This window comes from Terrapene carolina, unplaced genomic scaffold (genome assembly GCF_002925995.2).
Source record: "Terrapene carolina triunguis isolate 2854851 unplaced genomic scaffold, T_m_triunguis-2.0 Scaffold95, whole genome shotgun sequence".
Classification (NCBI taxonomy): Eukaryota; Metazoa; Chordata; order Testudines; family Emydidae; genus Terrapene; species Terrapene triunguis.
In genome coordinates this window covers 25,112,518-25,256,696 of record NW_020664446.1, presented here as the reverse complement: position 1 = coordinate 25,256,696, position 144,179 = coordinate 25,112,518, and the positions used below count along the sequence as shown (strand labels likewise).

Below are 144,179 nucleotides of genomic sequence, written 5' to 3'. Positions count from 1 at the left end.
TACAATGCAAGGTTTTTGTCATTCAGCTTCCCCCCTTAAGGAATACAGGAAGAGAGAATTTTAAACTCCCCTCTGCTCCCTGGGCTGCTAGGTAGCCATGTCAGCGGTTTAGCTGTACTTTTAGCATTTTGCCGTTTTTATAAGGACAGTCCTGATTTTGGGGTCTTTTTCTTATATAGGCTCCTATTACCACACACACACACCCTGTCCCGATTTTTCACATTTGCTGTCTGGTCACCCTAAATGTAACTGACATTTTTCCTTTTAACGCAATACTATTTTTGAGGGAATGTGTCATCCTCTCAAGTACTTTTCCCCTCACCCTCTTCATGAGATCTCAAAGGGAAAAGCTAAAAGAACAAAGAAACAATGTGGGGGGAGGGAAATGTAGCAATAACCTCTCCCACCCACACCTAAAGAGGAAGCCGTGAGAAGAAGAGGATTTCTTCTCTTTCCTTCCCATTTCACAGTCACCATTGGCCTCCACAACAACATGACAGGCAGTGTGTTCAACAAAACAACCTCTTCTTCCCAATCTAATGTTAAAATGACTGGAATCTGAAGCTAAAGAAATTCAGACTATAAAAAAAGTGCAAATGCTTAACACAGAGAGTAATTAACCATTGGAACAGCTTGCCTATGGATGAGATGGCTTGCCATCACTTGAAATCTTTAAGTCGAGATTGGATGTCGTTCTAAATGATGTGCTGTAGCCCAACCAGAAGGTTACATGCTTGATGCTGAGTGAAATACTATTGCCTGTGTCACACAGGAAGTCAGACAAGATGATCATAATGGTCCCTTCTAGCATTACATTCCACTGATGTTTTTTAATCAACAATTACCTCTTTCAGTAAAATATATAATTGGCTTCAACCACATTGAAGTTTGTTTACAAATTAAGGGCCAAAGCCTATCCTCACCAAGTACCCTTTACATTACTCTAGCACTGTAAAGAGAACATATCATTGTCCTAAAGGGATAGGTTGGAATTCCTTTTCCATAAAGGAATCCCAAGCTGGCAAAAAAAACAGATGTAGCCAGCTCTATGAGACTCACTCTTGGTCCCCTCTAGCACAGAGGGTACGTTGGACTGAAATGGCTCTGGTGATCCTTGCAAATGTTAACACTCCCAAGGGGTCCATTAAAGTCGGCACAGATCAGAGCAGCCCTGAAGCTATTCCAGCTTACATCCCCAGTATCACAAGGAGGGCCAGAAAAGTGGTGTCTGCTGCACAGTGTATAGAATAGAGCCACAAGTCGCTAATCTAGGGGGAACAGTTAAAAATAGTAGCATATCCTTTAAAAACAGCAGGAGAAAATAGAATATTGAGTATAAAAAGTTATTAGGAAGAGGTTCTCAAGAACAACAAACTGAGTCATGGAAAGACTGAGGTTTCACAAATTCTTTCCAAAGCAAATATTGGAATCCTTGGGTTTCCAAAATCTAGAAATTATATGTGGATAAAGGAGCCAAAGCCTCCACTCCTCATCCATCAAAACTCAGAGTAACTTATGTTGAGGAATCCTGTTTGCTGAGATCATTCATCAGCAACCAGATGGTAGATGAGCATAAAGATTCTGACCCTGTAGAAAATACCAAGACCTGAAATGAATGTCACTTAACTTTCTGTCAGTGCAGTATTTACTGTGTACCCTATTTTCTGAAGTACTGTACTTTCCTTGGAGCTCCATTATATGTAACATAATTTGTCCCTAGGAGCATTAATTGTTCAACTTCAGATTTTCATAAGCTTTCCCCCAACAGGGTCGGGGGGGGAGGGGAACAAAACTTCTGCCACTAGCAAGAATGATTTCCTGTTTACAGGACATGAATACTGCCAGAAGAGACAACTTCAGACCAAAATCATATTTCATTAATTACGATAATGCCTAAATGGAAGTGGAGGGAACTCTTATAATGCAATGCACTGGAGGTTATTTTTGCTTGTCTGAGCATGTGTGCACATTACCAAAGCAATTACAGCCTCTATCCAAATAGACACAATCTCAGCTATTATGGACCTGGTCTTGTAAACTCTTCATGCACAGAACTCCTATTGTCTTCAGTGGAAGTTCTTTGCAAGGAGAGTTTAGTGGACTGAGATTTGACCATATGTGTACTTACTGGATGCTGTACATAGATTTTTTGATTTGTTGTACAATTAAAAGAAAGTTAAAAATATTTTAAGATACACATCTGTTTCTGTGCTTTATCTTGGAAATGCCTCCATATGGCCCTGATCCTGTTGTTGGATCCACAAAGATAAACCCTCATGCCTGCACCAAACTTAAGCAGGGCCCCACGTGGGCACAGGATTCCACCCACAGGGGTTCATATGCAATATCAGGAGCTATAGTTTTTCAGTGCAAGCAGATGTTATTGGGCAACATTGGGCGAAGGAACTTAACTGCCACCTTCCAATATATTGAAATCCCAAATGAAAATGTACACAAGATTAACACAAGCAATATAGTAAAGGGTCTGTCTAGGATTCCTATTGTCAGTAGGTGAGTTTTTGCTCTATTTGCTGCTAATAATTTCATATTTTTGTTAATGCAAGGAATCTAGTAATGGAAGCATAACTGAGTATGTCATGTGTAACTATCAAGGCTGTTTGTTTGTGTGTCATGGATATGGCTTCCATAGCATAAATAATGAGCTTTATGGATTTTGAATAAAACTCATGATTTATGTCACCCTGCTACTAAGCAATACTCCTCCATTAATTTTTACTAATTTTACTGTAGCTGTTCAGGAAAAACACCTGGGACCAGATTCTGCCAACCTCTCTGGCAGCCAAAAGACTGGCATAACTGGCTACCTGTCAATTCCCCCTGTGCTTAGTGAATCACTGGGTGGGATAGAAACAGCATAAAACCCAATTGCTCCCACAGTCTCGTCACTTCCTCTGCTGCCTATCCTCCCTGGACAAAAACTCTCCTTTCTGCTTTCTCACTGTGAGCACTGAGACACAACACACACACACACACACACACACACACCAGAGTTGGTTACACAGTAAAACACTGCATAGCTCTGCTCAGAGCTGCCCTCCCGAATCTCATTCCTGAGTTTGGGGGTTTTCAATTCCCCTTTGCACTGTGTGAAAAGAGGGAAGTATATGGCACCAAGACTATTGTTCTGCTGAAAACAAAAATAAGCTCACCATAGTCCCTGGGCTCTATGCTAACCAAATTGTTAAATACACATTGGGCAGACAGAATAACATGAGAGCTTCAGAAGAAATAGAAAGGGAATAAAGGCAGCAAGCAGCAGTGATTTGCTTATGCTTACACTGTACGTTACTCTTCTTTGGTTTTCTTTCCTCACATTTTAAGACCTATTGTGTTCTATTTCTGTGTTACAAGATAAAGTGGCTTAATAATGAGAAATGCAAAGGTATTTCTCCACACTGCCTCTGCTTGGTTATTTTCTTTTCCCCATATGTTTTTCCAACTGTGCATGCTGCACAGCTCATAATAATGTATTCACAGCCAAGAAGAGACTGGAGTTTACTGATTAAGGGCTATTTTAAAACTTCACACATTCTTTGCAAACCTCCATTCAATAGTTCATAATAATTGTAAGCAGTTGAAAATAAAGCAGATATGAAATGCTTGAGATGCCACATCTTAGACTTATTAACCATTACAGGCCTAGAATAGCCCTTTTCCCCTTTCAAGCTGAAAATAATAATAATAAAAAAATGCATCCTCTGTGCATGAATGTTAAAGGTTTCCTTGGTACTGCTACCTTGGAAACACTGTGCTAAATGGGGACCCATGAAAATATATTATGTAGTTCATTCTCACACCATAATCTGTCTAGAAAGGTCTGACTTGGAAAACAGCACTGCTGAACTGAGGCATTGATATTCAGGCTTTTATTTTTACATGAGTACTTCAGAATGCAGATATTTCCACTCTGTTGTCACTGAACACACAGTAAGTCTCTACAGTTCTTTAAGATTACTTTTCCAGAGATAACAAATGTGCTTTGTATGCATCACGGACCACTATGCGCTACCTCCACCACCTTACCCCCGTTGCCATTTTTTCTGTCTGCCAGAAGTCTCTAGGGAAACATTCTAGAAGTGTTGTCATTTTCTAATCTAAACTGCATTCCCTGCTGAATAGCATAGAAGCTTCCAAGACAACTGGACCCTTAAAACATAACTTAGTCTGTGCTAATGACCACTTTATTTGCAGAATCAAGAGACTTTTTGACCATCTTTCATTAGGCATAAATGAAAGGCATAAACCTTTTCAGACATGTGACAATTGTTTTGAGTTTCTAAGGGACAAGATCTCAAAGATCTCAAATAATAAAATAATACTACAAATGAAGATACTGTATTTGAAATGAATTGACACATTGGTTTGTAATCTGTAATGATTTTAGCAGGTGTTTTGTCAACTGCACTGTAATTAAAGTAACTTCAGGAGTTTCATTATACCCTTGTATATAATTTTGTTTCCCATATTTAAATTCCCATGTGTAGTCCTCCCTCCATTCTCCTCCAGTCCTTATGGAGCTGCCAGGCATTGTTTCTCCATACCCTATGGAAGTCTACTAGCAAGGGTCATTTGTATAGATACTCCTTGCTTCTGCATTTCTCCCCTACTCAACCTTCTTGGGCTCACCCTACGCTGCCAGGATCATCCTCATCTGCTCTTGCCACCCCCATCACCAAATAGTAACCCCTTTACAATGAGAGACTTGGGTTTTATTTGTAATCAGGGGAAATGTGAACCGGTTGATGCATGTGATTGACATAAAACTCAGATTTGTGAAATTGGGGAACGACACGTCTCCTTTTTAAAAGAAAGTGTATGACCCACAAACCTTAATGAGGTGCAAACTTTAACCTGTCCTAACAGACCAAATAAAAAAAACAAACTTTTTAATAGGGAAAAGCTGAAAATAAAAGGAAAGTGGGGAGGAACCTATAGACTGGGTTAATTGAAATTCTGTGGTTGTAATTGAAAAAGTCCAATAAAATAAAATATGGATATGCACTGATCCATTTGATTTAATTTAATCCATAAAACAATTATCCAATGGAAACTATTGAAGAGGTGGCAGCTAAAGGCTCAGATGCAAAAATTTTCTTGCAATGCCTTTGTCACCTTATGATTGTATTACTACAGTGCATTCTACAATGAAGCTACATATGGAAACCATTTGGAAACTAAAGTGAGTGCAGAATGCAGCTGATTTCTCATTAAGTGGGGTTTTGTGCCATGAGCACTCAACATTGGGCCCCTGGGATATACACTAGTTACCAACTGGCTGCTGGATGGAATTTTAAGTGTTATTTTTAACCCATGAGCCCTAATACTAGACTCTTATTTATGAGTCTAGTGAAATAGCATAATGGACACCACTCTTTGGGGTGGGGACTCTTTGTTTTATGTCTGTACAGCACCCACTGGTCTACGAGTGGGGCTCGTAGGTGTTTCCACAATACAAATAAGAATTAAAATGTAGGATAAATTTGATTATTAAGGATTTCCAGAATATAGAAATTCAGAATGAACATGGAGCTAAACTTTTCAGGAGTATACAGCACTCATTCAGGCAAAATACCTCAGAGAAGCCGTAGTCGTGTCGTGGTCATCCCTCCCCTTCAGAGTCGGAGGGAGGCCACTCCACCTCATTGTCATTGGGATTGCTGCCTAGTATCAGGGGGAATTGGCAGACCAGTTGCTAGCGTCTTAACCAGTCTAACGGGGCTGAGCCCCAAATAGTCTACAGGCTCTGGCCCTTCAGCAGGAGCAGGGTCACCAAGGAGTCTGTAGGCCCTGGCCCTTTGGCAGGGGCAGTGCAAACACAGCAGTCTACAGGTTCTGGACCCAAACACAGCATTCTATCAGCTATGGGGTCTGTTTTCCTGGCTTGGGTGGACGGCAAACAAATGCAGACCTCTTGGGCCTCAGGTGAGGAGGCTGCCACCCCAAGGGTGGGGTGGCAGGGGGACGCTGGACCACCCAACTCCACTGCATCCCAGCCCAAGACCCTAACAGTGGCAGAGCGTTCTGCCACTAGGTCAGCAGGGAATCCAGCCACAATACGCTGACCATGCTTCAGGCAGCACTACAGCCAGACTGGAGTCGGCTGTCCCTGGGCCACTTCCTCCCCTCCCCTCAGGGTGTACCTGGATCCATGGGGTGTCCTCCATTTCCCCAAGGCAAGGGACAGGTGACAGTCTGGGCAGCTCCCCTGCAGAGACACATTCCCCAGTGAGCTGGGCATCTCTGGACTTGACAGCAGGGTCAGCAGCCTGGAGCAAGCAGGATGCATCTGTCTCCTTTGCTGTCTCTGCCCCAACCGAGTTAGAGGCCCCGCCTTTTATACTTCTTGTCCCACCTATCTACTTCTGGTGGGAGGGGCGAGGCAGGTCTGACTCTGCCCACCTGGGGACAGAGAATTCCTCCCCTTTAGGGTCAGACGGAGGCCACTCCACCTCACTACAGAAGCCCTTTGAAAGCATCCTGTATGTAGTAACTTCCCAGCATTTCCATAATACAAAAGCTTCAAATAATACTCATGAACCATAGTAATGGCAAACTGGCCTTCTCTCATCTGTTAGAGTTCTTGCAAAGAGTTAACAAAACAGTAGATCAAGAAGAACCAGTGGCTATGATTCATTCAGACTCTCAAAAGACTTTTGATAAAGCTCCTCACTAAAAGCTGTTAAGGAAACTAGGTAACCACAGGGTGAAAGGTAAAGTCCCGTCTTGGATTAAAAACAAGTTAAGAGATAGAAAACATAGTAGAAATAAATGGCCAATTCTCAGTGTGAAAAAAAGGTTAATAGAGGAGTGCCCCAGGGATAAGTCTTAGGTCTGGTGTTTTTCAATACATTCATTAACAACCTGAAAGAGGTGGTGAATAGTAAGCTGGCAACACTTCCTGACAAAATTATTTAGGTCAGTCAAAACTAGGGAAAGCTGTGTGGAAACTCAGAAGGAACTAATGCTAGCAGAGAAATTCATCATAGATAAATTCAAGCCAGCACATCTGAGAAGGAACAATTTAAAACTACCTGTAAACACTGATGGATTCTGAATTTCTTGTAACCATATAAGAAAAAATATTTAAGAATGATTGTGGGCAGTTCAATTAATACTGCACGGCTGCTCAAGGTACAGCAGTGGTCAAAATAGACTGCCTTAAGGGAGAGAGTGAGTAATATGGAAAATACAAATACTATAATATAAATCAATTTTACATCCTCATCTTTAATACTTCCATTTAGTTTTTTGTCACCTCATCGCAAAAAAGACATCAGAAACAAAAACGTTACAGAGGACAGTGATATATGTTTAGAGCAGTTCATCTGTTGCACATGAAAAGTTGACCCTCTTTGTCTACTTAACATAATGCTCTTCTGTGCCATAGGCTTCAAAATCATACAGTACGTCCAAGTGGTATCTTCTGGAACACACCCTGCCTCATTTGCTTCTGACAGCTACCACTCATGGCATTTTCTCCTTTATCACTTGCCTCTATTTAGCTATATCACCACAGCTATATAAAGGCATCACATTCTGCAGAGATGAAGAAAGTTCAAGGAATGTCTGATGATGAAAGGATGACTGTGGTTCAACAAGAGATTTTTCACTATTCCTATTGAGTTGATAAGCTGACACACTGTCAGCCTGAAACATTCAAAGAAAACAGCTCCACAGAGTACAAGAGCAGTTAGTACAATTGAATGGGTACACGCCCACTGGGATAATTTATAGTAAGAACCTGTTTAATGCTAAAGAGAGTTCAGCTAGCCCTCTATAAATGAAGTTCTAGTCATGAAGAGCATATTCTAAGAATGGGCTGGCAACACGCATACACACTAAATACCGTCAAAATAATAAATAATCATTGTATAAGGTGTCTAATCTGGCTATAAGGTATTTATATGCCCCCATAACTGTAATATCTGAGCACTTCACAATCTTTAATATATTTATTGTCAGGAGATGCTATTATCCCATTTGACAGATGGAGAACTGAGGCACAAAGAAATTAAGTGACTTGCCCAATCAGGAAATCTATGGTGGAGACACTCAAACCTAGATCCCCAAATCCCAGGCTAACCCTCTAACCACCAAACTACCAGACTAAAGGGTAGCCTAAAGCATAACCCAAACTCTCCAGTAAAGAGGGGTTTTAGCCAAGATTCTAGAAATAACAAATCAAGATGCATTAAGGTACTTACAATATATAGTTTGTATAGGGCTTACAGTCATCTTTAATTTGATCAGAAGTAAGAATTTTCAGATATTAGCTTTGTGCTTATTTTATGTATAAAACTACAAGCTCCCCTGTAGCTGTTTCTAATGTTGCAATGTACAGGGCAATATTTTTCATTACTAGTAAAAGAAAATAAATTTCAGATCACTGATAACAGAATCATGAGTAACTGTGGTTTTAATAGGAAGGTAAAGTAAATGTTATGAAATGACACTACTCATGATTTACCTCCCCAACTCCAAAAAAGCAAACAGTAGTACAGTGCTGCAATAGCACTCTGTAGGAGTTGTGTCAACAGCTTAGCTTTACTCCCTTCTTAACAATTTTTGATTGATTGATCCAGTTAGAATGTTATTACATTCATTGACAAGCTCTGACCAGCATATTGAAGTTATGCTGACCTTTACATTTATTGAAAGGTACTTAGTAATATTGCCGTGCACATCTGACCCGATATACTGTATTATGAGAACCTGGTGATGAGCAATAGTTTGTTTTAAAAATGGATATGGACAGAAAACCTTAATTTTGGCATTTCCTACATTTTCAGTGCTTGACTTTTCAGTGCTAACTTTCTTCTAACATGGTGTGTGTGTGTGTGCACGCCTGCACATACTAGTATATATGTTACTGCATTTTTTATTTATAATGGGAGCAGAAGAAACAGGGATTAATCATTTAGGCTGCAATCCTGCAAAACCTTTATGTAATGAGAGTGATTCCATTGAAGTCATTGGGACTGTTCATAGTGCATAAAGTTAAACACATGCATAATAAGTCTTTGCAGGATTTGGGCCTTAGTTTGTCAGAAACTGTTTCTTGAGCGAGGTCTACACTACCGCCGAAGTTGGTGTAACTTATGTTACTCATAGGGTGTGAACATAGGTGCCGACTCCGTGGGTGCTCTGGGGCTGCTTCCCCCCCCCCACACCTAACAGCTGTTTGGCAGTGCTTAGGACTTTCTGGGAGGGAGGGGGAAGAGCGGGGACGCAGCATGCTCAGAGGAGGAGGAGAAGAGGCAGGGCAGAGACGGAAACTTAGGAGAAGGAAGTGGGGGAGGGAAGGGGGTGGAGCTGGGTGGGAAAAGGCAGGGCGGAGCGTGGACTTTGGGGAAGGGGTGGAATGGGGGTGGGGCGAGGGCAGTGAAGGGGTGGGAAGAGGCGGGGCAGGGCCGGGGGGGCGGTCAAGCACCCACCGGGCAGAGGGGAAGTCAGCACCTATGGGTGTGACTATTCCATCCCCTGAGCGACATAAGTTACACTGACATAAGCACTAATGTGCACAGCGCTATGTTGGTGGAAGAGCTTCTCCCGCCGGCATAGCTTAAGCCGTTCGCAGGGGTGGGTTTTTTATGTCTCTCCCGTCGGCATAGACCATCTTCACCACACGCGCTGCAGCAGCACAGCTATATCGGTACAGCTTTAGTGAGATTTGTCAGTTGTTTACAATCACTTACTCCAGAGGCTTTATATTTTGTGTAGTTTTCCTCATGTATCTGTGAGGCAGTTTGTGCCAAGAATGCTAATTAAGAGAGAAAGCTTTCTTGTAATTTATGTAATTTGCTTGAAATATTTTTTATTTTTGCATTTTGTCAGTATCCTGTATTCATTCAGTTAGCACTGGGCGTCCATTGTTCACATGCAATCTAAAATTCATTAAAAATAATTAAAGATAAAAATGGTTGATTTCATACTGAAGTTATAATCTAGTGCTTTTGAATGTGGTTCCTTGCAGAAGGTATGTATGTGCAAGTAATGTTGAAGCACGTCCTATTCTTTTGGGGCTTGAATAGGGACTAGGAGTGGCTGGCTCACTACAAAAGCAACTTTCCCTCTCTTGGTATTGACACTTCCTCATCAATTATTGGGAGTGGACCACATCCAATCTGATTGAATTGGCCTTGTCAACTGGTTTACCTTGTAAGGTAACTCCCTTCTCTTCATGTGTCAATATAATATAATAATGCCTGCATCTGTAATTTTCACTCCATGCATCTGAAGAAGTGGGTTTTTTACCCACAAAAGCTTATGCCCAAATAAATGTGTCAGTCTTTAAGGTGCCACCGGACTCCTCGTTGTTTTTGTGGATACAGACTAACACAGTTACCCCTCTGATTTTTAAAGAGAGGTTCTCAATTCCCTAAACACGATATTGTATTATTTGGAAGACACAGTTTATACACTTCAGATAACACAGAATAATAATCAGCCTATTAAAAGAAGCACCAGGCAAAAAAAGATGTTGAATAGATTTGCTAAGAAGAATATTTACAAATGCGGCAACTGCTACATTAAAGTACCTTTTCATTGTTTCTTGGATTCGGGCCAAACCACAAACATTTGTGGGGCAGAGACAATTCCACCCACCTCCAGATGCATGTACACATATTCCAAAAAGACTAAAAAACATGCTGTGTTTTTAAAAGTATTTCCACTTTGGGGCCATATTTGGAATAAGTGTGTATTTTATATAGTGCACTAAATACAGCTATCAAATTGTCTAGTATGAAGACCACTAAACTCAATCTTTTTCTAAAATTGGATTTGTTACCAAAAAAGAAAAGAGTATATGCAGATGTGCATCGTAAGAAAATAAAAAAAAATATTTTGCTGTATTTGAAAATAAAATCTGCGAATGTAAAAGTAATAATCATTTTAATATTTGTATTTAGAATTATAGATAGTTCTTATGCATAGGAAGTCCTACAATGTACTTCTTCCTTTATATAACAGTTCGTGGAAGAAGTAGTTATGTCATTATCCTTCTCTCACTAGAGTCATCCCTTATGTCAAGGACAACAACATTATGAAAAAAAAAGTCTACTGTTCTCCTATCTAATGAAAGAAATATTCACTCCAACAGTTCAAAGCAACAATCTCATATCTTTCCATGGCACAGAAAGCTCCATCTGGTGTAACTCATATACTTATCTAGGAAAAAGCAATATAGTCAAATAAACAAGTTAAGAATAATTGTTAAAAATGTCAGTTACATTTTAAAGTAATTCTGGTACAATAATCATATTTTCTACCCACCATTTCTCATATGACAGCTTTCAATCAACCCCCTCGTGGCACAGTGTCCAAAAAAAAAAGAAATAAAAAAAGAAAAAAAAAAAAAAAAAAGGCACTGGGCCTTTTTTTTAAATTAAAAACGCTACTACTATGGATTTTTCACCCAAATGGGAGCTATCACATTCTATAATGCAAAAAGCACCAACTCCAATGACTTCCTGAAACTGGATAGGAAAAAGCAGTCTCAGAGGATACTTCAGCAGGGTTTCAGCTCATACCAAATGCTGATATTGTAGTGGGTGGTTAGGACGCAATACTTTAGACCACATGTTACAGGTTCACATTGACCTGTCTCTTATGTCTGGCTACATAGAGGTTGAAGATCACAATACCTTTTGTGACAAGGATGAGGTAGTACCACAGACAATATTTTCTTCCTTTAAACAACAACAACAAAAAAGACTATGCCTGCCACTCAGTGACTACTCAGACGACACGTCACACTTACATAGAGAGTAATTGAAGCACAAGCATTGTGGTTTCTAAATTAATTATGTGCCTGATCTTGCAATCCATACTCACATGTAGTGCCATTAATTTAGGTGGGAGTACTTGCATGAATATTTAGGGTTACGGTATTAGGTTTGATTGAACACTAAGGCAACTTAAAGCATTTTGAGTATGGAAAATGTTATAAAAACAAGTTCTGTTAGAGCATACTTTTGTACTCTGGCACCAAGATTTTCAAAAACAGGTGCCAAAAGACAGGCTAGCTCAGTGGGCTGATTTTTAAAAGTGCTGAGCAGCTGGGAGGTCCCAGTTGTCTTCCTTGAGAGCTTTCAGATGCTTACCACTTCTGAAAAATCAGCCCACTGATTTAGGAACCTAAGCCAGGATAGAGTTACAAACCTAATTTAAGGCTCTTATTTTTTAAAATCTTGGCCTGATTGTCCAAAGCTATGTTCTGAAGGTCTTGGTAATTCGACGTTCACATGTCAAACTAATTTTCTTCCCTCACTCCCACCTCTGTTTTTCGCTCTCTCAATCCCTTGGAACACCATCCCAAACCATGTTTATCACCCACCAGCCTCTGTTCTTTTAATCCTCTCCTTTTCAAAAGTGCTGAGCAACCAGCAGTTCCCAACGAAGTCAACAACAGCTACCAGCTGTTGAAAGCTAGGCCACTTATATAGAGTGCCGAACTATGAATTTAAGATCATGAAGGCATCCATTTTTTACATTCTTGGCCTTTAACTTTGTTTTTTAAATTACCTCTCAAACAGTCTAACAAACAACTTTTTTTCTTATAATGTGGGAACTGGGGATCCCTTTGATGTAGGCTGGTTTGAGCAGTTTAAGGAGAAATCTAGTGTCCTTCAGTTTCACAAGAGCTTTCATTTCATTATTGTTTCATATAATAATAAATTTGAAGCTGCTCCCTAAGTTATATTTAAATAACTTGATTGTTCCTATGCATTTCATTATTTATCCTTCCAACCTTCTTCCCTGCAGAACTATTCTATCAAAGTTTCTGACTTGCAGCTCCCATATGCAAGGCTGAAATAAGAACAAAGACAGCTGTGGAAATTAATTTCAAACACAAATAGTTGTTCACTGATCACCACGATATTAAGAAAGGGAGAGGGAACTGGGGATCCTTTCATGTAGGCTGGTTTGAGCAGTTTAAGGAGAAATCTAATGTCCTTCAGTTTCACAAGAGCTTTTCCTCATTTTCCAAGGCTGGATTAAAGCATAGGCACTCAAGGGCCCTGGCTACTGCGGTCACTTGATTGCTTTTGAAAAGAAGAGGGGGAAATATCCCTAAAGTTCTAGCTATCATGGTTGTAAGGAAAAGCTTGAAAACCTGCCTTGAACATGACCAGTACAGTGATCTCTGTCTGAGTCTGGAGACTGCCTGAAAGGTGTGAACAGCCCCATTCATCTAAAGTTAACACTGCCAACATTACCCCAACAAAGGACTTTGTGAAAGGAATGGAGGGGGGGAGGGTAGCCCACCCACACAAACACCCTGTTACCTTCCACCTGCTGGAGTTAGTACTGAGGATACACTGCATACATACCCTCTGCTGCCACCCCTGCCTTTGTGAGAGGAGGGAGATGGGATTCCTTCTGCTCTTGAGAGGAGGCAGCAGTCACTGCTGCCACTTTTGGGGTAGTCAAAGGGAGCCTCATTCTGCTGTCTCCACCACCACCTTTTCATGGCATGCTTAGGGTCCCAGACTGCCTCTTCTCATCTTTGATTTACCTAGGTAACAGACACAATAGGGAGTTAATTGCCTAGAAAAAGAAAATATACAGTCTCCAAAGTGCTTTCCTGCTGAATGACTGCTGATGGCTTTATATCTTTGACTCAGTAAGGTAAATGCTTCCTCCCTGCCCTCCGCCCCCACCCAAACACTGGGCTATCTGCAAATACAAGAAAGAGATAAAAGGTTTTGTATTAGATAATCAGATGATGGTAAAATGCAGCAGAAGAAAAAAATAGGTGTATTTCCTTAGTTAACATCTATGCATCCATTAGATACATAATCTGTTTTCTCATTAGCTGTTACCTTGGCAAAGCAATACTACTGATAGTAACTCAAGTGATCAAGCTGAAAAGTCATCTAACTATCTTCTTTAGGGCATAAATCAGACCTGTGTTTGTAATATAGTCTTTTGGCGATATAAATGTTCCTATTCTGACACCTAGTGTTGAAGAACATTTTTACATGTAAGTGTTTAGTTTTGTGCCTGGCTCAGTTACTGTGGTATGCAGTACCCTCTTGTGGACATCCTGCAGCACTGCGCACTAATGAACAAATACCCAGGCTTTACAAATGGAGAAAAGAAAGGATAGTTAGAACTTTCTTTCTCTCATAGGCCCATATGTTACAAACCACCAAGAAGGCTGTTTACCATTTGATGTGTATGCACAATTTCTATTAGGTTTAATGAGCACAATGGGAGCATAGACACCAATATTCTTATCTTTCTGTAGACAACGAATTTTTCTTTCAGAGCAGTGAATTTAAAATACTGATAATCCTGAAGCATATTTTTAATCTTTCAACACACACATACACACCATGAGGTAGCAGTAGACACACCCATCAAATGATGTAACCAGTAGTTACTTCTAAAGACTTAATATTTCCTGTGCATGGACATTATTGCTACATTTACATTATTGTCATAAATCTGCAACTACTCCCAGCAATTAGACATTGGTCAAACTACTTTTTGGAACCTAGCAATGAAACACTTTAAAAAAAAAAAAAAAGACAACCATGAAGTTTGTTGTCAACTCTGAAGTGTTGCTAAAAGTACTAGACTTAGTTAATCCTAACCTAGAAATACTTCATGATAGTGGAAAGCCACTACTGGCTATAGTTCAGAACGATGCCACGCTCTTAAAAAGAGAAGGCAGAGGTTGAAAAAAATGTTCATCTCAAGAAACCATCATTTCTTTGCAAATTACCTATTTTCTAGTCTCCCTTTCCTAGAAAAGATCAGTGTGAAAGCAGTAGTGAGCCAATGCCACCAACATTTTTATTCTCCAATGCATTAGATATCAATCAATCAATGAGGCTCCGAGACTGGCAAAGCAAGGAGAAGGCTTTAGTCCTGGTGGTCTCTCTTCAGTGGACCAAGGTCAGATATCCTGCTTATTCTGCTAGAGCAGTTAGCTCTTTCTGCAGTCTGAGGCTTGGTCTACCTGACCAATTTATGTCGGTATAACTACATCACTCAGAGGTGTGAAAAATCCACACCCCTGAGCAAAGCAGTTATACTAGTCTAGCTCCCCATGTAGACAGGAGGGCTTCTCCCTTCAACACAGCTATTGCCTCTCAGCAAGGTCGATTACCTACCTCCACTATCTATGCCAATGGAAGCTCTCCTGTCAGCATAGATAGCGTCTTCACTAAGCGCTACAGTGGCACAGATGTACCATTGCAGCCGCATCACTTCAGCGCTTGTAAGTGTTGACAAGCTGTCAGATGCTAACATACATGGCAGGAGTGGCAAATTCTGTTTTAAATAGTTCATCTCCTTCCTGCTGGAGTGTCCAAATCTTGTGCCCACAATTCAAGAAGGATGTTCATATATTGGAGAGGGTTCAGAGAAGAACCACTAGAATGAATAAAGGATTAGAAAACATTCTTCATAGTGATAGATTCAAAGAGCTCAATCTACTTAGCTTAACTAAGAGAAGGTTAAGGGATGATGATTACAGTGTATAAGTATCTAAAGGGGGAAGAAATATTTAATAATGGGGTCTTCAATCTAGCAGAGGAAGATATAACAGGATCCAATGGGTGGAAGCCAAAGCTAGACAAATTCAGACTGGAAATACGGTGTACATTTTTAAGTGAGAAAGTAATTAACCTTGGAGCTAAGAGTCATGGAAGATTCTCCATCACTGATGATTTTTAAATTACGATTGGATGTTTTCCTAAAAGATATGCTCTAAACATTATTTTAGGAAAGTTTGTGGTCAGACTAGATGATCACAATGGTCACCCTTCTGGCCTTTGAATCTATGAATTGCAGAGGGTAGTGATGGGCTCAATGTTTACATGAAGTTTCTGGAGGAGATGCTATGAGGATATGCTGCTGGTACTCAGCTCTGTGTCTTCTCTTGATCATTCCAAGAATTGGGCACCTCCATCCACTCCCCGTCTGTAGAAGAGATTGGGACCTGGATAAAAGCCAGTTGGTTTAAGGTCTGGAATAAGATGGGAGTGCTGCTCAATGACTTGGAGAAGCATTTTGAGGAAGTGGAGAAATCTTTTAACAATTCCCTAAAGCAAGGACATCTGTCTACCCACTGTCAAGGATCACCAGCTCAGAACCTGCTAGACTCCATTGCTACTCATGGATTTCTACGTAACAGTTTCCAGAAGTGCCTTTACTCATTTAACTCCAACCTGTGCCTGGTACCATAGCTATTGAAAGTAGACTCTACCTGAAACGAAGAGTTTAAAGACAGAAGACTCACACCACTCAGACTGCAGCTGTCCATCTTATGAACAAGATGGGCCAATAAAAGCATATTATACTTGTTCTCTGCCTCCAGCAATGACCGCTACTGAATTTCCAAATTAAATTTGGGTGCTGGGTACCATCCATAAAGCCCTAGTGATCCAGGAACCAGATACCCCTTTCGTTCTGACCTGACTTGACTACTTTAAATATCCAGAGCACATAGGCTAACTGTCCCAAATTGTGAAGCTCAAATGAGCATTTTTGGCAGTGATTCCTTACCTCTGGAATGTCTTCTAAATCAGAAATAGATCTAAGTCTGAACCAAGCTGCAGTCATTAGCCAGTATAAGATGCACCCCTTAGCCCAGGATTTTCTCTAAGAAGCAGCTCTGTTACATTGTAGCATTCAGCCTAGTGATAAGGGTTTCCTCACTTCTGTCCTATAATCATTGTGGTGCTGCAGTAGGGAGGAAGAAGAGCATTTGCTTTCCATGGACCACACTGTGACCCCCTTACTCATATAAGTAGCATCAGTGAAGTCAATAGGATTACTTTTATGCTTATACAAATACTGCTCTCTAGTATAACTAGGGCAGTGTCACCAACTGCCTGATACAGAGGAACAAAGCGGGTGAGGTAATATCTTTTATTGGGCCAACTTCTGTTGGTGAGAGAGACAAACTTTTGAGGTTACACAGAGCTCTTATTCAGGTCTGGGGAATGTACTCAGAATGTTGGCGCCGACTTCCCCTCTTTTCCCTGGGTGCTCGACCCCCACCTCTGCCCCTGGCCCCGCCCCCACGCCACCCCATCCATGAGGCCCCGCCCCAGCCTCGCCTCTTCCAACCCCTTCCCCATAGTCCCCGCCCCAACTCCGCCCCCTCCCTGACAATATTTCAACTCCTCCCCAAATCCCCACCCCAGCCCTGCCTCTTCCCTGTCTCCTCCGCCGAGCATGCCACATTCCCACTCCTCCGCCCCCCCCGAGCGTGCTAACACTGCCAAACAGCTGTTTGGCGGCAGCCAGGCAGGAAACGTTGGGAGGTAGGCAGAGGAGCGGGTACGTGGCACGCTTGGGGGGGGGAGAAGGAGCACCCACTAATTTTTCCAGGACTGGAGCACCCATAGAAAAAAATAAGTGGTTTCTTAGCACCCAGCAGCAGTCAAGCTCCCCTTGTAGGAGCTGGATTTTATAATGTACTATGAGACTTAATGTATGATTTGATTTCATCCTGTCAGCCACCCTTTTTGAATAGCAGAAAGGAATGACAGACCAGAACAATCCTTATGACTGATTATGGTTACCCTTTTGTTTTAGGATAAGTTATAATGTCTACTATGGTTTCCTATATGTATTACAATATAGGCACTCTAGTTAAATATACATTTCTTTGTTTTAAGGTTTTAGTAAGTGACAGGATTCTCTATTGTGTCTATGTTAGGGTTACCATATTCAAACATTTAAAAAAGAGGACACTCCACAGGGCCCCGGTCCCGCCCCCGGCCCTGCCCCAACTCCGCCCCTTCCCCACCCCTGGCCCCGCCCCAACCCTGCCCCTTCTCCACCCCCATTCAAACCCCTTCCCCAAAGTCCCTGCCCCAACTCTGCCCCCTCCTCTGAGCACCCCGCATTCCCCCTCCTCCCTCCCACTCTGATCTTGTTGGGGGTTGCTAAGTGCTTCCCTGCTCCCCACTCGCCCTGCAGCCTCTGTGCCCCCCTGCCCTTGCAGCCTCTATGCCCCTGCCTGCCCTGCTCCGCCTCACCCTGCAGCCTCTGCACCCTCCACCCCTGCAGCCTCTGTGCCCCCTGCTCCCCACTCACCCTGCAGCCCCTGCACCCCCCGCCCCTGCAGTCTCTATGCCCCTGCCTGCCCTGCTCCTCCTCGCCCTGCAGCCCCTGCACCCCCCGCCCCTGCAGTCTCTATGCCCCTGCTCCTCCTCGCCCTGCAGCCCCCTGCCCCTGCAGCCTCTGTGCCCCCTGCTCCCCACTCGCCCTGCAGCCTCTGCACCCCCCGCCTGCCCTGCCCCTGCAGCCTCTATGCCCCTGCCTGCCCTGCTCCTCCTCGCCCTGCAACCTCTACACGCCCCCGCCTTCCCTGCTCCCCCCTCCCCCGCTCACCCAGCAGAGGGAGAGCTGCGGGCTGCACATCGACTCAAACACTGCCGCGCTGCTCTGTGGGGGAGGGACTCTGGCTGCTAGAGGCCCCAGTGGCTGCGAGCAGCTTTCAATCAGGCCAGCCGTCCAATCAGCCACGCCGCACTCTGCAGGAGGGGAAGGGGGAAATCCCGGACATTTCTACTTGATTAGAAATCCCCCCCGGATGGCCATTTAAAGCTGAAAAAGCCGGACATGTCCGGGGAAACCCGGACGGATGGTAACCCTAGTCTATGTTAAGTAGATTAGAGGAACATTGAAGGCCTGGGTCTCAATGTAAATTGTCTTGGTTATTGATTGTAAAACTTAGCAAGGTTTAATTTGCAATGCCTTTTTGCTCGATATAAAATACTACTGTTTGTATTCTCAATCTGTTTGTGTGAATGAGGAATGTATGCATCAGGAAAAGATAAGGTGTGAAGGCCATTGTTATAGCCAGAGTCAAGGAAGAAGGAGTGAAGAGACTTAAAGGACATCAAAGAATCATCAACGCGCATCCATAATGAAGGGCAGATTGATGACCCTGAGGTGAAGGCTGGCACCCCTAAGGACAATTGATTAAATTGGAACAAAGGACAGGATGACCCTCTTGAGGTGTATTGGAATGTTTACACCAATTGAGAAGTAACTAGTCACAAACTGACACAGCAAAATCCATAGGCTTCAACAGAGAAAAAACCCTATAAGAACAGGGTGCTTGGCCATGGGACTTTGGGTTCGTCTTGCCACACTCCAGGAGCATTGGATCGCGACCGATAGAGCCCCGCTCCCCTCTATGACCAATCTGGCTGGCCACTAGATTGATCCAGACTCTGGACTGGAAACTATAAACATCACTGCAGGACTACGTGTGTATGTGTGTCTAAAAAGCATATGCTGACTGTGGTATTCTCAATAAATGCTGTGTATTTACCTTCCTCTATAAAGATCCCGTGTGCTTTGTATGAGCATAACACCCTCTCTCCCCACACCACTCCCTGCAGCCCCCGCCAATCAACTCCTCCCCCTCTCTCCCAGCACCTCCTACATGCCATGGAACAGCTGTTCAATTGCATGCAGGAGGCATTGGGAGGGAGGGGGAGGAGCGGGGATGGGGAACACTCAGGGGAAGGGGCACAAAGAGGCAGGGCGGGGGTGAAGCGGGGGCAGGAAGAGGCGGGGCAGAAGGTGGGGCCTTGGGGGAGGGGTAGAAGTGGGGGCAAGAAGGGGACAGGTGAGGGTGAGGCCTAGGGCAGAACAGGGGTTGAGCACCCATGGGGAAAATTAGAGGCCGGCCCCTGTGGATACTACCTCACCCACCTTGTCTCTCTAATATCCTGGGACTGACATGGCTACACCACTGCATACATTATACAGAGGAAGCATTTTCCCCTTTTATCTAAGGCATGCAAAGTGCACCAAAATACTATGGTGGTGAGCACTCTCTAAGTGCTTGTTAGAAATAGTCAGCTTAAATCTTATTTGTTTTATAAGCTGACCAGAGCATGTGAATTCCTATTCCACCCTTAGTGACATCAAAAACTTGGATTGTCATGTTATAGATCTCAGTGAAACAGGTTACTAGGTTTTACAAAATGAAGATTTTTTTTCTCCCTCTAAAATGCTGCATGGTCAGAAAACCTTACTTAGAGGTGGCATAATAAAAGGAGGGTTTTTTAAAAAAAATGGGTGAAATTGCTCCAAATTTAAAACATTTGTAGAAAAAATATGTTGGGGGAGAAACAGATAAGAGCTTTGCCATCTTTGCCCCCTCTCCATCCTAATGGTCTTTTAATTAGTCTGCTTTGCCTGCCAAAACTTTGTGTTTCCTGAATGACTGATTACAATGGCAGTACATTTGACATTCTGATAACCAGAGGAATGAAGACAAGAGATTCCAATGAACTAATCTCAACAGAAGTGTTTATACTATTTACTGTGTTTGCTAATGGTGCTAGCAAGTGAACTTTATGTGGGGGGACAGGACTGGAAAAGAGTAAGTTAAAAGAAAGGCTCTTTAAAATAGACTTGAATCCATCTTATAATTGCCCATTCGGTAACGTAATAGCCTGTTTTCCTAAACTCACTGCCTAGAGAAACTTCCCACTCTGATCTTGAAACCCATTTTATTTCTGAAACAAGCCATTTCCAACTGATATTGAGCATGTAAGGGCATAAAATAGGGAAGGTCTCATTTCTTAACACAGGAACAGTCCTGCAAGAGGCCCTTTGTCCTCCTCCCAGATAGACACAGGAAAAGAGAGGAAAAGGAAAAGTCAAGGAGGAGCAAACATCATAGTTTGTGTAAAGTGATGATACTGGAGCCCATGGCTACTGTTCATGAGAGAGAATTCTCAGAATGGACCTTCTACAGAATTTTGCAGAAAAGGGAGGCAGTGTAAATGTCACTGGGATATTTTTTGCACCCAGTATGCCTGAAGTCAAAAGTGCTCCTTTGATTAAGAAAGTGTTCCCTTTGCCACACATCTCCCTTCTGCCTGGGTGAAGGTGAAAAGATGGCAAAATATCATCCAGAACCCACACAAAGACAGAATAAGAGAGTGTTCTCTATGGGGCTCTTGACAATTGAATTTGGGAGACAAATTAAGATAATTTAATTTAAGAAATATGTAAAAATGTATTTGAAAGTTAGAAGATTAATGCCAATTTAAGACTGATTTTTTTCACATCTTCTTGCAAGTACACAGATTTGTATATTCTTTTGGCTTTAACGAATCATTCAGTATCCTAAACAAACGGTTCTAGTTAGGTGAAGTATTCTGCAATAATACAAATAATCTTTGTAGATTAAAGATTATGGGATAGCTCTGGCATTTATAGGCTTTAGCACGCAACATAACTAATTTGTTTAGGATTAATACCAACACTTCACTGAATGTATAGATATAAGTGCCCTGCTTTACATTTAATGTTATTTGGTGCCTTCTAATGCTGAGCATCATTTACAATTGCTTGTATAATATTGTGATTAGTTATAAAAGCCAATGTTTAGCATTAATATTAAGCACAAATACAGAGGTTTGTAAAATCAATTGGATTTAGGAACTTGTAACGTGGACTTACTGTAATCTTAGTTTTCTCCATATGCACGTATCTGAGCATAATAAAGTCTGCCCATAAATTCTTGGCTATAACTGTGCATTAACCAAATTCTTGCTGCTGAACAGTTTGGATCAATTTTCATTGAAACAACAGCATTTGATCAGTTTAACACCAATCATTTTAATCATTTTCATTTTTTAGTTCCCTCTAAAAATCCTCATCAGTAAAATTGTTATATTACCTGAAAATTATGTTAATGCCGATGTAACTTTTCAGTGCAGACCAGCACTCTGTGAATGAGACACTGAGCTATGTAAGTCAAAGGGCAGACTTCACCAACGGTTCACTGGAACGGAAGACATAACATCTTGCAAATAACCTACTACATGCAGAACACAAATAAGACTAACTGCATAATCGGATTTACCAACAGTGTAACGTTGGAAACTTTTAACTGACGTGCACTTCAACAGAAATTTATATTTGCAGATATATAAAACAATGAATTCAAAAGCTGTATCAAGTCTACACTATACAGTGGTGGCCCTTAAAAATTAATTACTTTATAGTTATTTCATGGTACCCAAGCATTTCCTATAGAAAAGTATAAAGAACGCCTAGGAAATATTGATATGTTGCTTAGTTATGTATAGCTGATGTGCCCTGGCAAATTATGTATCAGTAATTCACCACTACCGCAGCAGGATCAACTGCGGTAGCAATGGTGGAGGCTACGGGTACGTCTACACTACCCGCCGGATCGGTTCAACTTGTATGTGGTTGGTTGCTGACTTCTACAAGTATTTACATATGTAGGAATGTTTGGAGAATATCAAATAAGAACCTATGACTGACTAGGGAAACAAATGGCAGTTTTTTCAATATTTCCTACCTATTTCTTGCTGCTTCACCTCCGCAGCCAGTGTCTGCTTTGCTGAAATATTTTTAAACACAAGTATTGTTTGTCCTTTTCATTCTGCATAAAACCTGGACTTGTAGTAAAAGCACTCTATTCCCACGACAGAATATTTTATTCCCACATGAAAGGCTCTATTTTAAATGTCAGGTATTGCTGCAAGGCAGAACCAGTGTGTGTGCTGCTCCCCTCTGCTGAAAGGAGTCCAGAAGAGATTTTTGCCATTTGGATGAAGTTGCTTTCATGCACATTTCAAACAGTTATGTGGATTTCACTTTTTTACCCACTTGGGATTTTAGGCCAGCTACACTTGCACAGCATACAGTTTTCTACCACACAGAGATGGCATTGTTAGATTGATGGGGAATGTATGTCCAACTTGATTATCACAGTTCACATCCATGCTGATACTTCTGATGCCAAAGAAGCTTCTACATCCTCTGACACCGTAGAATACACTAAACTCCATGATGGTTCAAGCACAGTGATTTTTCAGATAAGGTGAGTACTGTCAATTTTGCTCTTCTCATCCACACCAAAACACTACACTGAAATACAGTTGGAAGAGGGCAATAAACACTACCAGAATTAAATTCAAACCCTTAAGCTGCATAACTGCACTGACATTCCATAAGAGGCACAAGGATGAGTCAGGCTTGTTAACTATATTTGTTGAAGATAAGTATACTCGTTTAAAAAAAAATCCTTCACCCTTCCATGTACGTTAGATTCCCTCAACGTTGTATCAACATCTAAGAAGGAAAACTACTTATTTCATAATTTATATCAATATCCTTTCATTTTAATTATTCAAAACACTAAATGTGCAAATCTATGGTGACACCTGAAGTCCTTCATTTTGCCCTCCCATGCCTCATCCTCCAAATTACAAAATCCTCACTGTGGGAACCACCACATAGCTAGTCAACACTTTTCAATGCTTCCACTATAAATAAGATCAGACTACAGCCATATAGCTATAGCAGGCCCAATTTCATTGACTTCATGAGGATTTGGATTGAGCCATATACTAATTATATGGTTAGAAGTAGAATGTTCATAAGAGTCACTCCTGGTATTAACTATTTTTGAGATGTTTACCCATCAAACTCTATTTTGTCTGCAAAAGCCTGCTCTTTGGAATTTACCAAAATTCAATGCAAACCATTTTATTTCTAAGCAATAAATACCAGAAACAGCAAAACTTGGTTAAAATTTGAAATAGTGTTTGAGAGACCCATTGAATTTTGTACATTAGCAATTAAGTGATCAGTAAGCAAGGAGAATGAGTCATGTGCTTTGTTCATGTATTTTGTCAATTGTCAGTTAGTTTTAGAACATAAGAATGGCCATACTGGGTCAGACTAAAGGTCCATCTATCCCAGTATCTGGTCTTCTGACAATGGCCAATGCCACGTGCCCCAGAGGAACAGAACAGGTAGTCATCAAGCGATCCATCCTGTCGCCCATTCCCAGATTCTGGCAAACGGAGGCTAGGGACACCATCCCTGTCCATCCTGGTGAATAGCCATTGATGGACCTATCCTCCATGAACTTTAGTTCTTTTTTAAATCATGTTATAGTCTTGGCCTTCACAACATCCTCTGGCAAAGAGTTTCACAGGTTGACGAAATACATGTGAAGAAATACTTTGTTTTAAACCTGCTGCCTATTAATTTCATTTGGTGACACCTAGCTCTTGTGTTATGAGAAGAAGCTCTTGTGTTATGACCAGTCATAATTTTACAGACCTCTATCATATCCCCCCTTAGTCATCTCTTTTCCAAGCTGAAAAGTCTGTCTTATTAATCTCTCCTCATATGGCAGCCGTTCCATACCCCTAATCATTTTTTTGCCCTCTTTTGAACCTTTTCCAATTCCAATATATCTTTTTTGAGATGGGGCAACCACATCTGCACACAGTATTCAAGATCTGGGCATACCACGGATTTATATAGAGGCAATATGATATTTTCTGTCTTATCTTCTATCCCTTTCTTAATGATTCCCAACATTGTTTGCTTTTTTGACTGCCGCTGCACATTGAGTGGATGTTTTCAGAGAAGTATCCACAATGACTCAAGATCTCTTTCTTGAGTGGTAACAGCTAATTTAGACCCCATAATTTTATATGTATAGATGGGATTATGTTTTCCACTGTGCATTACTTTGCATTTATCAACATTGAATTTCATCTGCCATTTCATTGCCCAGGCACCCAGTTTTGAGAGATCCTTTTGTAGCTCTTTGCAGTCTGCCTGGGACTTAACTATCTTGAGTAATTTTGTACCACCTGCAAATTTTGCCACCTCACTGTTTACCCCTTTTTCCAGATCGTTTATGAATATGTTAAATAGGCCTGGGCCCAGTACAGATCCCTGGGGGACACCACTATTTACCTCTTTCAATTCTGAAAACTGAGCATTTATTCCTAACCTTTGTTTCCTATCTTTTAACCAGTTACCAATCCATGAAAGTACCTTCCTTGTTATCCCATGACAGCTTACTTTGCTTAAGAGCCTTTGGTGAGGGACCTTGGCAAAGGCTTTTTGAAAATCTAAGTACACTATATCCACTGGATTCCCCTTGTCCACATACTTGTTGACCCCCTCAAACAATTCTAGTAGATTGGTGAGGCATGATTTCCCTTACAAAAACTATGATGACTCTTCCCCAACAAATTATGTTCATCTCTGCGTCTGACAATTTTGTTCTTTACTATAGTTTCAACCAGTTTGCCTGGTACTGAAGTCAGGTTTATTGGCCTGTAATTGCCAGGATCACCTCTGGAGCCCTTTTTAAAAATTGGCATCACATTTAGCTATCCTCCAGTCATTTGGTACAGAAGCTGATTTGAGTTCCTTCAAAACTCTTGGGTGAATACCATCTGGTCCTGGTGACTTATTACTGTTTCGTTTATCAATTTGTTCCAAAACCTCCTCTAATGACACTTCAAACTGGGACAGTTCCTCAGATTTGTCACCTACAAAGAATGGCTCAGGTTTGGGAATCTCCCTCACATCTCAACCGTGAAGACCGATGCAAAGAATTCATTTAGTTTCTCCGCAATGGCCTTATCGTCCTTGAGCGCTCCTTTAGCATCTCGATCTACCACTGGCCCCACTGATTGTTTAGCAGGTTTCCTGCTTCTGATGTACTTTAAAATGATTTTGCTATTACTTTGAGTCTTTAGCTAGCTGTTCTTCAAATTCTTGTTTGGCCTTCCTAATTATATTTTTACACATCATTTGCCAGAGTTTATGCTCCTTTCTATTTTCCTCACTAGGATTTAACTTCCACTTTTTAAAGGATGCCTTTTTGCCTCTCACTGCTTCTTTTACTTTGTTCTTTAGCCACAGTCGCACTTTTTTGGTTCTCTTACTACGTTTTTTAATTTGGGCTATACATTTAAGTTGAGCCTCTATTATGGTGCCTTTAAAAAGTTTCCATGCAGATTGCAGGGATTTCACTTTTTGTGCTGTACCTTTTAATTTCTGTTTCACTAACTTCCTTGTTTTTGTGTAATCCCCTTTTCTGAAATTAAATTCTACAGTGTTGGGCTGCTGTGGTGTTTTCTCCACCACAGGGATGTTAAATTTAATTATATTATGGTCACTATTACCAAGCGGTCCAGCTATACTCACCTCTTGGACCGTACCCTGTGCTCCACTTAGGACTGAATCAAGAATTGCCTCTCCTCTTGTGGGTTCCAGGACTAGCTGCTCCAAGAATCAATCATTTAATGTGTCAAGAAACTTTATCTCTGCATCACGTCCTGAGGTGACATGTACCCAGTCAATATGGGGATAGCTGAATTCCCCATTATTGAGTTTTTTTATTTTAAAAGCCTCTCTAATCGCCCTGAGCATTTCACAGTCACCATCACCATCCTGGTCAGGTGGTGGTAATATATCCCTACTGCTATATTCTTATCATTAGAGCATGAAATTACTATCCATAGAGATTCTATGGTACAGTTTGGTCCATTTCAGATTTTTACTTCATTTGATTTTATGCTTTCTTTCACATATAGTGCCACTCCCAGCAGCACATCCTGTTCTGTCCTTCCAATATATTTTGTACCCTGGTATTACTGTCCCATTGATTATCTTCATTCCACCAAGTTTTTGTGATGCCTATTATATCAATACCCTCATTAATATGAGGCACTCTAGTTCACCCATCTTATTATTTAGACTCCTAGCATTGGTATATAAGCACTTTAAAAACTTGTCACTTTTTAGTTGTCTGCTATTAACATGATGTAACTGAATGGGACTTTTTTTCATTTGACTGTTTCTCATCAGATCCTACCTGTATTTTATCATCTTCCATCCTCTCCTCCTTACTAGGACATAGAGAATCTCCATTAATAGATCCTCCCCTAAGGGATATCTCTGTCCCAGCCACGTGGTCCTCTGCACCTGTCGTTTTAGTTGTAGTTCAATAATAATTCACTCTATACTAGTAAAAGTAACATAGCATTTTGTAAAATGATGAAATCTTAATATGAAAATTCAATGCATCCCTTATTAAGTCTTTGCAGAAAAATGGGAAAAGACCACCAATATTTTGTGCAGATTATAAGGTGCACAGTTTAGTTAAGCTCTGCTGTATTGAATTTTGAAGGAAACACTAATTTTTAAAAGCACTGCAGAATAAATTGAATTTTGTATTTAATCTTGGTTTAGTTAAAGTTTCTAAAACCTAATTTGACCACAGGGATAGTACATTTTGGTATAATTTTCTTTAATGAGGTAGGCAATGATTACTAGCAAGAAATACTTAAGAGATTAATTAAAGCTTGTTTTCATGACAGAGACATGATTTCCTGTTATGAGATTAAAACTGATTTTTCAATCATAAATATACAATATTTTAAAATTGTCAAAATAATTCCCATACTATTCATATTTTGATAGCATTAAATAGCAATCATTTTTAAGGATTTAATAATGTAAATAAATACTACTTAGAAGCAGCAATAAAAATGTAAACCCATAAAATGCTGCCAAGTGGTTTAGACTCAAAATTTGCCCCACCTTCTAGGTTATCAAATCAAATCCAGTCCGGGTTGATAGTGACTGAAAGTTGCTACCAGATACCATCTTATTACCATTAGGTGGCTTATGTGAAATGAGTTGGTGGTCTCACTTCAATTCCTAGACGCCATCACAAAATTCAAACTACCACAAGAGACAACCTTGTTAGTTTCAGCAAATCTGACAAGGATTGAACTGATCTGGATACTGAATACTTTTTCACTTAAGGAAGGGGCCCTTTCAGGTCAGCACTGAGATACATCTGCCTCATCAATGTAAGGATTCTTGCATTGCCGTTGCTGTATTTTTTTCAGTGGACAGAGGATTTCATTTTCCAAGATGATTTTTGAGCATTAAATGCCGTACTTCTGATTTAATGGTAAAGCTGTGCTTAGGCACATAGGTTAGTTTCCTGGACTTTTTTCCCCTGTCCATTCAATTATGATTGAAGAAAGAAAGTCTTTTGCCATTGAGTGGAAGAATTGAGACCACAGGTCTCCAAAGAAGGATTAAAACAAGAAAATAAAGAGTCCTCCAGGTACAGAGACTCAAGAGAGAAGAACAATATGAACTGTTGAGAAATCTCATAGGAAGGAAGTAGCTACTTTATTTCTTTCTAACAGCAGCAGCAGCAGCACTGAGGGTACACCAGAATAGCCTTAACTTCAAGTTTACTGGCTTAAATCTCCATCTTAATTTAAATATGTTTAAAGCAAAAACCAGGATTAACCAGGCTGAAGAACATCGGAAGTTAGCAAACAATTGCTGTAACTGCTTAGACAATGGAGATACTGTACAACTGAAGCTCATTAATAATGACTTAATATAGTAGTACTCTGGATAAAGGTTTCGGTACCTTTTTTTTGCTCACTGGACATTAAAAAACAATTAGAGACACTGACAATAGGTATGCTGTCTGTCACAACATTTGTTCTTCTAATGAGAGTTATATGCCCACAAACTAAGTACTGTAAAGGATTAAAATGTATAAGATAGGTGAATTGTGGGGGACAGTTTACATTAAACTGTCTAGGTAAAATGAATATACTTATATTTACAAAAAGTGCAATGAAAACAAAAATGTTTAACATTCCATTTTAATTGAAGATGTTGATACAGTTTTGTATTTTTGGTAAAAATTACTTTAACATATAGATCTAGCATGACTTTGTGACGTATAAGAGCAAGTCAGAAGCTTTTAATTACTCCCACTCCATTGCTGATTGCTCCAACGTAATCAATAAATGAATCATTTCTTGCAGTATTTCAGTTCCCATCATTAGCATTCATGTCCATTTGCATTAATTTTCTCCCTTCAGAATAGATAACAATTCACCATTTTCCTTTAGTTCCTGTAAAGAAATTATAGAATAGTAACTCGGGGCATGTATATTTTGCAATTACCGCTGACAAATTCAACAAGGATGAATTTCAGACAAAAAAATGAAACTGTCCACTATTCAGGAGGAGATAGACTAAATAACCCACTAGAGGTCCCTCTCAACCACAAGTAATTAATTTTTGTAATTCTGTATTTAAAAAAAGTTTTACAGAACATAAGACACCCAACATGCTACACAAAGGAAAATAAAAAAAATCATGATCCATCAATAGAATTTGTTAAAGTTTAAAACCATGAACTGATATAAATTATAATTTACGTATGCTCTAGTCTGGTTAGTTAAATTTAGTTCAAATTATAAGTCATTCAGTCTGGTTCAGCTAGTGTGAAATGTTCTGTTTTTCTTAGCTGTATATGGAAAATATCTACAAGCAGAATATTCGTGCATATTCACAGTCATTTTATAACATCTTCAAATTACTGTAACATGCATATGTCAGTAGAATGCATCACTAAAGTGAGCTCTCAATAACAGGTAGTCCAATACAGCTGTTTATTTTTCAAAAACTACTGGTGAGTATAACACATTCCAACTTCTTTGATGCTCAAAATTATACTTATTCATCAATGTATGAGTTAACCCAAAATTGTGGTAAGTAAATAAAATTTTAAAAAAATCATCTATATAATTTAAGTAACATCACATTATTTTCAGAGCTAAATGGGATGTATCGATTATATCTTCCCATGAGTTACAATGTGTACTGGCTATAAAACATTCAGACAAGAATAAACTCAGGAGTATTAGGGGTTTAGGAGACTTTGCCTGCTCTGTTACAAAAATCAAAAACCACAGTAACAAATGCAGATCTATTTTTGTTGCTTCAGGGTCTGTTCAAAATACTACAATAAACCTTACATTTTTTTCAGGAATGAGACAGTTTGCTAGGAAAAATGTCTCACCACCTTATTTGAGAAGAGCAATGTCAAAAGTAAAACTAAAAAGCAAATGAAACCTGTAACAATGCACCCACAGGGTAAAAATGGTCTTTACAATAAAGGTAGCTGACTGCTGTCAAGAAAATACATTTCATTGCTATATCAGAGTATGTGAGCATGCTGGAGATTTAAAAGCTCCTTTCAACCATATGTTGAAATAATGGTAGTCATAGTAAAACCACCCAAGTCATTCCATTTCAAAATCTAAGGCCATTACATAGGAGCTTATGTATATGGCAGTTCTAAAAAAATATTTTCTAAGTTCACACTAGAAAAGTCAATTTACATTTTAAACAGGAGTCGCCACCTGCTTACCTTAACAATATCCAGCCCTCCAACAAGTTCACCTTTCACGTACAACTGAGGGTATGTTGGCCAGTTTGAATATGTTTTTAATCCTTGCCGCACCTAAGGAAAATAATCTTAACTTTAAGGCTCTTAACAGCAGCTTTAGTAGTGTAGTAGACATAACGGTGACATCTGTGGGGCGGAGGGGACGAGATAAAGACTCAGACTTACCTCTTCATCCTCTAATATGTCAAATGTCTCATAATCAACACTATAAAGAAAGATGAAAATGAATTATAAATTTTTGCAACACAATACCCACAAAAACATAACACATTTATTTGTTTTCAAACTACCAGATAGCCACCATCCATAATATAGGAGACTCTCACAAGATCTCTATTTATAATCTATAAGCAAGAGACTGCAGAAAGTCAGCTACTTAAGCGGGACATCTGGTATTAGCCATTAAATACTCCGAGTGACACACTACTTATTTTACGGATACTACAGCTTTTTTAGCATCTACATCAAAATCAAAAGTTAGTATAGACCAAAAAATACCCAATTTCATTGAACGACTACTTACGCTGACTAGACAGAGTGACATGTTACACAAGAAAAACTGAGTATGTGCTTTAAAGTGTGCAAAATAAATGTGATATTAAAAATCATTCGGTTCACCAACACAGTGCTTAAGAATAGAAAAAGTTTTAGACACCAAAATAAACTATTATACAGACATGAAATGGTCTCAGGCAAAGTTACTGATCCATAATGGTACACTTATTTTGTTGTTAATTCCTAGAGTTATTTCATAAACACCAGACAGTAGGCAAATTCTTATGCTCTGATGGGCATTGAAACACAGGCAGGGATTTGTATGAGGTGTTTCTGAACTCTACAAATCTCTATTCTGATTGGCTACTGCTCTCAGTTGATTCATAGGGCCATAAATATTGTTGATTACCCTTGCTAGTCAAACATCTAACCAGAGAAATAAGACAATATACTTTTTTTTAAATGGAATTATTCAAGGGGCAAAGCTGCTAAGCAATTCTCAAGGGACAAGGAGCTGTAGGGGAAGATGGGAAATCAGACATTAGGCATGGCAAAACACTCAGAATTTGAGGCAGCCATGTTTATTGTGGGCAAAAGGGAATTCTAGAAGAATTGCAAGGATTTTTGTAGTCAACAATCAGATTGCAAAGAGGAGAGGATGAGAAGGGCATTCACAGTGCTTGCTGTTAGTTAGCCTAGCTACCACCAAGCTAAGTAGTTACTTTTCATTAATTAAATTTGAAAGTATGTGACATATAGTGTACTCACTGCATTTTTTTTAGTAGCCAAATAACTTTAAGTAGGGATACAAGTTCCATTTTTATTACAATTATCAAATGCCAGCTGCTTTTCCATCTCTCTCTCCAGTGATTATTGAACTAAATAGCAAGCAACAATTATGGATTTGAATTAACTAGCAACTATTTGCACTATGCAACGTCTCACACAGAACAAGAGAGTTACATGTCCAGCAATAATCAGGAGGAGTAATTCACTAATATGATTAGACAGAGAACTTGTTCAACAGACCTTTGAGTGTGCTGAAACTGCCTCCCACATTCTGGCAATCACCACTGGCAGATGTTAATCTTATACTAAATGTACTGTGAACTCAGTCACTATACCAGGCATCTCCCTCTTGCCGTTTCTCTTTCCACTAAAGCCTTCTATTTTTAGGGCATTAATAAGATGCCTCCATTAAATGTTTATAAATACATTTTTAGGTGAGAGAAAAAGCCATTCTCCCATTAGAATGATTCAATTTACTATTGCTACCTGGTGTTTTTCCACCTTTTAAGTTTACTTATAAACATTGCACTTTTATTCATTACAAAGCTGTTATCTTTTAAATAATAGCTACATACCCAGTGCTGTTTAGGATTTCTATAATTTGCTTGCTGAATCCACATTTTGCCATCTAAAATGAGAGAAAGACTTATTAGATTACAACACTATCTTTCAAGTTTTGTGAAGTTTTAAAGTTCTTAAGCCAAGAAAATTCCAGCTTCCAGATTCTCATATCACAACCCAATTAATCTGTTTTATTTCTAAGAAATAACCCTTCTTGATGTGCACTCTCTCTGCTGTCCTCCTTCCGCAATCACCTTTTAACAGCTACATTACATTTGCTCTGCCAAGTTTAACTTCATAGAGCAGTTTGTCTCTTTGTCACATGCAAACACTTGTAAAGTGAATGAAAACACTGAGAATCATCTCCCTCATTTCTTCTGTTATGAGAGCTGGTGTTTTGACAGGTTTCCCGAGTGAAGCCATTTTCCACATTCATCCATTTTGGTCTTGAAAACTGGTTACAGCTAAGATGCAGGTTATTTCTTAAGAGTATTCAAAGAGAGCCAAAGCTAAGAAGTAGCCCAGAAGTATACTACTTTTGGATCCACACATTTCATAAAACCTTATTTCTAAACACATGTAAAAAAGAGAAGCTTACTATTCCCCATACATTTTTCCCTTTACCCATCACTGTCCATTTTGCAAGACAGGCAGCAGTTTTCTGGACTGACTTGGTAAATTCTGCATCTGCACAAAGACTCATTCTCATTTTGAAAGGGAATTATCTATTTTAGCTTATTCCCATATGGGATCCTCTATACACATTATTTAGTCCAGACTACCTGCCCCTCCTTGAAGATTTGACTTTTTTGGCAGCTCAGATGCAAAAAACAAAAATTTGAACTTTAGGCTATGGAGCCTCTCTACAACTGGCTGTTTTTAAGGTTAAAAATGAGTTAGCATCTCCCTTCAGGATTCCAACACTTGCTAACATGGTGAGTCAGCAGAAGTGCCATGATTATGTCGCAGAATGCATGACTTCCATTGACCTCCGTGCCATTTCCTGCCCTGGGGTTGGAGCTCCCAGTCACCCCTCTCCGCAGCTCCCACCCCTGCAGGTGGCATGGAACCCCTCAGAGCTCCCTGCTGCCGTGGGCAGCAGGACCCCCAGAGCTGCTCAGCCACCGCGCTGGGGGACCCCGGAATTCCCACTCTCCACAGTGGCAGCGGGGGACCCCAGAGCTCAAGCAGCAGTGGGTGCTGAGCTGAATCTGCCTCCCCATTTTGTTAGGGATATTTTTTAATGAAAATCAGGGACAGGTCAAAGGCTTCTGTGAATTTTTGTTTATTGCCCATGACCTGTCCATGACTTTTACTAAAAATATCCATGACAAAATCTGAGCCTTAGTTATAAGTAATAAGGAAATTGAGCTCAGGTAAAAAAGAAATGAAATGGAAAGAGGGAATCATACATGGAAAAGCCTAGTTTCCCACCTGAAGCAGAGCTCCTTCTGTACATATATCCCCTCAAAACTACTGAATAAACATTTCATGAAATCAGATTACTAAGCGGGGTAGGGGGTCATCACCTAGTATCCATCATTCCAATCGAAAGTTTACATTTTCACCCATACCGCTATACCTGCCTCATTGTTCACAAAGAGGCCAGTTTATGTATGTGACACATTGAGAAACAAGCTAACCTTTTGAATTAGTCATTTATTACCATTTCAATCCTAATTATTAACACTTGTCTGTCTTCGGTCAAATTTATTTTAGTCTGGGGGGATAAAAAAATGGCAGTTCAGACAGACCATCTCACACATGTAAAAAGAAAACAAGTAGATCATTTATGGTATGTGGTGCCATAAAATCATCCAGCATCTTTTTTAAGCTATGTTGAAAATTTACGTAACCAAACAGAGAAACGAAAATGGATAGGACAACTGCTCAGGTAGGCCACAAAGGGGAATTCCAAAAGAGATGTCTAGGATCAACATGGCAGGTAATAATTGAAGGGTAGGCCTCACGTGTGAGAGTCTGACTACATAAGCAGCAAGAGAGAACTAAGAGTGATATATTTTATCTGCTAAACACAAAACTATCAGCACAGGGACTTTTAGACTAAAACCAAAAGGGGGAGACAATTCAAATCAAACAGTATAAATGATGTAGATGAAGCTGATGAATGTAACTAAAGTTTTAGTGAGATGATTGCATCACCACAGCAACATGCTCAGCTGAGGTACTGATAACTGTCAGATAAATTATAGATTGCTTTGCACGGTCTGTAGAAGCAAGTCAGACAGGTAACTTCCTGATATCACTCCAATTTCAGCTGCCAAAAAGAAAAGAGGTTTAACAGTCCCTTCCCTGCAGATGTGAGCATCAAAAGAAATTACAATGAAACCATTTTGGAGATCTTTACCTGCTTGTTTCCTTTCATAAACAGCATCACAGAAGCTTTGTTTGTCAGGACTTTAAGTCTAAAATAGGGGGGGAAATGATATGAAATATCTCAGTTCAATTATTAACCATACCTTTGATCTACTTCTTCAGTAACATACATATAAGATAGGAAGATAGTTTATAGGTTTAGTAGATACATTTAAAGCTGCATTATAAACAACTGAATTTATTTATATTCCATTCTATTTCATTCTCTCCCTAAGCCACTGTAAACCATATTACTTTTAAAGCCACAATTATTTTTTCCAGATTAAATTGCAAATACCTAGATGCATCAAACTTAAGGGGAAAATTCCATATTGAATTGGAGATATTTTTAATACAATATCCAGATATCTGTGTATCTAATCACAGGTATCAGAAAGACACAGTGGGTGAGGTAATACTTTTACTGGGCCAACTTCTGTTGGTGAGAGAGACAAACTTTCGAATTTACACAATAATGCTCTCTTTGAAAGACCTGAAGAAGAGCTTTGTGTAAGCTCAAAAGCTTGTCTCTCACCAACAGAAGTTGGCCCAATAAAAGATATTACTGAACCCAGCTTGTCTCTATAGTAGCAGTGTTGGTCCCAGGACATAACACTGCACAGTTACAGATATGTAATCTACACACAATATTTCAAATGCAGAACCTAGCTATTAGTGATTCATCTTCTTCTCATACATCATTAGATAAAGTCTTTGCTAGAACTCTACGAAAAGTTATGACTGACATCCAATAGTCAAACCCATTTCAGTTGAGACGGTATTTTAATATTTTTGGTTGCTTGCTTGCTAAGAATTTACTGTTCCATAACATTTTTACAGGTTCATAACAACCTCTTTCCCCAAATTCTCCATCAGGAATTTTGACGGGTCATATACAGAACATTAAAGTCCCACAACATCTGATAAAATAGGGCATCAAATTTTATGAACTTCTAAGAGAGCTGCCAGGTTGTAGAAAATATGCTCCATTTTATTTTTTTTTAATTTCCCATTAGGCTTAATTCTTTGCTTGAATGAGTGGAGAGTAGGGGCCGTAGGGAGCCAGCTGCAGCTCTCTGATCCTCTAAAGGGGGAGAATTTCATTACAGACACATTTAGCAAAGAGAAAGAGTAGCACGGTCAAACACCTAGGTTGCCACTGTTCTGTTGAGTGACTTTCCCTTCTGCATTGACCACAGAAGTCAACTGGCCAGAGATTCACAAGTGCAAAATGTAAAAGAAGTTTAATTACAGTGCTGTAAAAATACGCTTTGGTTTTCAAAGGAAACTGGGAAGCTGGAAGACAGCTATGGAAAGCTGAAAATTAAGCTGGGCAACAAGCTCAACTGTTTCAAGATGAGTACAATAATGTAATTAGACAAAGATTGGAGTGGATCTAGAACTTCTAGCCTAGCTCTATGAATAGGAGTTCTATGACTGTCCTGCACAGTGAATGGACAATTGCCATTTTGCCAGAGTTAAAGTATCAGAATGAATGAAGATTTCAAATCCTTGTCTTACAGCTCTCGTTGCTTCTTTACTGAGACATCCACCTGAACCAATCTTAAGTGACTTCATTAAAACATATTTAGATCCTGTACAAGCATCCTTTTCAGAGATGGAAGAAGTGACATCTCATATTATGGCTAATGGAGAAAAGAAACTAATTGTTTTTGCTTCAAAGGCTAAGCAAAGCACAAAACAAAGCATGAATTGGATGGTACAAATTAGGAATTAATTTCAGAGCTTGCAAGTTGGCACGGGGGAAGGAGAAGACCAGCAAAAGCACCTCTTGCCGAAAAAATTCCATTTAAAAAGGAAGTGACTCAGAAGGTATAACTCATCACCCAATGGAACCAATCAGTTTTGCTAGAGGGCATGGCTCACTCAGTAGTCGAAACATTAGGTTTCAAATATTGAGTCTCCTTGGAGCTAATGGTTCAAATCCCAAAAAATGCAGGTTAAGCTCTTTATCCTCAAGATAATTTGAGTTCCATGTAGTTTGCTGTAAAGAGGTGTTTGGGGTTTGTTTGTTTTCAAGATTAAAAATAAAAGGTCTGTTTGCTCTGTGCAGACATTTATTACCCTTACCCATGACAAAACATAGTGCTGTTCATTATCACATTATTTTATTATCGTTTCTGTAGTCTACTGAAGTTTATGTTACTGTGTAATTTCCTACCAATATTTTCAAGTACTTCTACTTGTTATATACACACACACAGTAGTACAAAATATAGCCTTTATCCTGTAATCAGATCTGGAGGGGTCAGACACTATAATACAGCATAACGCTATATCTGAATATATTTGACTGCAGAATCAAGGCCAAAATGAGTAACTAAAACTTGAAAAAAAAACATATTGCATTATCATATTTGAATAATATGAGTATTAAGCACAAAAAGTAAATTAAAGGGTATGCTCTCATCTAACTTTTGCATGTTCGGATTTGTAAGTATTTAACTGTGCAGCCTACCAGTGCTTTATTGTAATACAGTAGAACTTCAGAGTTATGAAAACCGAAGTTACAAACTGACCAGTCAAGCACACGTCTCATTTGGAACCAGAAGTATGCAATCAGGCAACAGCAGAGACAAAAAAAGCAAATACAGTACAGTACTGTGTTAAACTACCAAAAATAAAAATATATATATATATACATACACACACACACATACACACACACACATAAGGGAAAATTTTAAAAAGATTTTACAAGAAAGCGAACTGTTTCTGTGCTTCTTTCATTTAAATTAAGATAGTTAAAAGCAGCATTTTTCTTCTGCATAGTAAAGTTTCACAGCTGAATTAAGTCAATGTTCAGTTGTAAACTTTTGAAAGAACAACCATAACGTTTTGTTCGTAACTCTGAAATGTTTGTAATGCTGAACAACCTACATTCCTGAGATGTTCCTAACTCTGAGGTTCTACTGTAGTTTGCATTATATGTTATTTCCCAAGCGTGGTTTACCAATGCTTCTTTGGCAGTTGGGATCAGACACTTCCAGAGCTTTATAGATACCCAGTATCACCAGCTTCAGACTATGAATAGGTATGTGTGTGTCAATATTTGCCTTCAGAGAATAGATGTAACTTGATAATTTAGCTTCCTCTTTCCTGTCTTAACGGTGTGATACATAAGATGAGAAACAAATTCCCACTACTTGCTAGCTATTGCTATAAAATAGGAAGATGCTTCACATATTTAGAGCTTATGATTTGTTTGGTTACCAGGCTTGGCTTAGTGGAGCAGCCAAATTTAAACAGAGCATGTGCTCAAATGGGAAGACTCAAGAGGCCAGACTGGCTTCTAGATACTAGGTCTGCCTTGGGAGATTAAAAACCCACAATGCATCACTAAAAAGCACATATGTCAAAGGAGACAACAGTTGGAACTAAAGAGTGGGGAACGAGGCTACATAATTATACTGTACTGACACCATAGTAATCAAATCTATACCCAATCAGATTCAAAATTTTTAAAAAGTTACTTGTAGAGATACAACATTTTCTATAAAAGGATTTACCTATGTTTCCTTTCTTAAAAAACTAGTTGTTATTCAAGAAAGGAGACGGGAGGAAATCTGTGTGTCCTATTTTAAATGTAATAAAACTTGTAGTCTAAGTAAATCCTATCAAAACAGCATACCCAAATGTTTACTTCAATATACCATCACCCATGTTATCTACAATTGAAGAGGTAACTAAAAGATTCAATTACTGTAATGCTGCAATCTTTCATTTGAAGTAATTTACTTTTTAAGTGCTGATGTATTTCTGAGAGTCAGAATATGGATGTTGCCTCTAAACTATAACATGCTGCTAAAATAAAGATATAATGCATCATACTTGTCTTCCAATTTGTGTGCCTTGGGACAAATTGTGTCCAGTTCTCCAGAAGCCTCCAGTTCCTGAAAAACAGGTGTTCAGATTTAGAAAGAGATGGTTATATATATATATATATATATATATATACACACACACACACATATACATACACACACACACACACACACACACTTTTAAAAACATGCAAAATATAAAAAAGATGCAGATTTCTCAATTTCTAACCTTAACAATATCCAGTCCACCTATAAGCTCTCCAGCTACATATAACTGTGGATAAGTAGGCCAATTAGAGTATGTTTTCAGTCCTTGACGTACTTCTTCATCAGAAAAAATATCAAAACTGCTAAACATAATGTTATGTTTGTTAAGAATCTCCACCATTTGTCTGCTGAAACCTGGATATAAAGAGGATATCAGTTAGGCGGTGATTAATTTAAATTATATCTATTTTTAAATAAAATGCTCTCGTGGCTATATGAAAATTTATTTGGTTAAAAAATGTACTACAGATCATTCAGACAATAACCCTAACTCCCTACAAGGTTCTAGTGTGTTTCTTTTTCTTATTTGAGAGTATTAACATGATAAAACAAAAAAGACAATGAATAAAAATGGTTTTATTACTGCGATTATTAAGCCTAAGTATCTAGACAGTACGTATGTCTGAAGTCTGCCTGCATAAACAATTACATTCCGTAACTTTAGTGTACTACATTTTGGTGGAACATCTTATGATTAAACCTCAAAGAAATCTATTTCCCTAGTCTTGACTTGTTTAGTCCCCCTCCTTCCTTCTGCATCCAAAAGAAAAGATACTCTTTGCCCTCCTCCACATCTTCTGCTCCCTATTCTCTTCCCCCCACACACACATTTTACATTCCTGCAGCTCTTCCTGTTTTCTCCCTCCAACTACTGCCTGTCTCCCCCAAACACCAATAGTTTGAATTAGTTGAAACTGACTGACTAAAGAGCACGGGAACTACTATTCAAGCCTATTGGGTGGCAGTAGTTTGACTTTTAAAATGGCCTTTTTCTGGCTGCGTTTCAGCTGCCACTGCTTTGACACTATTTTCCCTCCCACATCACAACAACTTGAGTTTGTTTTTTAAGTATTTACATTCACAAGAATACATATTTTATTGTACTTGTGACACTTTTTATTAGGTACTATGAAGTCTTGTACTTTTCTTCGGATACTTTCTCATTAGCACATTAAGTACTGGACATTAGATTTATAAAATATGGGATTTAAAACACCCTATTATGTAATCTGTTTTACAAAAAAATGTTTCTTTTCATAATTTAATTCTTTGTTCTAAGAAAATATACAATAATGAATATATCCCAGTCTTCACACACGCATTAACTTTTTACAATACTGTACACAAAACTTAACATTCCTTATGCATAATAAACCATTTTTTACACCAAAAAAGGGACTAGCTAAAGATCATTTTGAAAAATCTTCTGTCATAACCACCACCATCATTCTAGATTACTAAAACTGAAAAGTAGATTTTGAACATTTTCACTATTTGGACTTTTTTTTACATTTCTTTAATAAACGGAACAAAAGGAATTCTTAAATAAAAATAACCAGACTGTCACATACAAATAACTATTATTTGATTTCAACTTGCAAGATCACTTATTAATTTTTTAAATATGGATTTGCACTACAGTTTTCTGCAGTTTGCATGATCTGCAATTTGTTGAGATGAGGTACTGATATGTATATGTATGACATCTAAGTGTTAAGTTCATGTACAGCCTGAAGTAAAAACATGGACTCTGAAATTTCTCATTCATTTGGGAGTTCATTAGTAAACAGCTAAAGGGTGATTGCTGATGGTTATTCTGTTGCCAATATATTAACTCGTTTCTATTGAACAAGGCTGAGAAAAAGCTTCATTTTAGCTATAGGCAATTACATGCAGACTAGAAAGATAGATTGGTTGTGTTTCATTTTTAAGGGTTAAAGTAGCAGAATGGAAATGTTATGCTTAGGGAAAAAGTACCAATACAGCTTTACTTTCATAACAAAAGATTTAGGTTGAATGTCTGAAAAAACGCCATACATGTAAACAAAGAATTAAAGTGTGAACAAAATGTAAGTATATCCAGACAGCCATAAATGCCACTATATACTTTATACTGTTAATGAGAATAAATAAAATTGTAATACCAATGAAACAAGCAAACCAATGCAGTCGCAGCCCAAAAATCTCCTGAAACAAGATTTACATGTATAGCAACAAGATACAACAGCCAGTGAACACATGGCCAAGGGAACAGACTTCACTCAACACAATACTGAAGTTGACTCTCTCAATGAAGTAATGATTAACTACAAAAAAAGATTCCATATCCCACCACAGGAGAGGGTTCCACACCAGTCGCCAAGAGCACTCATCTATCATTTCAAATCTGTGTGTCTCTCAAAATAGAGTTTGTTCAAAACTATATTCATCCTTAGATAACCACATGGAGCATCTTGTAATTATTTTACATTCTTTTTACTTATCTAATGCCATTGTCATAACAAACTAGTTTTATCTTTGACAATTTAGCCTTTTTTAATATGGTAAGCTCTCTTCTCATTAAAAGGTATGCATATTTTAATAACTCTGCCAGCACCAGCATACTATAGATTTTTCTCACCAACCAACACCACATTCTATCTTAAGTATCTTATCTGCTGAATTGGACTAACTACTAAATTAACTTCTCTTCAATCTTAGTTACAAACTAAGGCAATCCTATATACAAACTGCAAATTTTCACTGATAGTACAGATTTATGTATTAAAATCAAGATTATGTAAGTAAACAGAGCTCACTGTGTATTTTTCATAGAATGTGTGACAGTAGTATACAGTACAAAATCTGTGCAAGTTTGAAAAATATTGTACAATATTACAGTGCATGGTTGTATAATTAGAGATTCTTTTATGCAAATGCACCAAAGAGCCAAAACTCTGTGTGTAATCTTGATTTCGGCTTTTCCTGCTTTTCTGAGCACTTAACCATGCACTCTCAATGCTCACTTAATCTCTTATGTTTAAACTTGGTTGAGTCCCCTCTGTGAAATAATGGATTTCCGCTGAATCTCCGCCTCAGCCCACATACACATTCAGTACACTTCATTACGCACGAGCAGGAGAACGCAAGAGGGGAGGACTCCTGTCTCATACTGAGAAAGCGGGACGATCAGCAAGTTATCTTAAGTGCCTATACACAAATGCAAGAAGCCTTGGAAACAAGCAGGGAGAATTGGAAGTTCTGGCACAGTCAAAGAACTATAATGTGATTGGAATAACAGAGACTTGGTCGGATAACTCACATGACTGGAGTACTATCATGGATGGATATAAACTGTTCAGGAAGGACAAGCCAGGGAGAAAAGGTGGGGGAGTTGCATTGTATGTAAGAGAGCAGTATGACTGCTCAGAGCTCCGGTATGAAACTGCGGAAAAACCAGAGAGTCTCTGGATTAAGTTTAGAAGTGTGAGCAACAAAGGTGATGTCATGGTGGGAGTCTGCTATCGACCACCAGACCAGGGGGATGAGGTGGACAAGGCTTTCTTCCAGCAACTAACAAGTTACTAGATCACAGGCCCTGATTCTCATGGGAGACTTCAATCACCCTGATATCTGCTGGGAGAGCAATATAGCGGTGAACAGACAATCCAGGAAGTTTCTGGAAAGTGTAGGGGACAATTTTCTGGTGCAAGTGCTGGAGGAACCAACTAGGGGCAGAGCTCTTCTTGACCTGCTGCTCACAAACCGGGAAGAATTAGTAGAGGAAGCAAAAGTGGACGGGAACCTGGGAGGCAGTGACCATGAGATGGTTGAGTTCAGGATCCCGACACAAGGAAGAAAGGAGAGCAGCAGAATATGGACCCTGGACTTCAGAAAAGCAGACTTTGACTCCCTCAGGGAACTGATGGGCAGGATCCCCTGGGAGAATAACATGAGGGGGAAAGGAGTCCAGGAGAGCTGGCTGTATTTTAAAGAATCCTTATTGAGGTTGCAGGAACAAACCATCCCGATGTGTAGAAAGAATAGTAAATATGGCAGGCAACCAGCTTGGCTTAACAGTGAAATCCTTGCTGATCTTAAACACAAAAAAGAAGCTTACAAGAAGTGGAATATTGGACAAATGACCAGGGAGGAGTATAAAAATATTGCTCAGGCATGCAGGAGTGAAATCAGGAAGGCCAAATCACACTTGGAGTTCCAGTTAGCAAGGGATGTTAAGAGTAACAAGAAGGGTTTCTTCAGGTATGTTAGCAACAAGAAGAAAGTCAGGAAAACTGTGGGCTCCTTACTGAATGAGGGAGCCAAGAAGGCTAATGGAATTTGGGGCTGTATAAGTAGGGGCATTGCCAGCAGATCGAGGGACATGATCATTCCCCTCTATTCGACATTGATGAGGCCTCATCTGGTGTACTGTGACCAGTTTTAGGCCCCACACTACAAGAAGAATGTGGAAAAATTGGAAAGAGTCCAGCAGAGGGCAACAAAAATGATTAGGGGGCTGGAGCACATGACTTATGAGGAGAGGCTGAGGGAACTGGGATTGTTTAGTCTGCGGAAGAGAAGAATGAGAGGGGATTTGATAGCTGCTTTCAACTACCTGAAAGGGGGTTCCAAAGAGGATGGATCTAAACTGTTCTCAGTGGTACCAGATAACAGAACAAGGAGTAATGGTCTCAAGTTGCAGTGGGGGAGGTTTAGGTTGGATATTAGGAAAAACTTTTTCACTAGGAGGGTGGTGAAGCACTGGAATGGGTTACCTAGGGAGGTGATGGAATCTCCTTCTTTAGAGATTTTTAAGGTCAGGCTTGACGAAGCCCTGGCTGGGATGATTTAGTTGGGGATTGGTCCTGCTTTGAGCAGGGGGTTGGACTAGATGACCTCCTGAGGTCCCTTCCAACCCTGATATTCTATGATTACGTTGTTAAAATTAGCCTCACATACATGTACAGATATAACCTTTTAAAAGCTCAGCGTGCGATTTGCAAAAGCTCATGCCTACCTTCAAGCTGTTTTGATACAAGGGGTGTTCTTATAAAGGTTTCAAAGTTTCAGGAAGTTGTCAAAGCAGAAGGGTCAAAGTGAAAACTTTTACTTAACCTACACTATAGTACTAACTGTCTCCAACACTATAATTATGAAAACTAAGACATTTCACTGGCATATTGAGTATATGCAAATGAAATACAAACACTAAAAAATTGAGATTGTGTTTTTAAAAAAACAAAACAGTCCTAATCTATATTCTCCCATCAGGGTGAATTTAAAAAATGTATTTACTTTAAATTAAATACATTTTTCTCTATAAAAAAGCCTATTTAAAGTTAAATTTGAAATTATGACAACCTATGGTAAGACCTAAACTAGGGTTGCCACCCATCCAAGTTTTTCTCGGGCAATCCAGTTTTTGGCATCTGTGTCCCAGAGTTTTAAAGGAAGTTTAAAATAATGTTTTAAAGGAAGTCAAACCACAGAACTGGTGGAAGTCAGTGCCTAAGCACCTGGAACCAAGAGTTCGTTGAAGTGCTATACTAGCTTCTGACAGCAGTAGCTTCCTCTGCAGGTAAAAGAGAATATTTTTTTCATTTCAATTTATTCAACTAGTTCAGTCCAATGACTAGTTCATATGAAGTTGGGAAACAGATTGGGAGCTGAGAAAGCAGGAAAGCTTGGCTTCCTCTTTCAAGCTATGAATAAAAAAGGAGGTGTAAGAAGATGACACTTTCTAGTCCTAAATTTGAAACAACATGGTGATCAGAAACAATCAAGTTCAATACACTAAGATAATAGTTTCTTTGATTAAGAAATGTATGGATAAACTTATTTTGTTTTTCTGTATCCAGCACATTTAAGGTACTTTTATATAGAACTCCATTGGGATGGAATTTGGAATGCAATTAAATATACAAACAGCACTTTTAAGTAGTTTATTAGTTAACTAAATGACATAAGAAATGTGTCATTCACCATTTTCTAACAATGAAAAATGTAAAAACTAAGAATCTGAATACATACGTTAAGCTATATAGTTGCTTAAATAAATGTCTACAGATATAGTAGATGCTCTGGTTAGCAAAAAAGGACCAAATTTACTGTAAAGGCTACAGTTGGTTGCGGATCAACGTTTTAATGGTTACTAACAGATGAGAATAAACTTTTCTTTTAGAAAATAAAAAGTACAAATTCAAAACAAAATTAAAATCATTTATTTAAATCACGTTTAAAATCTGTGATATAAATCACTGATTTAAATCAATCCACCCCATCTCCCATTCACTGTAACATACTGGGGGAAACCAAACTGTATTACAAATATTTTGCAAAGCAAAAACCACATATTATAGCCAAGGCAAGAAATTTATGAGTGATAGAAATAAGATTATTAAGAAATAAAATGCTATTTGGGATAAAGACACAGGTGCTTAAAACCATTTCAATTCTTTATTGCATATGAAATATGTATAAGGAGTGTGCAAATATTTATGAATGGACTTGTTTTGTTCACATAAGATTTTAAGGTGCACACATAGTTGTACAGTTAACGTGCGTGGGGGGGGGGGGAATGAATGTTTAGTTTTAGTTTGTTACTTGTTAAACCATTTCTACCTTAACCCATAGGTGCTGGAACTAGAGATGCTGGCTTGAAGTGGTTTCCATTATATACTGGGTTTATAGTTTTGTTCAATGGCTCAGCACCCGCACTATAAATATTGTTCCAGCATCCCTGCCATAATGATCTTGTGGGACTTATTAATCTAATTAAAATGTAGCAGCATTATAGGAGTTAATAAGGAAAAAGACATCAGATCAGATATTCGTATTGCATGAACCATCTCTCCTCCCCCCATTTACAGGATCCTGCAGACCACTTCATCTCCCATTCATAATCCTGTAACATTCCCCCAGCACTCACAACAGTTGTTTATATGTAAAAGTGACTTTTTAATTATTTTCTTTTAATACAATTAGCTGGTGGAGCCAATGGCATGTGCTCAACCAGCTCTCCACATACAACCAAGTGATCCACAGACACAATCTGAAAACAGCTTTATTAAACCATGGAGTCTCTCCCTGCCAATGCAGGATTGTTCCTTATAGTACATTATGTAGTGTTTTGTCTGGTCTTTTTAAAATCCCAAACAATGGTACTTTTCACCATTACTTTCCTTTTAAGATTGTTTCACAGCCCAATACATTTCATTGGCAAAAAGTTCTTCCTCCTATTCAGATTAAGTTATTTTAATTCCAACACATCACTCCCATTTACTGCACTCAACTCCTCGGGTTAATCTTCAGAATACATGTAGACTTCCTTCCTTCCCCTATCCACAAGTCATTGCTTAGGCAAGATATACATATTTTGCTCTTTAAAATCCTTCTTCAAAAGGCTCTTGGTCAGTTGTGTTGCTCTTTTCCTAAATCCCTCCAATCTGTCAACATCAGGCCTGTTCCAAAGTTCACTGAAGTCGGTGGAAAGCTTTCCACTGACTTTAACAGGCTTTGGATCAGACCCATGGTGACCAGAAGTGAAAGTACTATTCCAGCTATTATACCACAACTATAGCAAGAAGTCCTAATACCTTCTTGTCCCAGGACATGACGCCTGTGTTTGCAGCCCCAAATACCCTTTTTTGTAGTCATACATATTGCAAACTCAAATCACTACCACCCCTCACGTCATCATTTGCACTCCTACTCCCTCCCACTGAACTTGTGTGTTTTGAATAGCTTTCACCTTCCTCTCCCTCTCTTCTCCCCCAGTGTAGTACTGAAGCTTGCGCCTATTTAATTATTTTTTTTTATGTTCTTGCCCTTTTCAGTTTCTCTAGGTCCTTTCGTACTTTTTCCTCCATTTTTACTATTTACTCAACTCTTCTCAGTTTGGCTTCTTTCGTGAATCTCATGAATACACTCTTATCCTGATCACTAAAGAATATAGCAAATAAGTATGGTCATCACTTTGGTACCTCATTAGAAACCTCTCTCAAACACTGACTCTTCCCTGTTGCATTGTTACTTATTGCCCTTTGTTTCCAGTCAGTTACCCAGTTTTAAATCCACATGCGTTCTTAACCAAACCAATTTAATTTTTAAATTATAATTTTGAGGAATTGTATCAAAGTCAGGCTGGATAAAAAGTGATTTTTAAATTCAAGATATATTTATATATGATTTTTATTTAAATTAGAGATGAGTTAAATTAAAAAAACTATTGAAAATTAAATGTATTTTACGATAACCTAGGTTAAGGGCTGAATTTACTATAATCTATTAATATTATTTTATTTTAATTAAAATGATTTTAACACTACATGTTTGCTGCCACTTTTTGAAGAAAGTCAAATCCCTGCACTGGTGGAAGTCACTGCCTAATCACCTGGAACCAAAGTGTGTTGAAGTGCTAAACTGGTTTTTGACAGCGGTAACCTCTTCTGCAGGTACCGAGAAAAAAAAAATTTTTTTTTCCTTTCAGTTTATTCAACTACTTCAGTTCAATGACTAGTTCACTCAAAGTTCAGGAATCAACCGGGAGTTTGGGGGGGGGGGGGAAAAGCAGGAGGGGAAGAGGGGGCAGGACAGCTTGTTTTCTTCCTCTGATCTACAAGCGAAAAATGAGGTCGGAGAGGATGAGACCTACTAGTTTTAAAACCTTGAAAAGCATAGTGATCAGAAACAAACAGTTCAATATACTAACTACAGATACTTTCTTTGTTTAATAAATCAGTCAGTTTTAAATGCAAAATGTGTTTTGGTAAACTTTTTAATTGTATGCTGATACTTAGTTTTTTCTTAAGTAATTGTTTTTAACTAAAAAAAACTTGACAATGCTATTTGTGCATTTTTAATTGATCCTGAATGTCTCTCCAAACAGAGCAAGCAAAATCACTAGTAAAACCTTTACCATCCAGTAAATTCACCATTTCCTACCATACTAAAACTGTAAAAATTAAGAATCTGAATAAATGTAGGTTACACTATATAACTGTTTAAATAAATACGTATAAATTAGTGTATCCTCCTATCAGCAAAAAGAAGCACCAAATTTAGCATAAAGGATATATTTAGCTGTAAATCAACATGTTTTAAATGGTTACCAACCAATGAGACTCAAACTTGCTTTAGGACAAGAACTAAAAAATACAAATGCAAATCAAAATTAAAATAAATTATTTCAATCACAGTTTCCTGCTTGCTGATTTAAATCGTAATTAAAATCGATTACTTAAATCATTTTGATTTAAATAAATCCCCTCCAAACAAAGTGTTTTACCATGGACAGCGGATAGAGCCTCCTCAGGGGAGGCTATTCCACAGCTCTGCCCCTTCCCCCCACGCCCTCCCCACAGCCAGCCGGAGCCCTGAGACCCCTCCCAACCCGCAGTCAGAGCCACAAGCCCTCCTCCCCGCCTGGAGGAGCCCCTGGACTGGCTGAAGCCCTGAGCCAAGCCTCCCCTGGCTCGGAGGAGCCTGGGGCTGGCCACAGCCGCGCCACGCCTCCGCTCCCCAGACCCAACCCAAGCAGGGGAAAAGCGTCTGTAAAAGACGCTTTTATTATGTCCCATGCAGGTTCCAGGGCAGCTGAGGAGGCAATACTGTAACTTCATGGGGGGATTGTGAAAATAAATTAGTGTTTTGAGGTGCTCAGATACTTTAATGCAGTGGTCCCTGTATTAAACTGTGGAGGTGTGGCCCCCGGGGGGACAGAGGGGTGCAGAGGAAAGTTGGAGGAGGCATGGCGGGACCCAGGACAGTTCCCGTGGGGGATGGGGAGGGAGCGCGACCCAGAGCTGCTCCACCCCCAGCTCTGCTCCAGCCCCACCTCCAGTCGGGGCTCCGCTCCCAGCCCCGCTCCCAGCCTCAGCCCCCAACTGCAGCCCCAACCTTGGCCCCCTTACTCCCTTCCACATCCCCCACCCCCACCGGAGCCACTGTCCAGGGTTGGGGGAGGTTGTCACGGACAAGGGTAAAGGGGCCATGACCCCAAAAAAGCCTGGGGACCTCTGCTTTAATGATACATACCACAAACAAGCCTATAAATAAATCCTGCAACCAATCCCTACATAAACAAGCCCTGTTACATTAAATAAAATTTCAAGAAGTCCTTACCACAACGAGGCTCCTGGAGAGATCCTTTTATAAACACCATGCAGGGTGCAGCATTGGTCAATTTCTTTAGACGCACATTGAGGTCCTCTTTTGCATTATCATTAGGGCCAGCTGAAATAGTACTGCTAGATGCATGGCGCTGGACTTTTTTGGTCAGCTCTGGGGCATGGGCACCATCTAATCTGTCAATTTTCTGAGAATTCTAAATAAGCCAAGAGAGTAGCTCAGTTAAGAAGCATTAACTAAAAGCGGTCTTTTAAACTACTAAAAATTGGAAGTTTTAATGTATTCCATCACTACATATTATAGGTTTTCAGATAAGCAGGCAGAATGGGTTAGAATACTGACCCTTTACCTCTTTAATCCCAGCAAAATTCTAAAATAGAAACTAGTCTGTTGGCCATAGCATTGTCTGTACCAAATAGACTTCTTAAAACTTGTTATAAACAAACAAAAATTATTAACAAACAGAACCAAATGTGCTATTTCTACTGCATAATCACCTGTTAATTCTTCACAAGCATTACACTGAATAATTCAAACAGAAAAGTGAATGAATCATGAAACCTCACTAGACCATGCCTAACACAATACAAGAGAAAAGTCTTATGTATCTCAGGTATTGTAAAGCCATCTATGAATTCAAGGAGGTTCTGAAATATTAAAACTAGGCTCCATAATCATTTCTGTGAACTGGCTATTCTTGTGCCCTCGGTAAAAAAAAAAAAAAAAACCACATATAGAGACACAGACTGTTAGCAGCTTCTACATTAAGTCAACATTAAGAAAAGGGAGTTTTTTAGTACTAAAAAAGAGTAGAATGAACATTTACTAGTACTGATCTGCTGAACACAGACATTCATGTGAGTGATATGCAATCCATTTTCTCTTACCTTAAAAAACAAGAATGTTGGAACAGAGCTAATTTCGTATTTTTCAGATACTTCAGGCACAGCTTCAGCTTCCAGCTTAAAAGTCAGAGAAAACATGGTTTTATTTTCATAATTTTCTTTGAAGTTTTGATTGTGCATGTCAATCCTTTTTATAATGTTCTTCTCAGCATTTTATATGTTTAAAAAGGAGTTTGATGCAAAAGTTTGTGAGACATTTGCATTTAAATGAGACTCAGTGGGCTGGCATGTCATCCACTGAGCCTGCACAGTGTCAAAACAGGTTCAGGGGTTTTTATTTTGTTGCACATTTCAAAAGATGCCTAGAGGCTGTGAATAAAATTTTTGGTGCACTAGTGACCTAGTAAATTTTCAATCATATGCAGCTACTACTATATTGAAATCCATAAATCATTGACCCCAGTTATGTCATGATTACAGTGCTTATTTTCTGCCCACAGCAATTCTTGCTGTTTGCTCTATTGACTAATTTCAAGAGGCAGTACATCATGAATGACATTTGCAGCCTTCTGCAAATTATGAAGCAAAAAGGAGTATTTCTTCAATAAACTATTGATGTCTGCTAAATTTTACTTTTAACTCTTGCAAGGCTCCTGGATTCTAAGTAGAAAGCTTGTTAGACTATTGGTCCAGAAGCTTGGTCATCATTAAAATGCATATTTTGGAATTCTAGAAGATAATTTTTTACCAGACAAATATAAATCTTTTTATTAACCATGTCCAATGTTTGTATTCTGTCTCAGCTGCTGACTTCAGTGACAAAAGTTATTTTGGGGGTTGTTTTTTTTGTCTGTCTATTGTAATAAATGTTGATTTCCTGTTAGCGCTGCAGACATTAAGTGGAAAAACAAAGGTATAAATAAGGTGGTAAAATAGTGAATATAAATGCATTTCAAGGAATAGTAAATAGAAACCTGTGATCCCATTTACATGTGCACAAAGCCTTGCCAACTCCTCTTTCTGCAAACTATACTGGGGCTTTATCAACAGCAATTGGAAAACCATTCAGGGTTGCCGATTTCTTGTTCAGAAAATTAACATTTTTAGAAAAAGTCATCATTGGCTATTCAGTTTCTGGCTCTCTATATATAGCGCTTTGAACTTTTTAGTGTTATTTGTAAAAGTAGGTTTTGGTTTGTTACACCCATAAGGCTTTTAATCTTGTTACAATTTTGGATGCAAGGGAAATAATTTTACGTCTGCTCAACATCCTGTAGGCCAGGGGTGGGGAACCTCCGGACCACTGCCTAATTTCATTCAGCCCCCGGCAAGTCTCTGTGCCGCGGGCATCCCTCCACGGGGCTGCAGCCGCAAGCGCTGGATCGCCCCACTGTGGGGCAAAGCTAGGGTTGCCAGGCCGTTAAAAGCCTGGTCAGCTCTGCACATCCAGTGGGAGCTGTAGGTGCAGGCAACGCGCAACCATGCAGACCCGCATGGCTGCGCCTCCACCTCCACCTAGGGGCCGGATCAGACAGTCATGCCGGCCGCTTCCAGGAACAACGTGAAGCCAGGGCAGGCAGGGAGACTGCCTTAGCTCCAGTGTGTCGCCAACTGGGAGCCACCTGAGGTAAGCACCGCCTGGCCGGAGCCCGCATCTCGAACCCCCTCCCAAATCCTAACTCCCTCCCAGACCCTGCACCCACATCCATACCCCAACCTCCTCCCCACACCCCGCACCCCAACCCTTTACCCCAGTCCTAAGTCCGCTCCCGCACTCCAAACCCCTTGGCCCCAGCCAGGAGCCCCCTCCTGCAACCCATACCCCTCATCCCCAGCCAGAGCCCTCACCCCCTCCCGCACCTCAACCCCCTGCCTCAGCTTAGAGCCCCCTCCCGCACCCTGAACCCCTCATTTCTGACCCCAATCTGGAGCCTAGGGGAAGCCCCGAGCCTCCCCACCACCACGGGGCTGTGTGTGGCCCATGACTGATTTTTTTTTGTGGGTCAATGGCCCGATAGAAAAAAGGTTCCCCACCCCTGCTGTAGGCAATCAAAGAAATGAAGGTTCCAGAGAAGGATCAAGGATTTTCTCTCTCAATATGGGCCTAATCCAAAGCCCACTGAAATCAATGGGAGTCTTCAGTGGACTTTGGATCAGGCCCCTTAAATTTCTCTTGCTCTCAAGTTAATTCTTGTCAGGTTTGATCCTTCACCGAAACAAGCAGTCATTATGCACTCAGCGATGTGAGCATCGTCATCAAGTAGACATTCAAAATTTCCTTCTCTCAAACATACTTCTAAAGATTTCGGAAAAATATGTGAAGGAAATGGAACTACAGCTTAACTTTATGAACCATAGCCTAAAGAATAAGCCATGACTGGCATTCTGCCAGGCTATCACACAGAGATTTTTGAGAATGGTTTTTAAATAAGCTCCTTTAGGTTCTACCTGCAGTTTTTGATTGAATCTTAAGATTGTTTGATGCACACAACAGATCTTTACAGTATCTCCCTCACCTGGTTTATCTTGTATTTGGCCAAGCAGCACCAGACTGTGACCTTTAATTTTGAGTCTTCTATCCCTACTCCAACCACATAGTCAAATCTCTACAAGAATTAACTGAGAAACAAAATCTGTCAATATATTTTTATTTTCTGATCTCCTGCAAATGGCTGAATCATTGTTACATGGTACTGAACTTTTATTCCTTTTTCTTTTGGTGGCTCATTTCTTAGCTACTTTGATGCTTTTGTTGCACTTTAATGAAGTTAATTCACACAACTTATTTTATAAAACTGAATTTGTTATTGGTCCATCCAACAAATTTCAGGCTGTTTTAAGATACAGAGAACACCAGTCACATTTTAAACCTCGTGACTTGGTTAAAATTAAGATCTATTCTGTGGTCATCTTTAAAAAATTAATATAAATTTGTGTTTAAATACTGCAGTCATAATTTTAAAATCACATTTAAAAAGGTTGCTCAAGATTTTGAAGAAGGTTTTGAAGAAGTTACACTTGTTATAAACAATGGATTTTAAAACTGATGATGTGACTTACAGGGCAGTCCACAATTAGGAACCCACATTCCTGATTAGGTACTTAAAATTAACTTGGTAGGTTAGCTAAATTGTTATTGAATGATCTGAAGTTCGATTGTTTGGCTATTCCAGAACATGTGACAAAGTTCTATGCTTTTAATTATGAACCCAAAATATTAAATTAGTACCAGTCAGAGTCCAAACTACTGAGTCAATAGACTTATTCAAATCTGCTTATAGCTTGTTTTCTTTAACAAACTCATCTTACGTATTGTAGTCGGGATGTATTTACAAGACAGGTGTTGTCATTTTATTTTGCAATGTACTGTCCAATGAACCGTGCCCCACATGGCAAAATAAATATTCATTAAAGGTGCACAATCCAGTGACAGCTGAGACTTCAAAAAAATTTGGCCTACCATAAACTTCAGCAGCATTAGAAAAACAACAAAAACAATGTATAATATTTTGAAAATTGACGTTTTAGGATACTCTAATTAAAATAGCTTTGTAAATTAATACAATTAAAAACAGATCTATCTTTCTGCTTTACAAAAGGAAATGCCAAACTGTGAGATGAGTCATTAAAAACACACAAAACATAAAGGCTGTAAGAAATCAAATTAAAACACACACACGCAGCTGGTTGTTCCATTACTCCCTGCCCTCATAATCACAAAAATGTCTCATTAACAAGAGAAAGTTGTTTTAAAATGAATGGCATGCAGATCTAGTGCATTAATTTTTTTTTTCCACAGTGATTCTATTCCTGGGATATGCAGATGAACTCACAAAAATATTGCGTCTCATTTACTTACTGCTGTTCAACATGCCGTACTTAGAATGACAACATCACATAGACTTAAATTTATCTTTCTGCAAACCCTTAGTAATGGTTGGAAAAGCAACTAGAGTATCTAAATGAATCCAGAGAAAAATCTACTTGCCTAACCAGCAGTGTCACTGAAACAAATCAAAGCTCTAGCAAATCTTAAAAGAGCAGTATTGCTACCTTAATCTCAGATCCCTGGGATTAAAGAGATCAGGCTATTACACAACTAATTACAGTACTTGCTTGGTGTCTCACTGCAAGTCACATCAAGTACACAGACAAACTTAAAAACCTATTTACTAGGTGAAGTAACATCCTATTAAAGTGCCAATATACTGCATTTTTAAATGCAAGAAGATGCAACTAACTTGTTATTTAAACCATCAATACACCATGAACTTCACCCACAGTTCAATGTATGCACTTTCTGACACTGACTTTTGAAGTTGAACTCATTAGGATTCAAATCAGCATGAAAGCTTCGGCTTCCGCCCCACAGAAGACATCAGAGAAAAAAAATCTATTTCTGAAGTTCGTTTTATGTAGAAATGGTCCCCTAGTGTTTGACTGTAGTTTGCATTACTATCTTTAAAATGGCCTTTACTATCTGGACATGAAGACTTACCTTCACAAATGTAACTTGTGGGTGTTCCTTAGCTAACTCAGCCATGACATCATTCATCTGAATGCACTGAGGAGCCCATGGTGCCCAAAAATGGACAACTACAAGAGACCTATGACAAAACAAAACACAGATATATGTTAATAGAAAGAGATGATTTTTTAAAATAATGCTATTTTGAAGACGAATAACTGACTACAAAAAGCATGGTTAGTTATAACGGAACAATGAAATATTACATGAATTAATATACATTGTAGGATAGAAAGAAGATAGAAAGAGTAGTACTTCTTTGGATACAGAAAAAAGGAAAATAACTCATATAAGATGAACTCATAGTAAATAACTAAGTTATCCACTCTAAGGTTATCACAACTCACAAAAAAACCCACACTAAGAGCACAGAAAGCATAGGGATGGGAAAAAAGCATTAAAAAGGAAAAAGTTACAAAGCCTTGCCCAATTTTTAATGTTTTTAGAAGAATGGTGGTTAGAGATGTCTGCTGAAAAACAAATACCACTGGTAAGATATGCAACATAAAAAGAAGAAAGAATAAAATCACAACCGAGTTACAAGGAGCTTGACATTTTGCTACCAAACCTGATTCTAGCAGAATGCAGCATCACATACAAAGAATGAGCAACAACTGAAGCAGGCAGAAAGACCTCAATTACTCACTAGGGGGTCACACACTTTGTTGCCTCTGTTGGCTGAGCTTATTGCACACACCAGGGGCTCCTTGCATCCCTTCATTACCCCCTACAAGCTCTGTGTGCCACCCGCTGATCCTCCTCTATTTCAGGGACTCGTTGCAACCTCCCTCACCCCCCGCTCTTCCCATGCCAGGGGCTCTGTGTGCCCTTGCATTCTCCCATATCTCACCATTCTTATTCTCCTTTTCTCTCTCTTTTAGGATGTCAACAATTTAAAACTGTATTACAAGGATAAGCAGAGCTAAGGGCTTGTCTACAGATGGACTCTTATTCCAGAACGAGCATGTCTATCAATGGAGTTAAAAGTTATCGTGTTACATCCAAAAAAGAGAAAATACCATCAAGTGGATGGATTGTCAAGCCTCGCAAGCTCAGCCAAAAAGGCACTGAAGGCACTAACAATTAGTGACAAAACATTTGGGTTTAACAAATAATCTGGAAAACACACAACACACTTCATTGCTTCTGTAAGCCAAGTTCATTGCATCCCTCCCGTTCTCCTCCACAAACTCCCTGTGTGCCACCTTCCCACTCTCCTCAATTTCAGAGACTCCCTGCAATGCCCCCACACATCCCTTCATTCCAGAGGCTCTATGTGCATCCCCTTCCTTTCCCATAACAGTCCCCTACATTTCCCCCATGCAAAGGGTCCTGTGTGCTCTCCATTCCCTCCTCTCACCAAAGCAGGCTCCCACACTCTTTCTGCATATGCCAGGGGCTCTGTATGTACCCCCATTCCACCCTTTCCACCCTGCCAAGGAATCTCTATGGCTCCCATTTCCCCCACCCCCATACCAGGGCCCCATTCTCCCCCACACCTATTCCTCCCACAGCAAGGACCCCCAATTGGCCTTCCTCACCAGAAGTTGTGTATGCTCCCATACCAGAAGCCCCCATTCTTCGTCTCACCCATTATAGGAATTCTGATTGTCTTCATACAAAGGGCTCTATGTACTCCCTTCCCCATGCCAAGGTCCCCAGTTCTCCACCCACATATGTCAAGGGCTCTACGTGACCCACTTCCCTCATTAATATTTCTCTTCTTTCTGTCTGAGAGGCCAGGTCTACTCTAGGAGCCCTTTATCAGTATAAGTATATCACATCAGCAAAGAATTCCTACTGCAAATGCACCTTTTATTGGCTAAACTGTGCTTTTCCCAGCATAGATTATTCCTGCCCCCCTTCAATTCTCCCTGGGGTGAAATAACCCAAGGTAAAAGAATTAAGTTTAGAGGGGACAACAAATAAGAAGGGAGATGAGGAGTATACAAGATAACGAAAGATGCAAAACTGAACCCCCCCCCCCCCCCCCCCACACACACACACACACACACACAAAGCTACCCTTTGGACTCAAAGCCACCAGACATTGGGCCCAAGAACTTGTAGGTTTAAAAAAAGTGGGCATTTACATGGATAATGAGAACATTCAGAGTTATGTCAGCAAGGAAATTTTAAAAAAAAAAGGGATATAAACCCTCATGTTTCAGGGCATAAACTAACTTCTAACTAATGAGAACTAGGAAGAAACTTTGTCTGTGGGCCAGTTATTCAATAGTTGTCCACAACAAGGTTTCTTACACCTTCCCCAAAAACATCCAGTGCAGATCACAGTCAGAGACCTGCTCCAGTATGGTTATTCCTATGCTTTACTGTTAGCTTTCTTAAACTATTTTCAGCGGAATAAGTGAATAGTTAAGGAGGATTAATATAGCTGGACAGGACAACTAATCAGGAATATAAATTCCAACTTCTTTAGTGAAGGCTGTGTAATACTACCCAGGATAAAGGACTTCTCCCATAATATGGATTTCTGAGACATACTACTGACATCAAAGCTGAAAAACATTAAGGTGTCTGTGATATATCTGAAATGACAATAAGTTCTTAATAATACTCTAAATGTATAAAAATCACAAGACATACCAAACATTATGCCATTGAAAGCTGTACAACAATTTATAATTTTATTTTGTAATAGACAAAATACTAACTCATTAAGGAATTTAATATAAAACATCACATTGCAAATCCCATACATTATACCCAAAGCTGTTCAATACCCCAACCCTATACTGACAATTATTATTTATATTACCATAGCGCCTATGAGCTCTAGTCATAGACCAGGACCTCTATGAGCTAGGAAAACAAAAAAAACAAAAAAAGACACAATGATGTGGAATGACCTGAGCCCACACAGGACTCTACTAGAGTCAATGCAGCTCATGCAGTTTCAGCACAGGATCAGGGCCCAAATAATGAGTATAGGTACTAACGCTTAAAGCCAAGGAAAGGTAGGTTTCCTTTCCAACACCTGCTACTCTCAGGTGGATACAAACACTAAGAAGATGAGAAAGCCATAATCACTACTTCCATGACTTTACACCAAAAGCAAAAGCATTACCAAAAAAAGATTAAATATAGGAGTAACTTGACTTCAAGTTTCTATGCTATCACTATATTAGTTATGGAGCAGCATACAGCATGAAGTGTTCTGATCAATTAAATTATTAGAATTTGGTTTCCAGAAATTCAATTTACAATGCAGTTGTTCCAGTCTGTATTTGCAACAACAAACCTATGCTTGATTGGACACCATAAGAAATCCCTGTAACACATGTGGTGGATCTTGATCTGCAAAATTGTAAGGGGAAAATGAAGTCCTTCAATTCAGTGTGAAAAAAAAAAAAAAAAAATCAAAGGGGAAAAAAAGATGTATCTAGCAATATAGCTAGATACTAAACAATGAATTAAGCCCAAAATGCTATTTAATAATTTGATACACTTTCTTTCCCACTACTGAAGCACAGCAGAGAATTCTCTCATTCCTGAGCTGCCAAGCAGAATTTCCCACACGTCCAATTTAAATTAATCAGTATGGTAGGGGTACATCTTATCAGATGAGTGTCACCTTGTGAGCCGTACAGGAGTAAGAACCACATGGCTGAGTAATTCTAGCCCCTTTGAATGGAACAGTAATTATTTGACAAGATTATCCTCGACCATGTTATTAATATTGCAATTTGTTTTAATTTAATGTACACTTAATGAAAATATTGTGAAAACAGAATGCTTACCCCCCTCATATTTTATTTTTGTTTTAAACATAGTTGCAATTAATCTGCCTTTCAGTTACTAAAGTTTTTAGAAAAGCCTGAGAGAATGGCAAGATAGAGTAACTCAAAACATTGGGGAAATCAAGAGCGTCAACTGCCTGAAAGTGCATCATGACTCCAGATACAAAGTGCACACTGGACTCAAGGCAGTACATATTTGACTCTACTGTCATCCAGAGACAACCGGGAAACTTTTTTTTTATATATATATATATATATATATAAAAAAAAACATGTGCGTCCTTCATAACTTCCTTTCCCTTGCTATGGAAAAAAAAGCCTGCAATGAGGGATGCTTTATGGGGATGACCTCCAATATTGTTTTAATATTGGTCTTGGTTTTGTTATTTAGTCTATTTTATATCACAGCTGTTACTTTAATTGAGTCCAGAGAAAAATATAGATATATACACCATGTATTGTCTACAAAACTTTTCGGGTATTCACTTAAGGCCAAATACTGCAGTTACAGCTCCCTCTTAAGTAAAGGAGGGGATTGGAGGGAGTTATGCTTGCAAAAGAACTGCAGAACATAAAATATTTGGATTTTGTTCCATATATTCCAGAACCAGTACAGAAAGTGATGACACAACGTTCTCCAAATAGGCAGTTCTAAAGATGATGGCTCCATCTTCCATTATGATGCTATTTACGTTTGTGTTTATCATTGTACTGTGCTACAATGTAAACAATCTTTAAATTATAAATATTCAAAGTCACTTTCTAACATAGCACAATTTTTTTTCAGCACACAGTGTCACCATTTTAACATATCATTCAGTCAAAACTAGAATTAAGATGGAGATTTATATGACTGCTTAATTCTTGTTATATCATCATAGAAATCCACCACCATTTTTGCCACTCTGAAAACAAAGATTTAATTAAAACTTTTCCATAAACATATTATGAAGTTTGTGGTTATTCCATAATATAACTTGCCAGTAAATATAAATATTTATAATCAAATAACCATTTAATCAGTTTTATTAGAATATTTATCTTTTCAACCTTTTGTGAAATCAACATTTCCCAAAATGTGTTGTTTTGTTCAATCAGTAACTGTTCAAAAAGTAACTGAATTAGCAGTACAAGGCTATGTCTACACTAGAGACCTTAGAGTGGCACAGGTGTACCGATACAGCTGCGCCACTGTAAGATCTCCTGTATAGTTATTCTATAACAGTAGTTCTCAAACTTTTGAACTGGTGACCCCTTTCATACAGCAAGCCTTTGAGTGAGACCCCCCCCTTATAAATTAAACACACTTTTTTTTATATTTAACACTATTATAAATGCTGGAGGTGAAGTGGGGTTTGGGGTGGAGGTTGACAGCTCGCAACCCCCCATGTAATTACTTCGTAACCCCCTGAGGGGTCATGATGCCCAGTTTGAGAACCCCTGCTCTGTAAGAACTTACAGGTATTTGTTTTATAAAAAACATTTTTTTTAGGCTAGGGAAATGTTTCTATTAATCCTTAAGTTTTGTCAGGATTCTGCTGTAAACTTCTCTAGCAAATTGTCTGTTTGTTTAAGCTATAAGCTCCACAGAGAGGGGATCACTGGGTAAACACAAAGGAGATGTATGCTCAGTCCTGCTACGCCTAATGCCTAAGGGGGAGAAAGGGAGGGATGGTACCCCCATTACATCCAGTACCCCAGTGCCTAGAGCACAGACCAAATGTAGGAAACAAGTTTAATTTCCCACACTGCCTGATTTGGAGCAAGGATTTGAACTTGGGTCTCCCATGTGAATGCACTAACTACTCAGCTATTGGATCGAAGGTGGACACTGCTTCTTCCTTGGCTGTCTTGTATGAAAGTCAAGCATGCTCTGAGCACGTGTCCCAGACAGGGCTCCACTGGTGGGGGGGAACACCTAGTTTTGAATCATACCAAGGCTTTGGCAAAAGCTAGATGGCATCAAGATTTAGACAGCTTTGCACATTTGCACCAGTAAAAATGTAGATGCCTAGGGAATTTAAGCACTTACAGGGCTAGACAACAGCTGAGCAGGGGCCTAAGGATCTAAATTATGGACTCTGGCGCCTAACATGGCAGTTAGGCACATAAGTCCTTTTATGGATCCAGTTCCATGTTTTCTTCTATTTTGTACAGTTCCAGACACACTGCTAGGCATCAATCCTGCAAGCTTATTCACACAGGCTGACTTTTTCTCCACACAGAGACAGAGGTCTGCTCATAAAAGTCATCTTCCAGGTTTGTGCTCTTGAAAAAAATCTGTTAATATACATGTAAATATGCTGCCAGTATTGAGTTTAAAGTGTTCATTGAAAACTCAAGTTTTAAAGTTTTCACATAGCGTTGAGATATAGAAAAAACCTATTTGGGGCTGTGAAACACCAACGCAGTTGTACCATTCCTGTTCACTGTGTGAATGTATACATCCCTATTTTAAGATTAATTTTAAAGATCCATTAACATAACATAGAACAGCACTTTCACATTTCTCAGGTCTTCAATCTAAAAATCTCATACAACTGTACAAAAATTAGAACAGCACTAGAAAAATCTAATTTGCCCCAAAGTTTAGATTCTTTAATTTTTTTTTTTTTTTTACAGAAACAAAAAGATAGAAATGCTTCCATTTAAAAAAAAAGCAAACTTGAAATCAGTTGTCTTTAAACACAAGATCACTCCCTTGTAATGTCAGCAGTCCAAACATTTAGAGCCCTGCATGGATACAAAATCTGTATCCGCATCCGACCTGCAAAAATGATCCACAGATGTGGATGTCTACGGATATAAAGCAGATATCCACCGATTTGCAGGACTCTACAAACATTGCAGCACTGGGAACATAAAAGTGAAACTGACTTCACTGATTTTCCTTGTCCAATCTAAGAAAGTTAGAAAAAAAACTTCAAAAATAAAAGTGTAAACTGGATTTCTAAATTATTTCAATGTAGTAATCAAAAAGTATTATTAATGTAAGGAAATAAGGTTGAAATATGTCTGGAGTTGACACTGTCCTTTAAATAGAATGCAAGCATTATGACCCTTTTACAGATGTGCAAACTAAGGGCTTGTCTACACCTAAAACGCTGAAGCAGCACAACTACACCACTCAGAGGGGTAGCCGTGTTAGTCTGGATCTGTAAAAAGCAACAGAGTCCTGTGGCACCTTATAGACTAACAGAAGTATTGGAGCATAACCTTTCATGGGTGAATACAGTACTTCAGTGAAGATGCTACCTACACTGATGGGAGGGATTATCCTGGTGGCATAGATAATCCAGCTCTCTGAGAGCAGTCTTCACACAGGGTTAGGTAAATTTAACTGCATCGCTCAGGGGTGTGGATTTTTCACATCCCTGAGCGACACATTTATACCAACCTAATTTCCTAGAGTAGGCCAAGCCTTAAGATATGTCTACTCTTAAAACAGTGCAGCCGCAGTTCCCCGTTCCCGGCCAATGGGAGCTGCTAGGGGCGGTGCCTGAAGCAACAGCCACACACACCCCTGCGCCCCTCCTTCCCCAGGTTCCGTTGGCTTCCTGGAGCGGCGCAGGGGCAGAGCAAGCAGGGAGCCTGCCCTGCCCCCAGTGCATGTTGGGCCGGAGCCCGCCTCCCAAACCCCTCCTGCAGCCGACCCCCCTGCCGCCCCCCCCCCCCCTTCTGCACCCCACCCCCCTGCCCCGAGCCCCCTGCTGCACCCCAACCCCCTGCCCCGAGCCCCCTGCCGTGAACCACCGTCACACCCCGCACCCCTCCTGCCCTGAGCCCCCTGCCACACCCCAACCCCCTGCTGCACCCTGCACCCTGACCCCCTGCCGCACCCCTCACTCCAACTCCCTGCCCTGAGCCCCCACCACACCCCTCCTGCACCCCCTGGGGGCAGGGAGGGGGCAGAGTTGGGGTGGGGATTTCAAGGAAGGGGTTGGAATGGGAGCATGGAAGGGGTGGGAAGAGGCGGGGCGGAGCCGAGGGCAGCAGGGGGGAGGTGTCAGTAAATGCAGCCCTCAGGCCAGTGTACTAGTCCTCATGTGGCCCTCGTGGTCATTTGAGTTTGAGACCCCTGACCTACACCAACAGGAGAGGTTCTCACATCAGCATAGGTAATCCACCTCTCTGAGAGGCAGTAGCTAAGGCTATGTCTACACTAGCACTTTTGTCAGTATAATTTCTGTCGCCCAGGAGTGTGAAAAAGCCATCCCTCTGAGCAACATAAGTTACACCAGCAGACACGCCGGTTTGCACAGCACTATGTCAGTGGGAGACGCCTTCCTGTCAGCATAGAGCTGCTACACAGGAGATTTTACAGCAGCGCAGCTGTATCAGTACAGCTGTGCTACTGTAAGGTCTAATGCAGACATGGCCTAGGTCAACAGAAGAATTTTTCTGTCGATCTAATGCTGTCTACACCAGGGATTAGGCCGGTGTTGATTTTTTTCAAACCCCTGAGAGATGTAGCTATACCAGTGTAAATTACTAGTGTAGACCAGGCCTAAAAAGCAGAGTGGGATTAAGTGTTTTGCCCAAATTCACAAGCAGAGCCAGGAAGGGCAAACCAAGTATCCCAATGCCCAGGCCACTGCCTTAGGCTGGGGTGGATGCCCCACGGGGGCAGGGCAAGGAAATGGAGGGGGGGAGGGTTAGTAATGGGCGGGGATTAATGACGCCCCCAGGGGAGGAGGCAACAGCGGGCGGTTAGTGACCCCGTGGGCTCGGGCAGACCTCACCTGCACAAAGAACGCGCCTCCCCCGGGGCACAACACCCGCCCCCTCCTTCCCCACAGCCTGGCTCCGACTCCCCGATGACAAAGCCGCTGCCTCCCCAAGACGGGCCGGGCCCCTGGGGCCTGACGCTACCGCTCGGAGCCGGCGCCAGCCGCACGTACTTGCCCTTCTGCTGCAGCAGCTCCCGGAAGTGCCCGGCGGAGCCCACCTCGGCCAGCGCAGCCATGGCTAGAACTAGTCTGTCGCCGGCGCTGCGGCCAGGAGGGGCACGTGCAACCGGTCAGCAGCGCGATCCGCCCTCCCTCAGAGCGAACCCTCTCTGCCTCCGCGCATGCTCGGCTAGGCGACCCCACTTCCTCTGCGCAGGCGCGGAACGTCCGCCCGTTCCTGTGGGGGAGGGAGGCCCGGAGCGCGGCTGTCCCGGGAGGGGGCGGGGCGATCGGCCGCGGGGCTGAGCCGAGCCGGGCCGGGCCGGGCTGGCGGCGCGGGTGGGGGGAGGGGCAGGTCAGCAGTTTTCTCTCTGGAAAGGTGAAGCTGTTGATTTTTACAAAACGAAAGCGGAGCGCGCACAGGGTTTGCCCAGCGCGAAACGCGCCATCACCCAGCCTGGGTCAGAGCTGGCCAGGGGAGCTGGACTAGTGTGTCCAGGTCCGGTCGCCGCGTTTCAGGCAGGATGTGGACAAATTGGGGAAAGTCCGGAGGAGAGGAACCGAAGGGCTAGAAAACGTGACCTATGAGGGAAGATTAAAAAATAGGGTTTCTTTAGTTTGGAGAAGAGAAGACTGAGAGGGGACACGATAACAGTTTTCAAATACGTAAAAGGTTCTTATAAAGAGGAGGGTGAAAAATTATTCTCCTTAACATTTGAGGATAGAACAAGAAGCAATGGGCTTACATTTCAAGGAAGGTTTAGGTTCATTATCATAGAATATCAGGGTTGGAAGGGACCTCAGGAGGTCATCTAGTCCAACCCCCTGCTCAAAGTAGGACCAATCCCAGACAGATTTTTGCCCCAGATCCCTAAATGGCCCCCTCAAGGATTGAACTCACAACCCTGGGTTTAGCAGGCCAATGCTGTTAGACATTAGAAAAAACTTCTTAACTGGCAGAGTGGTTAAGCACTGGAACAAATTGCTGAGGAAGGTTGTGGAATCTCCATCATTGGAGGTTTTCTTTAAGAACAGGTTAGCTAAACACCAGTCAGGAATGGTCTAGGGCAGGGGACTGGACTAAATTACCTATTGAGGTCCCTTTCTGTCCTACACTTCTATGATCCAGCACTATTCCCCGCCCCCATTGTCATCATCTCTCCCGCTCTCTCCAAAACATACATCTCAATGCACCATCCGAAGAAGTAAGACTGTCATGTACGGTACATACGGGATCCTTCTATACAGTGAAATATTCACCTCTCAGATTCCAGATGTTGGGGAATGATTCCCGCTTGTCCTGCTTGAGTTCATAAGATCTCTCAAATATATGTTAAGAATGAATTGATCCACCGGTCTACATGAAGTTGTGTAGGATATTTCCAATAATGACATTATTTTAATGCCTCAGGTTTCACAGCCACATTTCTGGAGCTGTGTGCAAACCTGCAGCACAGAGGCACCAAAATGAGAACTGTATGGACAGTGAAGAAGCAAATGGCAATCACTGTGGAAGCTTGCAATGGCAGATTGTTATTGGTCACTGGACTATCAGTTTGGAGTTGGAAAATCCATAGATTGTCATCCAAGTGCATAAGGCCATGAGACATCTCCTGCTGTGCAGGACTGTGACTCTTGGCAATGTGCAAGAAATAGTGGCTAGATTTGCAGCAAGGGGCTCCTTGACTGCAGTGCAGTGATAGATGGCACACATACCCCTATTCTGGCACCAGCCCACCTTGCCACTGCAAATACATCAGCAGAAAGGGATACTTTCCAAGGTTATGCAAGTGCTATTGTTCACTGGGGACACTTCATTCATATGGAGGTGGGCCACTCAGGGAAGGTGAGTGATGCTTGCATCTTTAAGAAACACAGGACTTTTCAAAAAGCTGCAAGCAGGAACATTCTTCCACAGCCAGCAGATTACCTTTGGTGATGTTGAAATGCCAATAGTGATTCTGGGGGATGAAGCCTACTCCTTGCTCCCTTGGCTCATGCAGCTGTACGCTGGTCACCTTGATGGTGCCAAGGAAAGATTCAACTACTGGCTCATCAGGTGCAGAACGACTACTCAATGTGATTTTGGTAGACTGAAGGGATGCTGGCAGTGTTACTCACTAGATTGGCTCTCAGTGAGAAAAATATCCCCAAGGTTATAGCTGCTTGTTGTGTACTAGATCATATACATGAAACGAAGGGGAAAAGCTGTTGCCAGGGCAGAGGGGCAAGGTGGACCAGCTGTCTGATGAAATTGAACAGCCACACGCAAAGGCTATTGAACAGCCATACACAAGGGCTGTGGAGCTTTGCTGCTGAGGTAGGTCTTAAATGACCCTTTTAAGAGTCAGCCACAGTAGTATTGTCGATTAAGTATGCGTGGGTTTTTGCCTCCCACTACGAATTCTGTAATGCTTGGTGTAAAGTCATAAATATGTGTGGATCTTTACTTCCACCTATGAATTCTGTAATGCTTGCTGCAAACTAATATAGATGCTCAGAGTATCCAAAAACAGAACTTTATTGTGTGTAAAGAAACAGGAAATAAAATGGAAGTGCAAACAAACATGTACAAGGTTAAAAAACTTTTACCAACACTATACAGAGTAAATTATAAAATCCTAACTGAAAATGGAAGTAAATAGTGAACATTTATGACCATGTATATAAAAGCTACAACAGTATAGTAGATTACATATACACCAACCTGTGTTTTTTTCAATCGGTATACGTGTAGGTATTTTTCTCTTTGTTGTCCAGCATGGAGAGGTAGGGGTAAGGAGGTACATCATGGTGCCATGTGGAATGTTGGGGGATATAGGGAGTGCAACCATGGAATTCTCCAAGGACTGGAAAGTTTGCTGAGTTTGGGCATGTATGTCAATAATACTCTGCAACATTTGAGTTTATTCCCTGAGCAAAGCCATTATGTCCTGGCGTATTTCCTGATGTGTCTCGGTCCTTTTGCCTCTCCTGCAGCAACCATTCTCTCCATTCTTGGTCCTTCTCCATGGTCATGTTCAGATGAGCTCTCCAAGCACTGCACTTATAGTCTGAAGTTGTAAAGAATTGGAGGATCTTGCAGAACATATCCTCCCTAAACCTCTTATTTCTCCTCCTGATCAGGGTCAGATGTTGAGCAGGCATGGAGAGGGCACCCGACAAGACCATCATGCCAGAAGCTGTTGATTAAAATATACAGATGTGCCATTAGCTTTACAATCACAACAATCAAGGAAAGATAAGTCTCAAAACTCCCGTACATTAATCCCATAAATAGGAAATGCTTATTGACACTTTAGCTTTGGAGCACCTCACTACAGCACCACTCTGCAGCTTAAACCATGGTGAGTATGGCCTAGTGGGGAGGAATGGGGGTGTTCTGTTCCATGAAAGCTATAAACGTTGGGTGCCCCTCCCTTGGTATGGGCATAAAAAAAGTGTAATGAATACTGGCATTGTTTTCACAGGCAATGGTGATTTTGGATGATATCTCACTCCTGGGGGTGACAAAGTCACAGAGGGACCCAGCTGCTACTGGTGTCCCAAAGCCACCTGTGGCCATATACTGCTAACTTGTTTACTGACATGGTGCCAGGCAAACTCATCGTAGAGTGGTATGGGAAATCTCCAATTGCCGTGAAAGAAACAAGGCTGCCATCCCTAGAAATCTTCAGGAGAGGATTGCAGAGTATCTCTATGAAAGTTTCATTGAGATCTCTCAAGAGGATAAAATGGACCTCTCTGTTCATGCCCTTGCCAAGCCCAGCAAGCCGAGTAAGTGAATAACAGATGCTGACTCTACCGCTGTTTGTTCTACCTCTGACCAAGCACAGGACACTAGGCTGATGTGGATTGTGTAATCAGACCACCATACCACTCTTTTTTAATTTATTCCCTAATATTTTATTTTGTAGCATTACATTACATTAGATCTGTAAAGCAACGAAAACTCAATATGTTTGTTTTCTAAAATTACAGGTGGGGTGTGTGCTATTTTTAAATGGGGAGGAAAGATGGTGGGAGGGAGGGAGGGAGATGGGGTTTCATGAAAATGGGAAAAAAAACATAAGGAATATTGCATGTACACACTTACTCAAGTGCCTTTCCCCTACATCACCGGGCTCATCACCACTCTCCTGTCAGGATTTCAGCTCTTTTATGGATTTTTTTTAAAGGGGAAAAAAGGGCATTCGACTGTGTAGAGTGGCCTGGGACACAATTAAGACCTTTATAAGACCAAAATACACCATCCAACAAACAAATCTGTTTATTAATGGTAAAATATGTCTTTCCCTTTTAATCAAATGGAACCTGACAAAGAGACTCTCTGTCCCCACAACTATTTTATCTAGTAATTGGGCCATTTGTGGAAACTATGACATGTTTCAAATTACTGGAAATGAATATGAGTTAGCAGTGAGATTATAAAATGGCATTGTAGTCCAATGAACTCTTGGTGTTTACTATACAATCAAGTCCCTCATTCCCCAGTACAACTATCATTTGGCTAGAGTTCAGTTTACATACTGAATTTAAACAAATCTGTGGAAGATTTCAACCTGAAATAGTGGCCCAATTTAAATCCCCCCAAGATGGAATAAATATTTGAGGGCTAAAGTGATCTTAAACCTAATTCAAAAACTGAAAATTAATCCCATGCTGTTAAATTTTAGGAATGAATCTCCCCATAACAGTTATAGGAAGGCTGTTGCTTCTCAAAATAAATATCCTCCCTAATCTCCTATGTCAACCACAACTGTTTCAGAGAATTTAAAACCTCATTCTTTAATAAGCTTCACAAGACCTTTTCAAGGTTCATTTGGTAGGCAAAAAACAAGAATTGCTGTTAAAAATGTATAGGCCCATTGAGACATGGGAGAACTAAATCTCCCTAACTTAGGCTATATTTCTGGGCATCCCATATGGAGTGTTTGGCAGCATGATCCCAGGGAAACCCAGGACTTCAATGGCTCCAGATTGAACAACAGGCAGCAGGCCAAATTAATCTGGCAAACCTCCCATCATTCCCAGCTGATCTACTACTCCCCTCAAGTCACACAGAACCCAATTACAGAGTCAGTATCAAACTCAGAGATAAAAAAATTAAAGATGCAAAATCTCTTAAAATAGGTAGTTACTCTGGACTGTGTTACTAATTTTTCTCTGAGCATGAATAACTCAGTCTACAAAGAATTGTATATTGCAAACATTTACCAATAATGATATTATAGTGCCCTTTGAAGCACTGAAGCATATTCCTGACAGACACTGGTTTTATTTTATTATATTCAAGCTAGGAATTCCCATTAAAAATGAACACAATTAGACAGAATCCTAGTTTTATACACAGCAAGGAATCATCATTTTTATGTGAATCAGGTAAATACAATGTATTTCTTTGGCTATTGGGTCTTGAAACCACTTCCCTGACACAACCCCAGACAAAGACATCACAATGGACAGAGGTACATGTAATTCCAGTTCACAGAGGAGAAGAAATAAAAATCCTGGGAGAAATTCATAATGTTATGGTTAACAATAACTCAAGGCAGATACAATGTTATATTGTACACAGAAATATTATTTCTCAGTACTTGTATGATAAAATATGTAAAATTAAACTATATAGATGTAAGAAGGGCTCCTACGTAACTCCACTTTTTTTTAACTCTATCATGTTACTTCCTGTTCCAATTCTGGTAAATTATATGCAGCACTAATAGGAACATATTCATGGTCTTACTCCAAAACACTGTTTATTAAGCATTAATCTGGGAACTCATTTATACAAACCTATTAAAAACACGATTTTTGTTAACGTTTTCACACACACACAAAAGACATCTTGATTTTCTGAACTAGTGAGACTACCTAACTGTACAAACCTGGATCACTCTCATTACAAAATAGTAATCACCTATCACAGGGTGAAAAGAGTACACACTTTCAAAGACAAACGAGTACTTCTTTATAAAAAATGCTGACTTTTATTGGCAACTTTATTTCCTTGACTTAGGGTCTTGACCTTATAGGATACACAATGAGGAGGTGATGAGCATGTAAGGAGCCTTCCCCTCTTGCAAGATCCTCCAGGCAGAATTGCAGTCAGGGGAGTCCATGGGCTGTTCCCTCATTACTTCCCAAAGGAAACTTGATACCCCAAAAGAGGCAGAGATGGGTAGAAACGGGGGTGAGACCATGGTCCTGCCCCCTCTCCACAGCGACTCCAGGATCAGGAACAGTACACAGAATGCTACACAGAGGTTGGTAGCAGGGAGCACTCCCCCAGTGTGCTGGGGAATGAACTTGAGGAGGAGGAAAAGGAGAGATGGTGCTGATGGGAGAGGTTAGTGACATGATGGGGATGATGGGCAAAGAGGGTAATCCTAGAAAGCACACTATAAATGGACTGGGGGCTTGATAAGTTTATGGAGGGGATGGTTTGATGGGATAACGTGATTTTAGTCAATAGGTCAATAACATGCCATCGCTGGTAATTACTATCAATGGTCAATGTGGGTCTGGCTGGAGAATCTTGCCTGCATGCTCGGGGTTCTGCTGATCGCCATATTTGGGGTCGGGAAGGAATTTTCCTCCAGGGTAGATTGGCAGAGGCCCTGGAGGTTTTTCGCCTTCCTCCGCAGCATGGGGCAGGGGTCGCTTGCTGGAGGATTCTCTGCGACTTGAAGTCTTTAAATCATGATTTGAGGATTTCAACAGCTGAGTCAAGGGAGAGAATTATTCCAGGAGTGGGTGGTTCAGCTTTTGTGGCCTGCATCATGCGGGAGGTCAGACTAGATGATCATAATGGTCCCTTCTGACCTTAAAGTCTATGGGGGCGGGGTCCATGTGGATGTCAGAGGGGCCAGGGAGAAGACAATGGCAACAGTTAAAATGGAGATGACAACAGAGTGAAGAAATCTTTGTTGACAGAGGCTATGGAGGAAGAAAGCCATATTTTGACACAGCCTGGAAGTTCAAGGTGAGAGAAAGGGAAGTATCAAAGAGAATATTTGGGTGTGGGTAGAAGCATGGGTTTTGGTGACTGGGAAATGGTTTTGCAGTGCACATTGACAGAAAAAGAGAAGAGCGGGAAGATTCTGGAAGGGCAAGCAGGATTTCAGCTTTAGACACACCAGATGAAATCCTGACCCTATTAATGTCAATGGGAATGGGGAGTCAATTCCCACTGACTTCATTGAGGTCAGGATTTCACCCATTAAGTTGAAGTTCCTGACAAAGCATGCAGATGAGATGTCAGAGAGACAAGTGAAGAGGCAGGGTTGGGTGGAAGGAGACAAACCAGAAGCAGAGAAGTAGTTTTGTAAGGGCATGGCTACACTTGCAAATGTAGAGTGCTTTGAGTTAAACCAGCCTTCGTAGAGCGCAGTAGGGAAAGCGCTGCAGTCTGTCCCTACTGACAGCTGCAAGCGCACTGGCACGGCTACATTTGCAGCACTTGCAGCGGCATTGGGAGCGGTGCATTATGGGCAGCTATCCCACAGAGCACCTCTTCCCATTCTGGTGCTGTGGCTTGTGGGAAGGGGGCAGGGAGGGCGGAGCATTCTGGGTCCTGTCCGAACACCCCGTGATGCATCGGTTCACATCTCAGGAATCCCTGTGCTTCCGTCCACATTTGGCTCCATCTTTCAATGTTTTTTGTACTGCGCGCTCTGTCTTCCCTTTCAGTCTGCGGGAATGGAGCCCAAACTGCTGAGGAATATGCTGACAAGTCTCACCAGCACGTCACGTTTGGCAGTCAAGTTACTCCTTAAGATCCAAACTGACAGTGAGGACTCCGATGATGATATCTACTCGAGTAACGCATACGACACGAGATTGCTTGTGACATTCACGGACATGCTCACCACAGTGGAACACCGCTTCTGGGCCCGGGAAACAAGCACTGGGTGGTGGGATCACATCATCCTGCAAGTCTGGGATGACGAGCAGTGGCTGCAGGACTTTCGGATGAGAAAAGCCACTTTCATGGGACTGTGTGAGGAGCTTGCCCCCATCCTGCGACACAAGGACACGAGATTGAGAGCTGCCCTGCCGGTGGAGAAGTGGGTGGCTATTGCAATCTGGAAGCTGGCAACTCCAGACAGCTACCGATCGGTCGCTAACTAGTTTGGAGTGGGAAAGTCGACCGTTGGAATCGTGTTGATGCAAGTTTGCAGGGTCATTAATCGCATCCTGCTCAGAAGAACCGTGACTCTGGGTAACGTGCATGACATTGTGGCTGGCTTTGCACAAATGGGTTTCCCTAACTGCGGAGGGGCGATAGATGGGATGCATATTCCAATACTGGCACTAGTCCACCTAGCCTCCGAGTACATTAATCGGAAGGGGTATTTCTCTATGGTTCTCCAGGCACTTGTGGATCACTGTGGGCGTTTCATTGACATTAACGCAGGCTGGCCCAGAAAGGTGCATGACGCACACATCTTTCGGAACACTGGCCTGTTGAGGAAGCTGCAAGCCGGGACATTTTCCCCAGATGAGATGATCACCATAGGGGAAGTCGAAATGCCCATTGTGATCCTTAGAGACCCCACTTACCCTTTAATGCCATGGCTCATGAAACCCTACACAGGGAGCCTTGACAGCAGCAAGGAGTGGTTCAACAACAGGCTGAGCCAGTACAGAATGACTGTGGACTGTGCTTTTGGCCGTTTAAAGGGACGCTGGCACTCTCTGTATGGGAAGCTGGATCTCGCCGATGACAACATCCCCACGGTTATATCCGTGTGCTGTACCCTCCATAACATTTGTGAAGGGAAGGGTGAAAGATTCATTCAGGCATGGAACTCGGAGGTTCAACACCTGGAGGCTGAATTTGAACAGCCAGAGAGCAGGGCTATTAGAGGGGCCCAGCACAGGGCTGAAAGGATTAGGGATGCCTTGAGGGAGCAATTTGAGGCTGAAAGCCACCAGTAATGTCTGGTGCCCTGCACGGGAGTGAAGTGCAGTGGTTCCAATGTTAGTAGGAATCTGTGTTTGCTACGCTGACTTGCAGTGCCCGTTGCTTTCCTGGGCTAAGGTATCTTTTACTTTATGAATAATAAAGAATGTTTTCAAAGCCAAAAAATCCATTTATTGAAAAGAAAATTCATTTATTGAAAAGAAACACAACTGCTTGGGAAACAGAAAGGGCAAGGCGGTGGGGTGGGGAACGGTACAATCACAGATTTGCGTATGTCCTGTTCTCATTCTCAGCCTTCCTCTCTGAGTGCTGTGCAATGAGTGCTGCACTTCAGGATGGCTATAATGAATGGTGATGTGGGTTGGGTGCAGTGGGTAAGGGTTGTAGTTTTCAGGGCTGGGTGGTGAAGCTACAGGTGTTGGAGGCAGCTGGTGGCGATAAGAACCCGGATGTTGGGGAAAGTGGGTTGGAGGTGACATGGGGGCACAAGGGAAAGAGTTTGGGGACAAGGGCTGCAGTGGGGGGCAGGCGCACTAGTGCTCCGCCTGCATGGCTAGGAGCGCCTGGATCGAGTCCGCTTGGCGCTCCATGAAGCTTACCAGCCGATCCGTGCTTTGCTGCCGGAGCCCCGCGCTTTTGTGCCGGCGCGCCTCATTCTGCTGGTGGATCCTCCTTTCACTCTCCCTCCACTCCTTTTAGATTCTCACTAAGTGACTGCTGCATTACTTCATGCAGCATGTCTTCTTTGCTTTACGTAGCAACTTCCTAATTCTTTGCAGTCTTTTGGCTGGTGATAACACAGACGGCTGAGAGCTCAAGGTTGCATCTGTAAAGGCAAAATGCAACACTTAACAGAGGCAGCATTGTTCACACCAGACAGAGCAATGATTCCCCCATACTTAAGGGCAAGCACAGTCTACACAATAGTATAATTTGCCCATCCCAAAGCGAGCGCACATAACCCACAGGAGCCCCAAAATGGTGAGTAAGCACAGGGTCAAGGGGGACTGATTGTTTCACGGCTGTACTGTCCTCTGGGTTTCTGTGCCTTGGGGAGAGCCAACAGCTGAAGAGGACCCCTATTCTGAACACTGTCCCCACATTTTCCACAGGAGTTCATCCTGGAAAATATCTCGCTGCTGAGGGTGACCTGGGAAGCAAGGGAGGATCTTCTACTACAATGCTGCTTCCACCCTGGCCCATACGCAGCTTGCCTGTGTGCAGCAATGGTCCCCCCACCCCTCACGGCACAGTGGCACAGACATGTTAGCCTGACTGGGACAAGGACCACAGTGGCTCTCCCAAGAAACCTGCGCAAGCGCATTGCCCAGCTTCTGGATGAGATCTTTGAAGAGATCACTGAGGCCGATTAACGCAATGTGAGAAAGCACATCAACGCCCTATTCCGCATCTAGGCATGCATGCAGCCCTAACCCTCCTCACCCCAAGAGCCCACACCGAATAACTTCCTTCCCAAAATAAAAGCCGCTTACCGGGAACCTCCTCTGGTGTTTGTCCTTCCCCAAGCACCGGCCGCCGCAACTGGCTACCTTCCTCCTGGCTTGAGAACAGCTCCTGGCTGCATGCATCTAGGTCTTCCTCCTTCTCAGCACCCTCGCTCTCGCTTTTCTCCTCCTCCTCCTGCCTTGTTGAACTAGGCTCTTAAGTGTCCATGGTGGTCCTCGGAGTGGAGGTGGGGTCGCCCCCAAGTATTGCATGCAGCTCTTTGTAGAAATGGCAGGTTGCAGGGGCACCACCGGAGCAGCGGTTTGCCTCGCGGGCTTTGCGGTAGGCATTTTGCAGCTCCTTCACTTTAACCCTGCACTGCAGTGCGTCCCAGTCATGGCCCCTTTCCATCATGTCCCTTGATATCTGCCCAGAGGTATCGTAATTCCTACGACTGGACCGCAGCTGTGACTGGACACTTCCTTCCCCCAAACACTGATGAGGTCCAGCATCTTGCCATTGCTCCACACTGGAGATCGCCTGGCACGTGGAGGCATGGCCACCTGGAAAGATTCGCTGAGAGCACTCCATGTCTGGCTGAGCAAACAGGAAGGGGATTTTCAAAATTCCCAGAGAATTTAAAGGGCGGGTCTGACGGTTGGTCACCTGAGGGCAGGGCAGTAGAGTTCAAAGTGATGACCAGAGTGGCTAGAACAGGCATTGTGGGACACTTCTGGAGGCTAATCATTGCGCATTAACAGACCAGGGCGTCCACACTGGCGCTGCGGCACTCCAGCAGGGGCGCATCAAACATTATTCCACTCGCTGAGGTGGAGTACCAGGAGCGCTCTAGCCGCGGAGTCCAGACGCTCTACGTGCCTTGCCAGCGTGGACACGTTGTGAGTTAGAGCGCACGGGGCTGCTTTAATGCATTCTAACTCGCAAGTGTAGCCATGCCCTAAGTCAATGGCATAAAATTGGCAACTGAAGCCATGGGTGGATTAGGTAGATGAGTGGATAAGTCGGAAAGGATGTGGAGAGAGATAAGAGGAGTGGGCCAAGGATGGATCCCTATGAGACCACCCTGGAAAGTGGGAGGGCTGAGTAGGAGAACCCACCAAAGAAGAAGGTGCAGAAGGAATGATCAGAGAAGTATGAGAAAAATAGGAGAGGACAAAGTCATCAAAGCCAAGAACGAGAAAGGGAGGACAATACATAGGAGGAAGATATGACTGACAGTGTCAAAAGCAGTGGAGAAATAAAAAAGGATGAGAATCAAGTAGAGGTTCTGAGGTTTAGCCATGCTGCAGTTGTTAGCAATCTTGGTGACAGCAGTTTTAGTGGAGTGGAGAGGGTAGAAGCCAGATTGGAGGGGATCAGAGATGTGAATAGAAAAGAAGAACTCAAAGAAACAGTTGTAGGTGGAGTATCTGACAAGGTTAGAGATGAGGGAAGTAAATAACTGAAGTGGCTGAAAAGGCAAGACGGGTCATAGGTGGGTTTTGAGGTTGGGAGAGAACAGAGCATGCTTGTATTGTGAGGGCAAAGAGCTAGAAGAGAGAGGTTAAGGAAAAGTTGAAGGAGGGAGGGAGAGTAAGTGCAAAGGAGATCATGAGACAACAGGAAACAGGGTAACTGAGACAGGTTGATAGATCAGAGGAGAGCAGGTGAGAAACCTCAAAATTAGTAAGTGAAGAGAAGGAAACGGTTGTTGCCCCTTTGGCTGAGTGGTAACCAAAATTCAGAGCTTTGCTGGATGGTTTCCATTTGTATGGGATATCAGTGAGCTGTACTCAAGGTATTTTCTTAGTGCAATTTATTTATTTTTTACAAAAATGTACACCAGTCCTGTTTCCTTGAACAGCATCAGGAACAAACTGCACACAGACAGTCCTCTTTTGCAGAAATGCTAGATAAGGCACTCCAGCCCTTCTCCTAAGAAACATCTACCTTTTTGCCTTTTCTCTCCAGAGACCCACAGAGACTCCTTCTGTTTGCTCACTCCAACTGCATTCTTCCAGTCTCCAGCCTCTGTGTTTGGAACCTAGAATATCCCATTAGCTCCATGCTCCTCCATTGGGACCATCTGCCTCCAAAAGTGAGACTGGGCCATTAACCTCACAATAGCTCCTAACAACACTCTGGGTGGTTACGTGCATTGCATCCACTATTTCTATAGTTTCTCCTTGAGTGGCTACCTTAATGATTCTTAATAGGAAAGGCCTTATATAACAAAGTACAATGGAAGAGAAGGAGGATAGAGGTCATGACAGATCTTGTCAATCGTACTGAAAAGATCAGCAAGATCTTGCACATGCAGTGGAAAATATACTTTCTAACTATAAGGATAGTTAAGCACTGGAATAGTCTTCCAAAGCAGGTTGTGGAATCCCCATCACTGGAGGTTTTTAAAAACAGGTTAGACAAACAACTGTCAGGGATGGTCTAGGTGTATTGGATCCTGCCTCAGCACAGTGGGATGGACTAGATGACCTCTCAAAGTCAATTCCAGACCTACATCTTTATGGTTCTGTGAAACACAGGAGGGAAGAGTTATAGGAAGAAGTCGAAGGTGGCAAACAGGTCCTGAGATTGTGGGTATATGATTCATGAGGTTTTCAAAAGTAGTGCTGCTTGACCAAGAAAATGGCAGAACTAGGTCCTGATCCAAAGCCCACTCTTGTCAATGGGTTTAGTATCAGGCTCTAAATGAAGAGAGAACAAATTTGTAAATCAAGGAAGTCCACATGATCATGGAAGTTTCTCCACAAGCATTCAGCATGGCAGTAGAGGAAGCAGATGTAGATTATTGCAACAGATTTTGTGGTGGAAGGAGTTAAGGGTAGTGGAGAGATTAAAGAACAGAAATTCAATGACTGAACCAATGAAGGAGATGGAGAATAGTTTTAGGAAGAGGAAGCAGGGAAGTCATCAACATCGATGGATTGGAGGCCATGGAAAGGTTAGGTGGAGGGATGTGGACTAGGAAACAAGTGTGCAATGATGAAGAAAATGATGTGGGTTGTCAGAGATAGGGAACATGGTGATACAAAGATCAGAGACAGAGCAGTGCTTAATGAAGACAGAGGTTAAACTTACATTAAAACATATGTCATGTGACAAATTCATCAGGCCATTTCTTTAACTCCAAAACTGTTGTAAATCCTTCAGTTCCTCAGAAGTGCACAAAACATCCCAATGTGAGAAAGCAAATGCTTTCTGGATACAGCGTATTTTGTTTAAAGGCAAAAAGAGCACAGTCCTCTGAGTCAGTGTCAGAATATTCCTCAGAGGCAAAGGTCTTTATATGAGTTTAGAAGCTGTAGAAATAGCTGATAGTCTGTAGGTGGCATCAGCAGCCTCTGAAGACTGATGTAAATCTATATCCCTTTGCTGGAGTTTTACTTTATTAGAAGCATTATTTAGAATTAGTGCCTGCCGGAGACTCTGACCAAAATATCTGCCGTGTTCTTTTTCTACCAAAGGAAATTAACATCTGTTTAATGGATTAAAAAAGAAAAGTCTATACACAGATATGAAATAGCCATCCATACTAGTAAGGGCACTGATATAAAAATATAGAATATTTTTTTGTTATACACGGATATTGTTACTCTGAGCTTTACTGGTGCATTATTCCCTAATGGCACCTGAGCGGCTGGCTAGAACCATTATCACATGTCCTTGTTATTTCTGTCATTATGCAGCATAAGCTTTAACTACTGATTGAGGGGGGGGAGAGTACTTGTTTTGGTTAAATACAAAACATGTCCTCTGTTGAAAGGACTACACACTATACTTGCAGGGGTATGGACTTAATGATTTAATGGATCTCTTCCATTTCTAACTTCTTTGTTCCTATGATGTACGGTACCATGTTCACATCTATCAATATTTAAATTGTTTATAAGTTATATATCCTCTACATGTGCTACTGAACACTTTAAATCTACAATTGCAGTGTTTCCATTTATATTTGAGGCAAACAGTCCTCTCAGTACTAGGCAATTAATGTGTTATTCATTTTACAGCACTGACATCCTCTGTGGTTGATGCATAAAAACTGCAGGTAGTTTCTGAAATTTTCTACTGTACTGCAAAAAGATGCAATTCGTATCACAATCCTTTTGCAAAGCAAACTTTTTTTTGTCTAGCAGAATATCCACGCATGGCAAGAAATTACTATTGATTGAATATTTTCAAATAGTTATTGTTTAAGCCTCTCTCTACAATTTGTAAACTAGACTAGGCTTTTCTAATCTAACTCCTTTTTAATGCAGCTGACATTGACCAAATCTTGCACCCTCTAAAAAGGGATCCTCTGCTATGTGTTGACACATTTAGATGGGTAAGATATATCACAAAAATGTCTGTTTCTCATTGGATAGCCGATTGTTATAAATATATGAATATAAATGGGGGAAATGTAAGTTAAGTTCTGGGGGCAGTAGTAGAGAGTGATTTCAAAATAATTAAATAAAGCTGATGGATGGGAATGGATTTGGGTTTGATTCATACTCTGAAAGTAACTATGTTCAGATGTTCTGCAAACTGAATTGCCCAGATTTAGGATTATTTTTCTGTAATGCATGTCAAATACTAATTTTTTTTAAAAAGTCCTTGGATATTTTTGTGGTTTATCCTCTGGTTCAAAGAACAGAATAGAACACACACTGTCTGTAGACCCAACTAGATCCCTTGTAGAGAGAAAGCAAGCTCTTAAAAGGTAATTACTAAAGTAGGGTACACATGGATAACTTGACAGGCCAAATCCTCTCCTGCCACAGAGTTTCACTGAGCAGAGCAGAGACAGGCAGCTAGTTACAGCTCCCTGACTCAGAGAACCAGAGTGTGTTGGCCCCAACAAGAAGAAAAAAACCGCCAATGGACTGCTCTAACTTACACAGAGAGTCAGTGGATGATAGACATAACTGAGCTCCACTCTGCCACTCCCCGTTTCTGTTCCTATAATGTCCCTTTTCTCCCCAACACACTCCATATGGTGGGGAGAGGGATAGCTAGTGCAGGAGCCAACTCTGCAAGCTTTATGGCAGTGAGGAGTTCTACACCACTTGAGCCAGAATCAGACCATCTTGCACTGCCTGGGTGATTCAAAGGGTCCAGATCTCAGCTGAGAATCTGGACTTATTTCTTCAGTGGGTTGGCAGGCATTCTGTGAAGACTCTTGGAGCTGCTGAAAGGCCAAAAGGGAGTATTCTGTTGTAGAATTGGTCATTGTTCATGCAGAACCTCAAGTATTTTTCAATGGCTTGGTGTGAAAGAAATGTGGAAATAAGCACCTTTAAACTGAGACCCACAAGCCAATCTTGTGGACTTAGGGAAGGGATAAAACAAACTAAAGTTATCATACAGAACTTGAAGCTTTTCATGTACCTCTTCTGTTTTCTTAACTCCATTGTGGAATGATGTCTGGCTTATTTCTTTGGAATGATAAATAAGAAAATACAGCCTTTGTGTTGTTGAGGGACTTCTTACGGAGTGTGTAATTGGAAGAAAGAAACTACTTCATCCATTAGCAATTCCTCATGAGAAGAATCCCTGAAAAAGAGAGGGGAAATGGAATCAAGGAATGGAATTAAAGAACATATTCTTTGTGAATATTTTGTAGGTCTTACTTGTTAAAAAGCAGCTCTACTCCATGCCATAATGAAGGAGAGACTATTTCCATAAGGCAATATGGAGGAGTGGACATCCTCTCGATTTACAGGTAGTCTCACTGATATCACATCAAATTTACTACTCATTAGAAGATGCTCTGGATGAAGTGAAAGATGAGGGCTTTGACTTTTCCATGATTGCTATTCTGTTTGGAGAAAGGCTATTTCTTAAAAAGCTGTTGATACAGACCCTCTGCATTGCTGGGAAAAGGACTACCTCTGTTACACCCGAATGGAGTGGATTTCCTCTTCAAGATGATATGCAAAAGGCTCAAGGACTGACACTTATCTCAAGAGTGTCTTCTATTTTGACAATGAACAGGTTTGGGCTTTCAAATAGCATTTCCTCTGTTTTAACCTTGACCTCAAAAGACAGGGTGGAGTTCTTCTGTCAAAATTAAGAGTGCATTGTAACTGTTACAACTGAGTTGACTGCAGTGTCATGAGTGAAATACACCACTACAAAGTATTTTTTCCCATTCAGAAACTAAGGCTTTGATATTCTCTCTCTCTCCATCTCTAGAAGGTGCTACAATGGTAGGAGAATCTAGTCAACAAACAGAGGTAATATTTCCCCAACAACACCTGAAAATTTGCAATACAGTTGCATAGTTGTTTATGAATATGATATGCTTCTTAAAGCATCCATACTCTTTGCTTCCTTTTCTTGTGGCATAGATGTTGAAATCTCTCCCAGCTTCTGATCCTCTTGCTGAAAAGTAACACAATGAATGATTCTGGAGGAGGTGCTGATAAAAATGCTTTAACCCATATTGAAGAATTTGATCTATTTTATCAGACTAGTGTGGATGCAAGAGTGAGCCAATATCCCTGGCCAGCTGCAGGAGACATTCACTTACTGTCTTTCTTACGTAGCTCTAGGATATAGATTCATAGATTCCAAAGCCAGAACGAACACCCAATCTTGATTTAAAACTTGTCAGTGGTGCAGAATTCACCATGACCCTGGGTAAATTGTTGCAATGATTAATTATCAATAGGCTACTAACCGATGGGTCTTTTCCTGAACTATCAAAATTTGGATATCCAGATTTTCCACCACCCTTCTTAGAAGGTCTTGAAAGCTTCTGAAGTCATAGAGTAGCGAGATCAAAGAAGATCTCAATTAGCATCAGTAAAAAAAGAAGAACGACATTGTAGCGGTTCTTTTTCTCCATCCACCAAATGATCTGCATCCCCAACAGACAATTCTGTTGTGTATAAATGGACCATGAAGCACAACATCTAAAGGGATGAGGTGGCTGCCCCACTGAATAATAACAGAAGTGGCTGCAAGGGGGGAAAAAAGGAAGAAGGAGCCTGGGGTCTGAGAAGAATTGGGGGGCAGGCATGTCTCCTTATATAACTTCACACCAAATGGTCAGTCCATGATTTCCAGAAGTTCTAATATAGGTGCTTAGACCTTTGGCATGGCTCAGAGTAGGGATCTATGCTGTCAATACTTGAAAGAGACAATATTATTTTTAAAACTTAAACTTTCAGCAATCACATTTTTATTGTCATTATTTAATAGCTGTTGACCTTACTGCAACAGGAACCAAATGTTGAACTTTTCACAATTCTTTTCACAGTCAAACCTCCCATTGACTTCAACACCAGTTTTGTCTGATGAGTCAGTATTTTGTCCTGTGAGCTCTCATTAATGGGAAATTAGACCAACATTTTCTAAAATGGATGCCTAAAGATAGGTACCTAAATAATTGGGCTGATTGTTTTCATAGGTGGTGAGTTCCCATAACCTTCATTAGAGTTTGAGTGCTCAGCACCTTTGAAAATCAGGACACTTATTTAGGAGCCTATTTTAAGCACCCAGGTTTGAAATTGTTCGCCTCAGATTTCATTTAAAGATTTTTCTGTACCATAATATGAGAATGTATGTGCTTAATCTCACAAGTCTGTTGTGAGAGTAATATTATCCCCATTTTACAGATAAGGAAACTGAGGCACGGAGAGGTTAAAAGACTTGCTCAAAATCACACAGAATGTAAAATCAAACTCTGATCTCCTAATTCCCAGACCAGTGCCTTAATCACCAAACCATCACTTCTTTCTATCAAGATTAGATACATATGACCTGGTAGTTTAGGCACAGGACTGGGAGTCAGAAAGTCCTGGCTGTGATAACTGCTCCTTGTAGGGACTTGGACTTAACTTCTTTTTCCCATTTTCTCCATCTTTAAAGTGGGAATAATAATTGTCACTTACCTATCTCATAAGGCTGTTGTGATTATTAACTGGAAGTTTGTCAAGTACCATATAATTACTAATCTTGTTATAGATAAGCTGCCCTGGCAGTCTATAGTGCTGCCATATAAGGGTTATATGAGTTAAAATTTGTTATTAGGTCCGTTATTCTCAAGACTGCCAGGATCTTGGAGAATTGCTGAGGAATAACACTCAGTCACTGGAGAAACTAATGTCTCACACTATTTTTGAGCAATTTCCTTTGGCCATTGTCAACATTGACATACTTTGAAAGTGGTTACAACCGTAACACTTCAGAGTAGGGAGAAGGTTACCACAATTCAAGGGCTTTTGAGGAGGGATCTTGGGTATTCCCACACACCAGTGCATAAAAAAAAAAAATCTAAAACTGGTTGTACAGTTGGATGACTTTTTAATAAAAATTATATAGCTGCCTGTGGGTTATATGTGCTCCTTGTGCATCAAAAAGCATGGAAGAGGCTGAAATGCACAAAAATACTCAAAAACCAGTTATAGGAATAACTACTGCAGCATGCTCTCAGATTGTCAGTGAAACCCTTGTGTTGAAAACCACACAAGGACATTAGCCACACACTACTATTGATCAGAGCCAGGCAGCTACATAGTACCTCATATCAAGATGACGGGTGACAGCACATATTTAACATGCAACAAAAAAAGGGAAGTGATGTTGCTGGGAACTGTGGGTGTTAAAAACCTCTAAATGCCAAATGGTTCTATTTGTATGCCTAAATATGGGTTTAGATGCCTGGCTTGAGGCCCCCAGGTTTGAAAATTGTGGTCATTTCCCTTAGTGCTCAATTTTGTACCACCTGGGATACACTTCCTATTTAAATATGTCCCCACTGGAGATGGGCAAACTTGTTCTCAAAAAATAGGAAGCAGACTAAACATTTTCCTTCCTATTCAGTGATGCGTTCTGTAATTACACAGAAGCACAATAGAAAGCTGGACTTTACTCCCTTGCTTTGCTGTTTTATCTCACCATTAACATGTATAATTTTACAATAATCTTTCCATTAACATTATGTGGAAGTTGGAGTTTACTCCTAGCTTTAGAAAATAGGTAATTATAGACTTAGTTTTGTTTAATGATTGAAACAACCTTGGTCTCATTGTAACTAGATAACTAAACATTTACTGCTAGTGATAAAAATAAGCTAATAAAATACACCTTACAAATAAAAACAAGGTGGATGGTCATATATCTTTTATGTGCCTTCTTTAGGCTGTGCATAAACAGAACAAACCTTTTTACTTTTTTCCCCCAATAAGTCTTCTTACCTTATTTTCTACACCTAGTGAATCATTTATAATCCTTTTTATTTTCAACCCACAGACTAATGCAGCATCAGTCATACTTCCACATGGATTTTGTTCTTTTATGTTACAGCATTACCAGAGCTTAAAGGCACAGAAATTAGACTACCATTTACATTAAACCACACACACAAAACCTTTTCAAATAACATTTCCAGCTTGACTTAATACCTTCAAAAGCAAGAAAATTCAAAGTGAAGCCTGAAACTCCATCCTTAATTCAATGTATTGTTCCAAGCTACTGCAGAATTTATGGTATAGTATATAAGATCACACAGTATTTGAAGACCCTGCAATGAAATTTCAGGTTCAGCCTTTAATTCCCTTACTTGTACTGGGTTAAGGCAGGCTCTTAAAGTTAGGCTAAATTAAACCACATATATACTTATAGTTCTTTTTGTTACAAATAAAAAATGATCACACTAGGCCTGTCACAGGGTGGCTGGCCCCTGAAGCTGAAGTAGATCCAACAACCTTTGCCAGAACAAGTGCTCCCAGTTGTGTCAGTTAAGGGGGCAGGCTGTACCTGGGGCTATAAAAGGTCAGAGAGAGACCCAGAGCTAGTCTACACCTGAAACTTAGCTATGTCACTCGAGGGTGTGAAAATTTCACACCCCTTGGAGACAGAGTTAAGCTGACCTAAGCCTCAGTGTAGACAGCACTAGGTTGACAGAAGAATTCTAGTTACCACCATTTGGAGAGGTGGATTTATTACAGCAACAGAAGAATCCCTTCCGTCACTGTAAGTATACGCCACTGTAGCATTTCTAGTACAGACATAGCACCAATGAGGGGGAATTGGCTGAAAGAGGAAGCAAGCTAGTAAACTGCTGAAAGCAGGAGTTCAGGACTGCCAGAGTCCCCTGGGAGGGGAAGTGTGTCACAAGACAGGGTTACTCCCCAGCTTGCTAAGGACTTGCTGCCATACCCACAGTCTCTTTTAGGCAGTCTTATTGTCCAAACTTAAACAAACCAGTTCCTCAGCTCACCCTTTACGTTTTGGGCTCTCACTGCCTCGTCTCTCAGGGGACTTTGGCAGTCCTGCTACTGCAGTGGAGGGCAAACTTTTTGGCCTGAGGGCCACATCTGGGTATGGAAATTGTATGGCGGGCCATGAATGCTCACAAAATTGGGGGTTGGGGTGTGAGGGCTCCGGCTGGGGGTGCGGGCTCTGGGGTGGGGCCAGAAATGAGAGATTCAGGGTGCGGGAGGGGGCTGCAGGCTGGAGGTGGAGCAGAGGGGTTTGGAGTATGGGAGGGGGCTCTGGGCTGAGGCAGGGGGTTGGGGTGTGGGAGGGGATACGGGCTCTGGGCTGGAGGTGTGGGTTCCAGGGTGGGGCCAGAAATAAGAGGTTCAGGGTGCGGGAGGGGGCTCTGGGCTGGGACACAAGGTCGGGGTGCGGGGGAGGGGGCTCCGGGCTAGGGCTGAGGGGTTCAGAGTGCAGGAGGGGGCTCTGGGCTAGGGCAGGGGATTGGGGTGTGTGTGTGGAGTGGTGAGGGCTCTGGCTGGGGGTGCAGGCTCTGGGGTGTGGCTGGGAATGAGGGGTTTGAGGTGCAGGAGGGTGCTCCGGGCTGGGGCCAAGGGGTTCAGAGGGCAGGAGGGGGATCAGGGCTGAGGCAAGGGGTTGGAGTGCGGGAGGAGGTCAGGGGTGCAGGCTCCAGGTGGCTCTGCATGCTGCCCTGTCTGCAGGCGCCGCTCCCGCAGCTCCCATTGGCCGTGGTTCCTGGCCAGTGGGAGCTGCAGAGCTTGTGCTTGGGGCGGGGACAGCACGTGGAGCCTCCTGGCTGCCCCTACGTGTAGGAGCCGGAGAGGGGACATTCTGGTGCTTCTGGGAGCCGCACGGCACGGGGCAAGCCCCTTACCCCGCTCCCCAACAGGAGCTCAAGGGCCATATTAAAAGGTCTGATGGGCCAGATGTGGCCTGTGGGCCGTAGTTAGCCCACGCCTGTGCTACTGCCTGCAGTTTTCTCTCTCGTAGCCAGTCCCCTCTCATTGTGTCTCTCTCTGACCCTTTATAGCCTCAGGTGCAGTCCTACTCCTTAATTGGCCTAACTGGGAGTACCTGTTCTGGCACAGTAGGCTGGGTCTACTTCAGTGCCCAATCCTCCTATCTCTGAAGACAATGTGAAAACTCCCTTTGACTTCAATGGGAACAAATTGGATTTCATGTATATGAGGTGACAAAGTAGATAATTTTTGCTGATTTGTGTCCATTGTAATTCATTACTATAAGCAAACACATAATTATATGTAAGAACATGGAGTTGTTGCCAAGGATTTTGCCACTTTAACTTGTTTTATATCATATAGGCCATAACGCAGATGTGTATTAATATTGATATGTGTGTTAAAATGTACTTTTAAAAATGAAATACCTCTACTTGTTCTATATTTTAATAATGCCTAAAAGGCCAGGCCTACATTACAAACCAACTGTGAAAAGGCTCACTGAAACAAAAGCATTTTGAATTGTAGGAACACCAATGATTTTGAAAATAAAAGAACAATGGGCCTGATGCTTCTTCCATTTAAGTCAATGGCAAGACTCCCATTAGACTTTAGTTTCAGGGTTCAGCAGATCAGTTTGAAGTGCTTACATTCAAAACAACACTATATCACCTCCTTTCAGGAAGAAAAACAAACAAACAAACATACAGTAGGAGATGAAATGTCACCAGATCAGAACTATGATTCTTGGTAAAACATGCATGCAGTTGAACTCCTGGTAAAGTAAAACTACAGATCTCAATTCTTTTAGGATAAAATAAGAAGCTGCATTCACCGTAACATAAGCTTAGAGGTTACACCCTGCTGTAACAACCTTGTGTGTTATAAAATACAAGGCATACGCTGAAGGTTAAAGTCCTAGGAGACAGCATAGGCTGCTTTCACCGTGATTTCTGACTAAAAAGTCTTTTGTTCTCTGTCCCAAGCTCCAAGGTTTATCATTTTATTTTTGTAATATTCACCAAGGTTTTTGCCGTGCTTTAACTACATAATGCAAATTCCTAAATATTCCTCTTTTTAAAGAAATCTCAGTAAGGAGGAAATTAATGTTAACAAGCCACATCATACCTCCTGATCAGAATGCGGAAGGTCCCCCTCTCAGGTGTGGATTGTATCCCTCCTGTGCAGATGGGACAGTCAGATACACATGGCAGGCTGGAAGGGAATGGGAGGTTCCATGTTGCAGGTTAACACCGGAGGAGGGAAACAGGGCAGTATCTGGAAAAAATATTACAACAACGTAAGTCCCAAATCATGTTGCAGCTCCACCAGACATAGAAGCAGCAGGGACAGTAGTGTAGACCACCCCTCTGCAACATCGTGGTTAAAATGCTGGTAGCTAGTGGCACTTCAACAGCCTGTTGCTATACTGGTACATGTTACAGAAATGCAGTCTTGGACAACACTTGTTTAATTTAACAAAGCAAGAAAGTATTTCTCACGTTATTTTAAAAGTAACTTTATGTCGCTGATGCCGGTGGGTGTGGAGCTAGGTCACAGGCATACACACACACACACATTCGTTCAATGGCAATGCACTTTGAGAAGAAAATGTTTTGGAGAAGGGTTGAGTGAAAAAATTATAATGGTTTCGCCTGCATAACCTGCCCCGGAAACCAGGGACTATACTGCCTAGAGGGGCAGCTGCTGTGGGTTGGAGTGTGTGTGTTTGTCCATCCGTGTACGTGCATAGCGATGTCCCAGCGCCTGTGCTTGACCAGCTGGCTGTCTGTGCACGGCCTGTGCCTGTGCTCGTTGTGCACCAAGGGGTTCCCCTAGCCCGGGAGGCGGGGCCGACCCGCCCTGTCTCCGCCCAGCCGCCCGCCCCAGGGGGACTCGCTGCCGGCCCGGGCCTAGACCGCGCGCTAGACCGGGGTTTCGCGCACCGGCTGCGGACCGAGCGCCGGGCTAGGGAGACCAGCGGCTGGCGCTGGGCCGCATGGAGCTGCTGGCGCTGCACACGCGGCGGCGGCGGCGGGGGGCGCTGCTCCCGCAGGAGCCGGGAGAACCGGAGCGCGTAAGTTCCGCACCCGGAGGGAGTAGGGCGGTGCGTACGAGTCGCCGCCGCGCCGAGGGCTCCGCGGTTTCCGGCGGCGGGCCGTGCCCCGGCGCGACTGCGGAGCACTCCTGGCTCCGCGGGCACGTTGCCAGGCCCGCAGCGCTCTTCTGCTACCCGGCAGATTCCCGAGCGGCGCTCGCAGCCGCTAACTCCTGGCTGGAGCCCCAGAGACTGAGCTAGCGCTGTAAGCTCCTAGCAGCTGCAAACCCCGCACTTCCCCCTTCCGTTTACACTACTCCCAGTTGTGCTGGGCACTACCCCTCCTTGTCCTTTCCAAAGAGCTCGCTGGCATCCACTCAGATTGGAAGCCCCCCTCACTTTTATTGATGAAAGGTAGTGGCGTCAGATGTATCAGCTTCACCTTGGGCAAATCACTTCCCCGTACCCTGACTCAGTTTCCCCAGCTGTAAAATGTGGATAATGATATTGACCTCTTTCAGCTATGAAAACGAGTTACTTACACTAAAGGGATTAGTCCACCATGGACTTTTAGGTTTCCTGCAAGTTTTGATCCGTTGTGTTGGGCCTTTGGCATACATTTGGCCCTTGACAGCCACCGAGGGATGACCCTACTGAAGACGCTGTATGTAGTATAAGTTGCTATATCCAATATTAACTATATGTTGTGCCCATTCTTGCAATCTTTGCTGAAGCAAATTTCATAGTTACAGCTCTAGTCCCACAGACACTTGTGCTTGTAACTTTACTCACATAGCTTCATGTGATCAAATTCCACATCTGCATATTTGCAGGATTGGAGCACAAATCAACAAGAAGCAATTTGTCTGTGTAAAAACTGCAGGTTTGAGTCCTTAACTCAAGAAAAGCCCTACAAAGAAAGTTTTTGTGATAGTACATGTACAGTAATGGGTATGTTCTCTAGAAATTAAATGAGTATTTGTGTTATAATACAGTCATGTTCTAATTGTTAGTTGTTGCTTAACCTTGAGTAGATATTGATATGAGAGAGAGAGTAAAGGATTGTGGATATTTTGCTCTCAAGACACTTGCAGGAGGAACAATGGAAAAGTCTCATTCATTTTGTTGTAAACGAAGTTTTGCATTGTTTAAGTAAAAGCACTATATGGTTTGAGTGATCCATTAAGGTTAATTTGAGGTTTTCCTCAAATGTAATAGGCTTTGGATAGGTTTCGTGTAAACTAAGAAGTTACTAACAATTAAAAATGTAGTGTCTTAGGTTAGAAGGATAATAAGTGGTGAACTTTCTGAACTATATGCCATTAACTATTGTAATTTGAGTTTATTTGGCTGGAGTTTTGGCTGTTGGCCCCCTAGCGTTAGTACTGAAATATTACTGAACTCTCTAGAGGCCCAACCCTGCATAACCTTCCACACCAATGCGTTCATGCAGAATTTAGCCCTAGCTAAAGTATTGAAGTATTTATTTGTTGTTAGCAAAATTAAAGTTAAAATTGAAATAGAATTACGTGTTTACTTTCACAAGTACACTGATGGTTTGGTTGGACGAACACCTAATGATGAGGATTCCACAACCGCCCTTGGAAGCCTGTTCCAGTGCTTAACTATTTTCATAGTTAGAAAGTACATTTCCTCTATATATGCAAGATCTTGCTGACCTTTTCAATAAGAAAACTGGTAAAATCTGTCATGACCTCTGTCGTCCTCCTTTCCCATTACATACAGGCTACCCATCCACCACTTCAGGTTAGTGGAACCTATTCAATGAAGAAGCAAACATAAAATGAAGCTGGAGGCAAAAATTATATAAGTCATTATGATCCCGAGCCCAACAGCAACATAATAGGCTCACTGTGAGAAAATCATCATTAAGGAAAGAAACAGGACTAACAAACTGATATTTGCTGATTGGAGGAGTTCTGAACCTCTGCTCATGTCCCAGCGTGTGCAGTCACAGGCAGCAGTCAGTATCACACAACTCCGCTAAGGGATATTTATGAACATTGATAACCATTCTGTGGTGAATCCAAAAAAGTAAAAAGCTATCAATAAATCACCATACCTAGATGTTGGTTAAGAACTGGCCGTCCCTCCCTCTGTAATACTGACTGAGCCAAGTAGACATTGCACCACTTAATATTGATTGTAAAACACCCAAGACATGGGCCTTGAGCAGGGAAAACTGTACCAGTTGAATCAAAATAGTGGCTCATAGCGCCTTCCTAGAGCCCATATGTTGCCCATAACACTAGCTCATAAATAAACCATCTGAGCCCTGTAGAATGGGAGGGCACCACACAGGTCAGCCATGAAGACAACTGGGATTGGGTATGTGTAACTCCCCTGGCTGTGTAGGCAATTAGGTCCCATAGTTCTCACAGGATGCTAGTCAACTGCACAATGGAAATGATACATCATAACCAATTATTGCCTCTTGTACTAGAAATCCATGTGTTATGTCAAGCACCCATGTATCACTGGGAGGGCATGCTATTAGTATTAGAGCAGTACACAAAATTTTGCAGACCTGTAGCACATTCCTACCAAGCAGCCAGCATGTAATATTGCTTTAAACAACGCTTCTCGTGGTGGGAGGAACATGCTATGGTTCTTATTCTCCTCTTCTTTTTGGTAGTGAAAGTTAGGAGTAGTTAGCTAAGTTAATTTGTATTGCAAATGAATATCAGGATCCATGACTGCTCATCTGCCTAAACATGAGAGAATAATCTTTAGCAGTTAAGAAAAAGGACATAGTTTGCCACCCAGACGAAGCATGTTGATGCAGATACATAGCACCCTACAGTCAGAGGAATGCAACAGGGCATACTGTAGAACAGTAATACTCAGACCTCAGTGGTTCAGGAGCCAAATTAGCAATCAGCGTTTCCCAAAGGACCACAGTTAGTGTGAATTCATATATATATATATATATTATTCTCACAGCAAAATGACTGACCAAACATTATTTTATCAGCTACAATTGGTTAATAACATAGTAAAAGCATCCCAAATGGTTAATAATTAACTCACACAGTGTTTTAATATCACATCCTGCATAGAGCCACAGGAGATACATTAAAGAGCCACTTGCAGCTCACGAGCCTCAGTCTGAGTATCACTGCTGTAAAACAAAAGTCATCTTCCAAATTACCAACTGCTACCTCACTAGCACATGTCCCCACATAAGTGCTCATATCATTTTGAGGCTTGCCGTCTTTATGAATCAAGACCCTGGGGAGAACAATTGATACAAGTATTGGCTAGACTTGTATCTACTCAACCCCCACTCAACCATCATTCACAGCTGCACCCACAAACCATGAACCATCCTGTATGTGTTACAGAAGTGGTTGTTAAACCCACAGGATGGGAACCAATGACTGCACATCCCCCAGTCCCAGGTTAACATCTGTCATAAGCCAAGAGTCATAGTGTATTAACCTACACATGACTATGACGTACATTAACACAGTTGCTTCCACAGTGCTAACGTATTTCGATGTGCGAAACCTTCCATTCACTAAAACATACACTGAACAGGCACACAGACCATTTAGATACATGCTCTCTGAAAATGTCCATAGGATGATATACTTCTTGCAGCCATGTTGCCCATGGTCAGCACAGACCTGATATGCTATTAAGTGGTTCTACATATATACTATTATTAGCCCTTACGTGGCAGACATACATGCTTCTACTGACACAGCTTTCCTCAGAATTTGTTCTGGCTTTGCAGCTTGTGATGTCCCATCTGTTTTAAAAGGGAATGTTGTATCCCGTATAGTTATTCTCTGAGTGGGTGAGGTCAGTCTGTAGACAGTTTTACTTATTTCTAAGGGTATGTCTAGACTGCCCATGTGGCATCGCTGCCGTGGCAGCACTGTGACATGGGCAGTGTAAATGCTTTATCGCCGGGGGAGAACTGTCCCGGCAATAGAAAAAACCCACCCCAAATGAGCTTTATCGGCTCCTGGCAATAAAGCGTTGTCTATACTGGCGCTTTTCAGTGCTAAAACTTTTGTTGCTCGGGGGGAAGGGGGGGGGGATTTCAAACCCCTGAATGACAAAAGTTTCAGCGCTGAAAGTGGCAGTGTAGACACAGCCTAAATGGTATTGATGAACAAATAGCCGCATTTTAGTTGGTATTCTTCCTTATTACCAGTTGGCAATACTAACAGTATTCACTTGCTACTGTCCTACTTCTGAAATGTCTCACAAGGAGAGTCTGTTAGGAGTTTATTGTTGCATTCTCAGAATAAAAGTTTTAAGCTTGAATGAGTTCATTTCTCTAACCAAATTCATTCCAGGAAGGTGTCTCTCACCTCCTAGCTTGTAAGCATTTTTCTTTATAGTGAGTGCCAGGGCATTCACTTTGGGGAAATTAACAGGAGCCTCAGGACAACTTGTGTTGGTGCTCATATGCTCTTACTCCATTGGTTGATCATGCCTGTTTGAGTGTGACATGAGCAAAAACCTATCTAGTTAGAGGCTAACCTTGTCCATCAGAGAAATACCATTTACAGGTAAGAAAATAAAAGTCTGTTAGTGAACTCTTGCTTTCAAACCCTGTCTGACTATAAGTGAGTAGAATGCATAAGAAAGAAAGAACTTCTCTTTGTTCCTTTTTGAGGTTACACAGCCAGATAATGACTTGTCCTGGCTCAGGCATTGTAGTTTGTCCATGTGCAGTGACAAATAAGTTAGAGAGACCATTTTTCAGAGAGGAGATAAAATTATCCTTTCAGATCCACATGCCAGATCCCAACTTGCATATTCTGCTCTCTCTTTCCTGTGAGAGATCCTTGCATCTAGAGAGCAAATTACTAGTCACAATCCAAAAGGAGAATTTTCCTCTAAAGGAGCAATTTAGTAGCTGCTCATGATTGCAGCACAGGTGTTCTATAAGCCAAGGAAGTGGAAACTAGTTTCTGTTTTAGACTTAAACTAATAGTAAAAGCCCTAAGATTACCACTAGTATTAATGCTGGGAAACTGGTCTTGTTTTATAATTTGCAGAGCATTGTACATAGCTCTACACTTTGTTTTTAAACAGCGAAACTCTTCCCTTTTAGGTTCCTTCTAACATGGAATCTTTGGGCCTGACTGTGGCTATTAAATTGCTGCCTACAAAGGGTGTAGTGTGCATCTACACGGTTCTAGCAGGATCTTCTGGAGGCATCATTCTTGTGGCAGTCAGTACCCTGGGGAGCCCAGAGCAAACTCAGACACTGACATCCTTTCAAAGGGCATGGTGGGCGTTCTGCTGCAGAGAAGGAAAGGTGCCATAATGCTGTCCTCTCTGGAAAGGCTAGCACCACTCTGGATACTAGCCTTCCTCATTCTTTTTACTCTAAGTGCAAAAAGCTAGTTGCTAGGTTCCTGTGCAGGGGGGAAGATTCCTTGTGTCCTCTCTTCTCTCCCTCTTGTCTCATCTTAGCCTCCCTCACACTCCTTTGCACATTATTTGTCTATATGGTTCCCTTTTCTATGTTTGAGTAATTCTTCCTGTATATTATAGGAGCTTGACTTAAGATCGAGCTCTAATTTTTGAGAGGTTCCTTATTAACTTTGTATTAATTTCCAAGTACTTTGACTTAAAGGTTAGCAAAGGGCTCAGTATTCTCTAAGACTGCACGTTGGGAGTCTGTTTTGTACATACTTGCTGTCATCCAGCTGGGACACAGGCTGAGATATACTATAAACAAAAGATAAAACAAAACAACTGCCAGTGTGGTTATTAGTATATACAGGAGAAAAATGTTTGGCAAAGAGAGAACAAATGACAATAGGAATAAGCACTTGACATTGAAGCTTCTAAGAAGATGTTATAAATCTTTCGGTGTGTGTGTGTGTATATATTTAAAATTATAAGAAAGCAGTTGACAGTCTCTCAAAACCATCTGCAATTGCATTTAGCTCAGTTAATTTTTCATATTAGTTCTTGCACCATCTGTATCACCCTTTCATGATCAGTGTATTCTACAAAGACAGGAAATAAACTTGTGGCAACTTCACCAGTACTCAAGGGGAAGAGAGATTTATCTGGAAACCTTCCCCTTTCTCCTCCAAACACTCACACATACTTTGCTCCTAAAAAGATAGGTTGGTGTGTATCTTCTCTATAGAATGATCTGTTCTTTTCTGTCTTTCCTAGGATAGAATGTGACTTGTGTTTCTTGTCTTGAGCCCTGGACCCACATTGGATATAGTGCATAAAGTGATCATTAGATTGAGTTTACCATTCCTGATAAATAAAGGGTCATTCTGATGTAATCTTGCCTAGTAGAAACTAGGCTTTCTGAACAACTGACCTGTTGGGCCTTATTAATTGTAAACTTAATAGATCTTGCATTAACTGGGTTTTGTCCACAGTCAGAATTGATTTATTGGTTTATTGTTCTTCTTCCCTGAGATGATGCTCTGCTGTCATAGAATTTCAGTATAGTTTAGCCTTCTCTGCAGCCAACCTCTCTAGAAACTTCAAGTTCTCTTGGCATCAGTATATGATTTTGTCAGCCAACTACTCTGTATGCTAAATTTCTCTCACTGATATTAAGTATCTTAAATCCAAAAAACAATACCTTGAATTTATTTTTGATAAGCCAAATTTCTTATGATGCATAGCAGTAAATCACTTTTTCCTTTTATCCTTCATCTCATACATCTTGTTAGTTATGTTGCTGTACTGGTATACCATAGCTTTTAATAAAGGACAAATTCTACAACAACAAAAGGGAAGAGGATGTTTTCCCAGTGGAGGGAAGCCTGTCTTTAGAGGACCTTCTCAGACTATGTTATTATATTATTCACTTTCTTAGTACAATACATATTTTACTTTTTGATTTACTTCCCTTACAAATATGCTTTATTCCTCAGTAGTTTTCTTGTTTCAACTGTTCTCCACTGAGGTTCCTGGCGTATTGATCCATTTTATTTTTACATAACAGGATTTTTTTATACATATTCAAATTTTAAATTTAGTTTCTATGCTTCAGGAGCCTGGTTAGTTTGCTGGCAAGTCATCTCCTGCCTATGAAGTTCTTATGCTACTGGGAGAAAAAGAATATTTCACTTGACATTCATTGTGAAGATTGACTCTGTCAATAGACAGTATTGGGATCTGCAAAGCAATCTATGCTAGTGGGCCAATATGTAACACTGATCAACACTGGGGTACAAAGAGGAAAATGTAGAATATTATACCATGATACCACATATTAAAATGTTGCTATTCCTAAAAACAAAGTTGGTTCAAAAAGATATTGGGGGAAATTTTCAAAGCTAAGTTATTTAGAAGCCTAAATCCTATTTTCAAAGGTGACTTAGAGATTCTGGAGCCTAAGTCTCATTGAAAGTCAATGGGACTTAGGATCTGGAATGCCTAAGTCATTTTTGAAAATGGGACTTAGATGCTTTTGAAATTTTTACCCATCCTCATCTTATTCTGTAAAGCCCCTCAATATAATCGGGCTATGGAAATTTTGCACACTTGAGAATTGAACTCAAGATTTTTATCTGTTACAGGCTTTCAGTATTTTTTTTTAATTGCAGTGGACTGTATTTTATGAGGACAGGTAAATATTGCTTTTTATTCTTTTAGAAACGAGTATGCAAGAGTTTAGAGACCGTTCCAAATGAGAGTGATTTTTGCCACCAATTAAATGAATGTGCTATGGATTACTGGACTATGGAGCTGGATTCTAAACAGAAAGGTACCACAGAACAATTTATTCCTCAGACTCCTAAGGAAAAGCCAAATTCAATGGTATGTTTACATCACCAACAATAACTATTTATTAGTAGAACATGTTTAAAATACATTTTATAATAAAATTGCAAATAATTGCTTTTTTTGAGAGTTTTGTGTATGTTTTTGTTAGATTTTTCAAAATCATGGAAGCAAAGGTACTGCCCAGCCTTGCCCAAGATGTATTGCAGGAGAATCTGTAAGTATATTAACCTTCTTCCTGTGACATAAAAGATAGACTTGTTCTTAAATATTAGATCCATAAAACATAAAGTTAATAAAAATCGCAATTACATTTCTCAGGAATAAAGCATGTAAATAAAAAAGGCAGATTGATTTAGTTTTTCCGAGGTATGCTAGCAGAGTACAAACTAATATGTTTCCAGCATCAGGTTGAAAATATAGAGATTGCAAACATATTTTTCAAATTCGCTCTAAAAAGCAGTTTACTGAAGTAACTGAATGCTTTTTAAAGTAAAAATAATACCTAATCTCCTCTTTTCCACTGGTATTTCTCATTAAGATAGTTAAGAAAAGAAAAGTAGAGTCCCTGAACATTTTATTCAGATTTTTAGTAGGTACCTGCTTACTATTTTTAGCTATTGTGCTGAATATATCAGCGATGGTGTAATGCTTTGGGGGTTCACACAGGCCAGTAAGGCATTCTGTCACTTCCTGCCCTGTAACCTTGGGTGCCTCTGTGCTATGCAGCTTTGGCTCAGAGTCCTGACACCTGCAACATGCTCACAGCACCATGGTCTCCCCTGGCCAGCCCAGTTACTCCTTGCAGGGTGACCCCAACAACCCTTGCAGTTCAAGTCTCCCCAAAACCATTTCCCTCTTACTGGATATTCACAGAGGTAACACCGAGTTTGCTGCCTCCAAAGAACCAGTACACACAACAGCTCGTTAGATCAGCTGGAGTTATACCCAATACCACCGTATCACCCAAACACAGATGGTATGTAGTAAAACTAAGAATATGTTTCTTAAGAAAGAGCATAGGTTTAAGTGATTTCAAGCAAGAGTGAAAGAGATATGAAAGGGTTACTAACAAAAACATCATGCTCTCTAGTGTCTAAAACTTAATTCTAGCAAAGTATAGCTTTGTCTAACAGTTTTTTTAACTCACACCAAGTTGTCAGCATTTTCCAGCCTGTTTAGCAGGACCCATCTTTCATAAATACAAAGCACTGGCTTCTTTCTTCTCTCAGCTGATGGACACCCCAAAGTTTTTCAGCAGTTCCTTATGTCTCCAAAGTTTATCTTTGTCTTCGGGGTCAGGAAGCCCTCCTAGGGACTCAGCTTTCTGTGTCCACCAGGGAGCCTGTGCCATCTTAATTTTGCAGTCCCCTCTGATTTACAATGCAAATGATCTTGATGGAATCTGCATTGCAAATGAATAGCCCAGTTGTCCTTGTCTCTGGTCACACCTGGCTTGATTTGCAGTTGAGCCAGAGGTGTTTGCCTTTCTTCTTTGTCTGGGGGTGGGGGAAACTGTTTTGCCTCCTTTGTCTGCTTACAGACTATGAAAAGTATAAGAGAGTACTCATAGTTTTAAAAACAGCATTGTAACATTTCACAGTGATATTAATGTCCAGTGTATTAATTTTCAAATGATATTACAAGACACCTTTTAAATAAATATAGTAGAACTTCAGAGTTACGAACACCAGAGTTACAAACTGACTGGTCAACCACACACCTCATTTCGACCCGAAGTATACAGTCAGGCAGCGGCAGAGAGAGAGACACAAAAAAGGCAAATACATACAGTACTATGTTAAATGTAAACTACTAAAAAAAAAATAAAGGCAAAGTTTAAAAAAAAATTGACAAGGTAAAGAAACTGTTTCTGTGCTTGTTTCATTTAAATTAAGATGGCTAAAAGCAGCATTTTTCTTCTGCATAGTAAAGTTTCAAGTCAATATTCAGTTGTAAACTTTTGAAAGATCAACCATACTATTTTGTTCAGACTTATGAACATTTCAGAGTTACAAACCACCTCCATTCGAGGTGTTGGTAACTCTGAGGTTCTCCTATAGCACGACAACAGTGTGAGAAATGTACTGTTACATACGAGGGAGGCCCTAGCCATCTAGCATTGGGGTGCTCTTAGGGTCACAGATGGGCAAAAGAGGAAGTGCTGTCTCTACAGTGTCATTTCCTACCAGATCCCTCAGGAGATTTACCATGCATTGGACATCCACACACCAAGCTTACAGGGAAGTCCCTAAAAATGTATTACTCTGAGAGTTACTATTACATTTTGTTTGCACTCTCTGCTGTTGAATCCATCCAAGCAGAGTTCCACAAGAGCAGCCAGCAGGAGAATGGGAGGGATATGTAAATGGAGTCTTAGTCAGTCAATCTTGAGGAGAAGGTTGAACATCTAGGGCAGTGACACTCAGGCCTGGGCTACACTAGGGGGAGGGTTCGAACTAAGATACACAACTTCAGCTACGCTATTCGCGTAGCTGAAGTTGAAGTATCTTAGTTCAACTTACCTGGCCGTCCTCACGAGGTGGAGTACAGGCATCAATTCGGGGATCGATTTATCGCGTCTAGACCGATCCGGCGGGTAGTATAGACGTACCCTCAGACTGAGACTCGAGAGTGGCTCTTCAATGTGTCTCCTGGGGCTCTTTGCAGCACATGATATTAAAACACTGTGTGATTTAGTTATTAACCAATCAGGATGCTTTTACTATGTTATTAACCAATTGTAGTTGATAAAATAATAATACTTGATCAGTCATTTTGCTGTGAGAATTATATAGATAAACTAAATATTTCCCATCATACTGTTTAAATATGAATATATCATACTATAGTAAATGAAACAATGAATTCACACTGCTTTGGCTATTTTGGGTAATGTTGATCGCTAACTTGGCGCTTGAACCACTAAGGTCTGAGTACACTGCTCTACAGCCAAAATGCTTCTGAAATAAATGTAGTCAAACTTTACTAATTCTGGGTCACTGAGAACGAAAATGATGCTTAAAATTGTTGATTGGCTCTAGTTTTCAAGATATGCTATTGGGTCAGTATATACAACCCTTGACTTGGGAATGGCGGAGGATAAGTGAGTTATAAAGGGAAGGGATCTCAATTTAAACCAGAAATGACTAAAATACATCTTTGACTGGATCTATGAATAAATCTATGACTGGGTTTGGACAGTACTTGCTTTTTAGGCAAAACAATGAATGATGCAATCTGAAGCTGGTATTGCATCATACATGATATGAATTGCATCATGTTATTCCTAGAAGTCATGGATGATGCAATCATAACAAAGCTTACATCACTCTGCTGAACAAATTGCCCTATATCAGCTCTAGAAATCATACAGTGTCGTGCTCTCTTATTTGTCAGTGTTTGATTTTGCAAAGGGACACATTTCTGTTTAGCCAGAGTGAGCAGAGATGCCTCATACTTGTGTGAACAGTGCAGATAACTTCTGCTATGTTTGTGGTGAAGTGACTTTTGCATCACAAAAACGCAGTATAACCACTATGGTTAAGAAAGCCTATCACCTTTATTTTGGCTGCAAAATTGGAGATCAGGACAAGAGGTGGGCCCCACACATATGCTGCAACACTTGTGCAACAAATCTTCGCCAGTGGTTGAACAGGAAAAGGAAATCTATGCCTTTTGCAGTGCCAATGATTTGGAGAGAGCCAACAGATCATACCAGCAATTGTTACTTCTGCATGGTGCCTCCAGTTGGGAAAGGTGTGTCAAAGAAGAAAAAGTGGACTGTGCATTATCCAAATATTCCATCAGCTATACGCCCAGTACCCCACGGAGAAGGACTGCCGGTTCCTGATGCACCAGAATCATTCTCACTTGAGTCAGACGAGGAAGAGGATGAAACTTCTGGTCCTGAACCATCAATGTCACAGGACCCACATTTTCTCCCATCCTCCTCCTCTGAACCACACCTCATAACACAAAGTGAACTGAATGACCTTGTCAGGGATTTGGAACTACCCAAGAGTAAGGCAGAGCTGTTGGGCTCCAGACTACAGCAGTGGAATCTCCTGGCAAGTGATGTTAGGGTTTCCATGTTCCGTGACCGTCAAAAGGATCTTGTCCCATTCTTCTTCATGGAAGGTGATCTTGTAGCCTGCAACAACGTCGATGGTGTGATGGCAGCTCTCAACATCGTTCACGATCCAGATGAGTGGAGACTGTTCATTGATTCATCGAAGACGAGTCTTAAAGCTGTTTTACTGCATAATGGCAATGTTTTGCCATCAATTCCAGTTGGTCATGCAGTCCATATGAAGGAAACCTATGACAACATGAAACAACTTTTGAGGTGCATAAACTATGACCAACATCAGTGGCAGCTTTGTGGCGATTTGAAGGTTGTTGCTCTCTTGCTTGGTCTGCAGACTGGATACACAAAGTACTGCTGTTTTCTCTGCGAATGGGATAGTCGTGCAAGAGATTCCCACTACATCAAGAAAGATTGGCCACTCCAACAGTCATTGGAGCCTGGGAGGAAAAGTGTTCAGCATCCACCACTTGTTGAATCAAGGAAGATTTTGTTATCACCCTTACACATCAAGCTGGGTCTGATGAACTTTGTCAAGGCCATTGGCAAAACACAAGCAGCTTTCAAGTACCTCCGTGGAAAATTTCCAAGGTTAAGTGAAGCTAAGATAAAGGAAGGTGTCTTTGTTGGTCCTCAGATTCGTGAACTTCTTTGAGATAATGCATTTGACCATGCACTGCGTGGCAAGGAAAAGACGGCATGAAAAGCCTTCCAGTTAGTGGCAATAAATTTTCTCGGAAACAACAAGGCAGACAACTACAGGTTGGTGGTGGAAAACCTCCTCAAGGCATACAAAAGCCTTGGTTGCAACATGTCACTAAAGATACATTTTTTGCACTCTCATCTAGATTTTTTTCCACCGAACTGCGGAGCAGTGAGCGACGAGCACGGCGAGTGATTTCACCAGGACATTGCAACAATGGAGAAACGCTATCAGGGCAAATGTAGCCCATCAATGCTTGCAGACTATTGCTGGACAGTGACAAGAGATGCTCCATTTAATGAATACAAGAGATAAGCCAAGAAGCGCCGAGTAGACACTGAATAGGACTAAACTATGTACATAGTAGTTTTTTGCCTTTTGTTTCATAATAAATTTTATTTATATAACCCTTTTGCTGATTTTTAAAGTGTTACATAAACAGGACAGGTGAAATATTATCATGTAAAGCAACCATAAACACATGAAAAGACCTAGGTTTACAATTTATGATTAAAACTCTACTATCTACACAATATACATAGACGTAAACTGTAAAAACTTAAATATCTTAGAAACAGTAGCCAATCAATTGTTTTAATTGTCATATTTGAATTCAGCACATCAAAATACATAATAAATAGCACATTTTATCTCTGAAGCAGACGACTTCTCAAAAATTGTAGACCAGTGGTATCACTGATCTAGGGTGAAATCCTGGACCCAGCTAAATCAGTGGCAAAACTGCTGTTGACTTCAATAGGGCCAGGATTCCATGCCTAGAGTCAAAAGTTGCAACATTAGTTGTCAACATTGGATTAAGCTTTAATCACCTTTTTAAAATAATTAAATAAAAGAAGCCTGTTATAGATCTCAGTCCAATGAGGAACAAGCATCTCCTGTAGGGCACAGATTTTTAAAGGTATGTAGGCACCTAAAGGTGCATCAAATTCCTACTGGGATTTTCAAAAGCACATAGGTATCTAACTTCTGTTGATTTCAATGTGAGTTAGGCAGGTAGGCACCTTTAAAAATCCCAATAGGCACCACTGCATATCTGTAGACACCTAAATATCTTTAAAAATCTGCCCTTGACTATCTTCCCCTCCCACTGAAGTCACTGAAAATTGAAGAATCTGTTCTATTAATCAGCTTGAATTATCAAGTTTTGTAAGCTTTTGTTGTGAACATATTGCCTGTTCTTTCTCGACATGCAAACTGTAAAGTGCATCCTTGGATCAAAACCCAAATTGTTTTAGAATGTTACTTCCATTTTAGAGAAGTCACTCTTTGACCTCTAACTTTTTTAAATGGTTTTCAGAATTACAAGTGCCAGCATTAGTGTTAATAAGATTCTTCAGTTTTAATGTGAAACTAATTTTTGATGAATTACACAGTTGCAAATTAGTACTGGAATACATTATACCCAGCTTTAGGTAATATTTGTGTATACCTCTTAATTTCAAATAACAATTTCTATTTTGGCAGTAGTATTAGAAATGCAGTAGTCTTGTGCTTCTCTTCATTACATTTTACATCAGTAAATGTAAGAACAAATTTATGAGCCCCAAAAAAACCTTGCCAGGTAAAATTCAGCCCTTGTGTAAGTGGTTGCATCTATGAAAGGCTAATACCATGGATGATCTGTTCATGTTGCTCTTAAATTTAGAGCATTCAGTAGACATATCTGATAGTGGAAAAGAGAGTTTTCTTTATCCTAGTCTATTCTTAATAGCTCTAGTTTTCCTATATAGAAACACCACAATTCCAAAACGGAAGATTTATTTCCCACCGTATATTTCAGCTTGCAAAACATAAGAATTTCAAATTATAGCTTTACAGGGCTTCTCTTTTACTCTTCTAGGTAAGTTTGCCCACCCCAGAATGGATAAATACTTTTCCTAGTTAAAGCAGAGCAATTTTAAAATGTCTGGATCAAGTGAAACTATAATGTCTTCAATGTGCCATGAGGCGATTAGGAACAAAAGCATTAGTCCATGCTTGATACAGGAGATCATATTGTCAGTGGAGGCAGAGGTCAAGGATTAAAATGTAATGGGTTTGACATGGATTACTTAAAGATCAGCATGTATAGTATGACTCCCTCATTACGTCCTGTTTGACTAATTAGCTACTTCTGGCCAATATCATAAGAGAAGAAAATACACATATTTTGATCAATTGATCAGGAACCAAATTGGTACATAATTTTCATTCACAAAACAATTTTAAATTGCAGTGTATCAGACTACAGTATAAAGCCTAGCAAAGGTGTTACTAGCTCAGCTAACTAGTAACTTTCTGCAAGTTCAAATTTCACCTTAAAAGATTTAAAGGATTGTCATTCACGGAGATCCAATTTTGATACCTTTCAAAATAATTACTCTGGAAATATCGCTCCAATATCTGGCTGTAACAAGGAGGAGCCCAGATGTGGGAAGAGATAAAGCATGGCTCTATTGATTTTACAAGGAATAACATAAGATATGTTAAAGTCACATAAGAAGCTGTACAGTCTACAGTTAAAGCGGAGTACAAATGAATTAAAGTAAAATATGGCAGCTAGATTGGGGTAAATCAGACACAAAGCCTAATGGGCTGAGACAGCCCTTTTGTGGTTGTGGTTAGTGGTGGACCTTTTATAAGCACTGTGTTTTGCACTGGGAAATCCTGATTTTATGCAGTTTATGGGGAATGTAAAGAACTTGACTAACATCAGCAATTCATGAATACTTCCACTTTTAGGTCTGCACTTAAAAGTGTAGAGAGGACAGGATTCAAGCTTAAACTGGTTAGTCAATATAGGAAGGGGCAAGGTAAAAATTATATTTAAATACTGTGCTGTGAAAAAAATGCAACTCTATTAAACCAGTACTGGGGGTGGGGTGAGGAGAAGTTTTTATTTCAACAGTTACTACTTTTAAGCATTCTCTGGACCAGATTTTGAATGTGAGAGAAGGGAGGCGGGGTGGGAATGCACAGGTGAAAAATGTTTTGAGATAAATTTCCAATCTTGTTTGAATTACTTTTAAGAAAAATCCTTTATATTAGGCTACACAGTGTGAGAGGGTCATTTTTGTTCGATCTGTGTGTAAAATATGTACCCACAAATAGTTTATTTAGTCATGTAAAAATGTATACATAAAAATGCACAAGATAATTTAAAATAAGTCCCCAGCGAGAAAATAAAACCTTATCCCACTTGGACTGTGCTAATATATTTTATATTTAATCAAAAGAGAATGATTTCTAACATGCTAACAGTTACCAATGAGATGTTAAAATTGTCGGTATATTGTATGCAATTCTGTTGTATACTTTTTTGCATGCATAACATTTTAACCTGACATATGAAAGTCTTATCCAAAATAGAACCATGTTACCAATAAAAATTACATTGAAAAACTTCCTTGATTATCCATTGTCCACTAAGTCATTCAGATGATCAAGGTATGATGCTTTTAGTTGTACACTGTCTATTTCTCTTTGACCAAAGAGTTTCATTGCACAATGACAAAAATGCTGCACCAATTTTAAATTAGGTTTTGTTTTGTGACGTGTGAAACTTTGTCATTTCAGGGACACTTCAACCATATTATGGGCTTCTAGAAGAAGAGAGCCTGCAAAGCAGCAATGTTCAGTTTCTGTTTTTAAAACGTAAGAACATGCATGTGTAAATGCCGTACAGCTGGATTTCTGTACACACTCATTCAATTAATGTGGATCTAGATTTGTTATACATTATGTAAGATTTTGTGCGTTATGTTGTATTTTTAATACAAAAATCCATATTCCTTTGTTTTTATAGTTTAACAAGTTATTAGTTCAAATAACTTCCATCTTGATCCTTCCTTCCTACTCCCTCCCCAAGGCCCTTCACGCAGGCTAGTATTTCATTCAGACATAGGTCTTTTTAGTAGTGGGTAAAGAAAGTCATGAAAGTAGGTCTGATTTTGCTTTGTTATAGGAGTTTAGTTAGCACAGTGTTGGTCCAATCCTGCAAATCCTTAGTCCTCTTGCTCCACTTTCTGTTCCTTTTGGGCACCTACTGGGACACTGGTAGTGACCATCCTTATGCTCAGATGAGAACAGGGACTGCATTTGTGGCCGAGCTTTTTCTAGAAGCCCGTACAGAGTGACAAAGCAGAGGTTCTCTTTACACACACACACACACACACACACCAAAAACATATCCCCCATCCATTTTTAAGAACTTTCCACTTATTTATAAATGAACACAGTTTTACACACACACCTATCTCTGAAAGAGAAATATTATTTTTGCAACATTCCAGCATGTGAAATTGAATGGTAGCACCTGTGCTATGCAGTTCCCTGTTCAAAGCTGCCAAGGACACAACCAGTTTGCCACTGCTTGACTCTAGTAGGGAAGACTCACTTGTTATCCAGTTGTTGGTTTGGTTGCTGGATCTTGGCCACTGCTGAAATTGTTTGAACATTATTTTAAATCTCCATTTCTTGGCAGTATTAATTATTTACATTTCATTTTTATCATATGTATTATATTAAAGTTTTCAGGCAACCTAACATAGGGCTCAATAATGACAGCAGAGTGAGGATGAGGGGTGGATGCACTGTCCCAAGGGTTGATCTGAGAGGAATTCACTAGTAGAAGGTTCTGGAGCAGAGGAGGTATAGCCAGCATATTGGGCTCCTGCGTGGGAGGCTGATGGACATATGGCCCAAACTCTTAACTCTCTTTTGCTGTGTCATACCCCAGAAGGTGCACACAGAGAAATCTCTGAGCTACAGTTGCCTCGCTGCTGCTCAAGGGAGGGCTTCCTTTAAGCAGCCAGTCAAACAGTTTAGCCCAAAACAAAGATTATGGGCCAGATCTTTCACTCTAGTTAACCTATGATCAACACAGGACCCGACGAGGCAGTAGGGCAGAGTTGGCATTCGAACAATATTCTGCCTCCGCAGTTCTGGGAGCATCCAGGGACAAGTTCAACTCCCAGAGCAACTTAGAACTGCAGCCCTGAAGCCCAGGCTTACACCAGGCTGGTATTAGCCCTCTAAGGGCTAGTATACAGCCAGGGATTGACGGGGCACAAGACATTCAAGCCAAGTCCCCTTCAACCTGCTAGAATGCCCTTTGTGTTGGGTGGAGGTAGAAGGAGCAGGTGGTGTAGGGCTGGCTGTTTCTTAAAAATATATTAATCTTAAATAAATTGATACCACATTGATGGACAGACGCCATCTAAAGAGCAAAGGCAGACAGGCAATAAGCATGACTAGGCATGAGTTTCTCTGCAATAATAGTACAAGTAGATGGTCGAAGGTACAAAGGCATCTGAAAGTTCAGTTATTGCACAATGACTCAAACCCTCTTGTGTTTTATTAAGTAAGGTCTGGTCCACTCCTAAAATTTATGTCTATCTAGCGATATCACTCCTGGGGTGTGAAAAATTCACACCCCTTAGAGATGTAGTTAAGCCAGTTAATTTCCCCGTGTAGAAACCACTAGGTCAATGAAGGAATTCTTCCATCAACCTGGCTGCCGCCTCTCAAGGGGTCGCCTCTCTACAACTATTGAAAAACCCATTACCTCACTGTAGCAAGTGTCTACACTTTCGTGCTACTGCAGCACAGCTGCAGAACCATAGCTGTGCCACTACAGCACCAATAGTGTAGATAAGCCCTAAATGTAATCATGGGTATAACAATGTATAGCTAAAGAAAAGATAGGGCTAAAACAACATGTAACCAAGGAAGAGACGGGGCAAAAGCAGACTTGACTCTCCTCAGGAATGAGTTTGTGCCAGTATATATTATAGCAATAGCGTGTCACCAGTTTTAAAACATTGGAAGATACGTCCTTATGTATTATCAATTTGGAGAGATGCTCATTTGAATTCTTTCAGTGAATTATTGATAACGTCCATGCACATTTCTTCTGTTTGGCCTAAACTGTTGATCTTTAATTAATTCTGTTATGAGATGTGGCAAAAATGAAGGTCCAAGTATTGTTCACTGTGCCCTTCATAATTTTTATATCATGTTCCCGCTAACTCTTCTCCCTTCAGGCTATACAATACTTGGTTTTTGTAATATCTCACCTTACAGAAATCACAAGGATTGGTCCCAGTCCTTGGCTGTATTACAGAGGGTTGATTAAGTTATACTAGGGTTTGATTATAATGGGTTTTTTATCATTGCTGCTGCACAGTGGGAAGGTATTTCATTATGTTATCCACAATGACTCCCAAGACTTCATCCTTGGACTATACTATACCTGTTGAGCCCAACAACATGAGAATTTTAGATTGTTCTTACCACTCTTGCTTGTAACACGAGCATGGGCCTGTTTCACCACTGCCCTGCATCTTGTGTGGTCACTTACAACAGAGCAGAGGAATAATATGCTAGCAAATCAGACTGGTCGCATTTTACATCTCTTTGCACTGTCTCGTCCTTTAGTGTTTCAGCGATAGTGTTATTCATTTGAATAGACTTATATGTACTGAACATCTAAGTGCTACAGTTCAGAAAGTAAATGGGATAAAATCATAAAAACTGTACACAAATTTCAGAATAGGTTGTAACAAAAATAGTTAACATACAGTTAACTTTTGCACTGTCTAGCAACAGTATGAGATGTCTGTATTTAGGAGCAATACTAGGGCTGTCAATTAATCGCAGTTAACTCATGCGATTAACTCAAAAATATTTTTTTAATCACGACTAATCACAGTTTTAATTGCATTGTTAAACAATAGAATACCAATTCAAATTTATTACATATTTTTGGATGTTTTTCTACATTTTCAAATATAATGATTTAAATTACAACACCGAATACAACGTGTACAGTACTCGCTTTATATTATTTTTATTACAAATATTTGCACTGTAAAAATGATAAAATAAATCATATTTTTCAGTTCACCTCATACAAGTACTGTAATGCAATCTCTTTATTGTGAAAGTGCAACTTATAAATGTAAATTTTTTTTTTACATAATTTCACTCAAAAACAAAACAATGTAAAACTCTAGAGCCTACAAGTCCACTCAATCCTACTTATTCAACCAATTGCTAAGACAAATAAGTTTGTTTACCTTTATGGGAGATAATGCTGCCCTCTTCTTATTTACAGTGTCACCTGAAAGTGAGAACAGGCGTTCGCATGGCACTTTTGTAGCCAGCATTACAAGGTATTTACATGCCAGATATGCTAAACATTCGTATGCCCCTTCATGCTTCGGCCACCATTCCAGAGGTCATGCTTCCATGGTGATGCTGCTCATTAAAAAAATAATGCATTAATTACATTTTGACTGAACTTCTTGGGGGAGAATAGTGTCTCCTGCTCTGTTTTACCCGCATTCTGCCATATATTTCATATTATAGCAGTCTCAGATGATGACCTAACACACGTTGTTCTTTTAAGAACTCTTTCATTGCAGATTTGACAAAACCCAAAGAAGGTACCAATGTGAGATTTCTAAAGATAGCTACAGCACTTGACCCAAGGTTTAAGAATCTGAAGTGCCTTCCAAAATCTGAGAAGGACGAGGTGTGGCACATACTTTCAGAAGTTTTAAAAAAGCAACACTCTGATGCAGAAACTACAGGACCTGAACCACCAAAAAAGAAAATCAACCCTCTTCTGGTGGCATCTGACTCAGATGATGAAAGTGAACATGCATTGGTCTGCACTGCTTTGGATCGTTATTGAGCAGAATCTGTCATCAGCATGGACGCATGTCCTCTGGAATAGTGGTTGAAGATGAAGGGACATATTAATCTTTAGCGCATCTGGCATGTAAATATCTTGTGACACCGGCTACAGCAGTTCCATGCGAATGTCTGTTCTCAGTTTCAGGTGACATTGTAAACAAGAAGCGGGCAGCATTATCTCCTGAAAATGTAAACAAACTTGTTTGTCTGAGTGACTGGCTGAACAAGAAGTAGGACTGAATGGACTTGTAGGGTCTAAAGTTTTACATTGTTTTATTTTTGAATGCAGTTATTTTTTGTAAATAATTCTACATTTGTAAGTTCAACTTTCATGATAAAGAGATTGCATTACAGTACTTGTATGAGGTGAACTGAAAAATACTTTTTTTTTTGTTTTTTACAGCCCAAATATTTGTGATAAAAAAATTAATATAAAGTGAGCAGTGTACACTGTGTTCTGTGTTTTAATTGAAATCAATATATTTTAAAATGTAGAAAACATCCAAAAATATTTAAATAAATGGTATTCTATTATAGTTTAACAGTGCAATTAATCACGATTATTTTTTAATCATGCGATTAATCGCGATTAATTTTTTTAATCGCTTGACAGCCCTAAACAGTATTATAAAACTGTTGAAGAAAAAGCTCACCTAGCTAAGTGATGACAATTATGAACTGATCTAATCTACTATGCTTTAACAAATTAGAGAATGAAGTCCTTCCAGCCTATTTCAACCCTCTCCTGCCACTGTGAGTTTTCAAATAGTGTTGTGTAAACCAGTTGCCTCTACCAGTTCACGTAATACATATGATTGTTGTAAAATACAGAATAGTTGTATAAAGCAGAATATAGTGTTCCCTTCTGTTCCTCAGAGAAGGGCCCATTAAGACTTGCTTAGATCTTGCCACTTAGACCTTGCCTGCTTAGACCTTGCCACTTCTTCATGAATGAGGAATGTCATTTTAACTTTCGCATCCTCCCCTCTTACTTTTCCATGCCAATTTTCTCTAGTCCTTTGAACACCGTACGTTATTACTGTGCTTTAGTTCTGGATATCACCTAATTCTCTTGCCTCTTAAGTAAACCTTGAGACCTGAGATTACAATTTGCACTGAAATTATAGGTCATTTCAGATCTGCATTTTTAGTCACCTTGTAACTCTGATACTTCCACCTTTTTTCAGGGTCTACAAAACAAACAGAAAAAATTTGTCAACCATTCCTCTGATGCTAATCTACAGTCTTGCTACTTTTGATTAGCATTGGTGGCTTTACTGTACATGAAGTAGGTTCTTCAGTAATCAAGGTTTTATCAAAATTACTTCTCAGATTAATTCACATTGTGAAAGTACATTCATCCTAATTTGTAATGGCATCTACTAGCAATCCTCTTAATACTTTTTTTCTTAATGTAGTTTACAGTAAAATATTGAAAAGCTTCTGGGATGTAAAATTATAAGAGGAAGGTATGCTGCATATTTTTTAAAATCACAGCAGCCTAGGAGTGCCATTTTACCACCCATTGTTTTGAACTTGTAGTGTATTGCACATAGCCAGAAGCCCTAACATTAATTTAGCCAGCCTACTTGTGTTCCTGGGGATGCTACTAGCTGCTGTTTAATAAAATACTTCTGTGTAGATGCAAATCCAACTTTATGTATCGTGTCCATAACCATTTGTGAAACACCTAGTATAGTTAAGCATCACTTTCTTGGGCCCTATTGTATTCCCTTGATTTTCATGAACTAGAAAATATGTAAAAGTCCATTGCAGAAATTGAGTGGGTGATTTTTCATTTCCATATCTGAAGCTTTAGGGCAACTCTGGGCTGCTTTGTAGTATGTTTACATGCTAAAATGGTTTTGAAATTTCCCACCCCCCAATGGAATATGGAATGTGTGTCTAAACAGGCCGGTATGAAAACCTTTTGAAAATGAGATCTTTTAATATATTAAAGACATAACAATAGTAATTTTTTTTTAATGTATTGTATTTGTCATCCAGTTCCAGGCTTGCCATCAGTCAGAATGGTAAAGCTGTTGTAATGGGTACAGACAAATACAATACAGATTTGGAGAGGTAAGCATTCTTCAGAGAAGACTTGTGTTAAATCTGCACTAGAACCACAAAATTATTGTTTTGAGAGTTTTACTTACCATATAATATATCACTGTGGTATTTTGATTTTATTGGTAATGTTATATACACTTTATATTTCCTAATGTTTATGCTTTTGTACACAAAATAACCTGTGAGAGGTACATTTGAATGTGTATAGCAATACACAGACTTGTTTCCTGGTTTTAATCCAGATATAACTGATACAATCTAATATTTTTATCTGATCTTTTTTAACTTTGTATTTTGTAAATTGCTGTTCACAAAAGCAGTAATATTAAACACCACCTTGGCTTAAAAGTGTGAAAGTGACTGTTTTTCCTTCACGTTCCCATTCATAATCAAGTTACACTCTTCAGATGGTTGAAATGTATAGATAAATGTACACCATTTTTATTTTGTACACCACTGTAGAGCTAAGTGCCGTTTCCCCATCTCATGCCAGAAAGTTCAATCCCTGGTCTAGTGTAATCACATATGAAACTACTAACATTTCAAAACAAGCTCACTTCACTCAAGCTCTGTTTTAATAAAGTCCCAAACAGCATCACCCCACCTACACTCTGGGTCAATGGCAAAAGAAAATATCTCCAGCAAATATACATAAAGCCTTCCATCCTAACTTTCCCCTTACTCCTGGTTTCTTTCAGGACTCTTTCTAGACTGACACCAGTCTTTTAGTCTTCACCTCAAGCTTAGTTGCTCAAGTGGCAGCTGGTCTTTGAACCCCTCTTTAGCAGGCCAGCTCTGTAGACTTATAAATTAAACTGTAAATCATGTCTGATAAATGAGAAAAAAAAATGTAAATGATGTATTGAATTCATTCCAGTTCTGGTGCAGATTTATTTAAAAAGGAGATCTAAGAAAGGGAACATTAAAGGAATTATACTTATCTGATTTTTACTATTTTAAAGTTCTATCAGAGTATTATTTATTTGTATTATTATAGCAACTAGGAGCCCTAATCATGGACCAGGACCCCACGGTGCTGTACAAATGCAGAACAAAGTCCTGAAAACTCAAAGTCCTGAAAAAGGAATAACCTTACTTAAGAAGTTAATATTTGAAGCCAAGATGGGTGATACAGGGCCTGATTTTCATCTTGTGTCGCCATTTACACCTGTGTACAGTGGGTGTAAGATGCTCACATCAGTGCAAGTTAATCATAGAAATGTAGGACTGGAAGGGACCTTGATAGATCATCTAGTCCAATCCTGACTCAATGCAGGAGACTAAGTATTATATAGACCATCCCTTACAATTTGGTTTGGGGGGGGGGTTGTTTTTGAGGATTGGATGAAGGATTCTGATTTGGTTGCATTTTACATCCACTCTGCATGGATGAAAATTTACTACACACCATTCAAGATAAGAGAATCAGGCCTCTACTACTGGCTTGATGTCTGATTTGAGCAAGTAAGAGGAACTGATCCAATGTGAGAGTGAACACGAAAGGGCCAGGATGAGAATAATATATTTTTATGTTAAAATAGAGTTTACTCAAAAGGTTTCTTTTGTTTCTTGGAACAGGGTAATTATGAACAAACTGTATTGGCACTCATATTTTACTTGGCTGGATGGTGCTGGTCATTCAAGAAACTGAGTCATCAAAACTTAGATTCAAGGGAGTAGACAATTAGTCATTTTCATGGGCTTGTTGATGCCAGCAGGTGAAACTAAGAAATGAATACAAAAAGTTATAGTATATTTGAAACTTGAACAAGAGTCATGCTGTAAATTACCAAGCTGAACCAAAGCAAACCTAATGCTGATAAACCTATCACTGTTTGGCAATACTGTAAGAAAACATAATGTAACTGAAGTATATTTGTCCTATATTAAGTCACATTTCAATAATTTTGTTTTCACATTAATTTCAGATTTAAACGTAAAGTGAAATAATAGCAAGTCTAACAGTAAGACTCATATCTTACCATTAATCCACATGGAATGCCTGCTGAAGTTAACGGGAATTTTGTACACATACTGTAGGCAGGATATAGTCCTGATGAGTAGAATTTCCAGAAGTTTGACTGATGCAGCAGATATTATTTTACCACAGTTATTTCTGAAAAGAAAACTATAAAATTTGTACCAATTGCATTATAGATGCTATTCACATGCTTAAGTATTTTGCTGAATCAGGGATGAACATGCTCAGCCCATGAATTATTTTTTTTGTTTATATCACACTTGAACAAAAGCATAAGTGGCCAGTGAAATCTCAAGTTTTGCGGCACCTGCTGAGGTGTCCTCAAGTATTTTCCAAGTCCCGATCTTGCTCTTTCACACACTGAATGAACTTTCCCAGCTTGTTTTCCCAGTTATTAAGGCCACCACAAAAAGGACGCATCTCTGTCAGACACATACAGCTAAAAATCAGAGAAGGAAAAGAACAAAACCCAAAAATCTTGTGATGAGGTTCTGCAATGCAGGGTTCTCCACATCTTCTTACCTAGCATGTGAGCCTCTAGAGTACCTACAATGGTCTCTGAGGCCACAGTTTCTACAGGTGTAGGTATGCCAAGGTAATGCTAAGGGTCATGCTTCCCTAGTTCTCCAGACCTCTTTGCAATAGTCTTCATGCCAGAAACAGTTCAAAGGGGAAATAACACATAAAAAGCCAGCTGAAGTTTTTTTTTTTTAAAGCAAGTATTAAAGTTCCTTCTATACTGCCTGTAAAGGTCAAATTGGCTATTACTGAAGTCACTACTGATGTTTGAGCCTAACCTAGTGTCAAAGCCTGTGTTGGTTTTTCCATTCAACCTTAGATCTCCTCTGACTTGAATTTATTGTTAGAAGTCACAGACTTTGTAGTTATGTTGCTTCAGAATCTAGTATCTGGAAAATAATATTCAAAAGGTGGGTAGGAAAAGATCCAGTGTCTGACTTGTGTTAAGAGAACTTCCTGGTTGAGATTTTCAAAGCAGTGCATCTTCCCTTCTTTAAGGGAAAATGTATGACTAAATCCACTGCACTGTTTTGAAAATCTTAGCTCCCATGGTTATCTTCAGATGACTAAGAGTGAAAAAAATTGTTTAATATGATTTTAAGAACTGCTTATATATCAGGCCAACACAGTTGACACTAGCAAATCATCAGAAGTTATTTTCACCCATTAAACTGAAGTTCAGAATATTTGAAGACCATTTGGTGAGCAAGATCTCTTTTAAAATAAATAATAAAATCTTCAAGATCATGAGTCTATCAAGGGATTAATTAAAGTCAATGAAGAAATGTTCAAGAAAAGGTTTGCTCTCTGAGGTGCTTATTTTTCTTCTTGTCTCAAAGACTTTCTCCTAGACTTGACTCTTTCTCCTGTTAAACAGATCATGCAGATATAACTCATGTATTTCACATACACAGTTCACCCTGAGTGTAACATAAATGGCAGTTAATTTGTAAGCTTATTTTCAAATGGGACTACATAAGCATTTGTCCGAGTTCAAATCTCTTTGGCAGAGCTGGAGCAGGCAGCTGGGAAGACCTCCACCACCTTCTGCTTTAAATGCAAGAAGCATTTCATTGACCATACCTTCTTTAACATAAGAATATGTGTATTAGTGTCATTTATTAAACAAAAATCCCAAACAAAATACTCCCCTGCACACACTTCTCTCTCTTCAGGAAAGGATGAGAGAACAAATGCATGGCAGATGTTAATCATGTTGCTTCATGCATTACTGGAAGGTGTTTAGATACTCTAGGGATGAACAGAGTGTAAGAACCTGAGTAGGACAGAACAAAGAGCGAGCCTGTGGCAGCTGGACTTAAAGTTGGTAGATCATCATTCAGTGCCTACTTCTGGATTAGGGTGCCTAAATTTAGATACCCAAGTTTGAAACTGTTGCTTTGTTCTTTAGTGTTTCTAATTTTGAGTTTTCAAGTTATAGTTGTGGCCTTCTGGAAACTCCAGGTAAAGACTTGTTTGATGTTTGAGGACAATGTGGAGGATGGGGCCTGCCAATATAAAGGATTGGCTCTTTTTTGGACCAACCATATATTGAATTAGCTTCTGGTGTTGATACTATTTAATGCCATGTCTTGATATGTATGTGTGATTATGGTGTTGTTACTAAAACAATGTAGGAATCACTGCATGATATTTGCTTGCAACACAGGGTGTCATTCATGAGTTATACATAAATGGCAGCTTTACATATTTAAAGAGAACATGGACTGCTTCATATCTGAAGTATGTTTCCCAGGAGATACCACCACCATTTGATCTATTTTGATTAAAATGTAAAAATTAAAAATTAAATCAAATGGTAGTATAACTCCTTTGGGAAAACATACTTCAGTTATGAAGTATTCCCTATAGTAACCTTGAGAATCTTACACTGTATTGTCTCATCTGTAGGTGGTCTTTTTATGTCACACATAATTAAAATGAATTGCTGTTTGAGAACCATACAACTGCATACAGATTTATGAATCTTGAGGCTCCTCCATTCAGATACAAACGATATCAGAAAGTGTGAGCAGATAAGCAGCATGAGGACAGGAAGTGGTAAGTGAGATGTTTGCTGTTGAATACTAGTTACCTGGGCCCTGAGAGAGTAGACCAGGTACACACTGTAAAACATTAAAGAATGTTTTCTGGAGACAGAGAATATTCAGTGTGGTTACATTATACTACATTTTGCTGTAGAGCACAGTTCTGTCTTCTACAGTTAAAATATTCTAATACCTTTTTATATACTAAGAAATGGCTAATATGTCACCAGAAACAAAATTGTGAAATCGGATTTACTAGGAAAATGTACTTTACAAAATCTAATGCAACTTGTTTGTATCAGCCTACTTTATCAGACTGTCTCAGAATATGTGAATGTATATTTGATAAGATTAGAGAGTAGCAGGGATCAGAAAATAAGACTACAGAATTTGCATTCACATTTTCACATATCTGAAGAACAAAATGTCATATTTATTTTTATATTTGGTTTTGATTCTTAGTCACATCAACACTGTCCATAACACTTATTTGTGACTATGCATTCCATTTTACTTTCATTAAAACTCTTATGACATATTTCCAAAAATGTGAGCTTCAAGAAAAAGGCCTAATTTGAATAAACATAGCTAAATTCTTTGTCTAATAAAAATATACATAATACAGTTCTATATCATGTAAAACATTTTGTAAAACCTTTGTAATAAGCAGTAGGAAACAATGTAGTAAAAAGTAAAAGAAAATATCTCTGATCTTTGAGTATGGGAATGTTTCTTTCTAGCAAGGGTTATTTTTAAATATATAATAATAAATCTGTGAAGTTACAGGCAAGACTGCAGATGGAATATTGACCTGCAGAAGCAAATGGGTTTTCTGAATCAATAGAACTACCAATGAGAAGCCAACCTGAGATTTTCTGGTGCATATGTTCATAATATGCCATACAGCATTGGTGTTGCCACAAGTGATTGCAAATAAAGGCTGCAAATAGCTGTGATGGTTAAGCATTAGGGGCAACTCTTAGGAAGCACTCAAAGTATCTGTCAAAATCTTAGAATGGTAACGCACAACCAACAAGGCCTCTTACTGTTCAAATTATGGTCTATCAAGTCCATATGCGATGAAGCAACACCATGCACTCAGTCATTTGGAGTCATGGAGTCAGCTCCTCAGGCCACAGCATCCTGATTGGCCATTTACCTGCAGGGGAATAGTACCCACAAATGGCATAGCCTGACTCTGTGCACAGCACTAGCATCCCTCCATGCTTCTGTCCTCACACCACTTCAGTGAGCCACTTACTCTCATTCCTGTGCTTGAGTTTAAGGTGAGCGATGAAGCCAACCAATGCACCATGTTGTCTAGGACTCCTGCTGCACACAGCAAAAAGACACTCTCTCTAATGTTTCTGGACCTGCAGATCACTATCAATGCCTATCCTTGTCCAATGTCAAAAACGTTTGAGAATCCAAGCCTCTAGAAACCATCTCCTATCTAGTCCCCCATGTTTCGAGGTCATGATGACATGGCTCAAATCCACTGTGCGCTCAGGTAGTACAGTGATGAATGACCTAGAAATGCCTATGTAAATATATTTACTCTAAAGGTTAAAAAAAGTGTGTCTAAAGCACGGCAACTGGATACCCAGCTAAAAGTGATCTTGAAGAACAAAAGAACATAATGTTAAATTTAAGGCCCTGATTCAGCAAGGTACATAGGCACATAGCTACTCATGGGACTTGAGTAGTGCTTCAAGTCAGGTATATGCTTAAGAACCATGCCAGAGCAGGGCCTTATTTAATAAATAAAGGTGTTTCCACATAAGACAGGAGGTGGAAACCATGTAACTCCCTCACAATCTGCCCCTTCCTCTATAAGACCTCAACCCAATGTGGATTGAACCAGGGGAAAATGAAGAAAAACCACTAATGAAATATAGACACGCATACATGCATCTTACTGCACACAGAAAGTCATCTGCATATTATAAAATGCCACTATCTAGAAGACCCATCTACAGCCAACATCCCGTTATGACGTTCTAATTCACACAAAATCAAGTTCCTCTTCCCCAGCAGAATATTCCCCCATAATATCACACTTTCCCTCAATCTCACTCATCTCCATGCCCATAACATCCAATTAATACAAAATTCACACAAAATCCACTGCATCTCCTAAAATAAAAATATAATCCTTTAAACCGGAATTTGCAACAAAGGGAGTGACATACACACTGGGCCAAGACAGCACCTGACAGAGTCTTGGGGCTTTGTTTGGCTATGTACCATCATTGTAAACACAGACATTATAGAATTGTACTGGTGCAACTGAGCAGAATTTGGTTATTAGAGTGTCCCACACTTTTTGACATTATAAACTGCAAAACCAGCTTCCCCCTAAAATGTTAGGAAGCTTCCCCGCCCCCCCTCCATGTCCTATGGGGTTGTGCATGTGTTATTTTTATTCACTTACTTCCACCTATCAGCAGTAGCAGGCTCCCTCATAGATGAGTAGCTCTGATGAGTCTTCTACTCTCTAGTAAGACCCGTCCTATTAATCTCTCCTCTATCTGGATGGTGAACAGCTGCCAGGAGTTGTCCATGTTAACAAGTACTGTTTTTAGTGACTCCTACCTGGATGGTGCTCGCAGCAGTAGTCTGGGCTTTGGATGGTGAGCAGCCCTAGTTATTTGTGTTGTACCTTTAGTTTTAAAATTATATATACCACTGGGAAGGACACATTTTGGAAAGTTAACAAGGGTTACTGCAGGAAAAGAGTACAGAGCAGTACTCACTCTGAGCTGACAGTCTAATCTGTAATGAAAATACATAAACTTGCTGGGCCAGATGCTCATCTGCTGTAAATTCACATAGCTCCATTGATAGCTTTTCTGTGTATCTTAAGTTTGTAAGGTTACTTGTGTCAAGCTATTGCTCTTCCTAGGAGAAGGGTTTCTGACTATGAGAATGACCCTGTACTCAAGTATCTACATATTCAGAGCATCACAGTCTAGTGAGTCTGTGAAAATAGGGGGAATAAATGCAGTGTGCATATTCAGTGTGCCATCTGAAAAAAACCCATATGAGTTTATGTCTAAATTAAATTTCTTCAAACATGTCAAAAGTATTAGTTCTCATTCAGGACTACATAATTTAATCAGATGAAAATAAAGCCACTGTGAGCTATCTGAGCTCAAAAAAATTGTCTGAAAAATGTCTGACCAGGTGAAAGTTTTTTATTTCACGAATGGATAACTCAAAATGGCTTAACTGATTTTATAAGATTGTCCAAAAATATTCACTTCTGAGCTAAAACCAAGTATGAAAAACTTCTGACAAAGGATTGGATTATTTTTAGATAAGGAATCTGAAGAGAGGCCTTGAGTATCATTTTAACCTTAGTTATAAGGGGCAGGAATTATTGTTACTATAATATTATAATGATTGCTAATCAAAAATAGGTGGGAAATTCTGCTTAATCGAACATCACATATATTTGTAGTTAGCTAACCATAACATTTACCTAAAAGGGAAATTGTTATAATTCTATTTTTGAAAAGATCATGGGAGCACACTCTAAACCCACTAATCTTTCACTGTAACCAATCTATGACTTTTCTTTAAGAAAAGTGGGGAAAAGTTGTTCTCTGACAATTATATAACCTAAGTGTTGATACACACAGTGTCAGGTAATTCAGTTAAGATTTTAACCTTTAACACACTTAACTATTGTGGCTAGGTATTTAAGATTTTTATTAGATAATGTTTTAGTCATAGCTGCCAACTACCTGTTTCTAGGGCGACCAGACAGCAAGTGTGAAAAATCAGGACAGGGAGTGGGAGGTAATAGGAGCCAATATAAGGAAAAGTCCCAAAAATCGGGACTGTCCCTATAAAATCTGGACATCTGGTCACCCTACCTGTTTCTGAAATAACTTGTGGATTATAGCCCTGGTTTACTTCAGCAGATCATTCTGAGCCATCACTATCTATTGAGTGCCAAACATGTCCAGGATGCTTGTATGCTAAAAATATCTTCGGAATTTTGTGGGGATAAAAAATTAATACACAGGCCAAATGATAATTTGCTTTAAATAAAATTGTGATAATTCTCAAAATAAGCAAAGCCATTAGTTCACATTGATAACAGATCATTGACAATAGTGTTACAAATACAATATTGTAAAATGATCTAATACATTATTTTACATTAAAAATAGCAAGTGTCTGTTTTTGTCATCATTCACTCTTCTTTAATAATTCAGAGCCTTTAATGGGCATCATGTTCCACCTGCCCAAGTGTTTGTGCACCAAAAAAATAAAATAAAATGGAATTTTGGGGATTTTATAGAATTTAAGAATAATCAGGTCAAAGTAAAAATCATTTGTTTGGATTTCATCTCCTGTTGCAATTCAAATATAGAATTTAGTTTAGCGTTCTCTTAGAATAGCATCAATGGTTAAAGCGAACAGTGACAATCATCAATGGAACGCTAAGTTGATAGTGATAAGAAATGAAGGTATCTGACAACTTGATTTGGATAGGAAGGAAAAGTCTACAAAGAGTGGTGAGGTTTAGAGTGGGGGTGGGGGGACATGGAATAGTTGAGCTTGCCTCCCAGATATATAAATTTTGAAGAAACAGGAGGGTAGGCTGCAGTGTGAACCACATTGAAAGACAAGCTGAATGTATAATTGAGTTTCCATCTTTGGAAAGACTGGTCTCCAGTTCATTCATTTTTACTTGATTCACAACCATGTAATTGTTACAACTTTAGAAGTCACGCCACAAAGTAGCAAAACAGTTTAAGATGACTAAGCTTTGAGTAGCTAATTTAATTTAAAAAAGCATAATGTCAACATTGTCACTTAGTTAATCATCAGGATAGATGTCAGCTGACTATGATGCTGAGCAAAGATCTTGTCAGGAGAGAACAATTAAGTTAGGGTTATAAACATTATCCATATAATAATCCTATAGTTCTTTTGCCTCCAGGATTCCTACTGAAGTCAGTGGTAGTTTTAAGTGTCAGTAGATGGCAGAATCAGAGCCTGTTATTGTTATTTTAACAGACCAGAACCTTAAATAGTAGTTAAACACCCCAGATTTCTATTACCACTGTATCTGTGCAAAGCTAATAATATGTTTCAGTACAAAGACTAGGGCAAGAAACTGTGTGATACATTTACTGTTGCTAATAAGTTATAGTTCTTTGTTTTAATAAATTCATAAAAGGCCTAGTTCTGGTTCTGTTTAATCTCTGTGAGCCTCTGTTCTGATGTTGATATAATAAAATATAGAGCCCTGAGTGCAGAAGTAATCTGCATGGAAACAAAGGGCCAAAAATCTCAGCTGGTGTACACTGTTGTAGCTGAATTGACTTCAGTGTCGCTATGGCAATTTACACCAGCTTATGATATGGCTACTCCCTAGGCCAGATCCTGTGTTTGTATAGCACATGGACCAGACCAGGAATGTCCTCTCCATGGCCCATGCTGCCCCAGAGAACCTGTGAAGTATGAATTCCATGGGTGTGGGGAAAGTCTAGAACAGAATGCAACAGCTGTGTTCTGCTTAGCCTCTTTTTTCACTCATACACTAGTAGAGATAAAGTAGCCTGACTATGTTCCACCTTGTTTTGAATTTTATTCTGCGGTACTCATGTAAATGATTATACAAAAAAGAACAGATTAATAAACCATACTTTCTGGATGTCGTTTCTTTAGTATAAATATAAAAAGAGCAAAATCAGGACATCAGATAGAAAATGTAAAACTCACAATTACTATCTACAACCAAATCAGTGCTAGATCTGGTAATACTCCCTTTAGAGCTCATCCACTGAGACAACAGATTTCAAAGTGTGAATTCTGGCACTGCATAACCCCAAGGCTATTCATTACGTTATACAGTTTCCCGTCTGTTTTATGAAAGGTAGAGATGTATATTACAGTAGTTTGCAGGCTACTGTTTTCATTAATAATCTGATCCATGTCTTTAGATTATTTTAGTAATTACTTCACATAAAAAGACTACCAAGTATGATTACAAATATGTCTTTGTTTTCATTGTCTGCTTCTGTGGTGAATACCAGATGTCTGAAATTCTTGTCTGAAATTCTTGACTTTGTTTCACAATATAAATAATGTTCACTGAGGTTTCCAAATGCCCTGCTGTGACCCCAGGGTATACAACTTAATGATATGACACTTTTATCAGCTAATCTGCAAACTGTTCAAAGTTCAGAAATTGACCATTCATTTCATACCAAAAAAATACATCAAAAGAACAGTAAGGACCAAATACTGTTCTTTTGAAGATCTGCATGCATAACTTGAAAATTATTGCAAATTTCCATACGTGTCCAAAACAGAAGAAATAATACCAGAGTCGGTCCTTAGAGTCCTGTGTACCATATCTAAAAGCTGGCTAACTGATAGGTCTCAAAATGTAATTATAAATGGGGAATCAAAGAGCAGGTGTGTTTCCAGTGGGTTCCCACAAGGATTGGTTCTTTGCCCTACACTGTTAATATTTTTAATCAATGACATGGAAGAAAAAATAAAATTGATCACTGACATAGGATCCAAACAACGAAAAATTTGGGGGAATGGTAAATAATGAAGATGACATCATTAATACAGATCGATCTGGATCACTTGGTAAATTGAAGGCAAGCAAACAATATGTTTTAATATGGCTATATGTAAATGCATACATCTAGGAACAAAACACAGGCAATACTTACAGGATGACAGACTCGATCCTGGGAACCTGACTCTGAAAAAGATTTGGGGGTCATGATGGATAATCAGCTGACATGAGGCTCCCAGTATGAATACTTTGGCCAACAGAGATAATGTAATCTTCAGATACATCAACAGGGAAATCTCGAATAGGACTAGAGATGTTATTTTACATCTATGTATGGCACTGGTATGACCATTTCTGGAATACTGTGTCCAGTTCTGGTGTCCACAGTTCAAGAAGGATGATGACAAATTAGAGAGCACTCAGAGACAAGCCACAAGAATGATTATAGGGTTAGAAAACCTGTTGTATAGAAACTAATCCCCTTGAGACTATCTATTCAATTTAATAAAACGAAGGTTAAGGAGTAACTTGATTACAGTCTACAAGTATGTACATGGGAACAAATATTTAATAATGGGGTCTTCAATCAAGCAGAGGAAGGTATAACACAATGTAGTGACTGGAAGTTGAAGCTAGACAAATTCAGACTGGAAACAACATTTTTAACAGTGAGGGTAATTAACCATTGGAACAATTTACCAAGTGTCGGGGGGGAGGGGTTCCTCCATAATTGACAACCTTTTAATCAAGATTGTCTGTTTTTCTAAAATATGCTCTAGGAATTATGTTGGGGAAGTTCTATGGCCTGTGATATACAGGAAGTCAGAGTGGATGATCACAATGGTCCCTTCTGGCCTTGGAATCGATTAATCTACAAATCTATGTGTATCGATTTGGCTGTAAGCAAGGTTTCCACATCTTCATTTTTGCCAGATATAATCCATACTTTTCCTACTTGTGCATTTATTGCACGTCTACCATGTTCTTCATTTCTAATGTCCAATCCTGAACTAGTTGCCCAGGCCATTTCCAAGTTAACATAACAAAGACCTTTAGAGTAACGAATAGCATTGTATAAAAACAAACTAAAATTTCCCAATTGTTTCTCCAATATATGGATGACACAGAAACATAATACAGTTCAACTTCAATTATCTAATGTATGGCTAACCAAAATTCATAGCTATCTGCAGGTTGTAAATGCCCCTTAGGTTTACTGCAAAGCTGACTACAGAAGACGCTGAGGAGAAGAGCTACCAGAACTGTTGGTTTCCTTAAGGTTTGCTGTCTGAGGATGATTGGGGACAGAAGAGCTATACAGATATGTAGACTGGTATTTCTAGCCATGTCAGGTCTCTCTTACTGTGCAGCATTTCCAGGGAGTATCATAAATCCACATGGTGCCTCAAAATGCTGGAGTATGCATTTGTATCTCCTTTGTAGCTGAATAAAGTAGGAAAACTCATATAGTTAGATAATTGCAGTTGGATAGATCATGTAGTTTGATGGATCCATGAGATAAGTTATTCTTTCTGAAGTGAGCTATAATTTATGCTCACTAAATTGACTCCTGATCATCCTTTTTCTGAAAGTAGCGTAAGAATAAATTATATGTTTCATGAAAATCTCCCTTACCCAAACCACACTTCCTTTTGGAAAACCACCATCATGAAAGCAAAAGATCTGACATTCCACATCATCTATACGACAGTAGAATACCAGCAGATCAGAACTTACTCATGGAGGCTGCTGACAGCTCTAACTCACATAATATATTAGCGTGTGATATGTCTTACCCTCATAAGTCAGACATGCCATTGATGTAAGCAAAGTACCAGGAGAGCTGCTGAACAGCGGGTAGGAGAGGGAGATTATACGTAAGCTTATTTTGAAGGGAGAGCAAATGGGAAGAAGAAAGTGTAGCTGAAAAACAGGAAGGGGTAGAAAAAATAATAACGGCATATAACTTAACAAGGAAATATGTAATAGAGACATTCCAGATTGTACCAAATCAAAGATTAGGTTTTTTGTATATTTAAGAGCAAAGATTGGTCAGCACTACACTGCAGCAATAACTTCCCCTTCCAATTAGAGATGGAGGAAGCGTCAATAAAGAGCATGATTGCTATCTTTGAGCACATTTCCTTTAGGCCACAATTCCCAAGTTGTCTAATTGTCCTTGATGGGTTTTCTTTCCCCCCAGCAGTCCCATCCAATATCTAGCCATCTGTGCAGAGACTAGGTATATAAATTCCTGCTATTGCCTCTTATTTTTCCTGCCAAGGAGCTGAAACTTAGAAAGAACATTACTTTAACAGGACAAGAACCCATCAAAGTTTGGTTTGTATTTAAATCTTTTTAACCTCTCTAGACATGGCACAAACATTGGCTATTGCATTTCATAAATCCATTAAACTGCTTGTTGGAGGGAAGAGGATGTGGGCTAAATCTTTTTGTAAAAAGAAGGTAAAAGGTTGGAAGGGGAATTAAATGTGATGGGACTATGATTAAAACTTGCCTGAGTAACTTACAGTTGAGTGCAAATAGGTACTATTGGTGTCTTCCTTATAAATGTTAATTTCAAATACTTCCAGCTTTAGGAATTTTTTCTCCAGAGTGGGCCACTGGTTAATTTTTTCCCATTAATTTATTTACATGTCAGAACAATTCTGCACTGGCAGGAGCCTTTTCCAGTATTAAATGTGATGATTTTGGAACCCCATAGTGTGGAGAATTTGGAATGGAGAATTTGGTCCTACGATTGTGATAAAAATGAAGAAAATGCAGAGTTACAGATGAAGCACCTGCATTCAAAAGTATTAAGGAAGTATTCCACTGTTCCTATGGGTTGGATTTTTCCCAGGACTCTTCTTTGCTCTTTTTGTTATAATATAATAATATATAAATATATGGAGATATACCTATCTCATAGAACTGGAAGGGACCCTGAAAGGTCATCGAATCCAGCTCCCTGCCTTCACTAGGATGACCAAGTACTGATTTTGCCCCAAATCCCTAAGTGCCTCCCTCAAGGATTGAACTCACAACCCTGGGTTTAGCAGGCCAATGCTCATGGATCCATTGATATGGGCTCTGCAGAGATTTTTAGGGTGCACATTACATTTTAGTCTATGCACTAAAAATATTTTATTCTAACCCACATATACAACTCAAATAGGTCCACAATTTTAAAAGTGACCTGTAGAAAAAAATTGTCAGAATGCAGGATCCCAATACTAAAAGGTTACCCAAATTAAAACTGCTATTTCAACTGAATACAGTATTATTCACTTACCTCCTTACATTTCCTTTATGCTGATAAACAGGGGCTGTGTTCCACACATTTCAGTAGTGGCTGAAGTGATTTTTCTATACAATATATTGGACCACTTAATTCTTTCTGTCATTCTTTTTCTCAACCATCGTATCTAGGCACCAGTTCCAATGGAGACTGACCATTCAGACACTGTGTAATGTGGTGTATGTACGTAGCTTGTGTATCTATGTGTGTGTAAGTGTATAATTTTATAAATATATATTATTATAATATTTTGGAAGCAGATTTTCTTGAAACAATAAATGTTTAACTTGCTGTGTATGACTTGTTTTGTTCTTTCTTCTCTCTCCTTCTGTCTCTCTTCTTTAGCCTCTGTATCTGTTTTCCCATTTCCCAACTCCTTTCTCTCTGCCACCCTTATGCTGTGCACCAAGGGCTGCTATCAGAGGGTAGGGATCAGATATACAATGAGGATTAGAGGGAATTGGAAAAGAGGTGGGGTGCAGGACTGGATGTTCACAACAGCTGCTTGACAATCAAGGAAGAGAAGAGTATTCTAAAGCAGTAGCCAGTCAAGTTCAGGACATGGAGTATGTTCAGTCCTTGGTTCTCTAGAGTACCAGCACCAGGAAACTTACTAATTCCTGGCATTAGAATGTTTTCCTAGTCTGAGGTGTAAGGGATAAAACCATGGACTCAGAGAGCAGACTACTACAGAGCTACAGAGAGAGTGGCAGTTGCCCTGACCCTCCCTTAACCCTTCTCAAGCAGCTGCTGTTTTAACCCCAGTTCTTTCCCAGCCCCTCTATAGCTTTCTCTGCACTATGTAAATGACATTGTCAATAGATGCTGACAATGGATACAGCTGAAATGGTTCTGAACACAAATAAACTGCAAGTGCAGTCAGGGACAAACCATGTTCAGCACAGTCTGAGCACCTGTTGTCAGCAAGGGGTAGACACACTCATGGAATCCTTGATCTCCTTCCAGCTCCTGGCAGACCAGCAAGGAGAAGGATTCCTTGCACAGCGAGTGTTCAACCAGTGTTGGCTTGGAGCATTTACAGGCTGAGGCAGGGAGTGCCATACAGAGTGGTGTGTTGTGAAGGGGGCTGTTTGATCATCAGGCCTAGTGATCAGGGCTTGCTGCTCCATTCACTGTGTCCTGAACCCCCTGAATGGGGTTCAGCGAGGTCAGCTTCCTTGTAAGTAACCTGGCAGTCCTGCCCATGTGCTAGATGCCTTAGAAACAGAATAGGTATCACTGATCCTACCTTTCTACTCTTCTGGCTATAGAAAGAATAAAAGAAACAGAGTACTGACAATGATAATAAATCAACTTTGGATTTTGAAGCAATTGTTTATTTATATCTTAACAGAAATTCCTGGGTCCTGAAAAACTCTAAGGTCAGCTCTCTCATCCTATGCTTGAAATACTTACAATGGTCTCCATCTTGTCACGGCCCCTTCCTACATTGGTGGAGCTACAGGCCAATCAGAACCAGTGAAGCAGAAATTCAAAAGTGCAGCCTCCTGAGACTGACAAAAGAAACCCAGCTCAGGCAGCTACTTCCCTACCAGCAGCTACTTCCCCACTGCTGAGCTTGGAGCCACCCATTGCTGGGGAGCTGAAGGAGCCACCTCTGCCACCAGAGTCCCATCTCTGAAGATGTAGGGGTAGCAACAGGAACAATTCAAAGGAAGTATCGTTGCTGACATGTTTCTGCTGCCTGCCTGCATCTGGGAAAAGTAGCAGCTACCCAGAAAGAGGAATCTGCCCCATCCCAAGTCAATGCAGGACCCCAATGCCCAAGCAAAGGGTTCTAGTACTCCTCAGTGAGAGACCCCAGTGCAGGACTCCAGACCTGGTCCCTAGCACACCCCAGTAATTTCAGTGCAGGGCCTCAAGCCCCAGCAGAGAACTCTAGCATACCCCAGTGAGAAACCCCTGAGCAGTCTCCAGCACACTCCAGTGTGGGACTCCAGAGAGAGACAGCTGAAGCCCAGTGGGCAACCCCAATATCCTGTCACTGGCATCTGCACTCTGTGATGTCTAGGTGTTTAGGCTGTACTCACGATACCATTAGGGAAGTTGCAGAAGACTGGAAGAAAGCTAGTGTTGTGCCAACATTTAAAAAGGGTAAATGGGATGACCCAGGTAGTTATAGACCTGTGAGTCTGACATCAATCCCAGGCAAGATAATGGAGCTGCTTAGATGGGTCTCGATTAATAAAGAATTAACGGAGGGCAATATAATTCATACCAATCAACATGGGTTTATGACAAATAGATCCTGTCAAACTAACTGGATAACTTTCTTTGATGAGACTACAAGTTTGGTTGATAAAGATAATAATATTGATGTAATATATTTAGACTTCTGTAAGGCATTTGACTTGGTACCACACAACATTTTGATTAAAAAACTAGAATGATAAAAAATTAACATGTCAGCCATTAAATGTATTAAAAGGCAGCTAATTGATAGATCACAAAATGTAATTGTAATTGGGGAATCATCAGACTGATGTGTTTCTAGTGGGGACCTGCAGGGATTGGTTCTTGGTCCTATGCTACTTAACATTTTTGTTAATGAGCTGGAAGACAATATAAAATACTAACTGATAAAGTTTACAGATGACACAAAAATTGGGTAAGTGGTAAATAATGAAAAAGACAGGTCACTGACACAGAGCAATCTGGATCACTTCGTAAACTGGGCACAAGAAAACAATATGCATTTTAATATGGTTAAATGTAGGCCATACTTACAGGATGAGGGACTATCCTGGGAAGCAGTGACTCTGAAAAAGATTCATAGATTCATAGATTCTAGGACTGGAAGGGACCTCGAGAGGTCATCGAGTCCAGTCCCCTGCCCGCATGGCAGGACCAAATACTATCTAGACCATCCCTGATAGACATTTATCTAACCTACTCTTAAATATCTCCAGAGATGGAGATTCCACAACCTCCCTAGGCAATTTATTCCAGTGTTTAACCACCCTGACAGTTAGGAACTTTTTCCTAATGTCCAACCTAGACCTCCCTTGCTGCAGTTTAAGCCCATTGCTTCTTGTTCTATCCTCAGAGGCTAAGGTGAACAAGTTTTCTCCCTCCTCCTTATGACACCCTTTTAGATACCTGAAAACTGCTATCATGTCCCCTCTCAGTCTTCTCTTTTCCAAACTAAACAAACCCAATTCTTTCAGCCTTCCTTCATAGGTCATGTTCTCAAGACCTTTAATCATTCTTGTTGCTCTTCTCTGGACCCTTTCCAATTTCTCCACATCTTTCTTGAAATGCGGTGCCCAGAACTGGACACAATACTCCAGCTGAGGCCTAACCAGAGCAGAGTAGAGCGGAAGAATGACTTCTCGTGTCTTGCTCACAACACACCTGTTAATACATCCCAGAATCACGTTTGCTTTTTTTGCAACAGCATCACACTGTTGACTCATATTTAGCTTGTGGTCCACTCTAACCCCTAGATCCCTTTCTGCCGTACTCCTTCCTAGACAGTCTCTTCCCATTCTGTATGTGTGAAACTGATTTTTCCTTCCGAAGTGGAGCACTTTGCATTTGTCTTTGTTAAACTTCATCCTGTTTAACTCAGACCATTTCTCCAATTTGTCCAGATCATTTTGAATTATGACCCTGTCCTCCAAAGCAGTTGCAATCCCTCCCAGTTTGGTATCATCCACAAACTTAATAATCGTACTTTCTATACCAATATCTAAGTCGTTAATGAAGATATTGAACAGAGCCGGTCCCAAAACAGACCCCTGCGGAACCCCACTCGTTATGCCTTTCCAGCAGGATTGGGAACCATTAATAACAACTCTCTGAGTACGGTTATCCAGCCAGTTATGCACCCACCTTATAGTAGCCCCATCTAAATTGTATTTGCCTAGTTTGTCGATAAGAATATCATGCGAGACCCGTATCAAATGCCTTACTAAAGTCTAGGTATACCACATCCACAGCTTCTCCCTTATCCACAAGACTCATTATCCTATCGAAGAAAGCTATCAGATTGGTTTGACATGATTTGTTCTTTACAAATCCATGCTGGCTGTTCCCTATCACCTTACCACCTTCCAAGTGTTTGCAGATGATTTCCTTAATTACTTGCTCCATTATCTTCCCTGGCACAGAAGTTAAACTAACTGGTCTGTAGTTTCCTGGGTTGTTTTTATTTCCCTTTTTATAGATGGGCACTATATTTGCCCTTTTCCAGTCTTCTGGAATCTCTCCCGTCTCCCATGATTTTCCAAAGATAATAGCTAGAGGCTCAGATACCTCCTCTATTAGCTCCTTGAGTATTCTAGGATGCATTTCATCAGGCCCTGGTGACTTGCAGGCATCTAACTTTTCTAAGTGATTTTTAACTTGTTCTTTTTTTATTTTATCTGCTAAACCTACCCCCTTCCCATTAGCATTCACTAGGTTAGGCATTCCTTCAGGCTTCTCGGTGAAGACCGAAACAAAGGAGTTATTAAGCATCTCTGCCATTTCCAAGTTTCCTGTTACTAAGCAGTGGGCCTACTCTGTCTTTGGTCTTCCTCTTGCTTCTAATGTATTGATAAAAAGTCTTCTTGTTCCCCTTTATTCCCGTAGCTAGTTTGAGCTCATTTTGTGCCTTTGCCTTTCTAATCTTGCCCCTGCATTCCTGTGTTGTTTGCCTATATTCATCCTTTGTAATCTGTCCTAGTTTCCATTTTTTATATGACTCCTTTTTATTTTTTAGATCATGCAAGATCTCGTGCTTAAGCCAAGGTGGTCTTTTGCCACATTTTCTATCTTTCCTAACCAGCGGAATAGCTTGCTTTTGGGCCCTTAATAGTGTCCCTTTGAAAAACTGCCAACTCTCCTCAGTTGTTTTTCCCCTCAGTCTTGATTCCCATGGGACCTTACCTATCAGCTCTCTGAGCTTACCAAAATCCGCCTTCCTGAAATCCATTGTCTCTATTTTGCTGTTCTCCCTTCTACCCTTCCTTAGAATTGCAAACTCTATGATTTCATGATCACTTTCACCCAAGCTGCCTTCTACTTTCAAATTCTCAACGAGTTCCTCCCTATTTGTTAAAATCAAGTCTAGAACAGCTTCCCTCCTAGTAGCTTTTTCAACCTTCTGAAATAAAAAGTTGTCTGCAATGCAGTCCAAGAATTTGTTGGATAGTCTGTGCCCCGCTGTGTTATTTTCCCAACATATATCCGGATAGTTGAAGTCCCCCATCACCACCAAATCTTGGGCTTTGGATGATTTTGTTAGTTGTTTAAAAAAAGCCTCATCCACCTCTTCCACCTGGTTAGGTGGCCTGTAGTAGACTCCTAGCATGACATCACCCTTGTTTTTTACCCCTTTTAGCCTAACCCAGAGACTTTCAACACTTCCGTCTCCTATGTCCATCTCTACCTCAGTCCAAGTGTGTACATTTTTAATATATAAGGCAACACCTCCTCCCTTTTTCCCCTGTCTATCCTTCCTGAGCAAGATGTATCCATCCACACCAACATTCCAATCATGTGTATTATCCCACCAAGTTTCAGTGATGCCAACAATGTCATAGTTGTATTTATTTATTAGCACTTCCAGTTCTTCCTGCTTATTACCCATACTTCTCGCATTTGTATATAGGCATCTAAGATACTGGTTTGATCTTTCCTCCCGGTTTTGTCCTGACCCTCCTTTCTCTCTGCCAATATAGCCCACACTCCCTCTCGTTTCCGACCCATCTCCCAGGTCTCCATGTTCCCCACTTACCTGCAGGCTTTGCTCACCTGTCCCCGTCGAACCTAGTTTAAAGCCCTCCTCACTAGGTTAGCCAGTCTGTGTCCAAATAGGGTCTTTCCCCTCCTCGAAAGGTGAACGCCATCTCTGCCTAGCAGTCCTTCCTCAAATAGCATCCCGTGGTCTAGGAATGTGGGGGTCATGGTAGAGAATCAGCTGAACATGAGTTCTCAGTGCAACGCTGTGGCCAAAAGGCTAATCCGATCTTTGGATGCAAAGACAAGGGAATTCTGAACAGAAGCAGAGAGGTTATTTTACCTCTGTCCTTGGCACTGGTGCAACCAGTTCCGGAATTCTGTATCCAGTTCTGATGTCTACAGTTGAAGAAGGATGTTGATATATTGGAAAGGGTTCAGAGAAGAGCCACAAGAAGGATTAAAGGATTAGAAAACTTGCCTTATAGTGATAAGATGAATAGACTGAGCTCCTTGAGTCTAACAAAGAGAAGGTTAAGGAGTGACTTGTTTACAGTCTATAAGTACCTACATGTGGAACAAATATTTAATAATGGGCTTTTCAGTCAATCAAGCAGAGAAGGTATAATTTGATCCAATGGCTGGAAGTTGAAGCTAGACAAATTCAGATGGGAAATAAGATGTAAATTTTTAACAGTGACAGTAATGAACCATTGGAACAACTTACCAAGAGTCATGGCAGATTCTGCACACTGACAATTTTTAAATCACGATTAGATGTTTTTCTAAAAGATATTCTCTAGGAATTATTTTGAGGATGTTCTATGGCCTGTGTTATACAGGAGGCCAGAATAGATTATCACAGTGGGCCCTTCTGGTCTTGAAATCTATGAATTTGCCCATCACCATGTTGCCCATAAGCATGTTGACAATGAGTGGGAAGACGTTCCATTGTGGGCAGACCCTCTTTTTTCTCAAGGTGATCCCTGGTCTGGGCTATACTCTGGATGTTTGGTGAGCTTTAAAATTATCTTTGGAAAGAACTAAGGTTCTTCAGTCTTTTGAAGGATGAAGACCTTGGGATGGGCCTAGTGACCACTTCACTGATTTAAGGCTGAGTGCCTGGGAAGCTGTCACAGTTCTCAGGCTGTTGATGGGTGCTTCCTAGTAGACAGGCATTGGGAAGTCCTTAGGGCACCTCCATCTACCTAAGTAGGAGTCCCTCTGACACAAATTGAGTTAGTTAATCTTTTTATGTTGATGGGGATGAGGCTCTTTGTTCCCACTCCCCTAGTCCCTTTTGTCTATTCTCAGATTCTCTAACCCCAAAAGGGGAAGAGGGTAGCGGCCCCATCTGCCTATCCTTGGGGCTTGCCAGAGCTATCTTACTCAGCCAGTATACCAGGGTCCCTGTCTCCTTGTAAGCACGGGGGAGGGAAGAGCATGCTGGTAAATGGCCTTCCAGAGGGCAGTTCCCTGAAGGCTTCCAGGAGTCTCCTCTGGGAGTGCTAGAGCCACTGTCTGCTCTCTCCTAGAGCTGCCCAGCAACTGCTGGGAACTTTCTGTTTTTAACCCATGGTCCACTCTTGACATGATTGACAGGACCAGAGGGGTGCAGCCAGTCTGGTCATAACAACTATTTAACCCCTTAATCTCTAGTGCAACTATTTAACCCCTCCATAACAGAGGCTTACTAGTCTGAAGGGGCTTCAGGTTCCCTGAGTGTCAGGGAATATTGCCCTCTTTCTATGGCCACTAACGGGGCAAAGCGAGAGGAAGCCTCGGTGGCAGACACAGACAAAGCCTTCTTAATCTAGTTTGGTCTTCCTCCTTTCATTTACCAAACATACTCCTCAGTACATGTAGCTCTCACCTGTACAGTACTGAATGCCCTTATCTCTGCTAATTTTCATCATCACCACACCACCTGTTTAACCTGTTTAAGAAGCTGCTATACATCTCCTGCATTTCTGACTGGTGTAGCAGAGACCAAGTGAAATCTGGGGGCCAAATTCATCTTTACTAACACAGTGAGGTGCATTAGTAGCTCCTTTCACCATCCTGGTTTCTCACCACAGTAAAGGAGTAGTCCACCACTGATCTTCCCTGTGTTTCAGCCAGTAGGATGCAATTTTAAACTCTATTTCACCAGTGATAGGAGAATGACTTGGTGCCAACCTCTCACTGGCAAACACTATCTACATTTGGAATAGTGCTGGTTCCCAGTTGTTCCCCCATCTGATGAGAGGTCACAGACACTTTGCACTACTGCAAACCATTCTCCCCAGGCAGACTTCCTGATGGCCTGAAAACAAATAAAATCACTATCACAGGGTGGTTGGGCCCAGTAAACAAAGCAGGTCCAACTCCCCTGTGCCAGATCAATTGCTCCCATTTGGCCAACAAAGAGGGCAGGGCAGCACCCGGGGGCTATAAAGGATCAGGGAGCAACCCAGTGAGGGGGAATCCCAGTGAGTCAGATCCAACTGGTTCAAGTCAGGAAGGGCAGGTGGGAGTTGCCAGCGACGGGGGGACTGGAGGAGTCCCAGAAGGAAGCAGAAGGCAAGAGAGTAACAAGAGGGATTTGCTGGCTGCTGTCCCCAATCCAAAGCTAGGGCCAGAGGGATGAAGGCTGGGGAGCTTACCTACTGAAATCTCTGGGCCAGAAAGCTGGACCTGAGGAACTGTGAGAGGGCCAGCAGAGTGAGGGATGCTCCCATGGCAAGGATGTTCCCAGGAGAGAGGCTATGGGAGTGCCCACTGAGGAAAGGGTAGATGCACCCCAATTGGAAGGGCTAGGGTGGCTGCTCTGGTACAAGGACAGGAGATGACTGACAGTGTCCAGGCATGGTTGGAGGCATCAGTGTGTGGTATTTGGGGAATGGAATGATGAGTTGTCTTGAGTTTTAATGATTGCTTACACTGGTGTGAAAATGGACTACATGTTTGGGACTTCTGTTATGGACTGTGTTCTTATAATAAACCACCCCTGACAGTAGTGCAACAAGAAAGCCTGAAGTTATTGAGGTCTCTGCAATCGGAAAACTGAGACGGGGCACCTGTTGTGCTGCAATCTACCAAAAGAGGGTGCTCAATCACTTACTAATACACCCCGGAAAGTCGTAACAGTAATAATTAACACTTTGTCCTTCTATAGCACCTTACTTTTGAGGCTCTCAAAGTGCTTTCAAACAGGAACGATTTAAGCACTATGTCACCCCTGCAAGATAGCTAAGTATTATTGGCCCCACATTATGCATGAGAAAACTGACCGAGAGAGAGATTGACTTTCTTAAAAGTACACAGGAAGGATTTGCTTCACCACAGCTTGCAAAGTGGGGTGCAAATAACCCAGATCTCCTGACACACAATGCTGCACGTTAAAAATAAGACCATCCATACCAACGTTTCTCTCACCCGTTCTCTCAAATGAGAATTTAAAATGGAAGCAATGACACAACCCTTGTATAGTATCATCAGTGAACATGCTGGGATAAAATAGCAGATGCCTGAATTATAACCTACATGAAAGGGGTTAGCATAATGTTATAGTACAAACCACTATAACAAATAGCTTTTGGATCAAATAGCTTTTATGGCAGACATCTGATTATCCAGTTAAAAATCTATTCCTCGTGCACAGATGTATAACACCAGCTTTGCACATGAGATTTAAATATCTATTTCTAAAAACCAAATGAACCATTCTTAAGTGGAAATAAACTGAAAATGGAAAAATAAATGTATAAATTTGCTATTTTCACCACTGTCTTTTCTGTTGCATTTCATATGGCTCAGGTGTGTGCTGAATATATATACCTGTTGGATGACTAGGATCACTCTTTCTTCTTACTGCCATGAAAGAATTAAATACAAAATCTTCTGTAGGAAGCAATTGTGAAGTGTGGAAGTTTCTAGTCAGGCAAATAAATTGGATTTAAGTATATTACAGTCATAATCTTTTCTGCCTCTCTCCAGACAGCCTTTGTACATGGAGAAATGAGAATGTATTCTCAGACAAATCTTGACCTGAGGGAGAAGGCTGCGGGAATCTGGATTTTCAATAACATAAGACAATAAAGCTCAGACTTCTAACCTGCCGCAATATGGTAAAAGTATAAAGAGCTTAGCAACTAATAAAAGAAAAGGGTCTTCCAACTCATATTTGAAGATCTAGACCCCCAAAAGGACACTTCATAAAGATCATAATGGGTTAGTCAGTATCTAACAGATACAATGTACCTTGTTGACCAATTGTCTGACAGTTGTCTTCTACAGGTCTGGATATTAATAAGTCTTGTGTTGATTTCCTTTGGGTATTTTGTCCTCATAATTGTACATCTACTTGTTGTGACATCGCAGCTTGTTATATATTTATTTAATGTGAGTCTTATAGCAAAATGTATGTATGCTATAGTTTTCCTTAGATGATATGCACATATTGAAAATTTTATCTCCCTCTAAGGTACAGTGAATCAAAGTAGTTACAGTGCAAGGGAGAGTACATGATCTTAGGGCAAAGAGGAAATCCACATGTGTTTTCCCCTTAGGTCTGAACACTGTCTTACTCTCCTTACATTATATAGGGAATATAAAGGGATTCAATTATCCCTGCATTTTTATTGTTAATAATAATAAAAAATGTGCTCTAGATAGTATATTCCAGTTAATATTTTGACAGATAATGCTAGTGTAAAGTAAGTGTCACTCACACAGTAAGATCAAGGGAAAATAGATGCACAAGAAAGATCATAGAGTGGCTTATGTAGTGAAAATGAAGCCTGTTAAAAACTGCTCTTCCTAACAAAACAAAGAACCTATCTTCAGCTTGATCCTGCTCTCTCCATTTTCTGTAGATATAGTCACTTTATAAAATGCAAATATTTAGAGATTACACATTTATATATAAAATTGCAGTTTTCCATGTAATCTCAAAGACAAGCACTGTATTTTAAAAATATATTATGTCAACATAATTCTACCAGTATCATTGACAATGACATCACATCCATGTAATATCAAAATAGGAAAGATACAAATGTCAGCGTTAAGTCATGCTATGATTCATCCTGGGTCAACCCCACAATGATATGGGGGTAATGTAGCAAGTTGTACACTATTTAGGTGAAAGAACACTGTTAGCATGGCTAGTGTGTGTGTGTGTGTGTGTGTAAAATAGGAGTGTAAATCTTCAATTACCTGTGCACACTAACGGGCAAAACCTGCTCTACTTCCATAAGTGCAGAAGATTCTGGATGAAGTGGAATTGATGTGGCCTCATTGTTCATAGGAAGCAGGATTTGGAGTGTCCATGCAGGAGGTCTGCACAGCCCAGTTCCCCAGGAGATCCCAATATAACACTATGGAGGAAAGATTTGGGGTAAGAAAAGAGGGAGGCTGCAACTAGTCAGGTCCATCAGCCTCACTGAAAGCTCATTGAAACTAGTGAAAGTATTTCCATTGACTTTGATTTGCTTTGGATTGGTCCCATAGAGGGGAATCACCTGGACGTTGCAGAGCTTGCCTAGTGTTACTCCATGCCCTACACAGAATTCTCTGTATCTTATCTCACCCTACAGACTTCCCAAACATACTACCCAGTTGTTTCCTAGGGACAAAATTTCCCTTATAACACTTAAAATTCCTCATTCCCTTTTCATTCAAATTTGAATGTAATATCTGGAACATGTAGGAATAATATCAGAGGACCTAGGAAAGATTAGCTGATTTTTTCCAGGTTGAATTTCATGTAACTAATACAGCAGAGGAAAAACCACCCAAAACAATGGGAAGGAAAATCTTAGGAAGTGGTAATGCTGAAAGAGACCAAGGGATAATAGTGGACAGTATATTAAACTTAAGCGTCCCATATAACATGGCAGCATAAAAAAGCCAGTGCCAATGGTGAGTTGCATAAACAGAAGCATGCTTCAGTGGGGAAAGGAGGCAATAGGCTCTCTCCGTGTAGCTCTTCACCAGTGGCACCAATTAAGGGATGGGGGGTGCAATCGCCTCCCCTCCCCTCCAAGGCTTTTGCACTTGCTCAAATGTCATACTCCACAGAGCTGGGGGAACCATGGTCTGACCACTTTTAAGCAGTGGTCCCTACTAAATCAGTATGGCTGCTTCCAAAACATATCTCTGGCTATGTGGTCACACCACCACTGAAATTTTACCTGGTTGACCCTCTGTACAGTTGGAGGGGTGGCCAGGCCAAATGGTTCTGTAACCTGCTGCAGGGGGAGTCTGTTCCTACGTGGTGGAGAACAGAGGAGTCCTCAGAGAACTCTACTCTTGGTGGCACCAGCTCATGCACTGCATGGGTGAGAGAGGAGACTCCCTGGGTGAGAGACACCCATAGTCCCTTTGGGGGCGCAGAGTGGAACAAGCAGAGACTGGAATGGGGTCCCTACTGGGGGGCTAGGAGCAGAAGAGGACTGGAATTTACCTCCCCCAGTAAATAGCTGAATTGCCACCACTGCTCTGCACCTAATTCTAATTAACAGAATAATAGATACGTTCATGGGAACTGAAAGAAGAGTAACAAAAATTATGCTGGAAGCATTTACTTACGGGAAAGATTAAAAGAGCTAATTATAGAAAAGTTAGCTAAGTGATACATATTAAAAGGGACATTCTATTCTATATAAATTCAACCAGTTGTGGTTGAAAAGTTTCTGATTAAAATATTTTTGACAGAAAATTGGGTTTTGGACTAAAGACTTTTCATGAAAAATGTCTGCTTTCTGTGGAAAATTTAACTTATTGTTGAAAAACTGAACACTGCAAAAACCTAAAAATTTTGTCCAAATCCAAAACTGTCTTGATTTGGAAATGCTGCTGTGGTTCCTATGGGAGCCTCATGCCCCCATTCTTCTCAGTGAGCTAGGTTCCCCATTCAGACTACATCTCCCAGGATGCAAGACAACCTGGGACTCCCATAATGCATGGCGATGGCTCAGCAAGAGAGGAGACCCTGGTGCACAATGGGAGATGTAGTCTAGCTAGTGAGACAGGTCCACAGAGGAGAAGGTGGGTATGAGGAACCCGAACTGCAACTCTGATGAGGCACTGCAGCAGCATTTATGAAACAATTTTTTTTTAAATTGTTGGCCCAAATTTCTCTGTTTTTTATTTTTTGCCAAAAAGTCAAAATCCTGAAGAGAAAAAAAATTCCCGTTTATTGGTACCACTCTCATCATCGTAGTATCAGAGCACTTTACAACAGTGCATTAAGTGCCATGACTAACAACTGTCAAATACAACATGACTTGGTTGCAAAAATTTAAAGACCAATCTGAAGACCATGAAAAGAGAGGAGTTTTTTTTTTCAGTGTGATACACTAAGAGTAATGGGATAAAAAGAATAAAGTAAAAATCTGGCTGAATAGCAGGAAAAATTTCTTGTCGATGAGATGTGTTCAGCTATAGAAAAGTCACTCAAGGTAAGTGGTGAGCACTCAACCACTGGTACTTTTAAAACTGGACAAATACTAAAAAGTATTCTGGAAGAAACAATCCTGTATTGGCAGGGTTTTGTACTGGATGATCCAGTAATTTGTCTCCACTTTTAACTTGTTACTCTAGGAACTTTTGTACCATTCAAGTTCAGTTTCCTCACAGGAACCATACAAAGTAGAACAATAAGAGTTAATCTAAGAACAATAGCATTTAGACAATGAAATTCCCCACTAGCAACTGAGCTCATTACTTATTTTTATATAGCCTAAGAAAGTCTCCACATGCACCAGGTTTACAAGTCTAGGGTGAGTTTAATTAAAGTTAATGGACTACAAATATTAAAGCCAAAATTCTAATCTCAAACCAACATGTGGGACCTCGACCTGTAAGGAGTTTGATTCTGTATGCAGTGGGAGAGAACATTAGAACTGAGATCTATATGGAGTTGAGATCAGAATTTAGCCCGAAGCATTATTAGGAGTTTAGTGTGACTTTTGTGAATGTTTATTCCTTAATTCACCTTTCTTGACTTTTTTTGGTAAGTCTGAGAAGTGCTGGGGTTTGTTTCTCTTCCTATCTAATGTTCTTTACAAATACCTTTGTCCTAAAAGCAAGCCTAACAAATTTTAGCTTTTTTTTTGAAGCTGATGAAAAGTTGAGAAATAATCCAGTCTGTATTAACATATTATATCACATCTGAAGCACCCACTACTTAATACATATAGTGTATTTGTATACTAAATCAGAGATTACATTTGTTCAAAATAATTTCAAAAGGAAAAATAATGTAGTCTTGCTTTGTTCCCTACCTAAAATTATATATATATATATATATATTTGTTCCCTACCTAAAATAATATATATATATATATATATATATATAGCCCCACTATTATCTGAAATGCCTTTCAGTAATTTAAAAATAGAACAATAATAATTTCTGTATGTGTCCCTTCCCAGCCTGTAGGGAATACCTTAATTCAGAGGTTGTTTTTTGCTGTGTTACTAGTAGGGCTTTGGAGGGTAGGGGTGATTGGTTATGCTTATGCACTGTGTGTGACCTTATTCTGTGTCTTTATGAGAAAAAATTACTGGAGGAAAGTTAAGATGAAGGAATTATTTTTGCATTTAGTCTGAAATTAATTCCAAGATTGTTCTGATCTTTTGCAGGAGTGAGTTCCATAGCCTCAGCCTAGTTTTTATGAAAGCCCAGTCTCTGACGCTCACACATTTCCTTCCATTGATCTGGGTTTACAAAGCCATTTATGGTTCAGAAAAGTTCTTTGGGGTATGACTTTGCTACTTTTGTGGCCCAGGACAGGTCAGCTCTCCTTTGAGCCTGACTCTGTCTGCACCAAACTATGTTTTCTGTTACCAATGCTCCAGATTGTTTCCCCGCTTCCCCCTCACCCGAGATCATCTGAGAACCACAGTAGTCTACATGGGTAATGGAGTAGCACAGGGTACATTGTTGCTAGAACATATATAGCAACAGTCAGGGAGTTTGCAGTGCCTCTGGTATGTCTATACTACAGTGGTACAGCTGTGCCGCTGCAATGCTTCAGTGTAGACACTAGCTATGCCAATGGGAAGGGTTCTCCTGTCACCAGAAGTAATCCATCTCACCAAGATCAGTGGAATAATTCTTCTATTGACCTAGCGCCATCTACATGGGGGCTTAGGTTGTCATAACAACACCACTCAGGAGTGTAGATTTTTCATACCCCTGTGTTAAAGCGACTTAATTTTTTAGTGTAGACCAGGCTTCAGTCATTCTATCGTTTGGTATTTTAGTTGGATGGAGTTTTCTATAATTAAGTTTTGGAACATGGTAGAGTCCAGGAGTTTCTGGGAGGTCAGCCATAGTGGTTTCTTCTTGCCTTGCAATGGAGTTGTTTTTTTATTTTCTGGTCTGAGCAGGCAACGGGGGGTGGAGGGGTGGGGGGGAAGGGGAACGGGAGGGGGAGGGAGTGGCCCTTGCATTTAGTACATTCACATCCAGTCCATGGATTCAATCTGGGGTATGGCTGGCTCCATGTGTGGGGCTGGATGGAGATGGCCAGTGAGAAACAGAAAATGGAGTTTTTTTAGGTTTGGGGCTGTCCTCTCAAAGGCATTACCTATGTGGATATTGAAGACTCCCAAAACAATGAGTCTGGTGAACTTCAGAGAGCATGTCTATCAGCTCCTTAGGAAATCTTTAGGGGTCTGGGTCTTTATCGTGGGCACCTGCCTAATCTATAATCTAGACTCAAGAGCTCAGATTTCAAATTAAGTGGGTGCACTCACAGGATTTTGATTTAAATAAGTTTTTCCATGTGGGATCACATGGGTACATGGTCTGTGCTAGTCTCACTGCTGGCAGTAGGAATCTGCCTGGGCACAAGGCTGGCTTCATACTGGTTGATCACATTTGCAAAATCAGGGCCCTAGCTAGGAATGCACTTCATCCTATTTTAGCTGTAAAAACCAGGCTGTTGATATTAGAAGAATTGACTGAAGCCTTTTATGTTTTTTAACCGATTCTTGCCTTAAAATCTGTGAAAGAGAACCAGTGTGAACACCTACTCTGAACTCCTGCATAATTCACAGCATAGGATTTTACCCAGTTATTTCTGCGTAAATAGAGCATCTCATTTAGAAAGACATCCGGTCTCGATAAAGTAGTAATGCAGATTACCATCATCAATAATCTCATCTATATTTTAAGTAGACTTCTATTCATATAGCTTTTGCAACTTCGATATGCAGATTGCTCATAAGGCTAAAACAAGACACATATATGCAAACATACACATCAGCACATGATCACTGTTGCTAACATATGCAGTATTTTAAGTAAACTGTCCCATGAGAATTGCTAGCTATAGCACCCTGACACAACTGTAAAGAATGTCACACACTCCAGTGCCAATGTTTATCTCCTGTCATTTCAGGTCTGCAGATGAGCGCCTACATTCTTCTATTAAAGCCGTACCATATAGAAAAGTCTCATTGTTATTGTTCACATCTGCTTTGGAGAGATTATACTACAGGTAAGTATAATCCTTAGTCAATAATTACTGTTTTTGCAGTCATTTTCTCAATGCTTTATTCCCCCCAAATGCTGTCTAGATTTCTATTTTCAAGCCCAACAAACATTTTCTGCTGTTTTATAGAAATTAAATGTCTAAAATATTGTTTCCAATATATTTCAGGCAATATAAAATAGAGCAGAAACAAGTTATCACTTGATCATCTTTTTAACCTTTCCATTGAATTGTAACTTTGGTGTGTATATTTTCTTGCGATAATGTTCAGCATTTTTTTACTTCAATGCTAAAAAGGGCTATGTTTTTACAAGTTCTTTCTAATAATTAATTATGTGAAAACAGAAAATATAACTACATAAAAATTGCTAACAAGGCAAGTTGGTAGTCTGGTGCCTTTTTTCTTTTATATTTAGTAATTAAAGGTACAACTGATAATCAAATGCAAAGAGATTTGTGTGGTCCAGTATCTAATAATACATGGGCACTTTGCTAGGGCAGCCCTTGTAAAACTGTCTAATGTGAACTTGCCATGTGGTAATTTTCCAGATAAATGGACAGTTGCTTCAACAGTTCCACTGTTGAAGGTCAATGATCCATATAATACGGGCAATTACAAAAGTATTTCCATTGCAGACTCAATGACATATTTTAAGTGCTAGACAACAAATAAACTATAGTAAATGTGTAAAGATCACTTAGGTAAATTTGAAAGTCTGTGCCCTTCTCCACCCCTTTTATCACCCTGTGATAACTTACAGCTATGAAAGTAGGTTCTCCCTCTCTCTATCCCCACCCCCCACCCCCATTGCAGGCCTCGACAGTCAAATGTGTACTTGCTTCTGGTACTGCTGTTGCTATTTCCTTTCTTATTTATTTTGACAATTTTTAATCTTTTAATATTGTGTCTAAATTACCAACTCATTGCCTTCGTGCAATTAGTTATTTCCTTGAATTCTAGTTCAAAGTTAAACACTTGGCTATTTTATAAAGATTCTCTAGGGCTGTCAAAGGAAAAAAATTCAAATAAGGGAAAACTCTTTGGTAATTGGAAAAACATAGAATCCCAATAGAATCACAAACATAAGCATGTCTAATTGCATTTCAAAGAAAAGGAGAGAAGTGTTTTCAGTGTGTATGTGTTGCTGATACACTTATAAGGGCTGTAAAAAGAGCTAGTTTTAAACACAGCTAACATGTTAAAAGTTTATTTATTGGAAAGAGGATTCTAAGAAATACATGGACTGAAATAAATAATTGGTTTTGTGTAATGAAGTGTTCATGAAGAAATAAACATACTGCCCCTTCTACTATGGTACATAGCATTTTATTATTACTTAAATGTACTCCAAGCAAAGATAATTGCTATACAATATTTTACAGTATATTGATACTTTAGTCATTAACAATACAAATCAATACAAAAGTCTGTCAGCATAATTAAGAATATGCCAAAGTTACTCTCCACTAATACTCATATTTCTTACTCTGACCTTGTAAAAACAAAGAATTGTTACTTGAAATTTCTGCATTCAGTTATAAAATGTCTACATGCAATAACAAAATGTAAAATATACAGGTGCCTTTAGTCACATAAATGTTGTAGAACTTTAACAATAAACACATAAGACCCTGAAAGACTTTTGTGATTTCTGATGGGAATACATTAAACCTGTAGTAGAACTTCCCTTGTGGATTGTACCACTGTTCAGTTTCAGTTTACTGCTGCTTTTACCCATCATGTAAGAGATGGGATGCCATTTCATTCCACTGAAATGAACGGGAAACATCAGTAAAGAGCAACCTTAATGGTGGTGAAATTCACCAGGGAAGATCTTTTGACTTGTTCGAGAACCTATTTCAAAATTTAAACAGATTTTTGCTAAAAAGAAAAAAGTTGAGATGTTGCATTCTAACCTTCACATATGAATGAAAAATGCATTTTCTACTACCTTAGGCTTCTGTCTTTTACTGATTGGAATACAAATGGCCTCCTAACCTCACTTTGGGCAAATGTTCTCAGATTATTTTCAGAAGCCATAAATTTTGGAGACAAAAAATACTGGATTGCTTAAAGTAAGTGTGATACTGCACCCCATATTTTTCATAGTGATATGATGATATGATTATAGCATAATTATGATGTATTTTATGGAAGACATATATGAATGTAAAGTGTCATTGAAAAAGTTATGATTTGCTGAATATGATTATCCTATTTGTAGCATTTTTGTATCTGAAGTTATAAATACTGACTATATAGCTGTACTTCAAATGTAGTTACATGTGCGTAACGTCCACTAGACAAGATGCTTTGAGTCTAGATAGCTGGTTGTGAAGGGCCTATTCAGAATAATGAGCTGTTAGGGAAAACAATAGGCCTTAGGAGAAACTTATCCCCCACCTGGTGAGTCTTCCTGAGAACACTCCAGACAGCCTGGAGGTAATGGCTGCTATGACTCTACAAGGACATGTGACCAGGCCACATGATTCTGGACTCCATCTTGGGATGTATTTTTCCACAAATGGGGCAGGGAGTTACATCTGTTGTTCTTCGCACCCCATACCAGAGGACTCCTGGAAACACCTGACAAACAAAGACGGCACTGGGGGAAGTGCTGGACCCAGGCTAAAGGGATTTCTAGCCTGTGTATGAAGACCTGAGAAACCCAAGCTGTAGAGCTAATGCAGCTTGAACCTTAAGAATCTACAAGTCTGCCTGTACCATCAGTTAGGGTGAGAATCTGCTAATTCATATCCAATCTATCTAGTAGATTAAGTTTAGTTTGCATTTTGTTTATTTGCTATGATCTGTTTGCAGGGCTGGCTCCAGGGCTTTTGCCGCCCCAAGCGGCGGGGAAAAAAAAAAAAAAGCCGCGATCGGCGGCAGCTCCACTGCGCCGCTTTCTTCCTTGGCGGCAGGTCCTTCCCTCCGAGAGGGACAGGGACCCTCCGTCGAATTGCCGCCGAAGAGCCTGACGTGCCGCCCCTTCCCCTTGGCCACCCCAAGCACCTGCTTGCTCAGCTGGTGCCTGGAGCCAGCCCTGTCTGTTTGCTATGCCTTATAATCACTTTAAGTCTTTGTTTTTGTTTTAATCTAAACCACTGAGTTTGGAGTGAAATGCCTTGAAATCTTAGCTCAAGGGGCAAAGGCTGTTGCATATTCCTCTCCACACTGGGGGACGGGGAGCAAACTCTATGAGCTTACACTGTACAGTTCCCTGTGCAGCGCAAGATGGTATAATTCTGGGTTTATACTCCAGAGGGGGTTCTAAGCTGGAAAGCTGGGGGTTATTTTGGCAGTAGCTTCTCTATTGTTGGTCCACATGCAGTGGCTGGTCAGAAAGCCTGCATGTAACTGCAGCTGGTTGTATCCCTACCTTTATGTATGTTGGTGGAACTATAAGACTGGGAGCATGTCTGCAGCTTGTCACAGCAGCACAGTGTGAGAAGGCGCCCAGGCTGGTGGGTCAGAGGGCTCAGTGGTACCCCAGTTCCAGGGGGGAACCTGTCACAGTAAGTATAACAGAATTTTACACAACAGATTTTTATTAGAAGACTGATGCTTTTCAGTAAATGAGCTGATGTATATACTATGGTTTATTGTTAAAAATATATTTAAATATAAGATTCTATAAACAGTGGGGCCACATGTACCAAGTTTATTTCAAAGAGTCTTATGAAATAATACAGTAAAAGTTCTTGTATCTTCTCAATAAGATCATTGCATGAGTAAGCAGACTTTGCACAGGAGATCTCTGTGGAAGCTGAAGGAAAGAACTCCTCCAACCAACTTTTGGCAAGAGTGAAGGGCACCTGTGGTGGCTAGGCTCAGCAACTGCTACAGACCATGGATTCTGGCAAGAGTATCACCCTGCTAGCTGAGGTTTTTACAGCCTGCAGGTGTGTGCAGGGTTAGGACCCACAGCCAGCTGCCAGCCACTCTCAGTAAAGGTCTACTGAATTTAGAATTCTTCAATTAATTGCATCTCAGTTAAGACCCATTTTGATTAGGCTGCATTGATATTTAGTAGAGCTTCCCCCATTTTTTCTTAAAAAACAAGAAAGGAAATTAAATTTAAGAGCTACATATGATCCAACATGATGGTTTAGAAATTATTTACTCATGTGTCAGAATTCCAGAAGCTAAGGTTTCTGCCACAATGTAGGGTTTTTTTATGCCTGTTTTCTTTATTAAATGTACATTTTAATATTTATTATTTAATCTATATCAAAATATGGAAGATGTGCAATATGGGCAAATGAACTTTGTACGTTTTGAAAAATCCTTAATTTAAAATGCTTGATTTCTTGATCTTAACTTTGCATTCATGCTAGATTTTGCATATAATATTGTCAAGCTTTTGACCATGGAAAATCAGCTATAATGCAAGGCAACAAGGAGGTTTTATGGGCAAGAATCTATTCTTTTGATTAGTGTTAATTTAAAACATTGTTAAATGAATTTGGAGCTCATCAAGGAGATTAATGATCTTTGTTTATCTACAGAATAGCTCCAGCATGGGCAGAACAGTGAAGGCCCAGTCTGTATACCTCAACCCTTTCTAGAATCATCCAGGCCAAATGGCACAGAATGAGTAATTCCTTCTCCTTGTCCTTGGTTTCTCTGCTGAGATTTCCAATCAGTGCTAAATGTAATGTTGTTTTGTGATTTAGACAATTACCCACTAGAAACTAGACTGATTTCCCCCCCCCCCCAACTCCTTCTATAAATTGGTAGACCACTAAACAACCAGCAAATAGCAATAACTTTGGATCACAATCTCTATCTAGGTACTTATAGCACTCATCACCATAGTATTTGAGTGCCTCACAATCTTTAATGGATTTTATCCTGCAATTACCCCCAAAAGCTATGGAAGTATTAGGCACAGGGTACATTAAGAGACATGTCCAAGGTCAAACAGGAAATCTATGGCTAAGCCAGGAATTAAACCAAGGATTCCTGAGTCCCTATCTAGCGCTCTATCCACTAGACCATCCTTCACTATTACCATTCCACATTCAGTCAACCCCGCCCCCCAAAAAATATATTCGGAATTTAAAAACATTTCAATAATTATTCATTATAATCAATACTCGCATACAAATAAAATGAACCGCTGTCTTATCTTCCTACAGCTGAATTTTCAACTTTAAAATTATTAATGTTTGTCATTACCTCACTATATAACAACTTAAACTTGCAAAAAAGCTCCATAACTGAGGCTATACCAGTGTATCTTTACATACCATTGAGTGCTATAGCAACTGAACAGCTTGTTTTCTCATACCAGAACCAAGCACCAGAGAACTCAA

The 144,179-nt window shown here is 40.3% G+C and overlaps 2 protein-coding genes across 2 annotated transcripts; one reads left to right on the top strand and one right to left on the bottom strand.

The window, feature by feature from the left end:
* Positions 1–28,498: 28,498 nt before the first annotated feature.
* GLRX3 (glutaredoxin 3) lies at positions 28,499–62,535 on the bottom strand. Its single transcript, XM_024213275.1, has 11 exons — positions 62,372–62,535; positions 53,680–53,788; positions 49,224–49,298; positions 48,331–48,532; positions 38,408–38,580; positions 38,186–38,247; positions 34,326–34,383; positions 31,972–32,024; positions 30,278–30,317; positions 30,074–30,166; positions 28,499–28,769 (listed from the first exon to the last, which is right to left on the bottom strand). Exons 1-11 carry the CDS (start codon positions 62,434–62,436, stop codon positions 28,719–28,721), a joined length of 981 nt encoding a protein of 326 aa, XP_024069043.1. The 5' UTR covers positions 62,437–62,535; the 3' UTR covers positions 28,499–28,718.
* A 23,282-nt stretch (positions 62,536–85,817) lies between these two features.
* On the top strand, positions 85,818–102,682 carry CUNH10orf143 (chromosome unknown C10orf143 homolog). Its single transcript, XM_024213276.2, has 4 exons — positions 85,818–86,003; positions 93,588–93,752; positions 93,868–93,933; positions 102,083–102,682. The coding sequence occupies exons 1-4, from the start codon at positions 85,926–85,928 to the stop codon at positions 102,110–102,112; spliced, it is 339 nt and encodes a 112-aa protein (XP_024069044.1). The 5' UTR covers positions 85,818–85,925; the 3' UTR covers positions 102,113–102,682.
* Positions 102,683–144,179: the final 41,497 nt, after the last annotated feature.

Bases quoted from the DNA above. Each gene is read 5' to 3' on its own strand.
- GLRX3 (XM_024213275.1), bottom strand. From the start codon at position 62,436: ATGGCTGCGCTGGCCGAGGTGGGCTCCGCCGGGCACTTCCGGGAGCTG. The intron at 34,384-38,185 runs GTATGATGCATT...CCCCTATTTTAG, and splicing joins GCACACAAATTGGAAGACAA to ACTTAAAGTCCTGACAAACA. The intron at 30,167-30,277 runs GTAAGTCTGAGT...TATTTTCCTTAG, and splicing joins ACATATTAGAGGATGAAGAG to GTGCGGCAAGGATTAAAAAC.
- CUNH10orf143 (XM_024213276.2), top strand. From the start codon at position 85,926: ATGGAGCTGCTGGCGCTGCACACGCGGCGGCGGCGGCGGGGGGCGCTG. The intron at 86,004-93,587 runs GTAAGTTCCGCA...TTATTCTTTTAG, and splicing joins AGCCGGGAGAACCGGAGCGC to AAACGAGTATGCAAGAGTTT. The intron at 93,753-93,867 runs GTATGTTTACAT...TGTTTTTGTTAG, and splicing joins AGGAAAAGCCAAATTCAATG to ATTTTTCAAAATCATGGAAG.